The sequence below is a fragment of the Triturus cristatus genome, chromosome 8 (assembly GCF_964204655.1).
Source record: "Triturus cristatus chromosome 8, aTriCri1.1, whole genome shotgun sequence".
Classification (NCBI taxonomy): Eukaryota; Metazoa; Chordata; class Amphibia; order Caudata; family Salamandridae; genus Triturus; species Triturus cristatus.
The window spans coordinates 1680623810-1680767988 of NC_140591.1; the positions used below are offsets into that span (position 1 = coordinate 1680623810).

Sequence of the window (144179 nt, forward strand, 5' to 3'; positions counted from 1 at the left end):
CTACAACGTCTGATTTCTATATGTGGCTGGAACAATGTCAATTCATAACCCGTCAGTCTTGCTATAGTCAAGTGTTGTGTTTGGGTCCGGTTCAAGAGAACCTCTACTGCGTGTGGTACTTGTACTGTCAATTGATGTCCTAACACTATGGCATCACTTTGTCTGATTGCTAAAGCTGTTGCTGCGACTGATTTCAGGCACGCAGGAAGAGCCTGGGCTACGGGATCTAATGTACTGGAAAAGTAAGCACATGGCTTGTGTGATCCTGCTTGTTCCTGCGTGAGTACTGACAAAGCAGTACCTTCTCGTTCTGTAACAAAAAGTGTAAAACGTTTGCTGTAACATGGTGTTGCTAAAACAGGTGCTTGACATAAAGCTTTCTTTAAGCTTTCAAAAGCTTGTGTATGTTCCTGAGCCCAAGGGAGGACAGTCGATGTCGCTGCCTCCTGTGTTGTCAACTGAATGAGTGGTTTTGCTAGAAATGCATATTGAGGGATCCACTGCCTACAGTACGAAGTGAGGCCAATGAATGCCCGTACCTCCTTTTGTGTCTTGGGTGGCGGCATGTTAACAATTAACTGGATACGGTCGGGTGTAAGCTGTCTTCCCCCCTTGGACAGCAAGTGCCCAAGGTACACAACTTGCTGGACACAGAATTGCAGCTTTGAAGGGGACACTTTGTGCCCCTTGTCGGCTAAGAAATGTAAAACCGTCAGTGATGCTTTTTCACATTCAGGTTCGCTTCGGGCGGTGATCAGCAGATCATCGACGTATTGAAGCAGGGCAGTGTTAGCAGGCATATGGATACTGTCAAGTTCTCTTTTCAGTGCTTGGCTATAGATGCTGGGGCTTTCTGTGAATCCTTGAGGTGCGCGTGCGAATTTAAAACTTCGTCCATTTAAACTGAATCCGAACAAATATTGGCTTTCCGGATCGATTGGGACGCTAAAGAAAGCGTTCTTGAGATCAATTACAGTAAAGAACGTTGCTTCTGAATCTATGGCTGTTAGCAATGAAGAGATATCTGGGACCACGGGGTATTGTGGTACAATGCATTTATTTAATTCTCGTAGATCAATAACTAATCGATATACTGGTGGTGCTTTTGGATCAGTTCGTTTAAGAATCGGAATTATCGGGGAATTACATACATTAGAGTCCGTTTCTACAACCACTCCTTGTGCAATGAGCTCGTCAATGATTTGCAGTAAAGCCACTACAGCATCTGGGGGTAACTTGTATTGTCGTATTCGTGGCAATACCACTCCTGTTTTGAGTGTGACTCGATATGGTGTAATGTGCATACAACCTACATCAGTGGGGCCTTGCGCCCATAAATGTGTGGGTAAATTCTGTAACCGGTGATCCATGTCTCTGGACACATAGTGACCTTTGAAGTCACGCAAAAATAGCCGTACTCCTTCCGGAGAACAACATATTACAGCTCCTAGAGCCTTCAATGTTTTTATACCTAACAAGTTTTCTGGGCATGATTTTGTGAGCAATAGATCTGTAGTCCGTGTTAATGGACCGACTGTGAATGCAAGTGGCTGCGATACTTCGTTAATAGTGGGCTTTCCTGAAAAACCAAGGGAAATATTTTGTGAGCCTGAGAGGGGTGCCCCTGGGACTTCGCTGTGACTGATAGTGGTTCTGCTTGCCCCTGTATCGAGTAGAAACTTTCTGTCTTTCCCTAATACGTGACTCTGTACGTAAGGACCTTCTTGATCTACGGGAACCTCAATAAGGGGTAGGCCAACTTCCCTCTCTAGGCTATTTCATGTGTAGCGCTGATACTCTGGATAGTCATTTTGTGCATACTGGTACATCTGTTGTGTCGTGTTTTGTGTTGCAGCAACAGGCTGTGGCTGTTGTTGTGGTTGTGGTGCGGTCTGTTGTGGAACTGGCATAGGTTGCGCATGTTGAGGGACTTGTTGTTGGATCTGATCCTGTCTAGGCGGACGTGGTCTCTCTTTCGTTATACCCGTAGAGATATTATGTTTTAGAACTGCGCAATCGTGTATATAATGACCTGGCTGTTTACAATAGTTGCATGTCCCTCTAACAGGACCTACTGAATCATTGGACTGTGTCGTACCCTTTTTATGACCGTCAGCTGGAACTGACTGAGCAACAAGCATTTTCATTTTCGTGTCTTTCATACGTCTTTGTTCATGTTCTTGTTCTTCTCTAATTCTATTGTGATGATATTGTAACATTTGTAACATCTGTGACGGTGTGTTACCTTGCCAAGTGCTGTCGAATTTTAATACTCTACTCTTAACTTGGGGCAGGGAATTCTCAACTAATTTTGTCACAAACAGATGCGGATACGACTCACTACTTGCTTTTATGCCACTATTAATACCAAAACATTTTTCAAATTGGGAATAGAAATCACTAGTGTCTTCATCTTGTTTTTGTTTACAGGCTGAAATTGCACCCCAGTCTTCCTTTTTCGTAGTTAATAAACGTGGTAGTACCTGCACTAATAATCCTGGTAATGCTGTAGTCTTTTCCCCAAGCCCTGAACCTGCAGCTCGGGCTTTTTCTTCGGTTTCTAGTGCTGTCCAATCTATCTTTTGGTCTCCCACCTCCCATTCCTTTTCTTTGAGTTTCTCGTAAATACCGGCAGGCAATAAAACTTTCAATATTTTCATAATGTCAGGATAAGTATACTCTCCCATGAGTAACATGTCTTTTATCTCACGGTGGAAACCTGCTGGGTCTTTGTCATGGCTAGGTACTACTTTCTTCATTTCTAATAATTCAATTTTAGTTATGGGCGTGTACACAAACACGCGTTTAAATGTATTGTCTTCACCTCTGATTGGGTGTACTTCGCGTAAGGGATTCTGTCTGTCTATGTGATACGTTTTTCTTTCCAGCTTGGGGGGAACTGAAACATGTTCTGGGCATACGAAGACAATGTACTGGTGTCGATATTCTAGAATTTCTTTAATTAAATCAGTACCTGAACCTCTCCATTTATTCGTGAGTAATTCTATCAGTATATCAGGTAGGGGACCAGGGTCGGAGTGTTGGTTTCTATATAATATAAGGAGGTGTTGTATCATGTATATACCAGCTAAACGCTGTTCGTCTGGGGTAAGGTTCAAAAACGTGTGTGCTAGCGCATCATCACTGTATTTTTCAGAACTGTCAGCCCATTGTACTGCTGACCTGGCTAATTCTTGTTCATCCATAGAATCGAGCATGTGATACCCCCTTCGGTCTCGGAGTAATTTATCAGCAGCCTGGAACAAGTGTTCAGGGGACTTCGTATTTAGCATAGGAGCTTGAAAATGTCTGTTACATTCTGGACGTATCGGACGTATCGGATCATTAAAGTATCTGGTATTGTTACAAGGTCTTCCCCTACCTACATAAGCTATCGTTTCTAATTGTCCTGTGGGCATTTCTGATTCTTCCTCCTCCTCTCCCTCTGATTCAATTTTGTCTGCCTCCAATCTGGCTTTATGTATTCGTTCTACTTCCTTGTGGATCTTTCGGCACATAACTACTATACATGTCTGTTTATCATGTTTTCCCTCTGATATATTCTGACCCCATCTGGTAAGTACTTGCATTTCATCCTGGTCTACCTCGGACCTATCTCTGTCTCTGATCACGCAGTTTATGAAGAAACGTAACAGTAGTCTCTGTATATCCACTTTCTGGTATTCCATGGCTTCGTCAATACTTTCAGGGCCTTGCCCCGTTTGGACAAAGCGATATATATTGTCTAAATGTTGAATCATTCCTGGTAGTGTCGTTAAATACATTGAAGCTCGTCGTATACGTAGTGATGATAGCAGCATTCTGTCATTTTTACCGGGCACTGGATCATATCTACAATCTACAAGATGTTCCTTAAACATGTCGGACGTTGCTATTTGGGGTGTACGTTGGTTTGCTAAATCTCTAAGAGACGATTTACTTCGTAATGGTGGCGTGGCGAAAATTGCTGCCGCACCTCCTGTCGCACTTTCTGAGGTGCTAGGCATAAAAGGATTTGTGGGATGTAAGGTAGAAACTGTGGATGCAGGAAAAGTTGGATTGTGCGGAGGAGTTTGTGGTTGCGGAGTTGGGGGCGGATGATCTCGGGGTTGAGCACCATCGACAGGCGGCGTGTGTGGTGGAACATTAACATATTCGGGAGCTACGTCGTCTAAATAGGAGGAAAGGAAAATATCTTTTGCGGTCTTGGGATGTGCCTTAATCGGGAGTAACGGGGGTGGCAAATCTTTCGGTATTTCCGGGGTGGCCTTAGGTAAACCTTCGGCCAAAAGAGGATACATACCATTCATAAGAGTGTTTCGTTGTCTATCTACTTGTTCTGTTTTTACTCGGATACCTTCCTCAACTAATACGTTTTCTCGGGTTTTATTTGAGTTCTCCCTACTTTTCTCTTCCTGTCTGAGCGCTTTCTCTGTGCGCCTATGCGACTCTTTACGCCATAACTCAATGGCATCTTTCTGTGACTGTCTGGCTTTCTTTTTCCCTAATTCTTCTTCTACTCTCATGATGCAATCTGCATCCCATGTCCCAGCTACGGGCCACCTCTGACTTTCTGCTAGATCCTTGGTGTAGTCCACCCATAAGTCAAGATATAACACGGCATCTAGGCCATGCTTGTGGTACATAAAATACCCTGGAGTGTCCCTAGGTGGAATGGGAACAGCTTCTTCGAGTACTCCTTTTCTAGTTTTGATCTGTCTTAATTTTGAAAAGAACGGCATCTTTAAACCTTGCTACTTGATTCTTACTTGAACTGGGTTTGAACACAATTTAATATAATAAACACAATAATGAACACTCATTCATACCACAATTTTAACACTGTAAACATTTAACATTTAACATTTAACGAACAATGATAATTAGAAGAAAACTAGTTACTGACATAATACTAATACTAGATAATACTGAATTATATACATGAACATACTGGATATACTGCTAAACAGTACAGATACACTGCTAAAACAGTGCAGACCGGATCTGTGTACCCAAACCCGTCAGGACCGGCACAAACCAATGTGCACGTCTAAATGCCTCCCCAGCAATGGTACTCACCGGGTAGCACGGAACGGAAGGCCTCGGAACTGAACTGAACTGGACCGGACTGGACTCGACTGGACTCGGAACTTCGGAACCTGGTGGGCCTCTGTATACCTCGGATCTTGCTCTCTCAGCTAGGCTCTGGTCGGGATACTTCGCACTTCTCACCGCCTCGTCTGGGTGTTGATCGCAGCCTCAGTCACCCCCGCTTGGCCGGAGGGAGATACAGGAAATCCTGCGGGTACGCGTTTTTGTCCGTTCAGCTGTGGCAGGGGACCGGGCCTGCAACGCACCTCCGGCGCGTGAGATGAGAAAGTGTCCCTATTCGGGCGCCAATTTATGTGGTAAATATTTAAATTACCTGTACTATTTTTATGCGGAAAAGTCTAGTAAGAATAACTCAGTCAAAATAGGAGGCAGAATCCGTGGTATTAGAGGTTCTGAAAAGGGCTTTATTCCTTACAAAGGAATTATGGTTCGAACCAGGCAATCTTATTCCATCACCACGAAGGTTCAGGAAGGGATAGGCGATACATTATTGACAAGTAACAATATATATATAAAAAGCATTGCATTAAGACAGATGCAGGAGGCGTAACAGCTGATAATACAGATAAGAATACACATACGTAATGAAAATGGGCGTAATAACAGGCGTATACTAGAAACGTCATTTAAAATGATGTCACAAGTGGGTGGATCCATAAGAGAATCCTGCAGTGTCAGCAGAAATGTTTGGCAGAGATGCGCGCGCAGCCGCATGACGTGTGATTGACGTGCAACTAGAGGGTGAAGGGGAATTGACATTTAGCTCTACATGTGGAGACAGAAGTCTGGGGGTCAGGTCAACCTAATCCCAAATCGTATCTAATATCTTTGTTTAAGGAACTGTTTTATCCAAAAGGAAAAGTCTCTCGGACGGAATCTACTCTATACTGACTGTTAGTGCATGTACAAGCGTCTATGTGTCTACATGAGATGCGAGGGGGCAGGAATCTTCCATGGTAACAGGGGCTATGAATTACTTGCATAAAGACAGCGAGGCCGAGCTCTTTGCTCGGTAGCTGGAAGGATGTTTACCTAAACTACTAGACAGGAATGCATTGGATGAGGAGCGGAGCAGATAACTTGAAGGCTGAATACAGTTTTTGGCAGGCAACAGGCCGCGTCAGGCACCGTTAGCCGCGCAGGGAGTAGGACAAAGTTCAGGGATACGGATGCAGGTCCAGGCTGGAGCATTTCAGAGGTAGAAGCAGGAAAAGGCTTGATGGCAGAATTCAGGGCCTACTCGCCTGAACTGTAAAACTAGAAAAGTGAAAAATATAAAGTCGGTGGCCAATCATACTTAGGAATGGAATATTCGGCCCATTCATGGCGGATCTGAGAGAGGACATGTTGACGTTGGACGCACATGTATTTGCGTCTTCATAGCTGGAACTGGAGGGAACATACATGTACTTGTAGCATGTACATGGAGCCGTTGGGGTCTAAGATAGGGGACACAATTGACCATAAAAATTCATATTTCCTCACCTGTACCAGAAATATACAGTGTGGTCAGATTGATAACATGAGGAGAATATCAATATAGGACTGCTGGGCAGGGCAGTCAAAGTGACGTTCAATCGTTACCTCAATTTTAGAGTTGACTCAGCTCTCTCCTCTCCATAAACCAAGGGTGATCCATGTTCACTTATGCAGGCTTTAAGGGAGCAGGGGCAGAAAGGTCATCAGTAGATTCTTCTCAAATGCAGGAGACACCGTGTCCTGCTGCATCTTGTACAGCTGGTCTGTGGGCAAGAAGATCTGTTGCAGTACAAAACCAGGGGAAAGTGGAAAGTCAGAGGTTGCTGGTCCCCTGGGATGGCTGTAGGAGGAACAGGATCATCTGGAGAGTGACCATGATGATGGTGATTACAGGCTCTGTGATGGGGCCTACTCCTGGACCTGGAAGAAGACCTGAATCGCCTCTTAAGTATGGCATCTCTTGGATGCCACAACAGGTTTCTGCACCCTGTCACTATCTAACTATTCCTCTATAGTGCTGACTTGTAAGCCTAGACTAGCCGTCGATACACAAGTCCCATCAGTGGGTCCAGGGCAGATGTAACCCACCAGTCGTCTCCTAAAGACCTCTAGATACACACAGGCAATGCCCGTATCTACTTCTTACCGCCTAGGTGAGGTGCGTTGAACATGGAGCATCAACACTGCCTCTTTTGATCTGAACTCAAGATGGCGGTTGCATGTCTTCTGTCCGAAGGGTCCGCTAGAGCTTGGGACAAGTGGATGCACCAGAGTGCGTGGCCCAATACACTAATTTAATTTGCACGTCTGCACTGCACACCAAGTATGTCCTATGCATAGGAGAAGAAGGCAAGAGAAGGCAGCAGGGCGGCCTATGGGAAGAGGCGGCCTTCATGCATTATGGCTTCCGGTCAGCAGTGCATGAACGAACCACGTGAGGAAAGTGACTGCGCAACACTATTCCCACACCCGGGCAGGTCCGGACAATCCAGCAAAGGGTCCTCTAAGAAAAGGCAGAGATATAGACAAGCTAATCCTCACTATATGAAAAGAGGTCCATAGAGAGAAGCCCTGAAGGAGTCTCCCTCATCTGGGAGCCAAGAAGAGCCGGTCTTCCAGTGGGAGGCTGCTGCAGACTGTAGGGGGCAGAGGCTAAAAACATGCTAATTGCACCCAGATTCTTGGGCGGGCCGGCCTTGTGTGTTGGCTTTCTGTAGTTCCAATGTAAGAGTCCATTAATTATTCCCATTCTCTTCCCCTCCATAAACCCTCAACAAACTCTCCAAAATTAACTCAGAGTGGGTTTGCCACATCCCTCTCTGTCTCACTCCATCTCTTCTGCTCTTACACTCTCTCACAGGCCCACTCTTGTTCTTCCCTTCTCAAACACAGACATGGAGTCTGCAGTTTAATTTAGTTTCGCTGAAATATACGTCAGCAGAAGATACCACAAGTTCTCAAACATTTACAGACGATTGTAAACCATGTATTTTAGCTCCTTCCGTGTTCTTACAAAGTCAATAACATTTTACAATCAGTACAGTTATGTCTAGAAAAGCACATGAAGCCAGGCCCCGTTGACTCTGGCACGGCTGTGTGTTTATTTTAAGAAACTCAAAATACTTCAAACAGAAGCAGAATGTTGAGGGCGGGACCTCCAGGGCTCCGGGTGTGTGGTGAGATGTGTCTAGGAGTGAAGTGTCCCAGAGAAGAGGTGCTGAGGGGGAGTGAAGGTCCAATGGAAAGGGGGAGCTCTGGGGGAAGAGGCCAACTCTCTGAGGAGAAAGTAAAGGCATGAGCTGGGTCTGCAGCAAACACACAGCATAACTGGAGAGTAACGCCAGGAACCCTGGTGAGCAGTGAGAGTTCTTAAAGCTGGGACTAGGCCACGACCAGCTAGGGATCTTAAAATAGGCACTGATTTCTGAGCAGCCAGAGTTCTTAAACCTGGCACTGATTTCTGACAGCTAGAGTTCTTAAACCAGGCACTGATTTCTGAGCAGCTAGACTTCTTAAACCTGGCACTGATTTCTAAGCAGCCAGAATTCCTAAACCTGGCACTGATTTCTGAGCAGCTAGACTTCTTAAACCTGGCACTAATTTCTGAGCAGCCAGAGTTCTTAAGCCTGGAACTGATTTCTGAGCAGACAGAGTTCTTAAACCTGGCACTGATTTCTAATCAGCCAGAGTTCTTAAACCTGGCACAGATTTCTGAGCAGCTAGACTACTTAAACCTTGCACTGATTTCTGAGCAGCTAAAGTTCTTAAACCCGGCACTGATTTCTGAGCAGCTAGACTTCTTAAACCTGGCACTAATTTCTGAGCAGCCAAAGTTCTTAAACCTGGCACTGATTTCTGAGCAGCTAAACTTCTTAAACCTGGCACTCATTTCTGAGCAGCCAGAGTTCTTAAACCTGGCACTGATTTCTGTGCAGCTAGACTTCTTAAACCTGGCACTGATTTATGAGCAGCTAGAGTTCTTAAACCTGGCACCGATTTCTGAGCTGTTAGAGTTCTTAAACCTGGCACTGATTTCTAAGCAGCCAGAATTCTTAAACCTGGCACTGATTTCTGAGCAGCTATAGTTCTTAAACCTGGCATTGATTTTTTAAGCAGCTCCAGTTAATGACCCTGGCACTGATTTCTAAGCAGCCAGAGTTCTTAAACCTGACACTAATTTCTGAGCAGCTAAAGTTCTTAAACCCGGCACTGATTTCTGAGCAGCTAGACTTCTTAAACCTGGCACTAATTTCTGAGCAGCCAAAGTTCTTAAACCTGGCACTGATTTCTGAGCAGCTAAACTTCTTAAACCTGGCACTAATTTCTGAGCAGCCAGAGTTCTTAAACCTGGCACTGATTTCTGTGCAGCTAGACTTCTTAAACCTGGCACTGATTTCTGAGCAGCTAGAGTTCTTAAACCTGGCACCGATTTCTGAGCTGTTAGAGTTCTTAAACCTGGCACTGATTTCTAAGCAGCCAGAATTCTTAAACCTGGCACTGATTTCTGAGCAGCTATAGTTCTTAAACCTGGCATTGATTTTTTAAGCAGCTTCAGTTAATGACCCTGGCACTGATTTCTAAGCAGCCAGAGTTCTTAAACCTGACACTAATTTCTAAGCAGCCAGAGTTCTTAAACCTGGCATTGATTTCTGAGCAGCTAGACTTCTTAAACCTGGCACTGATTTCTGAGCAGCTAGACTTCCCAAACCTGGCACTGATTTCTGAGCAGCTACAGTTATTAAACCTGGCATTGATTTTTAAGCAGCTCCAGTTATTTGCCCTAGCACTGATTTCTAAGCAGCCAGAGTTCATAATCCTGGCACTGATTTCTGAACAGTTAGCTTCATTTTTTACCTGGCACTTGGGTCATGAGCAGCAAACGTTCCTAAACCTGCCACTAGGTCATGAGCAGCTACAACTCTTAAATCTGGTACTGGGCTGTGAGCTTCTAGATTTCTTAAACCTGGCTCTGGGTTGTGAGCTGCTAGAGCTCTTAAACCTGTCAGCCCTAATTCTTAAACAAGGTAGATTAGAGTTCTTAAACTGCAACTGGAGTTCCTAACCTGGCACCGAGTCATCAGCAGTGAGAGTTCTTAAACCTGCCACTGTGTCGTGAGGGTTCATGAGCAGCTAGATTTGCTAAATTGGTACTGGGTTGTGAGCTTCTAGCTGTCTTAAACCTGGCACTAGGTAATGAACTTCTAGAGTTCTTAAACCTAAAACTGTGTTTTGAGCAGCTAGAGTTCTCAAACCTGGATCGTGATTAGCGAGATTTCTGACACCTGCCGTAGGTTCCAAGACCTAGAGTTGTTAATCCTGGCATGGGTTCAAAGAGCTGCAGCAGCTAGACTTCTTCGATCCGGCACTGGGTCAAGAGCAGCAACATTTCTTACACGTGTCAGCCTGAGATCTTAAACCAGGCACTGAGAGGAGAGCAGATAGAGGGCCAGATGTTCAACCATTTGCTATTGCGACTCACAAATTGCAAAAAATTGCGAGTCGCAAAAGTAAATGTACAACAGTGTCAAAGACACTGATTGCGAATCACAATGGGGTCGCAAAATGCGAGACTCATGAATATTATTGAGCCACTCGCAATTTGTGAGCCAACTGGGAACGGCTGCCCCTGCCAGGGATGGTGGCCTGCTGGGCTCAGCGGACCTCCATGTCTGGGACTGTTTGTCAATAAAGCAGTGTAAAAAAGAAATGCAGCCCTTTTTCTTAAAGGAAAACGGGATGCATTTAAAAAAAAGAAAATGCAACGTTTACGTTTCATTTTTTAAGGGTCCGGTAGAGGTCCCTGGGACCACTGCCTGCCCTTAAAAAATATTTTAGAGCCAGTCACACAAGAGTGAAGGGGTCCCCTGGGGATCCCTTCCCATTTGCGACTCCATTACCACCCTCTTGAAGAGGGTGGTAAATTGCGAGTGTTTTGCGACTGCAATTGCAGTTGCAAAACATTCATACATGGCTAGAGAGTTGCTTTTAGGAAGAGAACACCCCTTCCTAATAGCAAGTCGCAAAACACTATTTTGCAAGTCGCAATTTTTTGCGACCCGCAAAATAGTGTTTGTACATGGCCATGTAGGTTTTTGCGTGCGCAAACTGTTTGCACACCCGTTTGCGCACGCAAAAACTGGTCGCACATCTGGCCCTAACTTTAATACCAATGTCCGCATCTGCAAAGGGTTGCTAAGAGCATAAAGGACAATGAGGAACCCTGGTTGCAATCCCTGAGTAGTGAAATGGTCATCAACAAGCCCTATCCTGTGACTCCATTTGTTTCAGTGAGAACATATGCAGTCTGGATCCAGGCTCTTCTGAAGGCACAAAATCATCACCCCTTTAACCAATCCCAGCAGAGGGAGGTGAGGGTGAAACGGAGGATCTTCCTTAATAATCACCACAGCCCTGATTCCTAACTTGGCGAAGCATCTATGGTGTGCTCCACTGCTTCTGCACGTTGTGTCAATAGATGGAAATCATCATTCCCTGGCCCAGATGTACCACATCTTCCTGCAGGTTGATAGCTGACACAACCCTACCTGTAGCCCCTCAGCTCCTCTTGACAGACTTAGTTTGGTAACCTGGTTGAGTCCCCGCCCTTAACTAGTTACCCATTCAAGGATCCAACCATGTTTTTCGAATATTTGGAGTCTTACCCTCCATGGGATTTGATATCAAAGATGCCTGTTCAGCTCCACGGGTGGGCAGAGTTGATGCTGCTCAGCATATATGCTGGACGACCATCTAGCATACCTTGTTCCGTCCTGCAACACAGCCTTCAGTTCAGTCGCATAGGTTGACTTTGGCCTTTACTCACCATTGCTTGTTTGTTGGAGCTATGCTTTGCCTGCATACAGACACAAGCTATTCACACCTATTGTGCTGATTACCCTAATTAGATTTTAATGAGCCCTGGCACTGCTGGATATATGTGCTTTACAAGCCAGGGAGGCCTTCAATCATGTTAATTTCATCTAAACAGCTGTTCTCATAAGCCGTTGTTAGTCATTTAAACCCTGAGCTTGGAAGACGGCCAGAGTCAAGATAGAATATCTTGTGTTGTGCAAGAGGGCGGGTCACCTCCGCCTCAGCAGCAAGCCTCTGTGGTGCATTTCCCACACTCTCTGGGAGAAGCTTGAAGATTCAGCAGCTCCCAAGCCTCTGCTGTGTGTTTTTCACAGTGCCTGTAGATCCCAGGATCCTGGGGTTCATTTCCCAGATATGAGAGAAAGTTGAAGCATTGGCAGCTTCCAGGTTTCTGTGTTGCACTTCTCATACTTCCTCAGAAGAGCTGCAATCTTGGGAGATCAAACAATCCTGGTATCATTTCTCAGACCTTGAGAGCAACTTGCAGTCTCAGAAGCTTCCAGGATCTTGTGGTGTACATTGATACCCTTGGGGAAGCTTGGAGTCCCAGCAGATCCCAGTCTCCTGTGGTGCACTTCTCACCCACCCGCAGTGGAGCTTGAAGTCTCATCAACTTCCAGGATACTGTGGTGCACTTCTCACACACTGTCAGAGGAGCTGGGAGCCTCAGCAGCTCCTGTGGTGCTCCTTCCTGTGGTGCACTTTTCATCCATCCACAGAGGAGCTTGGAATTTTAGGAAGCCATATAATCCTGTGGTGCAGTTCTAAAACTCTGAGAGGAGCTTGAAGTCTGCAGAGGTACAAGGCTCCTGTCTTCAGATCGGATCCTCTGACATCATGAAGTGGGTGACCCGCGCCTCATTCTTTCTCCTGATCCTCTTCTTCTGGAAAGAACACTGCTCGGCTGCTCCTGTTGAGGGTGAGTACAACGACAGAGTCATTGAATATGTAATATGGTTGAATTAATTGAAAGACATAATTTTATTGTATTTAGTGCCAAAATGTATAGTATTTATTTTTTGTGTTAAAATTTTTGTAATTGCACCTACCCGTACCATGTAATATTGTCTTGTGCTTTGATGGTTTTAAAATTTTAACTGAATAAAGCAAATTTTTGACTTGACTTGACTTGACTTGACATTGAAATGGAAAGGACAAAGACCCATCTTCCAAGCATTGGCCACTCCATTGCATCATAGCGATGCTTGGTACATGTGCTCCACGTAGGGGTTGCTTGTTACACACCCAGTAAATGGGAAGGTCTTTGACTCTAGGTTCTGGTATGGATTGCTCCATCAATGGGAACAGAATATTTGGTGTCAGAAGGCTTTCTTGCTGAAATGTTGCACACAATTAAGATTTGAGGCTAATGTGTGACATACCAAGTGACTGTATTTCCCTCTAAAGTGAGGTGAATAAAAAAGGGGGGGGGTACAAAAAACCCATTTTCAATTGGATGTCCCATTGGAAAATTTGGAACTGCTGAATGTAATTACATCAAACGTAGCAAAACCATTACTTAGACTGGATTATGTTTGAGGTGTTATGTAAATATTTGTGTTACAAAAATGTGTTGCGTAAACTTGATAAGAGTTAATCCTATGCATATCTTGACAGTTAAACAAGCATATTTTCTTTTGCTTATAATTAAAGCCCATTTGACGAATCTCTCACAAGGTGTTAGAACAAGACACCCTTTGTGTTTACAGAAGCAATGGGGCCTCTTCTCAACACAAGGAGGTTTGCCCTCTTCCACAGAACAGTTGGTTGCACCACTCTCTTGCCCAATGAATGTGATGGTTTGCTTGAGTTCTCACTTACTGACTTCACACCCAGAAGAGCCTGCAAGTGCATCTCTTGTTCTTAAGGTCAGTGCTCCTCCACAGTCACCAGTGATCATAGCTGGTGGTGGATCATGGTTAAAAGGAACCCCCTCATCCTCCTCTGATGTCTATGTCACATAATGCTCACACCATCAGGTGGCTCATCTAGTGTGCTATGGAAGTGGAGGTGACAGAGAAGCAAGGTTGTCCATGTCCCGATGAAGGTTTAAGTTTGAGGACGGATGAAGATAATCAATGAAGGCAGGTCTTACATGTGCATACCCCTCTATGTGAGAAGATCAAATCATCCAAGTTTAAATGTGTTTGTAGAAAAGGCAACTGAGAGAAGATGTTCTGGGAGCAGAAGGACGTGATGAGGTAAGCTGAGCTATGAGAGAGAACAGTTACCCATTCTAACACCACCTCCTCAAGCATATGTCAGATATACCAGGTCAATGCCACTAAAAGTACAATGAGTTAAACAACTGTCCTGAAATCCATGTAGTTTCTTATTGGCTGCCAAAGAAAACCAATTTGGTGGCCCTTGAGCCTGACAACAAGCAGGCAGTGTTTGAGTGAGATCAGTGTGTTAGGGTCCATATTCTAAGCAACACATGTCCATCTTCAGTCCAGGGGAGGTGAAAATACAGCGCTTATGAGTTCTAGAGCTATGAGAGTTAGCAGAAAAAGGGTATGCCCCCAAAACAGCATTTGTGGGTGACAGGCAGTGTAGTAGGGCTCTGGTGATGCTGGAAGAAGCAAGCCACAGTCAATCAAGCAATCAATCATTCGATTTGTAGAGCGCAGCTTGTCGCCCATGAGAGTTTCTGTGAGGGTATCCAACCACCACAGAGGCTTGTGAGGGTCATGGACAGGCTTGTGAAGTAGGCTGGCTCTTCTGACTGAACTTAATACATACAGTGTAGAAGTGATCGACCATGTCAACACAAATTGTGTGGTGAATGGCGTAGTGTTGAGTGTGCTGCACTTTCATCGGCACTTTAAGTGAGAGCCTGGCACATATTGCTTTACAGCATCCGAGCATTGACATATCACCCACTATGATCAGTGAAAGGCTTTTTGCTCTTTGCCGCTGCAGGGGGTCTCTCATGCTGAAATAAGCTTTCTTTGTGACTCCAAGTGGCCTGCAAAATGTAAATTGTTTCAGTAATGTTTACAAACTTAGCAAACTTCACAGTTCATGAAGAATCTGTTGTTTCATTAACTTGGCAAACCTTTCTTGCAGAGGGAGATTATAAAAAAGTAAAATCAGGATAGAATATATGCAACAATTCTTGGCAATGAAACAATTTGTTTGCCAGAAGCAGGGTTTTGCAAGTAATTTTCCTTGCAAAGCTTGTATTTCTGGATTTCTGCCAAGAGTCTTTTATAAAAAGCATCTGTGAGTTTGCAGATGAAGACCTTCACAACTTTACATACCTCTATGTATGGCACAAGATACACGTCACTTCAGGAAGACTGCTCCCTAATGGGAGCATTAGGTTTGGCAGTGAGCAGCACAACAGAGAGGTGAATGGTGGTTGGCCAAGTATTCTGCCTTCCTCATGTTTAAAAGACCCTGAAATATAACAACTCTTTTCTGGAAGATTATACCTCACACCTGTAAGAGTTCACCAGTTGTTACCGACCTGCAGCAATCAAGAATTACTGTCCAACACTCATTAAAATCCATTACATGTGTACTGGTTTCAAAACTATGTTGTGCTGCAATCTAACAATAGTGTTGACAGCAATGTAGGGGTGGGCAGAATTTGCGAAATTCACTTTCGCAAATTATCGCGAAAATGTTAAAAATCTCCGCAAACACGCGGAAATATCGTGAAGATGCAGAAGTTTTTTTCCCGCCCGTTCGCGGTATTTTCTGCGTGGTCGCAGCTCGTCAACTTACCCATGCGGTTGCTCACGGGCGCGGCCATCTTGTTTTCACTTGTCTCGCGGTGCATGATCGCGAGAAGAAAGACATGATCGCGCGACGAATGACGTTACTGCGGGCGCAAACTGTCACGAGACAGCGCAAATGGCTACCAACAATCCAACATCTCGTGGAGAACGCGACCGGATCGAGAAAACTTGTTGGCGAACGCGGGGATTCAGGTAAGGCGATCGTGCGCACGCGAGAATGTATTAATTTACAGTGCGAGCAAGCAAATAATTTCCGGTAAAATGCGGAAATTTTGACATTTTCGTGCCCTCCGCGGAACGCAAAAATGTCAAATTATCGCAATTTCCGCGAGCGGATAGGAATTTTAGCCCAGGCCTACAGCAATGACCGGTGCACTAGTGAAGATCTGTCTGTGCATCACCAGAGCTTGATGGAGACTTGAGTGGGTCGGAGGCAGAGCTAGAGGACCCATGGCAAAGGAGCAAGGCTTATCATACATCTCTCCCCTCTGAGGGTTCAAAGGACTATTCCAACTCCTCTGCTCCCCCTCCTCGGATATAAGATTGCTGATAACCCAGTAGCAGCCGCGGACAGTGCAGGTAAAAACAGTGGGGCCAGATGGGGGGGAGAGATCGCGACATGCAACCATGAGGGAAAATTAAATAAATAATTAACTTCCTTCGTGGTCGTATGTCGAAATCCTCCCCCCCACCGGGCCCTACCGCTCCACCGCTCTTACCTGAACGGACCGCGGCTGCCCCGTAGTCATATAATCCACAGAGTTACGTACTGTACGTATGTGTGTTTGTAGAACCCTGGAGGCAAACATGAATGTGCATGCAGAAAGTTTGGAGTGCAAGTATTACTCCCTGTTAAACAAGGTAAACAAGGTAAAGGCTGAGCGAACCTGATGTGGGTTGCAGAGGTACGTTTCAAAGTATGTTGAGACTTAGAGCCAAAGCTCACCCCAAAGCATCTGTAAGAAAACTCAAACCATCACAATTCACAATATATGAACTACAAGTGGATATCCGGGCACATGCCGATCTTAATAGTTCTAATTAATCCTGAGCGGGTAACTCCACTCTCCCAGTGGAGTTTTAAGAGTTTTGCATACTCCACACTCCATTGTGAATGCGGAGTTTAGGCAAAACTCTGACTCCATGGCGGAGCGGAGTTAGCCAGCCCCTCCACCCTCCCTATTTAACTATAATTAAAAAGGAACTTACTTTCTGTGGCTGCCTCCTCCTCGCCAAGGCCTCTCTCGTTCCACGTACTCGCCGTCCTGGTCTACTGGAAACCCCTACGTTGTACGTCTTGTGCGTGCGCATGTGCATGCGCAAGACGTACAACGTAGGGGTTTCAAATAGACCAGGACGGCAAGGACGAGGAACGAGGGCAGCCATGGTAAGGAGGAGGCAGCCACAGCAGGTAAGTGCCTTTTTTTTAAAACTCTAAATAATTAGGGAGGGGGGAGGGAGTGGAGCGGAGTTCAACAGAGTTTTTTTCCAACTCAGTGGAACTCTGGGTGGAGGCACTATGCCAGCTCCGCCCAGGCTTAGTTCTAATACTGTGCTATTGAGAAATTCTATGGAGCTAGGTCATTTATAACATGTGGGTGTCTCATTCCAGAATTTCCCGAAGATTATGAGATATTTGAAGTTGTGGAACAATGTAGAATGTAAGGGTGCCCCACTTAAAAGTGGTTTATATTTCACTGCGTCTAAGGCTGTATACCACTATTTCCATATCAGGAACGTGTGTAGAGTATTTTGCTAAAATAAGGAGTGTTATTTATTTATTTATTTATTTATTTAGGCGATTTATTGAGCGCACAACTACCCGGAGGTGTCTCGGCGCTATAGGACAGCTTAGAACAGGCAGTCGGGAGAGACGGAGAGTATTATTTGAATAACCATGTTTTTATATACTTCCGAAAAGATAAAAGAGTGGAGGCACTCTTAATATGTAGCGGAAGTTCATTCCAGAGTTTGGTTGTTGCCACGATAAATCTCTTATCGCCCCAAGTGGCTTTCTTGGTTCTAGGAACCCTTAGCAGCTGATTAGAGCTAGAGCGTAGATTCCTGCTAGGTCTGTACCGGCAAAAGCTTTTCTTGAGGAATTCAGGTCCTGAGCCATGGATTGATTTATAGGCTATACATAATGCCTTAAATTTAGACCTGCTTTTGATAGGTAGCCAATGAAGCTGTCGAATGACTCCTGAAATAGGTTTGAATTTAGGAGTGCCCGAGAGAATCCTAGCCGCGGCATTCTGTACCATTTGTAATTTTTTCAGGACTTTTTCTTGTGCATTTATAAATAGTCCATTGCAATAGTCTATTCTAGACATGACAAGGGTACTAATAAGAGTTTTTCCTGCGCTAGGAGGAAGATAGGGTAGAAGCTTCTTTATCATTCTGATGGTGTGAAATGAAGATGAGGTGATATAATTAGCGTGTGGCATGAATGATAATTTGTCATCAAATAAAACTCCAAGGTTTTTGACTCTAGTGACCGGAACCGGGGGGGAGCCTAGTTCCTCAGGCCACCAGGAGGTCGACCAGCTGGGGTGAGGCTTTCCAAAAATCATCACCTCCGTTTTGTCGGAGTTTAATTTCAGACAGTTTTTTGACATCCAGGTGCAGATGGTGGACATTCCTTTTTTAAAATTGTCTGCAATGAAGTTTCCATTTTCGTATATTTCAATGACAATCTGGGTGTCATCAGCATACGATGAAAGTCGCAGATCGTGCGATTTTATGATTCTAGCAAGGTCTGCAACATAAAGATTAAACAACGTGGGGCTTAATGAAGAGCCCTGCGGGACACCACATGGTTGGGAAAAGGGAGGAGAGAGAAAGCTTCCCAATTTTACTTGTTGTGAACGATTGGCTAGAAAGGATGCTAATAAGGCCTTGGCTCTGTCTTTAATCCCTATGGCTGATATACGGTTAATGAGGGTTGAGTGGTCCACCGTATCAAATGCTGCTGAAAGATCCAACAGCACCAGAATTGCAGCTCCACCCTTATCCATAGTTGTTCGTATTTCATCAGCTGTTTTAATAAGTGCTGTCTCTGTTCCATGCCCTTTCCTGAATCCGAATTGGGTTTCATCTAAACAGTTATTGTTTTCGATGTATTCGGCCAGCTGAGCGTTCATCACCTTTTCTATGATTTTTGCTGGAAGAGGGAGACCTGCTATGGGTCTGTAGTTACAACAGTCAGAGGGGTTGATGTTGGTTTTTTTTAAAAGAGGTCTGATTATTGTTTCTTTCCAGATGGAGGGGTATATTCCTGTTTCAAACATAGAGTTACAAATTTTCGTCAATTCTGGGGCTATGGTTTCTGCAATGGTTTTTATTATGTTGGGTGGGCAAGGGTCATTGGGAGATCCAGATTTGGATTTAAAAATAAGGTCAGTTATGTGTTCGTTTGTGATTTTTTTAAATTCTGAAAATGAGGGAGGGACGTCCTGATTACTGTTTTGAGATGTTGGACTATTGTATGAGGAAAGGTCAATATTAGGCATAGTGGTTTGTGCAGAGAAACTAGAGTAAATGTCCATTACTTTATTCTGAAAAAAACTGGCAAGATTATCACAGAGAATTTGGGTAGGTGCTACTGACGGGGGTGTGTCTAATCCTGATAATTTGGTAACAACTTTGTAAAGTTGTTTCGTGGAGTCTTGAGAGGATTCGATTTGATTAGTATAAAATTTGCTTTTCTCTGTTATTAATAATTTTTTGTAATTGGAAAGTGCTTCCTTGTACTGAGTTTTAGCTGTGCTGTCATAATTTCTGCGCCAATGGCGCTCCAGGTTTCGACATTTCTGTCTATCTAACCTTAATTTCTCTGAAAACCAGGGAGCGGAGGGAGTTTTCCTGTTTTTGGAGGTGTTTTTTGTAGGGACAAGTGTATCAACGGCTAAACGAAGCCATCGTGTGTAGAGCATGGCTGCGTGTTCTGGATTGTCTGGGAGGTCTTGATGTGTAGCTTTCAAATAAGTTTTGATAATATCTGAGGAAATGCTGTTCCACGCTTTAAAGTTAACCGGCGAGAAAGTGGAGGTCTGATTATGTGGTTTATGTACAGTGTTAATGTTAAAAAGAATTGCAGAGTGGTCAGTCCATGTTAAGGGAAGGATGTTTCCTAGTGAGATGTGTTGTCCATAGGGTCTGGAAGAAAGTGTCTTTACAGTGACAAATGCAAATCTGACAACCTCTTGACCTAAAATTGTAGGTCATGTGAAGTATTTAGGTGGGTAAGTCCATTAAGGTTAATAGAAAAATATCCACAACCGTACTGGTGACTTTTACTGTTTTTATGTTTTTGCCTCATTTTTGCCTAACTATAATGCTACTTTAACCTTTCTTTTTTCATTGAATTTCTGAGTTTTTTCTAACACAAACTAAGAACTTATAGCATACCTAACACTAATATCACGTTACATTTGCTTTTTGTCTCTGAATTTCTAGGGTTGTTTTAATGTAAAGTAGGATCTTATTACCATACCTAACTATAACATCACTTTAACCTTTAACCTTTGTTTTTGATAAGTGATGGTTGAGTTTTTTTTAATTATATTCACCCAACTCTCCCACTGAGCACATCTTTTTGATGTGTGTTGCTGGGGGTTAGACACAGAGCCTAACCTGTGGCGAGGCCCTGCACTCATTCTCCCATGGGCACCCAACAGCATGTGTACGTGAGAGTTTGTGTGAATTGTTTTGCTATCATTTTGAACTTTTTTAACTATGTTTTACTACTTCTTTTATTTTTTTTGCACAAGTCATTTAGTTCAGTTTGCAGATGATGTTTCCAAGGTCTTCTATGAAATATTTCTTTCACTTCACAACAGGCACCAATTTTATGGCAGCGTCTGCAGTACATACTAAAATGCTGAATGTTTTTCCTGCACTTCCTCTGGAGTAATTGGTTCTCTTTCTACCACTCGCTTCCTCTGCATGTCTGCAGACACTACATTGTTTGGATGTACAAACACCAGGTGCTTCCACATTCTAATTGTTTCCATTGAATACAGTCCACTCCTCCCTCTATGCAACACCTTCAGATACAAAGTGCATGTAACCATGTGTGCAACTGTTGTTTTGCCAGCATAAAGTCCGCACAGCTGCCACGCCAGTCAATCCTTCACTGGCCTTGCTTCTTGTGTTGCTGGAAAGGTGCTTGGAAAAGCACTGATGGCATCATCTTCAAATGGTGCACCTTGCATAGACCAGCTGGATGATGCACTTGGTGTTTTCTGGTCTCCAATTTTGTCTAAGGCCATGATGGCTTTGGATTGTATTTACTGCAAACTGTCTCTGTTGAACACCGATCCAGTCATAATGGTTAGCAAAATCATTTGATGTTGCTTCTAAAGGGTTTTGGCTTTCTTTAGAGTAGTGTCTCCTAAGTGGCCACACAACTGTCTACTTTCATTTTGTTTTGCCACCCATAAGGTAAAGCGGTACCCATAGAACTAATGAGACAGTCCTGTGGGTGAGCTGCATGGGTTTTACTTCCTGTTCCAGGTCTTGCTGTAGTAACATGGGATCTGGAAATTATTTAAAAAAAATTGTGGGTATACTATGAAAAGGTATTTGTTTTAGCTTTGACCCTAGAGGTTTCCTCACAGGCTCAAACTAGGAAGGTATCTTGAATGTGTTAATCAAGTGTATGTGTTTTAGGTGTACTGGGACCACAGCACCTGAAAATGGTGCTGCAGTACCTGGATTGGTTTTTATCACAGTCTTTATTCATTTAGAAGTCGTTCCTGCCTCATGACTCTCATTACAGATTTGAACTTGAGAGACTTCTTATCTTGTGCACTCTGGTCAGTTTGCGGGATTAACTTCACTGGTGATTAGTCATGTCCTCAGGAGACCCGAGGTGACCCTCAGGAGCCTCGGGAAGAGGAAGCAGAGGAGAAGACCAGTCCTCTGTCTAATGAAGACGGGATGTTGTCTCTGTCGCTGCACAAGAGACTGCAAGGACTTCATATGATACTTCTGGCTTGCTGAAACGCCTCCAAGCATGGCCTTCCTGCCAGTTGAATGAGGCTACAAGGAAGAGTGATGAAGCAGAGGGACCTTCTACATCAGCCGGAGCTCCTCAGAGTATCCAAGCTGGAGATACTTTGCCAGCTGAGTGTCTGAGTGAGCAACAGTGGGACATTCACCTCTCCTGTAGGAAGACTGGTCTCCCCTGCATGGACTGTGGATAACTCCTCCCTGTGGGTGAACAAAAGGCCACAGTTCATGACAAGCAAGCAGCTGCTCAAGGAACCATTGGGAACAAATATGTTTTTTTATTTTTCAAACATGTGATGATGCCCTGTTTCATGGTTATTTCTTTAGATAATCTCCACTAAAAAAGAAAATTACAGAAAAAATGCAAATATTTAAAAATCAACAATGGTTAAGAAATAGAACAACAGCTTATGCAGTTAGCAATGCTTGTCTATTATTATTAATACCTCCTTATAGACCTGAATAGCAGGTTACACTGGCCATTGCAGGCCTATCCACTGTCATGGATCCATGCTAAAACAAGAAAGAGCCTGCTGCAGCGACCAACTACATTGCCATATTCTACTCTATGGCCACAGAACTACCTTTTATACTCTTATATTCCGCTATAGCAGGCTATGCAACTTAAAGGCAAACACCAATAACAAGAGACTGGGTCCAGAATGATTAATGCTTTGCGTCAGGCTCGCAGTACTTTAGTAATGCAAACCTCACACAAAGTGTTAAGGTGGAATTTCCAATTGAACTCACCATATGATTTGTGTTGAATAGAATCCAAAAGTAACGCAAAATGGTGCAATGTGCGACCGTGCATTACTTTGGATCAAGAAGGCGTTCATAGGTGGTGCATAGGTTTTTTCATGCAACTACCCATGAATTTGACACAAATCCTATCTACAAAGAATCGTACGCAGGGATTTAAACCAAAATCCTATGCCTCGTCAGGCAGGCAGAACAAGGGCCTTTTACAGCCATTATAGGCCTTTGGCTGTACTCAGTGTGGGACTGGCCACAGGGACCTGGACTGCAATCAGGCCCTGTGTCCATCCCCCACAGGCAGCCAAACCCTCAACCCCCACTGGGGTCTGAATACTTTCCCAACTTGAACTCTGTGGTTTCAGATTTGTGTTTGAAAGCAGAGGCGAGCCTCTTCACTTGATAGATGCCAGTGCCTTCCACTACCTACATTTATCACCAAGCAAATCTTTCTCACTATTATATATAAATGATTTCAATTAAAATATTTCTATTGTAATTTTTTTATACCATTGTACTCTCATAGTTCGGGGCAAATAATCATTTCACCCTTTTTCATGTGTGGCTCCTTGCCTGTATCACAGAAGTACAAAACACCATTCTTAGACCAAAAAAGATGATTACCCGCACCATCTACTAGGACAGGGGAGAAAGGGTCAGTGCCCACAATATAGGGTCGTGAAACCACAGGGGCAATGACAACACAAAGTATTAGAGAAGGTGGGACAACAGCACACACGACAAGCTTTTGCAATGCAATAGGTCTCGCATTTGTGAGAGTTACAGCTATTGGCGTTGTAAATGATAATGATTTAACCTATGTGTTTTGTTTTGGTGTGTAGCGGATGTAAGTGGTGTGTAGTGGAATCATGTGAGTTGTATTGGAATTGTTAGTTCTGTAATTGTGTGTTGTGTACTGTATTTGTGTAGTGGAATTATGTGGCAAGTTGAATAGATAGTGGCGAGAGCTGCAGAGCACAGAAAGAAAGGAAGAATGAGAGGGATAGTTTATGGAGGAATTGGTAATTTCATTTGAGACAGAGGAGCAGAAATAGTGTGTGAGAAAGATAGAAAGAACTGGACAGCAGGCCAGAAATGCATAAAGAGGGAGGTTTTTTGTACACAGAAGACACCCTAAGAAGAGGAGTAGAGCGTGGATTTGAGGAACTGAAACTTTGAGAAGTTACTGGATAGAAACAGTGGTTGAAGACCTGAAGTTAACTACATGAGAGAGGTGGGACTAGTGCATGAGAGAGCGAGAGAGATGGGTGAGACACAGTATGAGAGACAGACCTAGAGGAAGAAGTGGAAGGGGCACCCAGGGGGGCAAGGAGAGAGGTGGGCTAGTGCACAACGTGAGGAGGTACAGGAAGGTAGCATGTGTGAGCTGGCAGTATAGAGAGGAGACAGGTGGTGAGGGAGGGATGAGAGAGGGCAGTGGTATTGGGAGCTGAGAGTGGGTCATGGGAGTGTGAGAGAGAGATGAGAGGGGAAGTGGGTGATGCAACAACCGCCCAGCCTGGGCTAAACTGTTCATGAGGTGTAGCTCACGTGGATTTGTGAAAACATTTAATTGACTTTAGAGTGCCAATTCCTGCAGCATGGTGTAAGTCAAAGAGAAGAGTGTGCTATAACTACGTTGTAGTCTAGTAATGGTTAATGTCTGTAGACAGCACTGGGAGATGCCACGCCTGTGCCCCTTCCACCTGCATGAACTGGGATCTCAGGCAGCTGCAATGCAATGCCAGAAGCGAGACAGCAGCAGAGACACGTGGAAGAGTGATACGATTCCCTTCCTGCCCCTCGCTTTTTAATCAAAATAAAGCAAAACAGACATACAGAGAGGGGCCTGCTGGAGTAGTGAGCTAATTAATTCAATTTGTCTTGTGGTAAATAATGGACGGAATTTTTTACACCAACCAAGGTAGCTGAGTGGAAATTGTAAGGGAGAAACACATTGTACATTCTGAAAACAGGGTAACAACAGATGCTTGTTTTCTTCTGAACCAAACTTGTAAAACACACCTCATCAGAACCTGGGTTAGTCCGTTCAAATAATGCATTCTCATCATTCAAACGAAAAAGCTGTAAGAAAAAGAAAAAAAGCTATATTTTGTGGCTGAACAGGTGTTAAAGGCCTGTAGGGAGACGCAATGTTTATTTGTCCCAGAGAGAGCCCGCTCTACACTTACACTGCCCTGACCGGCACTATGCGGTGCCAGTCTTCACTCATTCGCCTAAGCCTCGTGGGGCATCCTCAGCTAAGTACTGATTGTGGAGAACGGCGGGGTATGCTTGATCTGTCCTGCACTGTCAAAAACACATATTTGTAGCACGGTTCATATGTTCGGCTCCCTTTCCTTGTTTTGTTCAGTAGGGGTTGAGCCAGTTCATGGCGTTGGCATGAAGTAGATCGCCTGCTGTTTGCTCAGCATGTGGAGACAGCATGCAGTTCCCCAGGCTTCACAATCCACTGTCAGCATGACTTGTAAACACTCCACTTGTCTCCACTTACTGTGCACATAGAGCCTGTAATTATGGCGATGCAGAGGGAAAGCAGAAAGTGAAACATGGACTGGATCTACCGCACTGACTATTGTAACTCTTTTTCCTTGTTATTTGACAGAAAAAACGACTTTCAGAAAATGCTTATATACTATTATTACTTATGCGTTTTGGAACCCTGAAGAGAAATAACAAATTGACATGCCCAATTGGCATGGCTGGGAAGCAAGCACCAGCCACTGTCACATGGTCATATTGTTGAGTTTTGAATCCCGGATACTATTACCACCAATAGCAGACCATCCATTTCCCTACAGACAGACCCAGGGGGAAGCACCACGAAGCATATTTCCAAAGACGGAGGGATAATGTTAATGTGCGCTCTGTCTCTCCCAGCATTCCTGATTCCTCTTCGCCCTCACCTGCTGCAGGGTGAGGGCACAGGTGCTACCTGAAACAAGTCTGGTTTAACTGCATGCGCTGGGCGCCCTCGGGCAAATTTGAGGAGAAAAGAATCATTTTAAAAGCCTGTTTATCGAGAAAGGTCCTCCGTGTGAGAGTGTGGGCAGCCGTGTGAGGGATAGGTGAGCCGGGTAAGAAGGCACCGAAATAGAAAGTTGTGCTCACAGTGGTGTGAACTCAACACAGCTCCCCCTGCACCAGGGAGGGCCAAGTAACATGACAATTAAAGTAAAACCTGAAGCGTGGCGCTCGTGGAACGGGCACAGCGCTGTTAGTTAAAGTATGTTTACAATAATTAATGAGCAGGAAATAAAAGCAGTAGTCCTAAAAGGAACATATACACACCTACAGTATAAGGAAACTATAGTTGGCGGGTGCTCCCGAGCGAAAAACTGAAGTGTTGTATCGAGAGCAGAAACCAATGAGAAGCCAGCAAAGAAAAGCAATGCAGGAGTAAAACAATGGTAAGCAGTAGGCGGGATTACACTCCCTATAGTGATTACAGCAGGTCTTGCAGACAGCGGATGCGTGCTGCCTAGGCTCGACCTAAAAATGAGAGTGGAGGAAGGAGGGAGCAGGGGCAGCAACAAACAACAGTGTCAGAATAGTGTTACCCTGTTCCCAAGACCTGGGCTCAACCCCCCATGGATTGCCAACTGCACATAGCCCTCAACCTTGCATTGCAGGGGCTGGCCACATGGCCTGGCCTGCAGCTAGGCCCAGCACCCAACTGCGAACTGCAAATTGCCCTTGGCCTAAGGCCGGGTCCTGCATCTGACCATTCCCAGTCCTGTGTGCAGCCAACCCTCTGGTGCTTGTGGCTGAAGACCATGCACAGTATGGAGTTGGGCATAGGGTCTATTCTGCATACAGACCCAGGTGCCCAGCTTCCTTGGAAGGCCAACCTGCCACAGGTGGGCAACCCTCACTGGTGGCCTACCCCCTTTGGCTGTGTGCAGCGGAAAGATGAGTGTAGGACCTGCACCTAACAACCCCCTGCTGGCCACAGGCCCTGCTCCCAACTCCCAACAAGTGCTGCGGGCCATGTGCTGTGAGGGACTGGCAATAGTGCCTGGCCACCAAGCACCACCTTCATGGTACCATGGGACCATGCAAGCGTCACACAGTGAACTTTACATTGTACCACAGGAGTACCATGGTACCTTATGAGTGGCTGCGCAGGGCCCCACAGGAGTACCATGGTACCTTATGAGTGGCTGCGCAGGGCCCCACAGGAGTACCATGGTACCTTATGAGTGGCTGCGCAGGGCCCCACAGGAGTACCATGGTACCTTATGAGTGGCTGCGCAGGGCCTCACAGGAGTACCATGGTACCTTATGAGTGGCTGCGCAGGGCCTCACAGGAGTACCATGGTGCCTTATGAGTGGCCCCACAGAAGTACCATGGTGCCTTATGAGTGGCTGCGCAGGGCCCCACAGGAGTACCATGGTACCTTATGAATGGCTGCGCAGGACCCCACAGGAGTACCATGGCACCTTATGAGTGGCTGCGCAGGGCCCCACAGGAGTACCATGGTACCTTATGAGTGGCTGCGCAGGGCCCCACAGGAGTACCATGGTACCTTATGAGTGGCTGCGCAGGGCCTCACAGGAGTACCATGGTACCTTATGAGTGGCTGCGCAGGGCCTCACAGGAGTACCATGGTGCCTTATGAGTGGCTGCGCAGGGCCCCACAGAAGTACCATGGTGCCTTATGAGTGGCTGCGCAGGGCCCCACAGGAGTACCATGATACCTTATGAATGGCTGCGCAGGGCCTCACAGGAGTACCATGATACCTTATGAGTGGCTGCGCAGGGCCTCACAGGAGTACCATGGTACCTTATGAGTGGCTGCGCAGGGCCTCACAGGAGTACCATGGTACCTTATGAATGGCTGCGCAGGGCCCCACAGGAGTATAAATATAATGTAATTAAAACAAAAAAATATTAAGTAACGTGGGTGGTAAAACCTTGCAATGTAAGGTTACTAAAGAGGGCCTGAGTAGTAAAGGTGCTTTGTGGTTAAGGATGTGAGGTAAATGTTACATACCCTTCAAAAGCTGCTCTGCCCCTGCTGCCAGGCTGTGCTTCTAAAGTTGAGGAGGCGTCGAGGTGTCAGCCTGTCAGGTTGTGTTCCTAGAGCTCAAGGCTGCCCTGGAAGCTGTACAGGGATAATGGCATGACATTTTAAGGTACAGCATTAGGCTCACTTATACAGACAAACAGAAGGGCGTGGGCTGGAGCTGAACTCTCTTCCCATGTCTAGTCACATTCCTGGGTTCTTCCTCAGTGGTGATCGTTTTTAAAAGGAGGAAATATGAGTCAATTCTCAAATAAAATAATTTATGTTTTAATATAAAAGAAAAGAATCTCTAATTAGCTTTCTGCATTTTCTGGTTTGCTACAAGCAGCTATTGGAGAAGTGTTTCCAAATCTATAACACTTTCAAAAACAAGCATTTGCAATGCAATAGGTCTCGCATTAGGAAAGTTTGAACTATTGGTAAGTGCCAAATTTTGTATTTGTGTTTTGAAAATAGCTTTGTCATTTACAATTCCAGTAGTTTTAACTTTCGCACCAAATACATAGCACCGACCAACATTGCCCGAAAAAAATAAAAAAAAAAAAAAACTTAAAAATTCGTTTTGGAAACGTTTTATTCCTGTAACGTTTGTGACTTTTTAAAAAAAGTGAAAATGCACCTACTGGCATCGTACAAAATAGGGGGCAGTGTGTAAGAGGGCAGTGTGTGAGGGGGCATTGTATGAGGGCAAAGTGTGAGTGTAAGGGTGCGGGGTGTAAGGGTGCGGGGGGTGTAAGGGTGCGGGGCCTAAAGTAGTGCAAGTGGGTAATGTGAGGGTGCAGTGTATAGGGGCAGTGGGGCAGTGTGAGGGGGTGCAGAGTGTGAGGGGGGTATGTGTGGTCTGTGTGAGAGGGGCCAGTGTATGTGAGAGACCAGTTGCAGGCGACTTGCGAGGGCAGACCTCAAGACACAGCGAGGCACAACAGAATAAAAGTGCTGTCAGTGGAGAGAGTGATCTTTATCAGAATGTAAGCAGGAAAGCAAAGAATGAAAGTCATACAAAAGCATACGTGTTTGGGTGCGTTAAGTAAAATAATGAAACCCATTCAAAAATATATAAAAGATGAATGCAAAGCACAGAGGCAGGAGGTCAAGTAGTAAGTCGCACTGAGCCGAGATTCTGGAAAAGTTGCGAGAAAGAAGGCGGGTGGAACTACACGGAAGGGGAGAGACGCGTGGGCGGAGAGGAGCCTGTGAGAACACGCTGCGGAGATCAAAGAAAAGGTTGGCGACCATATGGAGAGTGAGGGGGGTGTACAGCCTGGTGAGCTGAAAGTGTGTGGCAACAGAGGGAGAGTGTGGTGCGTGCCACAACGTCCACGTGAACTTTTTTCATTTGTTAAAGTACAATAATTCTAATTTAAGCACAAAACACCTAGCACCAATAGACATTAACCGATGAAAAAAACAAAAATCTACTGATGCGTTTTTAGAAACACTTTGATCCTGTAACGTTTGTTTTTGTTAAAATTTAGAAAAGGCACCTACTGACATCGTACGAACTAGGGGGTAGTGTGTGAGGGGTAATTGTATGAGGGCACAGTGTGAATGTGTAAGGGTGTGGGCTGTGTAAGGGTGCAGTGTGTGACCTAAAGTACTGTGAGTGGGTAATGTGTGAGAGCAGTGTATGTGGGGGCAGTGTGTCATGGGGTCAGTGTGAGAGGGGGCAGTGTGTGTGGTCTGTGTGAGAGGGGGCAGTGTGTGTGGTCTGTGTGAGAGGGGGCAGTGTGTATGGTCAGTGACTTGTCAGTAAACTGTATTTCTATTTTCTTTAAAGGCTGTATTAGTATTGGAAAAAAATACACAATCTGACACTGGCTCACGTAAATGTCTTGGAAGTAAATTGTATTCTTATTTATTTGAGGGTGAGGGGGTGCAGAGGGTGAGGGGGCTAAAGTGTGTAGGGCAGTGTGTGAGTTGGCATTTTGTGGGGTAGTGTGTGAGGTGGCATTGTGTGGTCTGTGTGTAGGGCATTGTGTGAGGCAAAACAGAACAAAAGGATAAAAGTGCTGTTTGTAGAGAGTGGGATTTTTTGGTCTGTTTTGCACGAGAAAGTTAAGCAGGAAACTCAGACAAAAGCATACGTGTTTAGATGCATAAACCAGAAAACAGAGGCTGGAAACTATTGAAGACGAGGGCAGACAGCAAAACACAGAGAGGCGAGACAGGATAAATATGCTGTTTGTGGAGAGTGATTCCCCCCCCCCGCATAAGAATGTAAGAAGGAAAGGAAACAATGAATGTGTTTGGGTGCGTAAAGGTAAATAAAAAACCTCAAAGTAAATAAATATAATAGACGCATGCAAAACTCATAGGCACGAGGTCAAGCAGTCCGTCACACAAAGCACAAAAAAAATTGCGAGAAAGAAGGCGGGGCGGAACTACACGGAAGGGGAGAGACGCGTGGGCGGAGAGGAGCCTGTGAGAACGCGAGGCAGAGAGCAAAGAAAAGGCATGAGACCATATGGAGTGAGGGGGTGTGCAGCCTGGTGAGCTGAAGGAGTGTGGCAACAGAGGGACAGCGTGGCGCGCCCGAAGGGTCTGGTAGAAAATGGAAGCTATAAAGAATGCGCGTGGTTGTGTTCACATGAACTGTGCGCGATCCGCAGCTAGGTAGACTTTTCGGACTGCTTACTATAATCTCGCCTATCCATCCCTGCGGGATGGAATAGGCGAGACCTGAAAACGATGCTAAGAGGGAGGTGGGAACAAGCCACCACACAACTGTAGAGTACGTTTACGTATGTCTGCGCAAACATTTACAACTGGTGTAAAACTAAGAGCAGATTAAGAGGATTGGAAACAGCAAGCAACCAAATTGAAAAATTTATTTTACAAAATAAAGTGCATAACAAGTTTCCTAATGTCAACACATCAGATCACATTGTACGATGAAACAAAGTTTAGCACCACACCGACTCCAACATATGCACACCCTGCTCTGCAATTTCCATTCACCACCTCGCAGAATTTTTAAACCTGGGTGAATGGGTTTAAACTAACAATTACCATGGTAAAGACTGCCAGCAATGCACTCCTTAGGACCCAAGTGAAGTTCCAATCAGGGAAGGAGATGGGTAAGGAATCTAACATGAAACTTGTAAGGTGAACGCTCATAGTCTAAGGATTCAGCAGGTGCGAACCCCTCAAGCATCCAATTGGTGGGAGAGGACTTACCGGGTGCTTTTGGCTTCTTGGCAGTTGGCTTCTTGGCAGCTGCTCCTGCAGTTTTAGGTTTCCTGGCCACCACTTTCTTGGCTTTGGGCGCCTGTTCTCCATTTGGGTCACTGTTCTCAGATACCTTCTTCAGAGTTTTTGGTCTGGCAGGCGCCAGCTACAGGGTATAAAAAGCACACGGGTTACTTGTTGCACAGCAGGCCAGCACAAGTCCAAACCAGGTTATTGGAAGCCCAGGCTGGAGGAGCAACACAATTCTATCAGAAAAACCGACCAGGACTAGTTCAAAGTTACAAAGGTAATGCCCATGCATAAAGTAAAGGTAGGCAACTAGGTTAAGTCCAGAGTATGAGACTAGTGACTCTAGAAAGTCCCACTTCCTCACCTTGTTACAAGCCAAGAACTACTAACTGCAATGGTTGATCACTACAAGCTGGGCTTGCATCAGTTGTACTGCCCCCAAAACACGCTGAAAGAAGAACTCTATAACCTAGTTCAGCAAGATCATTTAACTGGCAAGGGGTCCCGTCATGAGCTCACCTTGAACCTTCCTGTGGCACCTTTCGCTGTTGAGTTGGTTGGCCTCATCAGAAGGCCCTGATCCATGCCCTTCCCCAGCGCTCGCCTCAGCAGTACCCGGAGCCGCACGGAGTCAACAGACGGGTAGGTGGTGAGGATGTAAGAACGGATGGAAGGCACCGTAGCACCTTTGCGATCTGTGTTCTTCCTCAGGGCTTCCAGTACCATGCTCAAGGTTGAAGGGTGAAGAGGGGCATCTGTTGCTTTCGGTATTTTGATGGCTTTAGCCTTCACCTCGCCAGCTGTTGATGCAAAATCCAATGTTACTCACATTGTAGGGTGACAAAGCTTCCCAAGGATGTGGTTAAGAGCAGCACGGTAGGTTTAAAAAAAAAAAAAAAAAAAAACTACATGTGAACAGGAGATCATACAATGGATTGCAGCAATTCTAAAAAATAAATAAAAAATAAAGCCACTTACAAATGTACATATTGGCTGAATTGTTTAGCTACTTAAAAAAGTGAACCACCTCTATCATAAGGCAATGGGAGACACGTGTAAAATGCTCAGGGGGGCCATTTCCAAAATGAGGGCTCCGACACCAGAGCCTGAAAATGGTTTCTCATATGGTAGGTACTCATGCTAGTTGAAGCCATGTATGTTTGTATACGAGGGGGCCGTGTCGGAGTATAAAAGGAGCCCTGTGCACCGAGGAACCAGGGGTGCAATGCTATAATATACAGGCCAGCACGGAGTAACATCTAAGAGGGAGGGTCAGAGAGTGTGAAGTCTCCATTCCCTTGGAGAGAAAAAGTATTAACAGAATAAAATGAAAAACAGCATATACGCTCAAGTACCCTCCCCCGTTGGCTTGAATGTAATTGGGGAGTGGGGGTTAATAGCCAGTTAAAGAGTCTACATAGTTGTGGGCAGGTTAAACAAGACAGTGAACTCTTACTCGCCCCGGGTACAGGCCCTCTTTTTTGGCACAATTGACGTCAGCAGCATTCGAGAACCCTGCATGCTCTATATCAAACCCGAGAGATTTGCACAACCTTGGGTTTTTAGTGTTGCCTCACATTCGGTCGTCTACACTAAAGTGTAGAGGAGATCTTCACGTGCCAGGAAGCCACCGGTCCGACAGCCGTAGCCTGCATGAGGCCGCCATTTTAAGGAGTCTTAGAAGACCAGTGTTCGAAGCCGACCATGAGTACTTCAAGGGAGGGAACAACCACATCTGAATTTGAAAATCTGGCGCACTTTATTAGCAGCAGAGAAGCCGAACTAAACAGTTTTGTTTGCTTTTAAGCTCCCACCCCGCCGTTTTGTTTCCTTGGACACACTTGACAAAAGCCATTATAAAATGTTCGTTATAATGTATTTTTTATGGGAAATATTTGGTGTCGAAATGAAGAATGCCTCTAGTCCAATTAAATTTAGAATATATATAAATAAATAAATCAAATAAAGGGGGCGCAATTTTGTAAAAACTCTAAAAACACGCGCTTCAAAAATACGACATGCAAACCAGATCACATTTATTTCCAGTTAATAAGCTTTACTTAGAGCATGCAGTTTGACAAGCACGTTTTAGAACATTATAACGAAGTACATTGAAGCCTCAACCCAACCAATAGATATTTGTATAAAATTAAATATTACAAGATGACAAAACCCACCTGCTTTAGTAGTCACTGCTTTCGAAGAGTCGGGCTTGGTGGCAGCGGCGGTGGTAGCAGCGGCAATCCTCTTAGAAGCCATTTTGCTGAGAAAAGACGGTAAAAACAAAACCCCACCGAAAAATAGAATAAAATAAAGTCTCTTATAGAACGACTAGTATAATTTACAACACAGAAAGGCTCTTGGTCACCGTGCACGGGCCTGTGGCTTATATACACTGAGTTTATACCCACCTCGACTGGGTAATTAACGCTACCGGGCAATGAAAGAAACAGGTGCGGCTCATAAGTAATTAGTACCTCTGGGCTATGTCGACGTCACACCTCCTGCGCGTGGTATGAGCGAAGGGCGTGGCCTCATGGGGCGTACTCGGGGATTTGAGGATATTTCTCAAAGTTACTTTACTTAAAAAACAAGCCCGGCAGAGCGTGGCGCGCGCGCGCTTGGGGGCGGGGGAGCGGACCCTTTGAAGTCCTCCCAAAAAGCGGATTGCATGGCGGCACGATGTGCGTGATTGTGCGCGTGCTAGCCATGCAATCCGCTTTTTGGGAGCACTTTTAAAAGCCCCTATAGTCTCGCTTCGCGATCGCTTACGAGATAGCAAGGCGAGACCTAATGAACTTGATCGTTTTCAGCCTTGAACAATTACCCATTTGCTGGACTATTGTTTGATGAAAGGCTTGGCTGGGTGTGGGGGGAGACTAGCAAAAGGCAGACAATAACAACACTCCACAGTCCCTTAACCTCATAGCAGATGTTCAACTGCTCACCTGGACACAAAGTGCCACTGCTAAGAGCAGTGGAGACAGGGCGTGCCTACAGCCCAGATGCAACCTCCTCAGAGAGGGAGGCGCTGTGAACACACAATGCAGCAATGTTTACTGAATAACAAAGTTTGCTTTTGAGATTACTCTCCATTTGTTCTCATATTGTTGCTATCTTTCTGCTCTAGACCCCTGCCCCACAGACTGTGATGCTGAGAAGGTTTGCCTGGGGACTCAGGAGTGTGTGAAGATGGACTGTGGAGGAAGCATGTGCCAGCCGAAGCGTGCCACAGGTAACATTGCAATTGTTTTTGTAAAAGTACTTATATAGCACTTCCTACCTCTGACGAGGCATTGAAGCGCTTTTTCGGCAGTAGCCCACTACTCTGGAACCCAAAAGGATTAATGGTGAATTATTATAGGAAATATGAGTTCATTTTAACGATAAAACTATGAGTCTGTTAGTTGGATTGAAGAGGATAATGGTGTGATAGAGGAGAGAAGGGTCTAGAAAGTGTTTATTGGGAGATCATAGTAGCAAGAAAAGGTGTGTAGTAAAGAAAAAAGAGATGGAGGAAGGCAGAGTCTCTAGAAATGGATTAGAGAGATCATAGTAGTAAAATGAGTTTTTGGATGACACTTAGGAGAGGGATACATGAGGGAAGAATTTGGAAAGGGTTGTTTGGGAGATCATAGTAGGAAAATGAGGTTTGGGGTGATCCAAGGAGGGCGAGAGGAGGGAAGAGTCTAGAAAGAGTTTATTGTAAGATTGCGAGATGACCAGAAGTGGTGGCCACACAGTGGCAGAGGCGTAGCTTGAGGCGGGGTGTTTTTGGTGTTACACCCCGTCAACAATGGTATTTTGTGATGAATAGTTTTGTACAGTTGCCTTTAGTCGGGTATGGTGAGGAGTCTGTCAGATTTCACCAGGATTGTTTACACACACACACAAAAATGCACATACACTCTTTCCCCCTCTCTCTGTTTGGAAAGGCTTCAAAATGTTTGTTATTTCAAAGAATATTGTGTCTTCTCTTACATAGTACCCCACCAACCCACATTCCTCTCCCTTTCCGCTGGCCCTTAAGCAGTGCGCCCTGCTTGTCGTATAATGTATTTTAACATTATGCACCAGCGTGATAGTTGGAAAATCTGAAGCTTATTCCCCCCAGTCTTACTGACCAAGCAACTCCCCTGCACCCCTGCCGTGTCGCTGCAATCGCGCTCTATGCGTCCCATCTCCCCCAGCCGCAAGGGTGGTACCCTACCCTGCCCGGGGGCTGGCTTGAAACATTCCTTCATTATCCCTCCAGGCGTGCTCAGCCAGAGGTGATCAGCTTTTCAAATTCAACAAAAACAGGGACTTGAAATATGACTACAATTTGATTATAACTTGGGCAGCCAACAGAAGCACTGCAGGAAGAGAACCCGACCACCTGGGCTCGAGACCGGCATCCTTCTGACCACCACACAGAAAATGAAATGCTTTTATGGTAATTCTTTGTATGGTTTCATATTCGGAATTCTTTCTAGAGTATTTTTCTTCATCATTAGGATATCAAATGCCACAAGCACACTTACAGCACTCGTCCATGCAGTATACACAACTATGCAATACACAACCTTCTAACAAGGAGTAACTAACCATTCTCTCCACTCTCTAAGCAAACCCCCAACACTAAAGTAGTCAACTATTCTCTTTACCAATCTACAAACTTCAGTTAAAAGTCTTGGCATACAGCTCATATATGCTCTCAATGCTTCCAAAAGCTTGCGTAGGCGTTACACTACAACACCAGGACTACTCTAGGTTCACCTTTTCTTCTCTCACCCATACCACTGCCTTTTTTCCATCCACTAGTTAACCGCATCTATTCCAGTCATTGCCACCACCAAAAACAATTCCCAAGAGGTTCTCCCACATAAAGCGTGCACTGCCTATCATGCCTACATTCAAGGTCTCCAAGTACAACCTGTTACCAGGTTAGGAAAGGTGAATTCATGGTATTGAAAGAGCACCAGACATTCAGACTCAAAGGTCATTGGGTCTAATACCCTCAGTTCCCTTTGGCTTGGAATAGCCCCACACCTCTCTCTACACTTCCTACCTTGCCCTGCTAATTAGTTCCAGCTTCTCAGCTCAACAAATTCTTCACTGGATGCCCCATAGTCTCATTGTTGACAACAAGTGTCCTAACTTGTCCTGTAGTTCCTTACCTACAGCCTCAGGGCCAACACAGCTGGGGAGAATTCCAAGATAGAGATACTGGGCCCGATTCACAAAGGTCAACTCAGACATTTGGTCTAAACTTAGAGCAAATGACGACCTTGGGAATTCACAAAGGGCATTTACGAGTACTATCGTTATGTCTGCACTTTGTGAATCTGTCCCAATGTGTAATTTCTCTTCCATATCACTTGCCCTTATCAATGACCCTTCCGGTGTGTAGTGTCATGTGAATTAGTAATGATGGAACCCCTGTGGTTCCTGATGGACTCCGTAGAACTGTGATGTGTTAGAGCGTAGTTAAGTGAATGCAGGTTTGGAATGTTGAGCTCACGGTTACACGCAGATGAATAAATACTTGTTAGATAAAGATCCTTGTGTGGCATAGTAATTGGCAAGTACCCAGCCTGGGGAGGATGATACACAGTGCACAGTCTCAGGGTTGTAGCTAACCCTGGGCGTAGGACTACGCTATTCTCGTGTAGTTTGCGAAAATATGCGCTAAAATATGCACGTAGCACAGTGCAAAAACGCATAGCGTAGCGGACATTTTTTGCTTGCTCTCGGTCCTCAACATCAAGCTGGCGACCGCGAGTGAGCAAAATAACATCCCGGCGAGACTTTTTCCTCGTTCGCGATCAGCAACATCAAGTTGCCGATCGCGAGCGTGGAAAATAAACCTCCTGGAGAGATTCTCAACTCGGGGTGGTCAGGTTTCTCATTGCGAGTGGTCGTGTATGCTCGCGACCATTCACGATGAGAAACTAGCAGTCCGCATTGAGAAAGCTGCCGCTCAAGTACAAATCTATTTGAGCAGCAGAAAACAACCGCTTGCACTGTGCAAGATGCGGTTCGCAATGATTGCACAGTGCGGACATGCATCCGGCACTGTGCAATCAGTGCGAACAGAATTTTGCACAGTGCACTACGCAGTTCATGTAGCTACACGTAGCTTGCGTAGTGCGAAGTGCACTTCGCGTAGCTACGCGTAGCGCTACTATGCAAACTACGCCCAGGGTTAGTCCTAGCACTTAACTCTATCCATATTACCATGTTGGCCTTTAGCCATAAAGTCACTCCCTTGTAATGGCCTAAAAATCATAGCCAGACCTGGATATCCTTCCTTGCTCTATTTGTAATCCTGATCTTGTGGTGAGACTTTCACATCCCCATCTTTATAAATGGAATCTGCCTATAAAAATACCATTTCTGGCACCATCAATTTGCATGCCAAATTCAGACGGCCCATGACCTGTTGCAAAAACTTTAATTCACCCTTTTCCTCACTCACCACCTCAAGCAGTAAAGCATCCGAAAGTGAAACCATTGCCATCAAATCTATCTTGATGTCTAGGAAAGGTAGGCGTCTATAGGGGCCCTCCATCGTTTTGGGCACCAGTGGCAGAGCAAAGACCCAGGCCTCTTTGTCAAACATCGCCATCTGTCATCTGCACTTCCCCTCACAGTTGTCTTACTGACTACTATCAAACTGATCAGGGAGTCCAACACCTGCTGAGACCTGAATTCCATCTTCATATCTTCATAAAGATTGAGCAAACCCGCGATGCGATGAAATAAACCGCGCTAACTGCGTTTAGCGCGGGGTTGTAACGCCTGGTTTGTAACTTACTTAGCCATACTTATTATGGCAGGTGGATTGTACGGCTGAGGCAACGGGGCATATCATCAAGGAAACGTGATAAATATCGCATTTCCCGCTTTGCGCGATTCTGTTTCACGCCGCTATCGCAGGATTGAATCACCGTGGAGATATGCGTTGATAATAACGTGATATCTCGGCGATTAAATCCTGCGATACGCGCCGTTAAACAGAATCGTGAAAAGCGGGAAATGCGATATTTATCGCGTTTCCTTGATAATATGCCCCTTACTTACCTGAAGTCAGAAATAAGGAATCCTGACAGCTTCTATGAAACCTCTCCTCAACACCACTGCTCTCCTGCTTGGGCATCTTGTCTACTTGTCCAGTCATATGTACAGCACTCTGATGCTCTTGTGTCATGTTTGCGCCATATAAAGCCCTTTAAACGAATACATAAATATATTTATGAGACATAGTATTAGTAAGAGTCCAGTATGGGTGGTGTGGAATAAAGATCTTCTTAATCATGGAACTGGTTTGTGGAGTGCCATGTAAAGGAAGATTTCCAACACACTGCTGCGGCTCAAAAAGGGACGCAACTGCGTCGCAAAAGTTTTGCAAGTGGCTTGTAAATAAGCCCACAGGATTTCAGCAGGGGAAGAATACCTCCCAAAATTCTGCAGCAGATTGTTTTTCACACCTCTTGAAGAAATATAGTGGTTGGAGACTGAATCAAAGGCTGTTCCAAGAATTGAACGGTTTCTGGGGACTATTCTCCATAGATCTATTTTCCTCCATACTGGAGGCAGAGAGAGGAGGTAACCATGATCTCTCTATGGAGTGCTCAACCATGGTATCCTCTTCTTCTAGAATTGGCCACAGATATTCTTATATTCGTTCCATCATTAGAAGATGAGTCACTTCATAAATATGGACACGATGCTCCAGCTGATATCCTGGAGTCTCGCGGCTTATGACCGCGTTTAAGTATCCTGGACTTCAGGAATGTCCATAGCTTAAAAGCCACCATGAAGACTTTGGTGTTTTTGGTGCTTGGGGAGCGCAATTATGTAAAATTACACCAACATTATGCAAAATTAAACATAATTTGGAGAAACGCATCTCACTCTCAAAATATTACCCGAACAGTCCATTCAGGTAAAAGCGGAACTCAAAAATGTAATTTCAAGTTGATTTCACGTTGCCCCAGTTCAGAACACTGCTGTTACCATTTGGAGTTGTTGTTTGTTGAGAAATTACCCGAACTGTCCGCTTGAGTAAAAAGTCTACCTGAAATGTTTGTTGACCGCCTTTATTAAAGGAACTGCTACTCGCTTTAACATCGTTGTTAAAGCCACCGTCCTGTTGCACCTGGACTACTCTAACTCTGTGTACTTGGGCATGCCACTCTGCCTACTCAAACGGTTGCAGATGGCCCAAAACCATGCAGCCAGATTGGTTTTTCGCCTTCCTAGATGGCAACCAGCAACCCCCTTGCTGAGGAAACTGCATTGGCTCTACATTCAAAATAACATCTCTCCAGCTATAATATCCTTGCTTTCAGAGGGAGATTATCTGATGACATTGCATGTACAGGATGTGTATTTTCACATCCCTAGTACACCAAGATAGCCTTAAATGTTTGTGTTTTGCAGTAGAAAGTAGATGCTTCCAATTCAACGCGTCACCTTTCAGTCTTACCTCTTCACTGAGAGTCTTTCCCAAGGTCCCAGGTTCAGGAGTGGCTCATTTACACATGCAGGGAACGTACATAGCCCTAAATCTAGACGAGATGTTAATTGCGTCTTCTTCTTTTTCAAAGGCAGAGGAATATCTTCAGGTGCTATGCAAGATCCTTTCATCCCTAAACAAAAAAGAGTCACAACTGATGCCTATTCATCAAAAGAGGTTTATCAGAGCACTTTTAGACTCGGAGAGAGCAAGAGTCTTCCTGCCACAGGATAGGGAGAACCATCTACAGTTACATCTTCATCAACGGTTTCAGAGGAGATCAGCTCCAGCTCATGATATGGCTGTGAGTCCAAGGTTTGAGGTCTTCGTACATGGTTACGCTTCCATCCCAAACCTCTAGTTCAATATGTTTATTTGCTCTGATCCCCAAAATACTCAGTTCACGAGGTGGTGATTCCAGCCTTTCCAGCATTATTTCAGCTCCTCCAAAGGTGGTTCTGTGCCCACAACCAAAAAAGGTACAGATGGTAAACATGCCCCACTCACTTTAATATATTTGAAAAGACACAAGGGTACCCAGAAGAGGTAATCAAGGACCTTGGGTAATTATGTTTTTAAACAAGAAACAGTGGTCCTTAGAAGGAGGGGAAGGTACAATTGGGATAAATATAGTCCAGAATCGAAACTATATAATGGGATGTCCAGCCGGACAAACCTATTTATTTCTACAATGTAATAATCACATATACAATATACGTACTATTGTGGGACACAGTCTTGTATCCTTTGGGGGAAAAAAACAGACAATACATGTAAAACAATTACATACAAGGGGGCATTTCAGGCAAGACGGAGAGAGCTTATATGCAAATCCAATGTTAGAAGCTTTTTTGTAACAGCACATGCACTTTTTTAACACAATGGCTTAATGTGCACGTTGTTAGCTTGGGTCGACGACGTTTCGATCCTTTCTAGGATCATCATCAGGACAAAATAAAATTGCTGGCCTGAGCATAAGAAATTGCCTGTGAAAGTAAAGGAAAGAGGGTTGATATAGAGAGAGGGGAGATTCGAAAATGATTTAATTAAGCATGCCGAACAGTAAGCATGCGACTGGTGATGAGAAGAGACACTGAGGAGAGTGCTATTGGAGAATTGCGACGAACCCGTGATACAAGTGAGTCGCGAGGAGGGAACTAACATGCAAGGGAGAAGGTGGTGGAATCGCGGGCGTGAATCACCGAGCAAGTGCCACGGGGCTCGAGGGACAAAATGTGACCGACCAATCGAAGGAAGTTGAGCTACTGACATGCTTAGAAATAGACAGACGGTTGCATATAAGCTCTCTCCGTCTTGCCTGAAATGCCCCCTTGTATGTAATTGTTTTACATGTATTGTCTGTTTTTTTCCCCCAAAGGATACAGGACTGTGTCCCACAATAGTATGTATATTGTATATGTGATTATTACATTGTAGAAATAAATAGGTTTGTCCGGCTGGACATCCCATAATATAGTTTCGATTCTGGACTATATTTATCCCAATTGTACCTTTCCTTCCTTCTAAGGACCACTGCCACTCACTTTAATGACACACGCCATTCAGTGGGGGTGATCCGGAAACTCAGTCCCTTTGGTCCCAGGAAGAAGACCTCAATATATCCAATTGAGGAAGTGGCTGCAATAGGAAAATCTCTGCAGAAATGTGCAACTTGTCTGTTCAGCAGACCAGCCCCAATTAGGATGAACAATTGAAGAATCATATAATAAGCAATCAGGGGGCAGGAAATCATGATCCTTGTCAATTCTGACTAGGGCAAAAACGAACATTTGACCTATTTGAGCAATTCACATCGAGGGGCAGTCAATCTCCTGGCAAGTTGTCTAAGTCATAATCTTCCCTCTTCTAAAGAGTTCCATTTCAGCCCTAAAGTGTTTCAGTTAGTGACAGAACTTCTCGGCCATCTGACTCTGGACTTGTTCGCATATCCGGCCAATTCCCTTTTATCCTCCTTTTGTGTGGGAAAGCTCTGTCGCTTCCATGGCCCCATTAGACACTGCATGCCTTTTCTCCATTTCACTTATCCAAGAGGTTCCGTTGTAGGGAAGCGATGATGGTGATTTCATTGCACCTTTCTGGCCAAGGAGACCTTGATTTCCTTTGCTAACTTAGGGAGCATTACAACCCCATCTTCTTCATCCTTTCAGTTCGAGCCCACTGCAATCTCCTATACTGTCATTCTGACAGATACGTTTAGTATTAGAACAGTGGTCCTTAAACGCAACAGTTGAGTAAATAGGATAATTATAGACTTGAATCAGTACTATAATGCGAGTGTCCAGCAGGACAATCAATTCAATAAATCAAAAATGTCAAAGAACAAAAATACAAATGTAGCAATAATGTGGGACACAATCCTGCATCCTACATGAACACATGACATATACATTTAGGACAAAAACATATCAGGCAAGACGGGTTAGCTTGTGGAATATTGAGCACAATTTCTAACAAGCTTAGAGAAACAGTAACTGCACTTTTTTTTATCATGTGGGATTAACGTGCAAACTGTTTAAAGTTGGTCGACGATGTTTCGATCCTTTAAAAACAAAAATAGGCTCATCATCAGGACAGTTAAGGTGCAAGCCTGAATCTATGAAAATAGCCTGGATAGTACTTGAGGGAAAAGGATGGTCATACGTGGACTCAGGAGGGGCTGGAGCAGCAGTAATGATAGTTCTGTGGATAAGGTGGTGAAGATATTCGGGCGTTTTTCAGCAATACATGATAGTATATTCAATAGATTAGCATGTGGCGATGCACAGAATGATTTGAGATCCGATGCTCAATAGCTGGGAACAGACAGATACATCAGATAAGAATGAAGACCAGGAGATTGAGGGGACTGGATTACAAGCTTTAGATTGTGTAGGTGAAGTATCCTGTGACATCCAGACAGTAAAGAAGATTTCCTACCTTTACGCATATGCGAAACATTGGAAAAACCTTTGATGCTCTTGCTGAGTTCTCAACCTGTGTTAATCAAGCCATTTAAAATGTGGGATTTTTTAAGGGATGAGTTTGCCAAGGGCCTAGTCTCTTCAACATTATCTTCTCAATGGGCCACCATTTATTCTTGTAAACAATCAAGGGGATCCTGTCACACATTTTTTGTTTGTTTATTAAACTCTTAAAAACTTAACATATAAGGAATCCTGTTGTTACGCTCCAATTTTCTATTGGAATTCTTTTACAGTTTTTGAATGTTTGCCCAAGGTTTCTGTAGTAATTAGTTAACCTACCATCCCATTCTATGTCAGTTCCATGGTTACAGAATGTTTCTGTTTGAATACCAGGGTCTGTTGATTCATTCCCTGGAAGCTGTGGAAAAGAAGGGTCAATAAACATAGTGCTCTTACACTCTCTTGCTTCTGTGTAATCACTACAAAGTTGGCGACAAGTTTGACCGTTCAACTTCGCCACCCACGTGTGCAATGTTAGAAAAACAATTTGATGTAGAAAGCAGTCTAGTTGTAGCTAGACAGGTTTTACAGTAGAGAGCAAGAAGCTAACGAAAGCACTGTGTCGCATGTGCCGGCCCTGAGTATTCTGGCATCAGAATAAAAGTTTGAGCACTTCACGTCTCAGCTGATCAGGGATCAGGTTGTAGTGCATTGCAGTGACAAAAAAGTTCAGGAAAACTTGTTAACTTTGAAAAATCCATCTTTGCAAGAAACCATTACCATTGGTAAAAGCATAGAGTTATCTCAGAAAGCTTCCAAAGAGTTGAAACCGGACAAAGCAGTTGTGGGGGCGGTAAAAGAACGCAGAGATCAGGGAGTATAACAACAGAGTGAGCAGAGTGGCTGTAAGTACACAGCTGCCAGACCTGAGAAAAAGATGGGTCAGCAAAGAAATCTGTGCACAAAATGTGGGTTCCCCTCTCATTACCCTAACACTCGATTCTGTTCAGCGAGGATTGCCTCCTTTTGAAAATGTGGCAAACAAGGGCATGTTGCCAAAGTGTGTGTTTCGAGGGGCAGTGTCAGTACTGTTTACACTGAAGATCATAAGGGTGACTTGTCGGGGGAGGTGGTGAGTTCCATGAGTGAATTGTAGTGGTGAAGATGAGTCCTATGATTGTGTGGATCCTGTAGTGGATTTGGTTGTTGATGGGAAGTCTATTCAACTGTTGGTGGATTCTGGTGCATGTATGATCATGATCACGGAGGAGTTGTTTGAGCATAATTGGGTAGACAAACATCTCGAAGCACCAGACAGAAATCCTGTATCCTATGAGGGTAGGAGGATTGAGTCAAAGGTTTTTTTGAAACCAGCTTAATTTTTAAGGACAGGTGCACTGGTGGAAGGTCTATGTGGCAAAGAAAGGACTCAACATCTTGGGGTGGTATCACCAGGGTCTTTTTGGCATGAACCTCAGACCTGGCACTAAGGAACAAGTGTCGGTGGTGGATGAGCATAGTCAAAGAGAAAGTCTGACTGTGTGGGCCAACAAATTCAGAAGTGTGTTTGATGACAAATTGGGATGCATCAAAGGGTTCAAACATCTTATCAGGGTGAAGGAACAGGCAGTTCGAGTCAAGCATAAACTGCACGATATGTCCTATAGTGTCAGGGATGATCTCTCTTATATGCTCAAGAGGATGTGTGAGGTTATGAAACCCTTTGATTCTTCCTTATGGTTGTCTTCGCTGGTCGTTGCCCGTAAGAAGAATGGGAGTCTCAGAGTGTGCATTGACTTGTTCAGTCTGAACAAGGTAATCTGGGTTGGCTCGCATCCTCTCACCTGCATTGATGACATTCTTTTTAAGTTTGTTGCTGCTAAGTATTTTTGCAAGATTGACCTATCCTGCGTCTACCATCAGACGGAATTGGATGCTGTTTGTAAGCATTTGGCTACTTTTGTGTCTCCGGTGGGGACCTTTCAATTTAAGAGGATGCAATTTGGGCTTGCCTCAGCAGCCTCTGTATTTCAGCATATCATGGAAAAAGTCTTGAAGGGGGATGAGGATATAGTGATCTTCCAAGATGACATTCTGGTTGCTGGGAAGTGCAAAGCACCATATGATAAGCACCTCATAGAAGTACTAAACAGACTGCAGGAGAGAGGCATTGTAGCTAACAAGCTTCAATATATGTTTGGGGTGGAATCGATTGAGTATTTTGGACATCGTATATCGGGTGAAGGGATTGCACCAAGAGAAGGTTTGATTGAGGCCATCGTGAATGTCCCATGCCCCAAGTCTAAAGATCATGTCTCTTCATTTTTGGGTGTGTGTCAATTTTACACTAAGTTTATTCCCAACTGTGCTGCTAAAACTGTCCATTTGAGAGAGTTACTTAAGAGGACGGTCACCTTTGTATGGGATCAGGTGTGCCACAATGAATTTGTTCGTATTAAGCAAGAACTTGGGTATTCTCACCTCTTGGGAGAAGCGAGTTTGGATGGTTTGTGTGTATGATCACCCAGGTCAAAAACAGGCAAGGAACCTAATGTTGGGTTTGTCTCTCTGGCATTACGACAGAGTGAGAAGAACTACTCTGTCATTGAAAGAGAGTTGCTGGCCTGCGGTTGAGCAGTTGAAAGGTTCAAGTGCTTTCTGTGGGGAAGAATTTCAAGTTGTTGAACAACCACAAGCCTCTCATTCCTATTATTAATGGCCATATTGTCAAGCAGCATACCCCAAGGATTGCGAGATTGAGTTCGAAGTTTTTGCAATACAGCTTTGAAGTGGCGAACATATTGGGTTGGAAAAACACGAGGGCAGACTTTCTCTTGAGATCACCATTACTTTTGGGAAGTGGGGAGTAGGTTGGAAGTGATGAAGAGTGTTTGATTGAAACTGTAGATGTCTGCAGTGTGGGTTTCTTTTCTGAACAGGAGTGGTTGGATGCCATGCAGTCTGATCCGGTTCCCAAAAAAGTTAAAGAACACATTGTTCAAGGTTGACCTAAAGAGAAGCATTGGGATGGAGACCTTCAACTTTTTGCCAGGATTGACGTTGAGCTCCCTTTGGAGGGTGGTGAGATGATCATGCGGGTGATAAATGTCTTCCCCCTGAATGTTTAAGGTCACACATCATTGATGCGGGCCATGAGAGGCATCTTGAGCAAATGAGTAACAAAAAGAGGATTCGTGGAGTCTATTGGTGGCCATCCACGGATCGCCAGGTAGATGATGCTGTCAAGGCTTGTTTGATTTGCAGTGCCAGTGACAAGGTCATCAAAACTGTAACCCCTCCCCCTGTTCAGGTGGTGGAACTCCACAGTGGTCCATTGATGAAATTGGGTGTTGATTTTGTGGGGCCTTTCAATGCTTTGCCCAATAAGTATCAGTTTGCTCTGGTCGTAGCCGACTACTACAGCAAGTGGTGGGATGTCCATTTCATGGTTGCTCCCAAAACCCAGGAGGTCATCAGATGATTCTTTCAAAGACTGATTACAAGGGAAGGGTTCCCTAAAGAAATAGTGTCTGACAATGGAGAGCAATTCACATCAAAGGAAATGCCTGACTTTCTTTCTCAGTCTTGGATTTTGCATCACCGTGTGGCTCTATATCACCGACAAGCCAATGGTTTCATTGAGCACATGAATCGCATTCTTGTTGAGTGTGTGCAGTGGGCTATTTCCAATAGGATGGAGGTCAAATAAGCAGTGCAGAGCATGTTGTGGGCCCATCGCACTACTCCCAGTCAAGCAGTGGGTAAAAGCCTGTTTGAGTTGTTATGTTGGAGAGTCGCTGCCTTTGACATGTGTCCAGCCTGGATGAGGAAATGGGGTTTGCGTTTGAAGGTTGGATCATTTGAGGATGTTGTGAATACATCACCCTATATCACTGATCAAGTGTATCGTAAATGCGCACAGGATGTTTCTGATCAGAACTTCAAGGTTCTAGTGGGTGCCTGGGTAAGATTTAAACTACCTCACAAGGTGGCCAAGGGTCAAAGTTCAGTCCCCCCTGTAAGGTGGATGCCACATCACACTTTGCTGTGAGAGTCAATGGGAGGAGCTGGTGGAATCTCTCCAGGAATTACAAAATTCCCAGACATATGGTTCTGCAAATGGGTCTCGAGAGCGGTGCGGATCTTCTGTGTCAGAACCCTTTCGGAGGGGACGTGTTGTTACAAAGGCTGTGGGCGATGGTGCTATAGATGTGCATTGGGGGTTTCCCCTACTTTCTAACACACGTAGGAGTGGTAGGAAAAGTGTTCCACCTAAACGTTTGGATTTGTAAAAAGTGTTCCATCTAAATGTTTGAATTTTAAAAATGTGCACATGCAATGTTTTTCTGCTGTTTTTCCTCTTTTCCTTTTCTTTTGTTTCTCTCGCTATATCTTGGGACATGAGGCATTTATGATGGCCTCAATCAAACATTCACTAGGTTCAATCCCCTCAACCGATATACAATGCCCTAAATACTCAATCGATTCTCTGAAGTACTTTTTTCCCCTTTTTTACACGCTCAGGGAAAGAAAGTAGATGTTCTAGTAATTAGTTAACCCACCATCTCCTTCTATGATGTCAGTTCCATGGTTACAGGATGTTACTATTTGAACACTAGGGTCTGTTGATTCTTTTCCTGGAAGCTGTGGAGAAGAACAGTCAATAAACATAGTACTCTTACACTCTCTTGCTTCTGTGTACTCACTACAGTTCCCTTTAAACCTCTACACCAAGATGGTTTTACCCAGGTTTCTGTGAAGGCAGCATTCCTCATTGCAGTAAACTTTGCAACATGTCTGGGGGAATTAACGTCTTTGCTGATCTCTTATTCATATTAACAATTCCTCTGGACAGAGTGGTAATCAGACCTTAACCCACGTTTAAGTCCAAAATGCAATCAACCTTTCATTCTACAGAAAAAAGCATTCTTCCTGTTTTCCAGGCATCTGATAACATGCCTTCAACACTGGGTGTTAGAAGCCCACTATTGATAAATTTGGAGAGAACAAGGGAATTTAAATCTTCTCAGTCTTTATTTGTGTCCTGAGATACTGCCTTGAAAGGGACAAAGGCTTCAACTTCCGCAGTTAGTAGGTGAGTTAGACCTGTAATTTCCCTTTCGTAAAAGTCACAGGAACTATACCTGCCTGGAAATGTGTTGGCAAGATTGACCAGGGCAGTAGCTGCATCGTGGGCAGAGGCAGGTGTGTGTTTTGCTCCAAGAAATATGTAGGGCAGCAACATGGACGAACACTGACACTTGTCTAGCTCATTATAAATTGGAGATGTTTCCCAAAGCCACAGACAAGTTTTGTTTGTCTGTTATAAATATGGCAGTTAAGTTATTTTTACAAATACATTTGATTTTCAGCAGCATATAAATGTGTCTGTTAAGTTTTTTGCTTTGATACATCCTCAATAAGTAAATACTGTAATAAGGAGGGCACATGTAGGGTTAATGAACCAAATTACTTACCAGAAATCTTAATTACCCTTAGGATAGGCTTCCTCGTTATATTAAGATCTCTCTCACCCTCCATTACTTCCTTTAACACAAATATACTGGTGGGAGGGATCTTTATACACCAGAGGGGATATTTAAGAAGGTTTCACGCAACACAATGCAGCAAGCCGCCTTTCTGCACTGAAAGGGACAGGGCATGAATTTTCTCGTTCTAACTGCCTAATGCCAAAGCAAGCACCTTGGCACCATGGTGCAAGGGTTCCTGCATTGTAGGGAGGTATTTTCCACTGTCTGTGTGTGCTGCAGAATGCAGCACATGTAGGAAGAGGAAAAAATAAGAAGAAATAAACATATTTCTCCTCATTACGCATCCCCTGGGGAGGCAAAGCATTTTGATGCATTCCCAGGTCTGCCACTAATGGTAAATTTGGGAACGCACCCTTGGGGCAGAGTAACCAAGGCAGCGACTTGCATTACTTCAGATTTATCAAGCCACACAGAGCCATGCCAGGTGAACTTGCGTGGCTTGATAAATCTCATTATAGGTTTTGTGATACCCTGCACCCCCTTGCATGGTGCAAGGGTGATGCAAAAACATTGGTAAATGTGCCCTGACAAGTTTGTATTTTAATTGAAATAGAGGAAAGCTTTGGTAGTGTCCTGTTGGAGGCAAGAGGGGCCTCACTAAGTGATAACTACAACAGAAGGGCTACCCTAAGGTTAATAAATATAACACGTAAGTAAATTGGCTCATTTGTGCTTGGGTTCTAGGTGCAGTTGCAATGGATTTCGAACACAGGATTCCTGCAGTTGCCAGGCCTCTGTTACAAAATGACATGCACAGAGCTGGTTGAGCAAGCCACACATGATCTCTCCTGCTGTGGCTCCTGAGTCAATGCTCATCCTGGTGACTTCCTGTTGTGCACTTTTGATATCAAGTGCCGCACAAAGTCAAGAGCTTGATGACTCTCGAGTCGTCACTCTTGACACCCTGCAGCCACTCTTCGTCTGTTTCTTGATAACTATTGGTGTTCAGTGCAGAACATTGATTTGTAGTTCATTCTGTGTTTTCTAATCTTCCTCAAGTGTTGCTTGTTCTCCATTGCAGACCCCTGCCCCAGACAATGTGATACCAACAGGTTTTGTCTTGGAACCCATGACTGTGTGTCGCTAGATTGTGGAGGCGCGTATTGTCGGCTAAAGCCAGTGACAGGTAATGTGTCAGCTTCTGACTTCTTTTTTCCACGCCAAGGTTGTTCTCTGTGATTGAGACAGCAGTGATGTGAGGTTGTGTTGGTGTTCAGTGACACCCTCCCACACACACACACATCTATCATGAGTGGCAAATCTGCTTCTAAAATTCAAATACATTTCAAGGGATAATATGAATGTAGAAAGATTGTCTTATCTTTACATTTCTTTTGAGGTTTTTAAGGAGGCAACCCTGTCCAATTAGGTGCCCAGATGGACAGCAGTCTGTGAGCTCACTGTAGGTACACAGGTTTTGGTGCACTTTTTCAACAAGACACAACGCTCATCTTGCCACATCTTACACCCAAATGTAGCCCCCTTCTCACCAGTTTCTAGTGCCCCCCTCATTCCACAGAGTGTGGGGTCTTACAGATTGCAAGAGCACGGACTGTTTTGGGTCTCAAGGTTCTTGAACATGAGTTTAGGATGGACCTTTCCTCTTTTGGCCGTCTCCTCCTTGACCTCATTGTCACAGCATCAATAAGCTTTCCTTTGTCTGATAGCTATACAGAGCACAGATTCTCCACCATTGGATGGCTTTACACATTCTCACACCCTTGAGTAGCTAACATATTCAAAATCCTGTAAATGTAACCTATACCCTGACTGGAGAACTGTATTTACAGGTAAGTAGTGTAAAGATGCATCTACAGAGCATGTCTTCAGTGACCTGTGCAGGTCTTTTAGTGACACTGGAAGCATAAGTCCAGCTCAGGGCAAAGGAGCCGTTCGCAGGAAGTCCCCATAAGCCGGTCTCGTCCATGTGCATAAAGCTGATCTTCTGCAGTCACCTAAGCAGTGTATTGGCTTTACAAACTTGGGCCAGATGCATAGCTTGGTGGATGGGTTACTCCATCACAAAACAGCATCACACCAGAGATCTCATACACCTTATTATACGGGGCATAGGATATAATGCATTTGTAATACGGCGGACGAAATACCCGCCAATTTGTGACAAAGTAATCTATCTGTCAAACTCCAAATCTGGCCTTCTGTCCCCATAGGGCGAGGGTAGTGGAAGCAGTCTACACATGAGGGATCACAATACATTCATTCATGCTCTTGGTCTGGTAGTTTGTGTTATTGTTTATCATTCTATATTTTTTTATGTGTTGCTGTTGTATTGGTGTACTGTGTTGTTGTGGTCTGTTTTCTAATATTGTGTTGCTGTATTGTTCTTCTTATGAGTTACTGTGTGTGGTGTTGGTGGTGTGTTGTGTAGTTTGTTATTGCTTCTTCTGTAGTGTTGTATTGTGGTAGCGTCCTATTTGACTGGGAAGAACTCACTTCATATGCCTTACTTTAAGTCTGTGCAATATAAACAAAAAAGACAAAGGTCTCTCCTTGTCGAAAGTTCCCAATGAATACTAATTCCCTCCGCATATATTGACACTTTATAGATTTGTACACACAGGCATCAGTGGAACACCAGTGGCATAACACCAATTGATGAGGAATGTGATGAGGGGCCTCTAAGTCCTCCGTACCTCAAAGATATTCATTGGTCTTGGGCTCAGTGAGGGCCTCTTAAAGATTTGTGAGCTCCACTTGCCACAGGCGCCACAGGGGCTGTAACTTCCCTATGGAACATATACAACAGAAACTGGTGAAATCAGCTCATTGCAGGAGTGCAGCTTTCTTTTGAGAGTGGCAGAGGAAAGCTTCCTAAATATAGAAGAAGTGTAAAACCTTCAGATGCTGAGCTGTCCACTAGTGAATCCTTGTTTATGGTCGTAAAGTATGAAGAAGAGGCCAAATACATCAGTGGCGGCGAGGCTTTCATGGCCAGCATTGGAAAACAAGGTGACGTCAGCCAGCCGCGTGATGCTAAGAGCAAATGCCTCAGCTTTCTTATATTCTATTAGACTTCCAGTGACAGAAAGAAATATACCCCATAAAAGATGTTAAAGTGCAGCATCTCAGGTCTACCTCATTATGTGATAACCATATATTTAGAGCACTTTCACTAATCATACCTTAAAACAGCTCTTCCAAGCTTGCTTAGCCATACGTCTCTTCTTCCTTAGATCATGAACAGCACTGTGATTGCTTATCTCATGTTGTTAACACTTCAAACTGGCCTAGAGGCAGACATACATAAACTGAGGTCTAGTCTTTATGTTATGTTGGATCAGTCTATTCTTATTGTGCTCATTCAGCTATTAGTATCCCCTTGAGGCGCTAAGATCGTTATCTGACCTGCTTCCAAATCCATGAATGCAAGGCATAGGCACAGAACCCTCACTTCATAATTATGTTCAAACTTCTATTGTAAAGAAAACATTGTGGTCTTCAGAGCACAAAACACAGATCCCTAAACAGTAGTGTTTCCTCCCTTAAGTTCCACCTTTACTGCTCATGGGTTCATTGCACCAAACATTGCAATCATCTGAGAGCCGAAGCATCTCCAACTTACCACCTCCGCCTTCACCCCTTATGCTCCCCTCCCCTGCTTCCGCACCCTTCATATACCTATGCTCTTGCTTTACAAGGGATGGTCATGTTCCCTAAACCAGCTACTTTATGATTTTCTATTTCGTGAAACCCCCTCAGGAACCCTCTTTAGCAGGTAATTATTGTGAGCTCTGAATCTTCATCCTCAATTGGCACTTCATGATCCCGCCTGCCTGTGACACTTGTTCAGTAAAGTGTTCCAAATGTTTAGAAACAAAAGGCTCAATCCAGTGAGCTCCCTTGAGATCAGCCTCTCGTCGCCAGGATATATTTAAGTGTATGATAGTGTTTAGAAGCCCTTGTGTATCTCCTCCCCTGCACTCTAACTCTGCTATAGCCTCAGCCTCAACAGGTGATTCAGCAGATTACCAGCTTTGGTTACTCACACACCATATACTCACCTGGGCCCATAAACCTTCATACAAATAAGCTAGTAGTACCGCAGGAGTCAATTTTGTTTACCTGCAAGATTTTGTGATCTTTACCCAAATCTTACAAATCCAATCTTCTTGACAATGAATTTCCTCTGGTCAATTAATCTAGTAGCTAGCAGTATAGGCGGAAATAACAGTAAAGGGTTTCTCCAATAATCACAGACTTAATGAGTTTTTAAAAAAGTTTTATCTAATCAATAATTTTGTGAGTCAAAAGTCAAATACATGTTAACATCGAGTTTCATTCAGGAAGAAATCAAGTTTATTTCAAATAATAAGTCTCAATACAATATTGTGATGACAGCACCTGTAAAGGGAGAAGAAGAGAGCAGGTACAAGGACAGATTTCACAGCATTATATTGACCTAAAATGAAAGATGAACCCAACTCCTTGAAGATGGCCAGATGGAGTCCACCGGGACAGGTGGAAGACAGAGGATCAGGACAGGTTCAGAACTGGGAAGGTGACCTCTTCGTAGTGCGACGCCAGCGTCGCACCCCTCTCTGGCACTACTCTCCTCGATCTTTCTTCCGCAATTCCCCTTCTAGATGATTGGATTATCGATCAGTATTTTGGTCTCTCGAGCAGGGTCTCTGGCATCTGCAAGATCTAAGACAACGTCTCGGACAGCGTCTGTGGCAGCATTCGTGTCGGGTCTGTGACGAGTCGGAATGACGGGTTTGACAGACGGGTCTCGGGCTCTGGTCTGACTGATCTCTAACTAACTTACCTCAATTATACTATTCTGTGTTCGTGTACCACCTCCAAATGTTTCAATATCGTGTTTTCCCCTACTTCTGATTGGACAGGGCAAGGAGGTGAGTTCATCACACCATAATAAATGTAATATTTTTTTTTAGGCTCTTTGTTCTATGTTTACGCCCCTTAATTTACTTTCCCAAAGCTTTATTCCCACCCGCATTTCATATTATGATCAATTTATACATTTTGTTATAATTGTTGCTCTTGTCCAGGTCAATGGGTTAAGTTCTCATGAGATTTTCCCCGGCTTGTCCTTGGCTGGGTTTCAACGGTGTCATTATGGTTCCGGGCAGGGTTTAGTGCACGTTCCTTGCTCATAAGTGTACGCCATAATATGAAACTTTTATGGACAGGATCATCCCCCACTCAGCCAAGACCCTGTACTTCCGCTTTAGAATTGCCCCACTTCCGCTTGACTCGCTGACTGCCCCATGGAAGGGGGTACCGGTGCATTGGGGGATTGCCCCTTCTGCCCGTCGGTCAGAGAAACAGAGGCCCATTTCCTATTCTTCTGCCCCATGTACTCGGCACCCCCAATGAGTGGATTATTTGGATCCGTCGCCCTTTGGGTGTCTCCCACTGTGCTTGGATCTGACACATACGAACCAGTCGTTTGGGGCTCTCAAGGTTTGTAACCTGGGCCTGGTGCATAAGGGTCAGAAGTGTGATGCAGGCTGTTGAAATCCCCCCGGGGGTGAGATGTTAATATGGTGATGCTTTAGACCTTTGTTAGATTGGTCTTCTAGTATTCAGATATTGTGGGCGGGTGATACCATTTTTATGATGATGTGTTAATTACATCGTTTTTTTTAGATGTGTTACGTGTTGGTTAGAGCACGTGCCACCTTACCATGAATGGCGTGCCCTTGCAAACCCTGCATTGTAATTGTTGGTCGAACTTCTAAAGGCCCATCATATCCAAGGGACTTCTGGTTTATTGTGGTGTTTCCCTGCCTCCTACTCTCCTGCTGGTGTTCATTTCGATGTCAGTGAGTTCCCTAGACATTTCTCACTGCAGGATAAAGTGCGAAACATTTCAACACGCACTGTTGATCAAGGACATTGTTAGATTCTTTCCACTTGTTATTTTTACTTTGATGTTGCACTCGAGTGAGTTCCTTCACACTTGTTATTGTTTGCCTATAGCAGGTGTCATTTTAGAACACCTTAGACTCATGTAACAATTGCAGAATTAATGTGATATTAAAACCCTAAACTCTTTTTTGGCCTGAGGAAATCTACAGAATTTTGCAACATAGTTATGTGGAGTCCACCCATCACTTATTGTAAGCTGTTGGGGCTAGTACATAATTATTATGGCAGCTGTGAGGTAACTGAAATTATTGAGACATTGTTTTATATGTGATTTTAAATGTACTTTTATGGTTATATTTATGTAACCACAATAAAGTTATTACTGCTACTACATGCAAACATATCTTCTCAGTCACCGCCGCATCCATTTACCATCATAGTGTGCACTCACAGTCTCCTGAGCTGCCTACCTCTTCTGCTGCTCTCCCATCTCAACGGTGACTGATTTCCCGTCCGCTGAAACATAAATCCCATTATGTCCCATTATTAAATTACCTCATCCAGCATGTTTGGGGCCAAGTCGCCAAAGGAAAGAGGGAGGTAGAGGAAAAATTAGAAACAGGAGGACCCGTCCTCCAAAAACAGATATTTAATAATCATCGAGTCCCTCTGTTATGCGATGGCTCTTCTCTCCTTCCACTAAGATGTTTTTGATGTTTTTCTAAGGGAAACACTGTGTTTTCCTTGAATAACTCTCACCCACCAGGGTTGCCCCTTGGTGGCATGAATCATCATCGGGTTCTTCCTGTCCTGCTGCGGAGTGGGGCGTGCTATGACCTACTGAGAATTGGGAGCATTTATAGGGGTATATTCACAAGGACTTATCTCTGATTTATTTCCACCTTAACGCATCAAAAGTGAAGATAGATTTAACACCCCATTCACAAGCTGGTGCAAACTGCAGACATCGCCAGTATTCCCGCGATAACTGCCCCAAAATTAATCTCCACGGTGGACACCACCAACTAACCCTAATGAGATGCAGAGTAGGCGTTCCCGTGCAAAAACACACGAAAAAACCACAACACCACTTTCGCAACGAACTGCCAGATCTGCGATGCAAACCAAAAACAGGCGATAAGCCGCGGTAGCACCAGGTAATTATCACCTGACTTTTGCTGATGTTAAGCAGGACGACCACCTGCAGCATAAAAGGGAGCCCAGCCAAGAGCCACACCGGAAGACCCACAGATGCCATGGAGACAATGATCATGCAACGCGGATACCCATGAGGGCCACAACACCCACCGCAACCACACCCAGACCCCCCCGCCCACTCCCCCCAGGACATACACATACCGTGCACATACCGTGTGCCGTAAACAGTCACACAGCACTGAAGTAACAACCAAAAATGTTATTGAAATACAACACAAAACATAAATGCGGATGGCTCCTGTTGGGTTCGTCAGGGACAACTCAACGTCACAGCCTGGAAAATAAAGCAGAAAATCAGGACGTGTATCAGCCGCACATCAAAGGAGCGAGACACAGAGAAACAGAGAAGGAAAGAAAGCCAGAGAGAGAAAGAGAGGGAAGGAAAGGAAGGGGGGAGAGAGAGAGAGAGAGAGAGAGAGAGAGAGAGAGAGAGAGAGAGAGAGAGAGAGAGAGAGAGAGAGGGAAGCGAGAGAGAGAGAGAGAGACACCGCCGCCCCAGCGCACCCAGGCCCCACTGCTCACCTGCTGCCACCGGTGTGTCCATCAGTGGGCACACCATGTGCCCGTGCAAGCTCCAGGTCCCGGTCCCGCCACCATGGTATGGTCCACATCTTGCGGACCCGCCCGCAGCCCAGCAGGTCCCACATATGACACTGAGTTCTTAGTCATCAATGGACGAGACCACATCAGTGGAGTGCACACATCATCATCACAGGCTGCACACCCATTCAGCTGTTTCGGTGCCACTAACGCTGTGCAACCCCAGTCTGCGTCACGTGGTGGTAGGCCTGTGACGGCCGCAAGGCTTCGGATGCCACTAACCCTGTGTAACCCCAGTCAGCGCCACGTGGTGGTAGGCCTTTGATGGCTGCAAGGCTTTGGGTGCCACTAACCCTGTGCAACCCCAGTCAGTGCCATGTGGTGGTAGGCCTGTGACAGCCGCAAGGCTTCGGGTGCCACTAACCCTGTGCACAACAACTCATGGGCCCATTATGATTGAGAACCATGGAGCATCCGTCATCCAGTCACCACCGGCAGAGGAGAATGTGACGTTGTCGGACTCTTATATTTGAGGGCTCACATGACCTGTGACGCCTGTGCCAGATGGGTGTGGTGTGTGTGGAAACCTGCCCTCCGGGAGTGGCCATGACATGCTGACAACTAGACCAGTGACCTGCACACCACCAGCGAGTACGCCTGCGACAGGTAGCTATGTGGGCCCCCCCCTCGAAGCGTAAGCGGAGTGGTCTGGCCTGGCGTACGCCGGACCAGCGCAGGGCTTGCAACAATGACTCGGGGGCTATGGGCGTGGTTCAGTCCATATCCTGACAAGGAAGTGACTAATGTGTGTGTCCCTGCTGTAGTGTCCACAGCACCCGAAACACAGTAGGCAATGTAGCACACTGTGACTGGCAGCCCACCAAATGAGCATCATTGACGTAAGGGGAATCTCTGTCCCTACATCCATCCACGCATTCATACATGAATGATGAAAGACATGACACAGCAGTACATTAGTAAATGTTTATTGCACATCCAGTGGAGTTTTGCAGCTGGAGCGGTACAGAGCCATGCCAAGCATACCACACAATATGAGCACGTGGAGGGCCAGGCAGAGTCCATCTGGGGATGACAAGTATTACGGAAGAGGAAGGGTACAGTCCGCACTCTGGTCGCCATGTCATTGGTCATCGAACAGGAAATGGCAGTCCATGTCGTGTTCCAAGGTGAGTGCAGCATAGTGTATCGGGGGTCAGTGGAAGCTCATGGGGCCATGTACGGCACCAAGCAGGAACAGGCCAGGTGGCGGAAATTAATGCTAGAGCCTCCTTCTGAACTCAAACCCATCCACGTCCTCGTCCTTGGATGTGTGCTCTGCCCCACCTGTGGGTGTTGCAGTACCGTCTGTGGCACTGTGTACAACTGACACATCAGGGGCCGGAGGAGGATTGCCGGCCGCACTGTGTGGCAGTGACACACTAGGGGGTGGAGATGTGGATGGTGTGGGGACAGCAGCATTCAATCAATCAATCAATCAATCAATCATGGAATTTATATCGCGCACTACTCACCTGGAGGGTCTCAAGGCGCCTGGGGGAGGGGGTCTGCTACTGCTCGAACAGCCAGGTCTTGAGCTGTTTCCTGAAGGCGAGGTGGTCCTGGGTCAGCCGCAGGTTGACGGGCAGGGAGTTCCATGTCTTAGCCGCCAGGTAGGAGAAGGATCTTCCTCCGGCGGTGGCTCTCTGGATGCGAGGGACGACGGCGAGGGCGAGGTTCGCGGATCGTAGCTGGCGGGTGGGCGTGTAGAAGGTCAGGCGGTCGTTGAGGTACCTTGGGCCCAGGTCGTGGAGGGATTTGTGTGCATGGGTGAGGAGTCTGAACGTGATCCTCTTGTTGACAGGGAGCCAGGGTAGGTCTCTCAGGTGGCTCGAGATGTGGCTGCGTCGGGGGACGTCCAGGATGAGTCGGGCGGAGGCGTTCTGGATGCGCTGAAGTCTTTTCTGAAGCTTGGCTGTTGTACCGGCGTAGAGCGTGTTTCCGTAGTCTAATCTGCTGGTGACGAGGGCCTGGGTGACCGTCTTCCTGGTCTCGGTCGGGATCCAACGGAAGATCTTGCGGAGCATGTGGAGGTTGTGGAAGCAAGATGAGGCGACGGCGTTGACTTGTCTGGTCATCGATAGGGAGGAGTCCAGGATGACGTCCAAGTTGCGTGCGTGGTCCGATGGCTTGTGTGCGGTGCCTAGGGCCGGGGACCACCAGGAGTCGTCCCATGCGGAGGGCGACGGTCCCAGGATGAGGACTTCTGTCTTGTCCGTGTTCAATTTCAGGCGGCTGGTGTTCATCCATTCGGCGACGTCTTTCATCCCTTCATCCCTGTGCAATGTCTTGTGGCAGCAATGCCATGATGAGGATCTGCAGAGCATGGTAGATCCCAGCTACATTTCGCTGATGTGCAGCAGTGGCTGCCAACCTTTCGGCCTCCATCTGCACCATATCCTCCATGAGCCTCTGCATGTGTGCAAGCTCACGACTGGCATCGCTGGGGCCACTCTCAGAGGACAGGTGTTCTGTTCTCCGCGTCAGGACTCTAGCGATGTCAGTCAGGGATCGTTGGAGACCATGGAGCGGGCCTATACACCCATGGATGGCGTCCAGTTTGTTAGCCATGATGCCAAACCTCACCGCACCTGCTCAGCTCTCCCTCTGGCCCGCCAGCTAATGGCATTGGAAGGCCATGTGTTTTTCCTGGGGGTCTTGGGAGACTGCTGGGGATGTGGGTGCCTCCTGCTGGGTGGTTTGGGGGGTCTCCACAATGCAGCTAGACTGCCCTGATCCTGGAGGTGAGTTGCGGATGATGTCAATGATGTCTTGGAGGGCTTGGGTGTCGATGCTGGGGGTGTCCTCCTCGTCATCAGTGAAGAGTTGGTGGGACTACTCTGTAGGAGGTGTTGATGGTGCCCCTGCAATGTGAAGGGGAGATGGTGTATTACGATGTGTCCACATGTATGTAGCTGCATGGTACATGTTGACTTTCAAACAGCATGAAATTGTACATTGTGACAGTCTGTGGATCAGGGCCATGACCCAGAGTCACTGTGGGTGTTCACTGTGCTCTGCTTGATTGTGCATGTGTGCTATTGTGGCCATCTCCACCCGTCCCCCCAGTACCTGGTGGTCACGCACCCTGTTGCGGTTGTGTTGTGTCCTGTCGAGCAGTGTCCAGTCCCCCGACTCCGGCCACAGTCTCCACACTGATGACTGTCGACACCAGCTCCTCCATGTCATCCAGCACGAGCTGTGGTGCTGGGCTCGCGCCTCCAGTCTGCATTGCTGCCTTCTGGTTGGCTGCGAGTTTCTCCTTGGTCTTCCTCTTGATGTCAATCCATCGCCTCGTGGCCTCGTCCATTGACCTCTTGTGCTCTCCGATGGCATTCACCTTGTCCACGATGTTGGAGGTGACGAACAGTTGTTGATGGTGTTCCATCACCTCTGTGACTAGGATCCTGTTTTCCTTCAGACTAAACATCGTCTTCCTCTTCTTCTTCTCCGTGCCCTTCCCTGTTCCCGAGGTCCCAGGCTGGTCGTCCGGTGTGCTTGTGGGGTTGCGCTCGTCCTCTGCGCATGCTCTGGCTGCCTCCATGGTGCTTGGCTGATGGTCAGTTTGTGTTTGAGTGGGTTTTTTTTGTGTCCTCATCTCACCAATAAGCTTCTGCAATTTCTCAAAGAGAAAAGCCAAACGTTTGAAACTGTGCGCCCAATGACTACTGCAATTGCTTAGGCCAAACCAAGCCGGCCTCCTTTGTTGAAAGCTTGGTGTAATCATAGTACCAAGTTGAAACAAAAAAGGGGGGGCTACATCAAATTCCGCTCCTTACCCCAGGAGACCATCGCAGACCAAATATTCATCCCATTCTCGATCTCGTCACCCTGGTCCAAACATGCCATGGCAAAAGCAGCTTTCAACCATTCCTCAATTATTGGGGGGCGAGGGTCCTTACATTTTAAACAGATTTCCCTTTGGGCTATTAAGACCAAGTATAGTAGTATACCTTTTTGATCTTGCTGAAGGTTCTTTCCAATGACACCATCGTCCCCAAATATTACCAGGAGCACATTTACCTTAATTCTGATCTTAAAAATACCACTTAAAACTTCCGCCACTCTCTTCCAAAAGACCTTAAGTTCTGGGCACTCATAAAAGTTGTGTATATCGTTGGCATTAGGAAGGTTACATCTAGGGCACTTGGGGAGGATAAAGGGGTGAATTTGACAATCTTTGCAGGTGTATAATAGAGCCTACTGATGACAAAGAAATGGTTCTTTTTGAGGCTAGCTGGTTTCACATGTTTGTAGAGAAGCTTCAATGAAGGTTCATATAGATCTTTACTTTCTGACTCGCATGGAGACAGATTCCACACTACATACTGAGGGAGTGTTTCCATATCTTCCACCTGCAGTCACTTTTTGTACCAGATGGAGACCTCCTTTCTTTTAGGACACACGTTTTGCAAAGTTCATTATGTCTCCCATTCTCTTCCTATGTCCTCCTTTTCTGCTGTAAACCAGGAAGCTAGTTGCAGGTATTTAAATTTTGAGAAGCAACTGCCAACCTTCGCTCTTAGAACCTCCCAGGGGAGCACACCATCAGTAGAGACAAGCTACGACCAAATGCTAATGCCTGCCCTTTTAATGGAAATCGCTAGGCTATCCTTCGAACAAACCGGGGTGCCCGGGGAGTCCCAGATCAGGGCATAGTCTGAATAGTACCCAATCCTCCATCTACATCGCACCTTGTACTATACACAAAGGGCGGCCCTCAGAACTTTCAAACTCACCCTTTTGAAGAACCTAGGTGCCCCAAATTTGTAAAGGAAACCTTCCACCGCACCACCACCCTCTGTCATCATCATTTCCCCAGTAACCTCCCCCATGATGTTTCTTCTGGTTTAACAAGTAGCATCCTTATGTCTTTAAATTGGAAAGCGACTGAATACCAGTTGATATCCGGGAGGGTCAGGCCGCCTTTAATGAGCCTACGTCTCAACTTTTTCCATGACAGTCTAGCACCTTTATTTTCCCAGATAAACTTCCGATATTACTTTGTATTCTAACAATGTCTTTACTTGGAATTCTAGAGGGATTGCGTTAAACAAATATGTCAATTTTGGCAAAATAACCATTTTCACCAAGTTGACCCGACCGTAAATAGTTATGGGGAGATTATTCCATCTAGCAAATAGCCTTTCAACCTCTTTAATAGTCCTGCTTAGATTAAGCTGGGAAATTTTGTCCAGATTATTAACAATGGTGATACCCAGGTATCTCAATTCACTACGCATGGTACCTGCCCAATTATCGATGTTCCAACACATCATCTCTGTTTTAGAGGTGTTTGCAAGATAGCCTGAAAGGGAAACACAATCTTCCAGCAAAGCTTCAACCCTGGGGATAACCGCCCCAGGATCGTTGGTATATAGCAGCAAATCATCAGCATAAGAGCCAGCTTGCTGCTATATTGCTGGGATTTAAAGGGAGAAATCTAGTGATCCAATCTTATTGCTTGTGCTAATGACTCAATATAGAGATCAAATAGCAATGGGGAAATGGGGCAACCCTGTCTTTTCCCTCTATGTATATTGAAACTTGAACTGAACATACCATTCAGCAGAATTTTCGCTGAGGCTCCCTAATAGCACTTCATCAGTGTCTGGACAAAGACAGGACGAAATCCCATCACCCTAAGTATCTCCCAGAGGTATACCCAGCAGACTCTGTCGAACGCCTTGGCCGCGTCTAAAGCCACTACGGCCAATTCCCAAATCGATGTTACCAATTAGCTGATGAGTCTGTTCCTGGATAAACCTTCCAGGAACAAAACCTTTTCGATCAGGGTAAATCAGTCCAGGGGCCAATTTGACCAATCTCCCTGCTAGAACACACATAAAGATCTTATCATCAGCATTCAGCAGGGAGATTTGTCTATATGAGTCTACCTTTCGGGGTTCTTCTCCAGGTTTTAAGATCAAAATAATGGTTGCTCCTTTCCATGAGCCCAGAACCTGTCCTTCAGACCTATAAACTGAATTGAACAAGATCCCCAATATAGGGACCAGTTCATCCAAACGGAACTGCATCAGTGCCGGCAGCCTTATTGTTTTTGCCCTTTCTTATTTGATCTCTTATTTCATTTTCCGTTATTGGAGCATCTAAACACGCACAACTCACCTTTATTAATGTCAGCAATGATTTATCTCTAAGCCAATATATTATTAGGTACCTTCCCTTCACTATGTAAATCAGAAAATAGAGAGAGAAGGCAAGCTTCTATGTCCTCCGGGTTACTTGACTTCTCCCCACTTTCATTTATTATCAATTTATTTATATTGTTCTTGGAGCGGTCTAATCTAGCTTTCTACGCCAGGAGGGCACCTGCCTTCTCTCCATATTCAAAATGTTGCATATTTTTTGTTCTCCATTGCGCCCTACATTTAAGATCCAGTCTCCCCCTATACTCCTGATGTGCTTGATCCAGATCTCTCTGAACTGGAAAGAGCCTTTGGATATTCCCATGGCAGATCTGGGACCTCTCCTCCTCCAGCAAACAGATTTTCCTCTCAAGGGACCGTAACTCCCTAGTCTCTTCCCTGTTTTTTGAACATATAAGACCATGCAGCAGGCCCCTTGTACTAGCCTTAAAGGCTTCCCAGACATAATACATGGAAGTCGAGCCCATATTTACTGCAAAGTAATCTACTGTAGCCACTTTAAGAGCCCTTACTATATCCTCGTCTAACAACATGGACCTTTTAAGGGTCCACCTGAGTAGTGGATTATACCTTTTTCCCACATACGAAACCACCACCAGAGCATGGTCAAATATGTGGCAAGGCAACACAGTTATGTGGCTCCTATTAACTAAGCTCGACCTATCCATTAAAACATAATCAATTCTTGAAGAATGCCTGCGTTTTTCGCTATGGAACCTAAATCCCTTTTTCTCACCCATTTTTGCCCTCCAGACAACTACAAGATCCAAATCATGTAACATGTTTTTCACTGCAGACCGTACTCGAGGAGCCCCCACATAACGGCTGAGATTGGATCTATCTTTTACGGGGTCAAGAAGAACGTTAAAATCACCTCCTATAATTATTGGCGAAATAATTTCAACAAGATTAGATTGTAATTTTATAATATACGTCGGGTCATGGGTATTGGGACAATAGAAGGAAGCACATGCTAACTCTAGTCTTCCGAAATCCAATATGGCCACTATCCACCTTCCTGATTCACCTGAATGAGTGGCTTTAATGGAGCAGCCTGCCCCCTGTTTAATCAAAATGGCAACACCCTTGCTATGTACTGTCTGCTCAGAGGAACAAAATACTTTTACCCAAGAGTATTTAGAAACAAGCATTTGCAATGCAATAGGTCTCGCATTTACACAAGTTTGAGCTGTTGGCATTGTAAATGACAATGCCTTTTATTTATATTTTGGATTTTAAAACATAAATAAAAGGCATTGTCATTTACAATGCCAATAGCTCAAACTCGAGTAAATGCGAGACCTATTGCATTGCAAATGCTTGTTCCGTTTGTGACATTGAGGTAGGGGCCGGGGGCAGGCGACGCAGTTTAAAGACCACCAGGATTGGCTTGACGGTTTGGATTGGAAATATTGTTTTAATATATCAAAAAGCCTTTTTGAAATTGAACTTGAAACAGTAAACCACTGCAAAATTATAGTCTGGCTGAGCAGACCATCCCGCCAACCAAAGAAGCATTTCTCACGGTGCCGAAGAAACCAGACCAGTAATTGGAGAGGGGAAACAGTAGTACTCCTCTGTGGATAAAAAGCTTACGGAAGTAGGTGCAATAAAGACCCGGTTCCAAGCATAGCCTACAAATACACTGGCACAAAGGGAGGTTCTTTCCCGCACGCTGAAAAGCTTAAAAACAGAAACTATCCGCAAAAGGGAAAGGACGCGCGTCGAATAAGTCAAACCACGAAACTCTCGGGTTTGTTAAAAAAGATTCTAACTTCTTTAATATTTCATCAAACAGTTGAACTAAGAAGCGCACCAACTTTCAATATTACTATTATATTAAAATAATGTTGTTTGTTTCGATGACATTGACTTGACTGTGACCTGAAGGTGTCAGTGTCTGACGCGTCATATACCAGGTTTAATATATGTGTGGCTGTTTATACCTATTAATATACTACCAGGTATCTCTCAGAAGCTGGCAGGAGAATACAGGCGCCATTTCAGCCCATCCTCCCGTCTCTTCCATAAGACAGGCCGCAGAACCGCGGTGTGACGAGCACACGCTGAGACAGCAGGGTGTGCTGTGCTCCTGTGAGATAAAAGAAATGAGCCTGCGTCCCCCAGAATAGAGCTCCTGAGAGGCAGGAAGGGCCAGAGAGAGAGGCAAGAGACAGATGAGAGACTTGGGGAGGGGAGGGGGGATGGTCTTTCCCATAAGACCCTTTCCCCTCTACTCGCGATGGTGCCCATTTCTGCCCTGAACACAGGCGGAAGAAATGAGAATCGTGACACAGAAACAAAATATCATGATAGTGAGGAGGAAACTCCAGTGTAGACTACTCAGAGCAAGTACACAGCACTCACGAACAACCAGAGTACAGCACTGTCAGATAATACAAGCACAGTGTGCTGACAGATGGTGAGGATTGTGTACACACGGTAACGGAGGCGTACTCATGAATACTGACAGTGCAGCGTCAGTGTACGTGAGGCATGTTCGTAGGTAATGAAAACGCACACAGTCACAGATGATTGCAACATTGTGTTCTCACACTTGCAGTCAGTGCTGTGTACTCACGCACAGACACTGCCAGTGCAGATGGAAGGTGAAACTTCAAGACAACAGGACGTATGTACCTACATTTGTTTATATGCACCGAGCACTTGTTTCACACATTGCACGGTTCACACTGATCGTTCTAATTAGATAGCATGGCTCTGTGAGATTATTTATCAGTGGAACAGGATTTGTAAGGCCCTTCGACTCAATTATTGATATACTTTCAGAAGGATGGGGAGAGGATGTGGCGTAACAGTCAGAGCTGCTGATTTTGGAACTAGAGAACCAGGTTCGAGTCTCCGCGTCGGCTCAATATCCTGCTTTAATCCTGGGCAAATCACTTAATCTAATGGGCACAGTTAGAGTGCTGTACTCACAGATAATGCTTGTGCAGTGTACTCACACACAATGGACGTGCAGTGCACTCACACAGAGTATTAATGCTTCTATGATAAACCCAGCCCAGTGAGCATACAGATAATGCTAGTGCAGTGTACTCACACACAATGGACGTGCAGTGCTCTCACAAAAATGACTAATGCAGTGCACTCATAAATAAAGCTAGTGCTGCATATTCACGGGTAATGCCTCTAGGATAAATCCAGTCTAGAGTGCTCACAGATAATGCTCTTGCTCTGTTTTTACACATGATGCTAGTGCTGTATGTTCACTATGTGTGCTGAAGGAGCCGCCTGCGGGTGATTCCTCAGGAGAATGTCTACTCAAACGACTGTGCGTTCCTTTAAAAGGGAATAATGGAAATATTAAACCTTTTAATGCCAAATAATGCAAAAAGTAACACTTGGCTTTAATAAAAGCATGCCACCGAGCCACACATTGTATCCTTAAATAGAGTTTATGTCGGATACGGCCACACACATGCAGCACTCGGAAGCTGCACAGAAGCTATGCGGATAGTGAGCAGCACAGCACCGCCACAGTGCACGGGGTTTACAAACAACCAGGATGAAGTACGCAGTATCCGAACCCAGAGCCCGTGCAAGAACAAAACTGCTGCTGACATTTATTCCTCGACGGGAGAGGGCACCGGACTGGAGGGATCTGCGAGGCACGTATCAGTAATGAACCGTGAGCTCTGAGCAGATCAGCAAGAAGCCTGCCCGCGGGATGCGGAAACGCAGACGTAACAAGACATCAACAGAGCGGATTTTCCTCTCTCATAAACACTGGGAAGGGTGAAACCATGGGTAGGCTTCCGGTTCGACGGAGATGTATAATTTCACTGTAGGCAATAATAATTCAAAGGCCTCGGGTCATAGGTGGGAGGAAAAGCACCGGTAAAGGCAACACAAAGTCAACCTTTTGCAAAAAGTGAAAGAAATCGCAAGGCTCTGAAAGCGACAATAGCCTCCCTGTCTCTGTCTCAGTCGCCTCCCTTGATGCATCTCTCTCTTTCTCTTCGGGGCTGCCTAGTCTGACAGATATAAATACAACTCTTTACACAGCACTCAAACACACAAGATTCAAAGGACGGTCCTTGCCGGGGCCCACCAGGCCGTGACGGAAATATGTATTGAGTCATTTTCAGCTAAGAGCGCACAGGAGCCAGGTCTCCTTCACATCGCTGGTGTCCCCTGCCTCTGGGACTGGGTATCCGCTCTCTTTGTCCAGCAAGCACCAGAAACAGCACTTGTACATTGCTGTGCTATTCTCACAATATTGGTACGTGTGTGAATGTGGTGTAAGTACGACATTTCACTTTCGGATTCATTCACACAAGGCACCTTGGGTAGAATGTGTCCTTAGAAAATCTTCACGGGGACAGTTACTTAAACAAGCAAACCCGGCAGCTTCATTCCAAAGACGAGTTGTTGTCTCCTGGGAGAGCAGTTTCATTTGACAATTTTCAGGCACATTAGTACAAGAGCAGCAATACAAAACAAGGAAGTAGTCCCTAAATGAAAAGATAAGAGCCCAGCAGCGGAACTAAACTGTAGTTAGTCGGTGCTGCTTCCTGCAAAACGGAAATGAGGTATCGGACCACCAGCCAATCAATGAGCGAGATGAGAAGAGCAATGCCAGATGTAACCAATGGCAAGCCACAAAACAAATAGAAACGCAATGGATGGAGTTTCACCACTAATACTGATTACTTGATGCCTCCGAGAGGCAGCGCATGCGCTTCCTGTGAGAGACCTAAAAATATAACACTCTGCATGGCTTAAATGCTTGTCCTGGATAAGACAAATTTGAGCAGGGGATAGTTCTAAGTACTTTAACACCAAGCGCTGTCTACGGGGGCACCTTAAACCATTAACATTCCACGAAATAATCTTAAGCTCACTACTCAAGAGGGGTATGTCTATCATCTAATGGAAAAACTCCAGCACGGCCAAACACTTATAAATGAGAGATTGAGGACTTCTTTTTTATTTTTTACCCACTGCTCTCCACCCAGTGCTACCCACCAACACGCCCTCCCCCCATCTGTGACCCTCTCCCCCTCAGGAAACCCTCCCTTCTATTAGGCAGAAGCCTATTCAGCCTCATTCCCTTGGTTCAAACAAAAATAGAAAAAATATTAATTACATCAATCACAGGTCACGATAGCAGTAACCCTACCTCACATCCACCTCTCTAACGTACACCCCACTTTTAATCTTTTCTATTAGCGCATCCACCTCCTCAACTGCGCGGTACGTATACATGTTGTTATTCCACATAATGCGGAGAGATGCAGGGAACTTCAATTGAGCCTTTTCCCCCAGTTTATTTAAAACCTCCATTCTTTTGCCCAACTCATACTGCCTTGTAGCAGTGATATGAGATACATCCGACCTGATGGAAAAAGAGAAAGGATTGGAAGAGAAATTAGAAGTTATACTTCCTTCCTTTAAAGCCGAGGTAAGAATAGCCTCTTTGACAGTATATGTCAAGAAATTCATTACAATTTTCCTCGGTTTTGGTTTTGCAGGGTTTCTTTTAAACGAGTCACAATGTACCCGTTGAATTTCCTTGGCCAGATCAAATTCAGGGGAATTTTTTAGCACTGTCTCTTTCAGCAAGGATATCACAAATCCCCTGATAACTGCACCCTCTAGTGCTTCAGGGACATTGATAAGTCTCAGGTTGTTCTTCCTTGTGTGATTTTCCAATCGCTCAAGATCTCCCTCCAATTCCTTATTTTGGGTTGCTAACTTAACCATTTCCGCCGTGGAGGTGTGGAGCGCCACTTTAATTTTCGGCATCTCCTGTTCCAATGCATCTGTTCTTAGGGAGACCTCTTCCAGCTTCTGCGCTAGCACCACACATGACGCCTGAATCGCTGCCTGGTTGGTTTCTGATACAATAAACATGTTCCTCATCTCATCTTTAAGAGAGAGTAAGATTTCTGCCAAAGAGCCTGTTGGCGTTGCAGATTCATCCTTCCCAGGAGGGTTTTGTTTTTCACCATCATATGTATCAGAGGCCTCTAACAAGGAGAACCTATTTGAAATAACCTCTGCGGGATGGATGACAGAGGGCTGGTTCCCTGAGAGAGTCTCTGAGCGCTTAAGGACCGCAACTCCATAACTCATAACACCAAGAGAATCGAGAGTACCTGGTGCCTGCATATCTCGCTGTAGAGGGACCAACAAACTGGGGAACTCATGCTGGTCAATGATATAGATTCAGGTGATATAGATGATATAGATAGTGTAGGTAGTGCAGGAGATACAACAGATTGTGATTGTGACTGTGCCTTGCATGGGACTTCCTTATCTTTCTTATCCAGACCCTGAGATGTAGCAGGGGATAAAGATGTAGATTAAACCTTATAAAAATCTTTCAAAGAGGGGGTTATTTTCACTTTTACAGTTGATTTTTTCTTACACCTGCCCTTCCGCATACCGTTGACTCTAGATTCAATGTTGGCGCCGTTGCTTGCAGCTCGCTTTGCCAGTCCAGGAACTCGCACATCAATTTCAGGGGGAGAGACTCAGGCCGACAGGCTTAGCTGTGCACTATCAATATTAACACAAGACTGTACTGCCCTGGTACGTAGCGTATATCTACAACCTCTGGGCGGGGACAAACCGGGCTGCTGTACTTTACTTATCTCCATACATTTGTAGAGGTCCTCTCCTTTTGTGGTTATCTGAGAGGTCTGGGTCCTGAATTTTAAATAGCCTTCCTGGAAGTCTCCCTGCTGGTATATGTGAGCCCCTTCAAATAAAGAGTCCCGCAATAGCATACACTTGTTCTTACCTTCTTTCAAGGAATAGGTAACCCTGATTTTACTGCCAGCCTTTGCCACAGACACTTGCTCCAGATGCCCTACCTGGATCGCCGAGTCTGCCCCACCGTCCTTCTTACCATGGCGTCTTGCTCCGATGCAAGCATAATCTCCAGTGCTGACTCTCCCACCTGTGGCACGAACCAGGAAACAGGCTACGCCGCTTTGCCTCCACTCACGAGCAGCACCCTCCCACAACGAAGCTCGGAGCACTGGCGAGCCTCCAGCACGCTCCAGCGCCATGCACCGCGCCCGGCAGGCAGAGTAGAGTAGAGCGACGATATGACGGAATGAAGAACACAGAACACAGCAGAAAACAGCAGGTATGCAGGATGTAGGCAAAGAAAATAATCCAAAACAGCGATACTGATTCCAGGGCTTCTTCTTGAGACCATATACGGACCCATGGGAACATCGGCCACAACCACTTAGCTCGCAGCTGCCATGTTTGCCCGCCTGTGTTTAAGTGTTTTTTTCTACTTTTATAGTGATTTTCCCCACCTGCCATGTGTGTATTGCAGGCCTGGCGCTGCTTATCGCTGATTTCCTCATCGCGCTTTGGCCCATCGCATGTTTTTTTGCGTTGGGGTTTGTGTTTTTATCTCTGACGAGGTGGTTGGTTGTATCGCGGACATTGGCCGCATTTTCGGAGGACTATCGCATGGTACCACCGTGTTGTGAATTCCACGTTGACACAGAGTTATTTTCCCGCGATAGGCTGCGATGTGTAAAGTTGCGTTAGCATTTTTCGATGATGTTTAGCACACGTTCTTGTGAATATACCCCATTGTTGTTACTATGTGTAGATGAAGTTTGGAGGTCTGAATGGGGGAAATAAAGGTTAAAAATACCTAGACAGTAGGAAAAATTCTTTATTATTACCCCTGTCCGGTACAGTTAAAATATGGGGAAATTAGGGAACTTAAAGCTAACAAGGAGCCTAGGTTCCACTGGTCGACATGTTTCTAGCCCTACTCTAAAGATATTCTTCAGGACCAAAGAGGAAAGAGTTCCCTGGTACCACTCTTGTTGTTAGTAACACATATGATAATGATGAATAATACATGAATACAGCACCCACTGGTGACAAAATCACCATAGATAGATTATAAATTAATGTTGCCTCCTAATTGCAACATGAGACCATACGGGGAAGGGGCACCTGTAGTCACACTTGCCTCGAGGCTACTCCCTCGCTTCAAGGTGAGTGCCTGCCTGTGTCTCCAACGAAGACCAAGTCACCCCTATCTGTCTTGCGCCTCCCTGAGCTCGGTCTAACACTGAGGTACTGGTCCTTCTGGATTGTCAGCACCTCTGTACTTACAAATGGGATCTACAACAAGGATGGACAGTGCCTCACCCCTGCTTGATGCATAACTGTGGTGGTCTCTTTGGGATACCCTACACACATTGGGGCATATTTATGATAAAGGGGTGCTGCACTGTGTCACCTAGAAAGGGTCGTAGTTAAGGCATACAGTGTCTTCCCGACTTTTCCCTCTGTGCTGGTGCACAATGGGCTGCCTCGTGACAACACCAGCACCCTTGCCCAACAGTGCAAGGGTGCTTGCATTGCAAGCAGGATTGTTTTTGTGCAGGAAGGGACACATTCCTACACAAAAACAATCCTGAGAGGCACCTTTCTCTATCTACATAGAAGGAGGAAGTAACGAGGTGAAATAAAGATCTTTCTCCTCGTTACACCTCTCCTGGGTAGGCATATCTTTTTGAAGCAATCTGAAGCTTACAAGTTCTTGTAAATCTGGTGTTGCGTCAAAATCCATGGGAGTTGCTTGGGAACACCCACACAATGCCCATGGAATGCCTCCCTGGGGCAGAGCAACTCGGCACAATGATTTATGCTGCGTTGTGTTACTCCAGATGTTTTAAGCCATGGAAAGTGGCTTTATGTGGCCTCAAAAAACTTGCATAGAGGCTTGCATCACACATGTACCACATTGCATAGTGAAACATGATGCGACCTTCTCATAAATATGCCCCTAAGTGTGGCCATGAGTTGTGGAGGAAGAGGAGAGAGAAGGGGTGACTAGAAATCTATCTGTATCAATGAAAGCCACATTTCTATCATCCATATTCTATTGTTCATTGTTGCTTTCTTGTGTCTCCTCCAGGTCCATTCCAGGCACCATGAGAAGTCTTCTCTTTTGGGTGTTTTCGGAGATCGTTCAGGTACAGTTCCTGCAGCAGCAGTAGATTGAATGCCAGTCACCACTGTAGATACTTTCCCCAGTCATTATCACTTTGTGTCCTCTAATACTACTTCTTGCTTTTTGTCCAAGACTTGTGCTCTAAAAAGACTTTATATTTCCTATGGATGATACTTCTCTTCGCAAGCTATAGCGTTGTCATTTCATGGTATTTGTATATCCAAAAAACAGGAGAGTCCAACTTTCTTTTGGACAGACTTATTTGAGGGCTACAGAAAGCTGCACAATTTTGTTTTGTTGACTTGGGTGTTTTGAAAAGCACCGGTTGTCATTCAGTGATAGCTTCAGAGCACTCTGTACAGATATCAAATTATGGAGAGCAATATACAGCCAGTCTTTTGAGGAAGAGGTGGAAACTGTCCATCTGCATTCTTCAGCAGCAATGCTCAGAAGGGCGGATTGAGACAAATTCACTTGAGTTCTTTTAATCTGACTGCAATCAGGGGAGGTTTTGGCTCATCTCTAATTTGGAGGCCCTCCCAGTGTTCTGACACTACAACACAGAGCTCAGGTGCGACCCTCCCAATGATCTGACACTACAACCCAGAGTTTGGGACCCGATCCGCCCAATGATCTGACACTACGGACCAGAGTTCGGGACCCGATCCTCCCAATGATCTGACACTACAATCCAGAGTTCGGGACTCAATCCTCCCAATGATCTGAAACTACAACTGAGAGTTCGGGACTCAATCCTCTCAATGATCTGACACTACAATCCAGAGCTCGGGACCCGACCCTCCTAGTTATCTGACACTACAATCCAGAGCTCGGGACCCCCCTCCCAGTGATCTGACACTATAATGCAGAGCTCGGGACCCGACCCTCCTAGTGATCTGACACTACAATCCAGAGCTAGGGACCCTTCCCTCCCAGTGATCTGACACTATAATGCAGAGCTCGGGACCCGACACTCATAGTGATCTGACACTACAATCCAGAGCTCGGGAGCCTTCCCTCTCAGTGATCCGACACTATAATCCAGAGCTCGGGACTCAACCCCCCTAGTGATCTGACACTACAATCCAGAGCTCGGGACTCAACCCTCCTAGTAATCTGACACTACAATCCAGAGCTCGGGACCCCCCCTCCCAGTGATCTGACACCATAATCCAGAACTCGGGACTCAACCCTCATAGTGATCTGACACTACAATCCAGAGCTCGGGAGCCTTCCCTCCCAGTGTTCTGACACTATAATGCAGAGCTCGGGACCCGACATTCCAAGTGATCTGACACTACAATCCAGAACTCAGGACCCGATCCTCCCGAGAATATGACACTAAAATCCAGACTCTGGGACCCGATCCTCCTGAGAATCTAATCTGACACTACAATCCCAAACTCGGGACCTGATCCTCTGAGCATCTGACACTACAATCCAGGTGTCCCTTCCTGCACAAAAGCATCCTGATTTCGGTGCAGGCACACTTGAGCCATGGAGCAAGGGTGCCTGCATTGGTGCATAGCAGCCATTTGTGCACCAACGCAGGAAAACAGTAAAGGAGTGCGCTGTATTTCATAGATACAGCACATTCCTGCCCTTTTCTTTTGACGTAGGGCAGCGCAGCAGGAGGTTTTACAGCGCTGCCCTACCCCACAATTAAGTAAACGTGGCCCTGTGAATCTCAGACATACCTGATTCCAGAAATCCTGAGTTATACTTCCAATCTAAGTAGCAGAATGATGTGTCACTATTGTTGTAAGCTGCTGTAAGGTGAAGTGCCATGGAAGAAAGGAGCCGTCCCTGTTCTAGAGTGATTTTTATGCTAAATATGTAATTTGGCTTGTTGAGTTGACTTCAGTTCAGTTCAAAGCAAACTTTATTTGGACTAGCTAGTCCTTAGATATTTAAAATCTCCATAAATACAACTTCTAAAATCACAGTTCTTGAATTATAATGATCATAAAATTCATATATTTAAAATCATTGATCCTTCCGTCAATCCATATGACGTTCTCCATGTCATATGGTAAAAACAAGCCTTTCAGTTCTATTTACATTTAAAGGGTTTCTTTACCTTTTTGAATGAACTTCCCCATAGCGCAAGCTATATCTAAATTACTCATTTCAGTTAAAAGATCCACTGCTTGTACCCTATTGTTAATACCACACTTTTTAAATATTGGACATAAAATCTCTTTCCGCATATCCAAAACCTTCTGACAATCCAATAATATATGTAAAATATCACACATTGTTCCCAAGGTACAGACACATTACCCCTTGCTATCAATCATTGCTCTTTTTACCATGTTGTTAGCATAGCAAGGGTTAACACCAATTCTTAACCTTAGTAATTCTCTTCTTAACCAACAGCAGGGTAATCTATCAATATAAGGGAAGTGTTAGTTTTGCCACTAGCCATAAAACGTACAGATTTTTTTCCCAAGAGATAATCTTGGTCCTGGGCTCGAGAAGGTTCTCTCCCCAGGGCCCTAAGTTCCCTCTTGTCAACCTCAATTTGTAAAGTCAGGGGGCACAGCTCGAGCCTCATAATTCTACAAGCTTTAATAATAGTTTCTCCTATTCCTTTTGCCCACGTTAGCTCACTCTTCAATATCTTGTTTCTACACCATTGCGAAATATTATGTTCTTCTCCCGTCCCCTGGCGCTGCCAGAATCTTAATAGCACCATTCAAGCCATTATACTCCATGAAGTGATTCCTGTTTCTAATCTCCCTGCCTGGACCATTGAGGACTTAGGCAATGAGAGTAATTTATTCAAGGTTTATCCCTCTTCGGCATCCCATCCGTTTTAACCACTCTGGTATAGCAGTTCGGCTCCGTATAGGAATTGTGGTGGGTACCATGGCTGTGTAAGCTTTTAAAACCGGTCTATCCGACTTTTCACCATAGACTCCATTGAATTGTTTTAGACCACCAACCGAAGCTGAAGTCCTCAGTTTTAGTGCATCAAGATGGGTATGCCAGTTCAGATTTTTCTCAAACCACATCCCCAGGTACCTATATTCGTCTACCTTTTCCAACTTTGTGGAGCCCAAAAAACAGTTAGACCTTATGTTTCTTCTTCCAAAGCTTAACATCTTTGTCTTATCCATATTAACTACAAGACCGCATTATTTGTTAAACCTATTCATCTTTCTTTGCAGACCAATCTCTGTTTGTTGTATTATTACAAGATCATCTGCATATCATAGACATGAAATATGTTTCCTGTTTAACTTTGGGCCGGCCCCCCTTTCAGTACCTAAAACTGAAGGTAAGTCTGCTATAAATAAGGACCCCTGTTTTAGTCCATTTCCAATTGGGATTTTCTGTGATAGGCTCCCCTCTATGTCCAAAATTATCTGCGCCCAATTATAATTGTGTAGTGCTTGTACTAGCCTTAGCAGATCCCTTGGGATGTTATATCCAATCAACGTCTCCCACAGCTTCTCACGGTCCACTCGGTAGAATGCTGCGCGGAAGTCCATGAAGCAGCAGAACATACTTCCTCTCTGCTTGATAGACTTCCACGCAATGTACCAGACGGTAAAACGGTGGTTGATCATAGAGTGCCCCTCCTTAAACCCCCCTGTTCCGGGGGCAGAACCTGATTTGCTTCTGCCCAGTCCTTGGGTCTTTCCAAGATTATTTTGGCAAATACTTTTTCTCCTATATCTAGTAGGTTAATTAATCTGTAGTTCTTCAGGGCTTTTGTGTCTCCTTTCTTGTGGATGGGTCTTATGATTGCTCCTCTCCAGTTTTCTGGTATAATGCCTACATTAAGTATCCCCAGGAACATTTTTGAAAAGAACTCTGCCCACCACTATGGCCTATTTTTTATAATCACTGCAGGAAGATTATCTGGGTCAGCGGCCCGAGGCAGGGTTAGGTTAGATATTATTTTTTTAATATTACTGGGGGTAAAGTGTTCCTTAATCTCTTCCCTCGCACCTGACCAATTTCCATAAATTTCCCCCAAGTACCTTACCCAATCCTCTTCTGGTACCAGGCAATTCAAGGACCCTAGTGTTTTGCCTGTGCTTTCTTGGACCGACTTCCAAAAGCCTTTCAAATCTTTAGATTCTATTGCAGCTAATCATTTTGCCCAGCAAATCTCTTTGTAGGTTCATTTTTTATTTCTTATAATCATTTCATATTTTATCCTTAATTTCTGGAGGTTGTGTAATTATTCTACATTATACTTTCCCCTAAGTCTTCTTTTCCTTTGTCTAAGACTTGCTTTTACTTTACGACATTCTTCATCAAACCAGGTCTTGTCTTTGCTTTGGGTTCTGTTTTTCCTACCATCCCCTAATTTACTAGATTACATTTTAACCCTTAGGCATTCTACCAGTTTTTTGATTATATTTTCATACCATCCATTATCCTTCATAATCAGGATATTTTCTAATGTTTGGGTCTGCTGTACAGCAGCTAGTTTTTTGATGTACTCCTCCGATATACGGGTTGTGAGATGCCTTGAGTAGTCAACATGGACCTGAAGAGCTATATCTCTTTGTTTTTTCCTTACTCCATATATTTCAGTCTTCAGGGGGTAATGGTCACTTCCCTCCACTCTTACCACCTTTCTTAATAATTCGAAATTCCAAGCATGTAGAAACACAGTCGATTGGACAGCGTTGCTGGCCTATCTTAAAAGTACGCTTTGCTGGTCGATCTGCCTCCATTCTGCCATTAACACAGACTAAAGCCTTTGAGCCCAAAATGTTCCCAAAAGCCATATATTGTGCTGACATATCCCCCCTCGGAAATATGGCATCCTTTATCTTATAGGAAATCAACAACTCCTTACACCATGGCTCAATCCAACAAGGATCTAATTTATGATTGAAGTCACCCAGCACAAAAAGTACATCTTTCTAGTAATTATCGATTAAAGTTAACACACCTTCTTTAAGTTTTTCGATTTCTGCCTTATATTCATTCTCTTCCCCATTCCGCATATATACATTTACAATGACTATACCTTCATATCGTGGGTCGGGGTTCAACAACAGCACTCCACATCCTATTGCCCATTTGCATTTTACTTCCAAAAGATCTACCTTCTTGGCAATTTTTGCAGAGATCAACATCATTTGCCCTCCTGAAGGTCTACCAAAATGTTTCTTTCTCGCTATTTTCGTCTGTTGAACAAACCATTCGCTTGCTAAGGGTTTGTTGCACAGCCAGGTCTCCTGCAAACACACAATCTCTTTGCTATCAATAGCATCATTAAAGCTTTTCCGATTCAATATTCTGTTATATCCATTTATGTTCCAGGATAATATGGCCAGGCTGTGCGACGACTCTAACTCCTCTATCGATCGAGATTTGACCCAGTTTGAGGGAGCTAGGGACATTTCCAGTAGCAAGGGAGGTGTTGTTGATTGTGGTCCAGGATGGGACAATGATGTGCTTTAGGTCTTGGACGAGGTTAGAAGGGAGGGGGTCGTTGGTATGGGAGGACGGTTTTAGTTTATCAATGATGCTGTGGACTTCATGCTCAGTCACAGGGAGGAAATTTTGCCAGGAGGCATTGTTTTTTGGTCGTGATTTTTGGTGCATGGGTACGAGAGGAGTAGTGGTGGATGGGTGTGAGGGGTGGTTTAGGGTGGTAATAGGAGAAGGAATGTGTGAGGATGGGTTACGGTAAAGTGAGGAAGCGGGAGAGTGAGAGAGGGATCAGGGGGTGTCAGGAGTGTGAAGTGTGAGTTAGAGGAGATGTCAGGAGTAAGTAGAGGGTTGGTTGGGATCAGCGTTGCACGGAAGGATTGATCTATTTTGGCGATTTTTTCAGAGAAGAAGAGGGCAATTTCTTCACATCTAGCGATAGAGGCCGTCGGGTGAGGCGGAGCTGAGGAGGTTTGGTGACGGATAATGTTGAACAGTTCTCTAGGTCTGTTTTTGGCCCGATTGAGTTGTGTACGGAAGAAGGATGCCTTTTCATTAAAAATGTGTTTTTTATATGAAGATCTAGCTGATCTGAGGAGTGTCAGGTTAGAGTGGGAGGGATGCTGTCTCTAAGTTCTTTCCATCAGTCTTAATGAGCGTCTTTCGTTGTTAAGTTCTAGGTTAAACCAGGATTTGGAAGGGATGTTTCTTAGGGTTTTAAGTCTAGGAGAGGCCAATTGGTCTAGGACATCCGTGACAGCTTTATTAAAGTGCTCAGTAAGCTCATTTGCATTTTGTGAGGGAGGAATGAGGTGCAGTTGAGCTTGGAGTTTGGACTCAAGCTCATCAGGAGGGATACATTTTAGAGTTCTGGTCCATTTCATGGTTTTAATTTGTTATGTGGGGAGGGGGCGTGATAGCAATGGTGAACAATATGAGGTTGTGGTCGGACCAGTCAATGGGGATGATGTTGGACAGGAATGCCAAGTCATTGTTGGTTATGATGGTGTCCAAGATGGCTCCTTTGGTGTGGGTTGGGGACTGACATATTTGTTTGAGGTTGTTGATCTCGAGAAGGTTGGTGAAGAGGCTGGTAGTGGGAACATTAGTGACAATCAAAAAGTGGAGGTTGAGGTCTCCAAGGAAGAGATACCTTGAGTTGGATATTGAGGCTTGTGTGGCCAAGTCAGAAAGTTCATCAATAAAGGGGTGAGGATCACCAGGAGGGTGATAGATAGTATGTAAATGAATAGGGTGGGTATCTTGAACTTTAAGTTCAGTTTCAAGGTATTCGAAGGTGGAGTGGCCAGAGTGGTTAACAAGGGAGATCTGAAGTTCACTTTTGAAGATTATGGCCAGGCCCCCCCTATTCTATCATGTCTGTCTTTTCTGAGGATAGAGTATCCGGGGGGAGAGTAGATCAAGCATGCTCGTTGAGTGGTCATTGAGCCAGTTTTCCGTGAGGAACGCAATGTCAATTGATTCGCTAAGGATAGATTCAGAGATTTCAGTGGCGTGTCGAACGGCAGATCGATAGTTAGCAAGCATGCAAGTGAGTGGTTTGGGGTTGTTTTGGGGGGGAGGGCAGGAGTGGATGGTGGTGAGTTGTGGAGGGGGTCTTGGGGAGGCGGGAGAGGAGGGAATTCCGTTAGTACCTAGAATGACAGGGATGTTGGAGTAGGGGGGAGGTGGGTTGTTGACTACGGGATTAGGGTGGTAAGAATTGCATAGGTCGGAGAGGTCTGATGGGGAGAGGTGGTTTGAGGTGCTGCGAGGTCTAGACATCCGGTTGTAGAGGGGGGGAAGTATTCCAATGATGACGATTGATGTTGGCGGGGTGGGGTGAGTTTGCACGTGTGAGTCGGGTTCCAGGGCTGAGGGATTTACCATCTTCTATAAGTTGATAGAGTTCATTTGTGAGTGAGGAGAGAGTGCATTCAATGTTGTGTAGGGTCAGGGTATAGGGGCGAGGGGGATCTTAGAAGGGGAGGATGAGGGTGGGAAGGAAGGGATATTGTTTGTTGCAGACAGGGGGCAATTGTGTTTGGGTGTGTGGGGTCGATGGAGGTGAAATGAGTAGAGATAGGGCTATTAGGCGTAGGTGATGGCATGATGGAGGACAAGAGATTAGAAAACTCAGGGGATGTGGGTAGTGATAATAAGAAGGCAAAAAGAGTTTGAAGTAGGACTGCATCGGGGATTAACGGTGGCAAGAAATTCAGTGGTAAAGATGGAGCATTAGGCGAGGGTGAGGGTAGGGCCAGAAATGGGACGGAGGGAGAGCCAGGGTGGAGGGGTAGGGATTCAGGTTGGGGGGTCAAGGAGGGAGGATAAGGGTTAGGTATTTTAGAAAGAGTTGAGGGGGACAGGTCATTGGAGGATGTGAGTGATTGGAGGCGGGGGTGTGCAGTGGGGATGTCAGGAAGAGGGCGGATCGATGGAGGGGGAGAATATAAGGGTGACTGTAATTGGGAGATGGTATTAGTTGTAGAGATGACAGGGAAGGGGGAGTGGGAAGTAGGTGTTTGGGCTGTGGTGTTGGTAGGAGAGAAGAGAGGGGCGGGGGAGAGTTGGATAGGGGGAAGGGGAGAGAGTGGGGGCGTGTTGATCGGTTGGGTATACGGAAGAATAGGGATAATTTTGTCTAGGTGGAGAGACAAGGTGCTGAAGTGGTGCTCAAAGATGGAGAGGTGTGATTCGGCGGCTTGTATGAGGATGTTAACCGTTTTGAAAATAGAGATGTCGATTTCACCAGGAAAAATTGGGGAGGGAGTAGTGGATAATTTAAATCCATAGGGAATTTTGATTGAGTGTGTGACTGGGAGCTGTCATAGGAAAGTGCTTTTCCATTTGGAGGGGCGTTTGGAATAAAAGATGTAGTTGGTTTTTATGGCATAAGTGAGGCTGAGGTAGTTATCAACGATAAGTGTTTCAGGGTTACGAATGAGTAGTTTATGTTTGAAGTTTTTCTTAGCATTTTTAGATGGATTGGGGGGGTACAGGGTGGTCCAGGAGTCAGGGACAAGTTTGGAGAGAGTATAGTCATGAGGGATGTGTGAGTGATTGAAGGGGGGCATGTTAGGTCGGGGCTGAGAAGTATAGAGTTAGAAGAAGGTCATGAGTGCAATTAGGGGTAAGGTAAAGGGGGATGTATCAGGATGTAGAAGGGCGTGAGGGCAATTAGGGGTACGGTAAAGGGGGATCTATCAAGGGGAGGAGAGTGGGAGGGACACTGAAAAACATTGATCCGCAGCCCGTGCGCTACTACCAAGTGTTCCTACTCAGCTGCAATTATAAGAGCCAAATAGATAATAAGAAGGTAAAAGTAGTAGAATAACCTCCACAGGAGTGCAAGATAAAGTAGTCTATACAGTCTGGGACAGAACAAAAGCATTTGCAGATCAGGAATGGAAAGAATAGTGCAAAGTTATTGCCATAAGTGCCTGGTAAGGGATAGAGCTTAGTGGGGGCTCAGTGGGCTAGAGAGTTCCACAACAAAGACTTCAATAGTGAAGGTAGGTTACTAAGTTGTCAGCAGGAGATGAATAACTGTAGAGAAAATATCAGCATGCTATTCTAGTATTTCTACAGACCAGCAGCTAAATGTTGATAGGCTATCATAAATGAAGACAAAAAAAGCATATAGGAAGATCCAGGCAGAGGGTTAAAGGAAATTAGTTACATAAGGAAAAACAAGCATTTGCAATGCAATAGGTCTCGCATTTGTTAAAGTTACAGCTGTTGGCATTGAAAATGACTATGCTTTTTACTTTTGCATTTTTATTTGCAACAATAAATAGACTTCTCGCACACAAAGGTACCCATTAATAATCGACCTATATGCAATAATATAGAGCAGGCTATCCGGGAATTAGAACAGCACTGGACTGTTGTTTGGCCGCACAGCTTACATTACTGCATGCTAACAAGGGACTATGTATTAGCTTGGGTTGCCGTTTGTGCTGTGGTGTAGAGGGTTAAATCCACTTCCACGATCCATTTCGCACCTGACATAAAATGTTTGCCTACTACTAGGCATAATTACAAGATATCTCTTATCTGGTCATGACACCCCTAAGTGCAGTGGTGTTGGTGAAATTGGGGGTGAGGGCTGCATTGAAACATTTGGGGTTCATCCCACTTTAGGCGCAGTGGGCCAGTGGTTGGCACTGACACCATACGAGGACAGGGCTGGTATGGAGAAAGACCTGAGGGTTGACATACAAAAAACACTTCAGAACTTTATTAAACAAATTGCACAGCCTGTAGGTTTAAGAGAAAGACAGGCAAGAGCGAAAAAATAGGGTTTGGGGATGAAAGTTCAAAAGTATATATATATAGCTGTTGGGATAAAGGCGGGCAGTAAATGCAACATGCCACAGATGAAGGTGATATGGCGTCTACTAATTAAGAACAAATGTACAGCCACAAAGAGAGAGGGTAGGGGAGGTTGCGCCTGAGCTCTTCCTGTGGGTGGGGTCAGGAAAGAGAGAGACGTGTGTTTTATTTCAGTACAAGGTAGAGAGAACGCAGCCTCTTGATACGAGTCCAGCTGAAAGCACACATTCGTTCTGAGGCATTAAGTGATGAAGCAGAGAAGGCGGGTGAGCGGGGGGGAACGGGAGGGGGGAGAGGGGAATGGAGGAGGAAAGAGAGATGGAGATAGAAAAAAGAAGAAGTGTGGGGGTGGGCTGGAGGCCGAAGGGAACATGTAAGAGTGGAGGGGGTGAGAGAGGGGTTAGAGGGACAGAGAGGGTAGAACGGCGGGAGGAGGGGGAAGGAGAAACTACAGAGGAGTGGGGAGATAAAGAACAGGTGGAGGGAGTTGGGGGCAACCACAGAGGGAGAAAAAGAGGAAGAGAGGAGATGTAGCAGTAACAGAGTTAAGGAGTACGTCCGTGCGTCAGTGCGGTGGGCACCTAAGTTAGTTAGGAGAAAGAGGGAGGCACCACAAGAGGCTAGAGTTGTGGAGAGTGAAGGCGAGAGTTAGATGGAAGTGTAAGACAGATCCACAAAGTGTGAGGGTACGAGTGAGCGCCTTGGCAGCAGCAGGGAGGGCGCAGCTCAGATGACCACAGCAGGGCAGCAGGTGGACAGCTATCTCCCCGCAGGTGCTGAATTATGGAGGTGCTGGGACACGTGAGCCTTTAATTAACATTATATTCACTTGCTGGAGTGACTGGAGCCTCCTGCGGGAGCAAGCTGTGGGGGCAGCACGCTCATATGCAGCAGGCAAGAAAGCCTTGGTTGGCACTGAGTGGAGTAGGAACAACGGAAACCTGGTGTTCTAGGGGCTTCTTTTCATCCAACCTTCCGTGGTGCCAACTGGACCAGGAGGCGAGGAAGAAACACAGCTTTTCCACCTAGGCTCTGCCCTTCTTGGCTGCAGCTTGCCCTGCGAGTAGGGGCAGTGAAATTTTGCGCCCAGCCTTCTTTTGTGTTGCAACTGCCCAAAACCCCTAAGATGGAGCAGGGGAGGGAGCGAGTTCTAACCTGTGCCTTCAATAAACTTCCAGGCTAACAGTCGCAGCGGCCGGACCCAGGGTTCTGATCATCCACAGCTTGAAGGCTCCGACCCGAACATCGCCCAACTGCGTGCAAAGGCGGATTTTGCGCAACTCGCATATTGTAAGGAGCTACAAATGCGCACCACCGCGGGATCGTTCTCGCTGGGCAGCTTACGGCCATCCAAAAGGACACAGAAGAGAAGCAACTGGGAGAGAAACACAGCGTTGGGTACCCGGCTTTTAAATACCAAAGAAACGGCGAAACACAAGATGCACTACAATCCGATTTTATCTAAAAAACTTTGAGTGGTGTTTTTTTGAGGCAGCCCATGGTGTTGCTTTCAGACTGTGTGCCAAGAGATGTTACAAGATAATCTCGGGATCGTTTTGGCACAGCAGCTCCTTGGGCTTTTCTGCGACGAGCAATAGCCGCTAATGTGATTCTGTGCACATGATGCTGGTGCAGTGAGGTTGTGTGAGGGCACACAGCTGCCCGTGTCGGGCAGGGCTTCCCCGGAGAGGGAGAGTAGACACAGCTGGGGGGTGTTGTCATCTCATTGCCCACAGCCCCTGCAGCTCTTCCGCGGACGGGAGTGCAGGATGCACCGTGAAGACTCTCCGACTAACAACCCCCATTAGGCTTTTATGAAGTGCACGCGTAGTTACACTCCAGTTTGGGACAGATACCGCATCTGAGAGCTGGGGAGGCGCTGCGATTTGCCCAGTATCACACAATCCTCTTGAATGTGGGCGACCAGGGGAACTCTGGTTTCAGGCTGGTGTCTGGTGACGGGAGTGCAGTGGCCACGCTGCGTTTCCAGACACATAGCTTCAACCATAATGGGAATGCAAATTAACAAAAGACGGCTGGTTCTTGTGTAAGCCTTCCTCTAGTAACAGGAAATGGCATGGCACGCAGTGGGCTGAGACAAAAAAAAACAAGCGCGCACTGAAGTTGACGAGGAGGGAGTGGGAGGGGGAGTGGGGGCGGGCAGTGGTGCGGGACTTCAAAGGGGCCGCGAAAGTGAAAGAAAATGAGTGCTTTTAGGCTGCCAAATGGTGCGCACGCCCGGGGCACATGCACTGTATTTGGAGGCCTGAAAGCACTCGTTTGCACTTCCAAACCTCGCTTACTATAAGTCTCGCCAGAGCAGCGCTAAAGTGCTGTCTCAGGCGAGACCTAATAATGTGTGGGACGATGTACATAATTAGGCCACAATTTGGAGCTCCAGGCTAAGGCAAGATAAGTGAGCTCTATGAGTTTGCCGTGAAAGACAGATCAATCTGGTGTAGATTGCTTCCTAAAAAATAGGGAATTGAAGAGAAAAACTGGAGAGATGCCAGCAATGGGAAGATAGTAATAGTATGTGCACAACTTGACATTCCCTCCTCCCCAAATTCCTTCACCTTACCACCCGCTACGCCCAAATAACTCTCAGAAACAGGGTCTGTTGTCCACGGCGTAGCCTTTTATTCACATTACTCTGGGCAATTTACCACAGACCATTACCAAAGAAAGTTACCCTTCTTGGATATATAAGAATTATTCACGGCATCTCACTTTAGCTGCATCACATGTCAACGGCAGCAAGGAAATTAGTTACAAGCTTACACTTTAACTTTAACTCGACCGTATACAACTTGGCAGTACATTTAAACGTTACACTTTTACTTTTAGACTCGGCCGTACACTAGAACTTGGCCGTACATTTGAACTTGGCCGTCTCGGCCACCAATGTCCGTCCCACTGTGCTGCTCACATTGTGCCGTCAGGCCCCAACGCGCTACCGGCAACAGTTACTTGACATCCAGGGCACCGCATACCACACCGGCCTACCGGGGTACCTGAACACAGACAGCCTCTCCAGATACTACTCAGTCCATACGTTGTGGGTTAGGGCAGTAGAGTCCAGGACCACCGTCAGCTCGGTCCCTCCTCCCCGCCGACCCACTACACACGTGGAATCTACCCCCTCCTGGGGTCCATGAAATGGCTGCACCTCCATTGTTGTGCATCCCTCTTTGTTGTTAACTGTCAGCACTCCGCCTCTGTGAAGCCACGCCAAGTTTTGTTTCCCATAGGTTTTGTTCGTCCATGCCTCACGTCATCACCACCAACCCCCTTCTTTTTGTCTTGGGGCCCGGAAGAGACTCAGCCCCGTGACGCAACTAAGGGTGCCCCTCCCCTAGGCGCGGGGGGAACCTGTTCAGGAGGTGAAACAAAACAAAGTGGGGGTGGGTGACCTAAAATTCAGTTGGGCTCCATTAAAATGTCCCCGAGGGAGCACGCAGAGGTTAGCAATGTGGAATAATCATCCTCGTCATTTGCATGCCATAATAAATTCCATCAACGGACCACGAGTCTGAAAAAATTGCAGAGGACCCGCTTTCCAAACAAGAGGTTAGAAAGGGCCAGGTGGACCCGGTATCAGCTCCCAAATAAAACAAATCAGGCCTTTGAGGAAACCAAAAGACTGATTACGGCTCAGTGTACAACATTTGAGCATCGATGGGCAGGGCCGGACTGGGAACCAAAACCGGCCCTGGCAAAGTGCTCGGCCAGCCCCCCGGGGCTTGGGGGTGCCGCCGAGCTCTTTGCCAGGGCTGGTTTTCGGTTGATTTTGTTACAGGGCCGATTTTGCAGCTATGCTGCAAAAACGGCCCTGTAACACAAACGGCCCCCAGGGGCACAAAACCGGCCCCCGCTCGTGCAGCGTACCAGGGGATTGCCCGGTGCCCGCTACGGCCAGTCCGGCCCTGTCGATGGGAGTTGATTGCATAAGTCACATCCCAGACGATGGAGTTCAGAAATAGTCCATTCAGGCAGCAGGGACAGCGCAAGATGGCAGGTTGGGGAGGTGAGCAAGTGATCGTAAGAGGAGATCCCAAGATGGCCACAGTGATGACCAGGGCGACGGGAGTCACCAATCAGCCCCAGATGAGCATTCTGGGTTTGTGGAGTCAAGGAGAGTGGGGACTGGAGGGAGCAGGAGAGCTTTAAGAAGATACTGGGAGATATACTACCAGACGGACATCACCGGTTCAGTGGCTTCACTGACGCTCCATCCAATCAGATGACAATACAGCACAACGGCAGCACAGAGCCCGGTGCCCCTAAGCCTATATGGGCTGCAGAGCACACCTGGAGCCGATCCGCAGTCCCTGCAGATCAGCCCAAGGAATTCTCAAAACAGAGAGCTCAGCAATCACCCACCATCCGCATCCGATAGTGTCACAAACTCACCGCAAGCCGTCAGAATTTACAATAGTTTGTCGGACATGCCGTACCCTTTACCAGCACAGCAGCACTCATGATCAGTGCCCAGATTCACCACGACAAAGCCTCCGTGGGCATGGAGCTCACGAGCAGGACTCCGTCTGACGAGCAGGACACTGTCCAACAACGATCGTCTCCTACACAGTAAACTACTATGTCCGGTTAGCAAACAGACCATCACAGGCGCCAGAGCACCGACACGGGATGAGTACTGGACTAGAGCCTCGAGTGAATCCATCCGAGTGGAGTCACCACAAGCGCCATTTTCCCCGGTGCTGGAACTGCAGACTCGGCAGACCCCAGAGCAGGGAGTGTGGGCCTCATCCAAGGGAGAGAGCATAGGGCAGTCCAGCGAGCGTGATGGCCTCAAGGATGTTGGGAACCATGGGCATCGAGGCAGAGATGGGTGAGCGCATCAAGTCCAGGACGTCTAGCCCTCCAGGCACAGGTAGGCGACTCCAAATCCGAGATTCAGGGTCCAGGAGACGTCTGTGCATAGGGCGGTCCTGTGAACGTGAGGGCCTGAAGGATTTTGGGTGCCGTGGGCGACAAGGCAGAGAGAGGTGAGCGCATCAGGTCCAGGACATCTAGCCCTCCAGGCACAGGTACGCGACTCCAAATCAGAGATTCAGGGTCCAGGAGAAGTCCGCAGCACAACACAATGTTGATGCGGGTGGATGGCTGGGTTAGCGAGGGATATCCACCGATAAGGTGATCCCAACCCGAGAGCTACAAGGCTGAGCTCCTACCAGGCGGCCATCTTGCCTCTGTGAGACAGGCCCACTAGAAGCATATACCCTGTACTCTGAGCCTTGTCATCTATGTCTGACTCTTCGTCCTCTCCATCTGTTGATTGTCCGAAGGGGGAAAGAGTCTGGGTGATGAGGACAGCCTTGGGTCCAGGAATAACTCAGAGATATTATCTGGGTTTGATTTGGAGAGTCTAACTCCAGGGATGCCAAATTGTCTGGTGTCAGCTGATTCTCGCCATCTCTCTGCTCTTTTTCTAGCAATTTCTTCCCTTTGAAATGTTTCTCCATAAAGTCTTTAATTGATTTTGTGACTGAGGATCCTCCTTTTGCCCCCCACCCCCCTAACTTGGTTTGCTGTGAGGTTGTATTCAAGGGTTGTTTATTCCTCTGTACAGTTTTTTAGCATCCGGCGGTCTCTCCTTGGGCGCCGTTTACTTTTCCTTTCTGGTTTGTGTCCATATCCTCTGCCCCTATTTCATTGTTGTCAGTTTTTCAAGGGTTTTTTGAGCCTTTCCGTGTTTTTACTTTCCCGAGTGCCATCACCTTTTGAGTTCTTTTTCTCTTTCCTTTATTACAGGTATCCACCCTGCTATTCGCTTATACTTTCCTTTTTGGCTTTCAAACAGAGCTCTTCTGGGGGCCGTTTTCTGGCCTGGGTTTCTTCTCCCAACCTGGGCTATTTTCCTTTTAGCTGTCTGGCCTGGGTTTCTTCCCCCAACCTGGGCTATTTTCCTTTTAGCTGTCAGTCCATCTGCCACTGTCCGTCTTCCCTGTACTTACCTCTGTTCCACGGCTTTACGCTATATGCTCGATGCTCTTCCAGGTCTCACCCTGAGAAGCTGATCCTGTGTCCGTGCTCATGCCTGTTTTTCACCCCCTCAGGGCCCAGGGAGTCCAGGCGTGGTCTCAGGGCACTCTGCTGAGGGCTGTCGGGGCTCCAGGGCCCCGGGCACATACTTAGGCTGTGGTCCGTTTATTGCAGGGGCTCTCCGATGTAGCAGTCCGGCGTGCAGCGTTTCAGCGTTCCTCGCACTTCCGTGTTCAGTCACGCAGCGTGGCGTAGCGTGATGATGCAGAGCGTAGCGTTGCCGGGAACAGAGCTTGTTGAGTTACTTTTGTAGCCTCAAAACCTTTTCTTGTTCGCATAATGGCCTTTTTACAACCTCTTTTTTTCCCTTATCTAGCAGAAGAGTAATTAAAATGTGGTTTACACCATAGAAAGTGAATGTTTTTAAAAGAAGCAAAACCGGGATTCTAGCAAAGGGAGATTCTCCATTTGAGTGGCCTTAGTCCCTGGTGCCTCTCTTCGAATCCCACAAAATGTATCAGATTGTAGGTTTTTTTTCACAGCAAAGTCTTTGTTCCTCAAGAAAGTCTGCCACTTGTCACATTGTTCAGGAAGTCAAGCTGACCAGAGGCCCCTCAGTTCTATAATATCATGTATTATATATGATGCAGCTTGGTAGTAGTGGTTTTCAAACGCACCGCAATGTGCATATGTATATGTGGGTACAGTATAATATAGAAAACATTTGAAATATTTTTAGTTGGTACTCTATTGGTATCAAAAACCCTACTGTTACGTTGGGCCCTAGGCCCTCATGCCAGGCATAAGGAGTGACGCAGACACATGGTTGGGGTAGTGGATTACTGGCCCAGGGCACGTGCGCCCGGCCTCTTTTATTGACAGGGTCACCTGACTGGTGACGCCTGTGGTGGGTGGGTGTACAGTGTCTTACATCAGCGGTGAAACACTGGAATGCATCTAGCTGGATGCAACATCCCTCCCACACTTTAATGAAAAACCAAACAAAAGTCCCACCTGTAATAAAACACAGAAGTAACACACAAACACCAAGTGAGTCTATACGGGCCGTCAGCCAGTCAGCGCTGGAGCCTCAGACCGCCCGGTCGGGATGCCTTCAGTCGCTTTGGTGGTGTTCTTTAGACCGGCCTGGTCTCGCGGTGTCGAAGTCTATATCTACAAGTTCAGTGTTGATGCATCTGGAGCTTTGGTGAGATCCACTTTGGTGTCAGAGACGATCTCTGTGGGTGAGGCCTTCCTGTGGGGATTACGTGCTCGGTGACCTCCTTACTCCTGACTGCTGATCGACGCTCGACTTGCCTCCCTCGCCTGGACTCCTCTGCCACTGGAGCCTCTTGGGTGGCTTTGCTCGCTGGCTGTCATGGGACCGTGTGGACCGTGCGTGGCTTCGTGGGAGCCGCGCGAAGGCGTCGCTGAGGAACTGCCAGCGGACTCACAGCCAAGTCGCTCATGTAGCCTCCGAGGGTGGTGTCATTGTCTGGGCATCCTCGCAGTCTGGACTAGGGTTCTGCACCTTCCTCTGGTGATCTTGCGGGTGACCAGTCTTCAGCCGTGACCTTCGTGTTTCCTTCACCTGACGTGGAGCTGCGACCAACACATCTCTCCTACTCTGACTCCCTTCGCACGGGAGCTCCGTTGAGGCCCTTGTCCCCTGGACTGCCACGTGACCGCGTGGGCTGTGCGGGCCGTTGCATAGGCCACACTTAGGGGTCGCTGCAGAACTCCCAACAGGGCCACGGCCAGGTCTTGTGTAGTCCACAAGGGCGGTTCTTCCAATGGCCGGGTGTGCTCGACTTCGGCAGGCTGTAGGTTGACTGGGGTGCACAGACTGGTCCTGGGTGATTCGCCTCGTTGCGCTCCGGGTGTTCGGGGCGTGTGTGGATTCACACGGGTGGTGCGATGCTCCTTGTTGATGATGCACCTGGGAGGTGGTAACAGGATGCTAGTTTTCTTCAGTGGGCAGACAGGCGGTGATTTTCCGTCGGGGTGACCTTAGGGAGTGAGAAGGACTTGATGGACTTCGTGGCACCTCTCCGTTGACTTCAGGCAGGTGCATTGCGAGGTGTGGTGCTATCGATACCAAGCAGTCGGTGACAGGTGAGAGGACGGTCGAACTGCGAAGCGTGGGGCCAGGACGCAGATTGCGCTTGCTAGCGGCTTACGGTAGGTCCTCCCGCGGAGCTGTCTCCAGTGACGTCTCTGCACCCCGGTGGCTGGCTTGTGTGGATGAACACCTTTCTGCGTGCTGATGCGAGTCCTTGGTCCTGTCGCTCTTCTCTGTTCCATCGTGCACCCCTGTGTTGGTCGTCTGCCCTGCGGCGTTATGCCACTGTTCTTTCCTCCTTTGCGGAATGGCATTGTGCCATGCTCTTCTCCTTCTTCTGACCAGGCTCTTCTTTGGATGTGGCGTCCTGCCACCTGTCACATGTTGCTCTACATGGACATTGCACCGGTCGCGTCTCTCTTGTGACGATCTTCCTTTTCTGTTGCGGCCTATTGCAGGCCTGTCCTGTTGGTAGGACTTGCGTGTACCTCTTGGGGACTTCCCATGGCACCAACCCCTCCTCAGGGATTTTGCAGGATCCCTCTTCTCTTCCCTCAAGAAGTTTCGTGCTTGAGCCGTCTCGGCGGCTGCTCCTTCTGGGTTTCCAGTGTGCTTGTCCGGACTGTTCACTCTGTGTGAAAGGCTCCTTGCTTGCTGTGCGCTGTGACGTCGGGTCACGTGTCGCTGTGCTGTAGGAGTGTCCGTTGCCGTGGCGGCCTGCCACGTGTGGTGTGCGACTCCTCTCTTGCTGTCTTGGGTCTCTGCCGACTCCGTCTTGATGCAGTGCGAGGGAGGACACTGTTTCCTTCGGCCCACTGCGGGGCTTCGCTGGGGCGGTGGAGATGTAGGGGATCTCCCTACAGCAGTGCTTCTTTCTTTTGACCGTCTGGCCGGTCGGCTTCACTTTTGGCGCGCATTCGACTGCGCTCTTCATGCGCTTCACCGGACGCGGCTTCAGGGGTGCGACCATGCGGCTGGTCGGCTTGACACCGTTCTTTCTCCCTCCTTGTTGCTGTGGGATGGTGCTGCATCCCTGTGGCACACTGTCTCTTCTTCCCTGCGCTTCTGTCGCGTTCCTGCGCCGCTGGCGCATTCCTGTGCGCCTCCGTCGCGTTCCCGTGGGCTCACCATTGCGCATCAGTCTGCCCTTGCGGTACATGCCTTGCTGCCTCTTCTCTAGCCTTTCCATTCTTTTCCTGCAGCTGGTGCAATGCTGCCCTCCGGCCACTAGATGGCAGTGCAGGGTGTTCTTTTCTTCCATTCACTCAGCAGCAACCTTCTCTGCTGCTAGACTGTCCTTCCGTGTCTTCTTGTTTTGTTTCTCCAGGGATCCCTCGTAGTAGGAGAGCTGGAGGCACAGCAGGAGCAGAACGCTGGGAGCAGGACCGGGGCCAGCCAGCAGGTAAGTCCTTTACATTTATTTGTTTGGAGGCAGGGGGCAACGGGCATTGCTAGTAAGCTCCACAGAGGACAAGGCATCACTCGCGTGTGCGCGAGTTGAGTGAGAGGTGCTCCTCCATCACGCTGGGTTTCCCTGCACAGTCGGGACTTCTGTGGGCGTGTTGGCAGTCAGTGCCAACTCGCGCCCAGTTTAGTTTATCTTCGGCGGCGCTGGCCGCTTATCATTATTCCTTGGTGCCGCCGGGGTCCTGTGAGGTGGGGGCACACTGCTATGGCCGGCGGCAGCCATTCCTTATCTTCGAATCGCTCTCCCTGCCCGCGGCAGCTTCCTGCAGTCCTCGCGCGGCACGGGGGGGGTGTGTCGGCATGCTTGTCCCTATGCGGGGTAGGCACCCGCTGGTTCCATTCGTCGTGCTGCTCCTTCGCGGGTGGGCCCCGCCTCCGGTGTTTACGCCGTAGCAGGACAGTGACAGTGTTCACGTCCCCTCGCCGGTGCTGGTAGGGGCGGGGACCTTCGCTTCTGGGCCGAGTTCAAATCTTCCTCGTGGGGAAGTGGACGGCCGCCACTCTCATCCTCCTCTCACGCTAGGCTCTCTTGTCGTGGCCCCCCGCCTTTTTGCATACAGGGCTCACCTTCTGCCCGGCTGGGCTTCTTCTAACGCGGGTGTTAGAAAGGATAGACGGACCGGGAGGGTCGGCCGGGGTCAGGAGGAGAGGTCTCCGGGGAGAGCCGTCTCCAGCGATCGTACAGACAAGTAACTTCCCCCCCCCACAGACAGATACCACACACGGATAAGGTTCAGTGTTCTTTATAAGCACTTCTTAAGGTACGGTTGAATGGTACAAGGAGGTCTGGACTCCGGGGTCCCCTCGATTCAAGTCTCTCAAAGCAGGGTAAGGGGTAGCGGGACAGTCTGTCTACCAGTCGGGTAGTTTGGCTGAGATGATGCGTAGCTCACAATCCTCGAGCTTAGGTGGTACGGGCCGCGGCAGCGCCAGCAGGTCCCGCAAAGATGGTCGATGTACGGTCCGCGGCAGCGCCAGCAGGTCCCGGTGAGGATGGTCGTTACAACGGGCCGCGGCAGCGCCAGCAGGTCCCGACGAGGATGGATGTTGTGGAAGGCCGCGGCAGCGCCAGCAGGCAGGACGATGGTTCACAAGAGCGGGCTACGGCAGCGCCAGTAGTCCGTCAAGGCTGAGTTCTCTCGGTGTCTCTCGACTCCAGGATACAACTGCCTTCCTGCTCCGGAGTTGCCCCAGTTATAGGGCAGGCGCCCTTTGATGTCCGGACCCTCGCACTTGGAGGTCGGAGGGCCCGGGATGAAGGTGTCCAGACCCCCAGCAGGGGGTGGAGCCAGCGCCTGGGGGAGCTGGAGGCGATCGGCACCTGGCGGGGGAAGAGCTTTTGACACTTCATCCTCCCATTGACCTGCCAAGTGGTCCGCTCACCTCCCGGGTGGATGGTGGTGCCGGGATGTCGGGGCCGGCCAGGCCCGGGGTTAGGGTCGGGGCGAGGCCACGCGGCCTCGTGGTGCAGGGCCCAAGATGGCGGCCGGTGTTTTTCGTGGATTATGCCTGGTGGGCCGGAGCTCGGGCCCCGTCGTGCGGGGAGGGAGTAAGCCCTTCGTGTGGCCTGTCCAACATGCGTCCCCCCCAGCTGAAGGCGGGGAGAGTCACCCATCTCCTTGGGGACTCTCTTCGTCGAGGCGGAAAAAGCGGGACAGGCCATCTGCGTTGGCGTGGTCTTGGCCTGGTCGGTGCTCCACAGTGAAGTCCATTCCCTGCAGGGAAATGGACCAGCGCAAGAGTTTCGGGTTCTCCCCCCGCATCTGCATCAGCCACTGCAGGGGTCGATGGTCGGTTTGTACCCGGAAGTGGGTACCGAAGAGATAGGGCCGGAGCTTTTTGAGGGCCCACACCACTGCGAAGGCCTCCCTCTCGACGGTGCTCCAGCGCTGTTCTCGGGCCAGGAGACGTCGACTGATGAAGGCCACCGGCTGGTCATGACCTTCGGGGTTTAACTGAGAAAGGACGGCTCCGATGCCGTGGTCGGAGGCGTCGGTCTGTACCACGAATTCCCGACCGTAATCGGGGGCCTGGAGCACAGGGGCGGTGCACAGGGCGGCCTTCAGCTTCTCGAAGGCCGCTTGACAATCGGGGGTCCAGTTAATCCGCTTCGGTTGGTTCTTGGACGTGAGACCCGTGAGGGGCCCCACGATGCTGCCGTAGTCCTTCACGAACCGCCGGTAGTAGCCGGTGAGCCCCAAGAAGGCTCGGACCTCGGTCTGGGTGACGGGGGGCTGCCAGGACTGGATGGCAGCAATCTTAAGTTGTAGCGGGGCCACCAGCCCGCTTCCCACTTGGTGCCCAAGGTAGGTCACAGACCCCTGGCCAATTTGGCACTTGCCGGCCTTAATTGTGAGGCCGGCCCGCTGGAGGGCCTGTAGGACCTCTTGGAGGTGACGGAGGTGGTCGGGCCAGTGGCGGCTGTAGACAGCGATATCGTCCAGGTAGGCAGCGCTGAACTCTTCGAGCCCCGCCAAGACCTGGTTCACGAGGCGTTGAAACGTGGCGGGGGCATTCTTCATGCCGAAGGGCATGACCTTGAATTGGTAGTGGCCATCGGGGGTAGAGAAGGCTGACCGTGCCTGAGCCCTGGGTGTGAGGCCGATCTGCCAGTAGCCCGCTGTTAGGTCGAAGACACTGAGGTAGCGGGCGGCCCCCAGCCGGTCGATCAGTTCGTCGGCTCGGGGGATCGGATGAGCGTCGGTCCGGGTGACAGCGTTCAAGCCCCGGTAGTCGACGCAGAATCTCAGTTCAGGTGCGGTGCCGGGGGCAGCGGCTTTGGGGACCAATACAACCGGACTGGCCCAGGGACTGTCCGAGGGCTCGATGACCCCGATTGTGAGCATCTTGGCCACCTCCTCCTGTATGCAGGCCCGTACCCGATCTGGTACGCGGTAGGCCCGGTGTCGGACAGGGGGACTGTCCCCGGTGTCCACGTCGTGCAAACACCAAGGGGTGACCCCGGGGGTGAGGGAGAACAGGGTAGCGAACTGCAGCAGGAGGTTCCGGCAGTCCTGGCGTTGCTCCGAAGTGAGGGCGTCAGAGAGCCGGACCCCGTCCACGGAGCCGTCATTCTCCTGAGTCTTCAGAAGATCCGGGAGGGGTTCGGAGTCTTCCTCTGCCCCACTGTCCGTAGCCATCAGGAGGCTGAGTTCTGAGCGCACAAAGTGTGGTTTGAGTCGGTTGGTGTGGAGGACCCGAAGGGGGTTCCGGGAGGTCCCCAGGTCGATGAGGTAAGTGACGGGGCTTTTGCGCTCGACCACTTTGAAGGGCCCCGTCCACTTATCTTGCAAGGCACATGGTTCGGTGGGGGACATCACCCATACTTGTTGTCCAGGCTCGAACTCAACGGAGGAGGCATTGTGATCATACCACTTCTTCATGTCCTCCTGGCTGGCCTCGAGGTTCGCCTTGGCCATCTCTCTGAAGCGCCGGGTCTGATTGCGTAGGGCCAGGAGGTATTTGAAGACGTCTGGAGGGGTCTTTAGGGGGGCCATCTCCCAACCTTCTTTTACTAGGCTGAGGGGCCCTCGCACAGGGTGCCCGTACAGGAGTTCGAAAGGGCTAAAACCGAGGGACTTCTGGGGAACTTCGCGGTAGGCGAAGAGGAGGCACGGGAGTAGTACATCCCACTGGCGACGGAGGGGCTCTTCCAATCCCCCAATCATCCCCTTGAGGGTGCGGTTAAAACGCTCCACTAGTCCGTTCCCTTGGGGGTGATAGGGGGTCGTGAATCTGTAGGTGACCCCGCATTGTTGCCAGAGGGACTTCATGTATTTGGATATAAAGTTCGTGCCTCGGTCGCTGACGACTTCTCGGGGGAAGCCTACCCGGGAGAAGATCCCCATTAGGGCCCGGCCAACCACCGGAACTGTCACGGTCCGTAGGGGCACCGCTTCGGGGTAGCGGGTGGCATGGTCCACCAGTACTAAGATAAACCTGTGTCCTTGTGCCGTGCGGGGGTCCAGAGGCCCCACGATGTCTATCCCCACCCTCTCGAACGGGGTGGTGACCACAGGGAAGGGTTGCAGAGGGGCTTTCAGCTTCCGACCACTCTTCCCGCTGGCTTGGCATGTGGGGCAAGATCGGCAGTGGTTCAGGACGTCGTTCCTCATTCTCGGCCAGAAAAAGTGGGTCACTAGGCGGCTGTACGTTTTATCTTGGCCCAGGTGTCCAGCCAGGGGGACATCGTGGGCCAGGTTGAGCAGAAAGTCTCTGAAGCGGAGAGGTACCACCAGTACTCGACCGGCCCCCAGCTCGGCGATTCTTTGCTCGCTGTATAGCAGGTCGTTATCCCAGTAGACCCAGTGAGTTCCGGTGGAGTCCCCTGCGTTCTGGGCGCTGGCTTGTTGGCGGAGTCCCTCGAGGGAGGGACAGGTCTTTTGTTCCTGGCGGAACTGTGCTTGGGTGGGCCCCCCCTCTTGACGCCACTGAGCCAGGTCAGGAAGGTCCTGGGGTTGCGCGTCCCCTTCGGCCGTCGGGTCTGGGAGGCTGGCCTCGTCGTTGTCTTCTACTGGGGCGACTGGGGGCGGAGGTGCTGGCCATTCTGGTTCTTCTGATCGAGGGACGGCACGGGCGGCCATGGACCGGGTGGTTATGCAGGCCCAGTCCGGGAGGCCCAGCATCCCCAGGTGCTCTCTTCTCTCAACGGTGGCCCACGGGGAACTCTCGAGGTCATTCCCCAGGAGGCAGTCCACGGGGGCATCGTCCCGGACCGTCACCTTCAACAGGCCGGAGACCCCTCCCCATTCGAATGGAACGCAGGCCATTTGACACATACTTTCAGAGTTGTCTGCCGAGCGGACGGGGCAGAGAATGTTCGGCAGGATCTGCTCGGGCTTCACCAGGTGACAGCGGACGGCCGTCACACTGGCGCCTGTGTCGCGCAAGGCCTCGGCTCGCTGTCCATTAATGGTCACCCACTGACCGTATTTCCTGGTGTTAGCGGGTAGGGGAGCCCGCGGGACCATGTCTCTTCCCCCTAAGCACGCCAGGACCATGGCGGCCGGTTCCCACTCTTGCTGGGCCGGCTCATACTCCTCTGGTTCCTCCAATGATCGCTCTTCCCCCAGGGCGGCGGCAGCTACCTGGCGGGGCTTGGGTGTTTGGTTCTGCGGGCAGCTCGGGTCATTGGCGTAGTGGCCGACTCGCTGGCATCGGTGGCACGTGACGTTGGCTCGGACCCCAGGACGCCACGGGGGGTTGCCCCGACCGGCCGGAGCCGGGGTGCTGGCCAGGGGTGTTGCGGGCAAGGCGTCTCTCCCTCGCCCCTGGCCCCCTCCTCCTCCCCGAGGACGGTGCTGGCCTTGGTTGTTTCTGTTCTGTTCGTGTGGCCCCCTCCGGCCCACTCGGGTGCTTTCCCATCGGTCAGCTTCGGCGGCGAGCTGCCGGGGGTCAGTCAGCTTACTGTCGAGGAGGTGCTGCCTGAGCTCGACGAAGCAGTTGTTTGACAGGTGCTCCCATACCATCAGGTTAAAGAGTTGTTCGTAGGTGGTGACCTGGCTCCCCTTTATCCAACCCTCGAAGGCACGGCTGAAATAGTTTACGTATTCTACCCAAGTTGTACCTGGGATCCGGGTGCAATCTCTGAACCTCTGGCGGTACATCTCGGGTGTGAGGCCGTAGCGGGTGAGGAGGGCAGCCTTCATGTGGTCGTAGGACGACATTTGGTGATCTGGGAGCTGCAGTAGGGCATCGCGCCCCTCGTTGATAAACCTCCCCCAGAGTCCGGCTCCCCAATCACTCCGGTCGATCCGGTGGGAGGTCATGGCGATCTCGTAGGCTTTAAACCACTGTTGTATGTCGTCTTCTCGGACATACTCGCGGACAACATCCTTGGGGATGTGGACTTTTTTCTCGATTGGCCCCGGGGTGTGTGGTCGCTCAGGCACCCCCAGTTCTTTATTCTGTTTCCGAAGTTCTATTTCCGCCAGTTTGCGCTCGTGCTCGAGCGTTATTTTTTTCTCCTCCAGCTCTCTCTGTCTCTGCTTCTCTTCTCGTTCATCTCGGAGCCGCATGTGCTCGAGGTTGAGTTTCTGTTCAGCTAACTTGAGTTCCCCATCCATCTTGAGTCGTGCCATTTCCAACTCGTGCAATCTGGTTCTTTCTCTTTCTCGGATCTCCTCCTGCGAGAGGCCCGTTCCCCGCTCCTCGGGAGCCGTGGCGTTCCCCTCTGGTGTGATGCTGCTTTGGTCGGAGGGTCCGGCGACCCCAGTTTCTGTCCACGACTCTAGGGCGTGCTTTAGGTCATCTTTGGTACTCAGGCCGGTGGTAGCAATGCCAAGTTCTATGCAGAATTGTCTCAGTTCGCGGTGGTTGTATTCTTCTAATTTATCCATTTGGAATTTCTCGGTGGAGTTGCTATCTTTGGCTGACATCGTGTTGTTGTCGTGGGGTGAGCTACTCTCTGTACGATTACGCGTTGATTCGGATCGCGCCGCTGGCCACCAATGTTAGAAAGGATAGACGGACCGGGAGGGTCGGCCGGGGTCAGGAGGAGAGGTCTCCGGGGAGAGCCGTCTCCAGCGATCGTACAGACAAGTAACTTCCCCCCCCCACAGACAGATACCACACACGGATAAGGTTCAGTGTTCTTTATAAGCACTTCTTAAGGTACGGTTGAATGGTACAAGGAGGTCTGGACTCCGGGGTCCCCTCGATTCAAGTCTCTCAAAGCAGGGTAAGGGGTAGCGGGACAGTCTGTCTACCAGTCGGGTAGTTTGGCTGAGATGATGCGTAGCTCACAATCCTCGAGCTTAGGTGGTACGGGCCGCGGCAGCGCCAGCAGGTCCCGCAAAGATGGTCGATGTACGGTCCGCGGCAGCGCCAGCAGGTCCCGGTGAGGATGGTCGTTACAACGGGCCGCGGCAGCGCCAGCAGGTCCCGACGAGGATGGATGTTGTGGAAGGCCGCGGCAGCGCCAGCAGGCAGGACGATGGTTCACAAGAGCGGGCTACGGCAGCGCCAGTAGTCCGTCAAGGCTGAGTTCTCTCGGTGTCTCTCGACTCCAGGATACAACTGCCTTCCTGCTCCGGAGTTGCCCCAGTTATAGGGCAGGCGCCCTTTGATGTCCGGACCCTCGCACTTGGAGGTCGGAGGGCCCGGGATGAAGGTGTCCAGACCCCCAGCAGGGGGTGGAGCCAGCGCCTGGGGGAGCTGGAGGCGATCGGCACCTGGCGGGGGAAGAGTTTTTGACACTTCGTCCTCCCATTGACCTGCCAAGTGGTCCGCTCACCTCCCGGGTGGATGGTGGTGCCGGGATGTCGGGGCCGGCCAGGCCCGGGGTTAGGGTCGGGGCGAGGCCACGCGGCCTCGTGGTGCAGGGCCCAAGATGGCGGCTTGAACCGGCCGGGGGAGCCGGTGGGGCTGGGCCCCGTGATGAGTAGAGGTCCGAGGGCAGAAGATCCGTCGGGAGACGGGGTACAGGTGTTTTTCGTGGATTATGCCTGGTGGGCCGGAGCTCGGGCCCCGTCGTGCGGGGAGGGAGTAAGCCCTTCGTGTGGCCTGTCCAACAGCGGGTAGGCTCTGCTTGACACAGGCTCTGTGAGGGAGTCGTGGCCGACGTGGGTGGGCTCCGCTCGGACCACTCTTCGAACCGGGCACAGCCGCAGGCTCGACGGGGTCGGGGTGGGCACCCGACTTCCTCCTGCTGAATCACGGCGTCGCGGCCGATGCGGGTGGGCTCCGCACGGCTCGCACTTCTCCTCCTTCACCGGGCAGGTCGCGGCCGATGCGGGTGGGCTCCGATCGGTTCGCTTGTCTTCGGGGCGCTTCCCACGCGGGGGTCACGGCGTCAGACTCGGGGTGGGCACCCGGCCGCCACCGGACATGCTGCGGGCTCCGCCCGCCCTGCAGGCTTCTCGGCGCGTCGCGCCTTCTCACGGAGGGGGTGGCCTCACTGGGGCCAGTCCTCTCTCCCTCCTTGTTTTTCTTTCGTCGGTGCGCAGATTGGGGCTGCACACGCGGGGTAGGGTACCCGCCTCGTCGCCATTGTTACGTTGGGCCCTAGGCCCTCATGCCAGGCATAAGGAGTGACGCAGACACATGGTTGGGGTAGTGGATTACTGGCCCAGGGCACGTGCGCCCGGCCTCTTTTATTGACAGGGTCACCTGACTGGTGACGCCTGTGGTGGGTGGGTGTACAGTGTCTTACATCAGCGGTGAAACACTAGAATGCATCTAGCTGGATGCAACACCTACTACAGAGGTGCCAATTCACAACGGACCACGAGCTCCTATGTGTATACAAAACATCAAAAGATACCGCAGCACTCAAATGGAAGTCCATACAAATTTAGAACGTCCATAGAATAAACACTAGCAGTAATACTTCAATTGAATATGTTTATTGAAGAAAGGGATGTTCTGTAATCTTCTGTACATTCAGCTTGAGAATAGACAATTTTCCGTATATGAAATTTCGGATAACAGCTGACACGTGTTTCGGCACAAAGTGACTTTTTCAAGGCTGTAAAATCATACATAAATACATAACAATCAGACATGTGAGGAAAACAGAGGCAAACTTTGAAAGTAGTTGTTCAACAAGATAGGAAGCTTGCTGTATTAGTGCTAAATGGGGCGGAATTCATGACATATTTTGATTTGTGAAACTAACCACAGAACACATGTAGTTGATGATGAGTAACGTTGATCCAATCCACCCTGGGAAGAAATCCAAAGTGCAAACCATCAAATAAGGGGGAAAAATAATAAAAGAATTCAGGTAGAATAGAGTGCAAGCCCCTTGAATTCTGTACTTTAATTTATTATGGTTTTCACTAGAGATACACTCCTAGGTTTCAGCGCCCAGCACTAGTATGTGCCTGAACCTTCACAAGCCAGTCCCCATTAAGATAGTCAATAAAGCATTCCATTGACTTAAAATAAATGCCAGTATTACATTTAAGGGCTTCTTCCCCATCCCTTGATCATAAAAAGTCATAGGCTCCGGATACCTGCAGAAACTGACGGTCCACTGAGTCCACACCATAGACCCATAGACCCCCGCATCTTCTTTGGTCATCTCGTTGAGGAACCATGAATCATCAAGAGCAAGAAACACAGTAGCAGATCATTGGGAGCACGAGGGCTGACCAAGCACCTACAAGCGGCTCAATAAACCTTTCAAACTGAACCAACCAGACTTGCCTTCAATCCAACTCTCCACAGAAAAAGGAATGTGAACAAAAAATATCAAATAAAATTACTTATCCTATGCGAGAGGCTGTAACCTTTTCTCCATCTGTTAATCTGTATTTGGCTTCCTGCTGTCAGTGCTCTAACCAAAAGAGACATACAGATCTTTACAATGCACAAGTCTGCATCAAAAAGACGCACGACGGCACAACCTCAACATCATCTCCTACACCGACGATACCCAGCTGATCCTATCCCTCACCAAAGACCCCCACACCGCCAAAACCAACCAACACGAAGGAATGAAGGCTGTCGCCCACTGGATGAGAAACAGCCGACTGAAGCTGAACTCGAACAAGACCCTGGTGAGGGTGAGGATGCCAACAAGGTACTTGATGCATACCTTTCTGTAATGAAAACTTTGGACAAAAGGTTCGGCCCAGGACAGAACACGTTTGGGCATGCCAATCATTTCTGCAGAGCTCACTCCTTCCTGGTGAACCTATTGATGAATCTGTCGCAGGTCCATGCCCATTTCAGCAGCTTGCAAATGCCATGAGTTTAAGGATAAGATAACCTGTGATCATCTGACAGAAAAAAATGGCATTAAAAAGATTCAGGAGAGGCTTTTATCAATGGAAGATCCAGACTTAGAGAAGGCACTTACCTGAGCCAGAAGCATAGATGTTTGCACGAGAATGAGCATGAGTGCTGGTGTGTGCAAAGTAACGCAGATTTCCAATCCGTCTTAGAAGCACAATGCCAAAGGAGACAGTGATGAGTGGCAATAGAGCGATAATAGTCCTGTGGTTCATCACAAACCCGTCTGGATGAAGAAAGATGCGTTTTGTACATTTAGCCAACAGCAAAAGCTGTCCCGATATTAATATACCTTATTTCAGGTGTCATAAGTAGGGGAATCATGCAGCATGTACAAAGCAAGTGTAGGTCAGAATGGGTTGTTGAACCGAACTGTAAATAAATTGGGTGATGACATATCTATTGTAGATGATAATATTGTGTTAAAATTATCTATATTGGAAGTTGATGTAGGGGAAATTGTGAAAATAGCATCTGTCAGTAGTAGAAGAAAGCAAAGACCATCCCATTGTGGGATATCAGCTTAAAAGTACAAGTGATGACAGATTCCGGTTCGCCTTCTGCATTGATGAGTTCGGATGAATTTAATAGATTTCTTGGTGTTCAACATAAGGAGTCCTGTATCAAAATGTTTCGCATATGGGGCAAAAGAGTAGAAGTTCTTAGAATGCTTGAGATATTATTAGAGCTTGATAATAGTGTCACTAATGACATGATTTATGTTGCCAAAAATGGGTCAAATTTGTTGAGATGGAAAAACCAAAACCACACTGATCAAGTTGTGTCAAGACAAAACTCCTCAGTGCCATTTGCAGGGATGTGTGTTGGTTAAATGACTGCACATGGGTCAGGCAGTATCCTGAAATGTTTACTGATTCTTAGAAAAATTAAAAGGATTTCAACATTGTATAGCCTTGAAAAAGAATGTCTCTCTGTTGTTCACAGAGTGCATATGGTACCTCTAGTGCTGATGAAAGAATTGAATTCTAAACTGGATAAGTTGTGTGCCCAGGGAGTAATTGAACCTATCGAAGGCTAAGAGTGGTTATTCTCTGTGGTTCTAGCATGAAAAACAGACTTATCATTGAGATTGTGTGTGGATTTGTGTGATAAAAATTCCAACAGCTGGATACACCACCACTCACTTCCCAACATAAATGAGATGTTAACCTCTATTAAAGGGGCAGTGGTTTTCATGTCTCCCAACATGTCTGCAAAAGGTAGATTTATGCAAGGAATCTAGATATCTGATGTGGTTTGTAACACCAGAGTGTGTATGCCATTATGCACGTATAGTATCTGGTCTGACATCTGCTTCTGCTGTATTTCAGCGATTCATGGGAAACACATTCAAGGGAATGACTGTTGTGGTGTACTTTCAGGATGACATCCTTATATATGGGTAGGGTCAGGACGAACATGATGTGAAAGTTAAAATTGTGTTTGATGTCATCAAAACATGTGGGTTGACACTCAGGAAAGTCAGATGGGTGTGGATTACTTGGGACATTATGTAACAAGCAAGGCAATTGAGCCCAAAGTTATAATGTAGGAAGCAATGGAAGAGTTTCTGCTCCTAAAGATAGAGACCATTTGAGATTGTTTTTGGGACTCATTGAATATCAGGCCAAGTATGGAGCAATTGTGCTGTGAAAACTGTCTGCTTACCGTGTTCACAGATGAATTTCATTATAAATATAATTTATCATGTTTTGCTGCATTGCGGCAGACATTTGCGCCCATGTCACCTTCTTTTTCCTTATTTGCCCAAGTATCTTCACTGCCTGCAGTCCATGGGTGTCCATCCTATGACCAGGGAGTCCGCAGCTATTCCACCTTCTCAGGATATTGCTGCAATATACACATGTGCGCATCGGGTCTGATTCAATTATAAATTTCCATGTGTAATATGAATTGAAATTTAGAGTGTGTGGAATTTGCTTAATTTACTTTTGAGTAATTACGTGATTTTTACTGCGATTACACACAATTTTAAGTCTGCGTTTGCAATGAACTTGAGCACAAGATGCATCCATATGTCCATATGTCCATATGCTAGAGGTCCAGGGGCAGATTTACAAGCCCCTTGTGACACTTTCACGCCACCGTTGCGTCACTTTTGTGACGCAGCAGCGGCGTAAACAATGCTCCACCATGCAACAGATTTACAACCTGATGCATCTAGTGAGATGTGTCACGCTGTAAAGCCCTGCGCTACATTATACCTACGTCAGGTATAATGTATGCAGGGTAGGCGTTCCGTTGCAAGGAAGCCCAGTAAAGGTGACGCAGTGAAATCTACAAGATTTCACTGAGTCACTTTTACGCCATGCTTCGTCAAAACCCTGCGCCTCTTGAAGCAGACAAAAGGAGTGATGCAGCATGTTAGGCATAGGGCATCCCTGAGCATTTCTGGAGTCGCGTCACGCTTGGGACACGACTCCAGCAATGCGCCGCCCTTACGGCAGGAGATGCGACACACATCTGGCTATCCATGCGCCACGGTGCATCACATTGTAAATGCGACGCATCCGTGGTGGTGCAAGGGTATTCCTGTGTGTCGCATCTTTACTGGCACATCTCTGCTGATATGCAGGGATGCGCCAATCCTTGTAAATCTGCCCCTAGTTTTTTGCATTGTTCACCATGCACTTTCTTTTGCCACAAAGGCATGTCATTATATAATTTATCATAATACCTCCATTTTCCATAACAATGCCACATTAGCACAATTCCACAAGATTATGCAAGGGTAATAGATTTTTTCCCGGGTCTAAATAAAACCCACACATGGGTTGACATAAGATATAAAAGTGCAATTTTACAAACTGAAAGACATTTTCAAATGTGCACATGTTCTTGCTGCACTATCATGCATGGAGAGCTAACTTTAGATATGATTGGGAGTTCACAAACATTACAGGAGGACTACCAGAAACCTTTCTGAATACAACTTTTTAATTTGCACCTATTAGAGGGAGGAAACCTATGGATCAGGTTTGCATCTTTTTCGTAAGGTTCAGGCTCAATAAACGCAGGTTAATCTCTTTCCGTATTCACGAGTTAGTCTAAAAACCTGGCCTGGCTCTGGTGCTCCTGGTCCTACGGTTGACACACCTCCTCCTGTCACTAATGCTTGTGTCACTGGTGTTCATTTGTTGATCTCTGCCCTGTAAGGTTCAGGCCTGTGAAATGGAGGTATCTGAAGAGGTGCTTCTCGCACTGAGCTCCTCCACTGTCCTAAGTATCATCTTCCATGGTCACAAGTGAACAATGTTGGGAGCATTAGTGGTTCACTGATTGTAGGGTCTCTAACACCTGTGAGTACAAATATTCACTCCCACTGGAGGCAGCAAGAGCGTGATGAGCAGACCTTCAGTGCTACAATCACCGCTACCAGGGGCATCCTCTGTCAACCAGCAGAGGGCCCTCTCCGAACTCTGTATTGTGTTGTATTTCATCAATCGATTCAATTGCACACTTAGGCCATCATTATTGGGATTTTGGCATAGGGCAGTGAAGCAAGACACTTTATTTCTGCAATACGGTGCACTCCTGTCCAGTCCCCCTGCGCTGGAGCCATTTTGGCAGTCAAGGTAGGCACCCTCACACCATGCTAAAAGGGTGCCACCACTGCATGCAGGATTGTTTTTGTGCAGGAAGGGAGACCTTCCTGCACAAAAACAATCCTAAGACACCCTTCCCTCTTTCTATATGTGCTGCAGAATGCAGCACACATACAAAGAGGAAAAACAAGGAGAAATATATTCAGGCATAAGGACTTGGTGCTTCCCCAGGTTTTCATGATTTTGTAAATCTGGGTGGTGTCAAAATGCATGGGTGCTGCATGGAAGAACCCACTGCAACACCCATGGAACACATCCTGGGCGCAGAGTAAGGCAACAGAGTGATTTACACTGGGTTTGCATTACTCCAAATTTATGAGGCCACTCAAAGCCACGCAGGGTGGCTAGCCGTGGCTTCATAACTCTGATTCAGAGCCCTGCGTCAAGCATTTACCACTTTATGCGGTGCAAATGTCTTGCAGGGCTCTCATAAATATTATTTTAATATTATTGTAAGATATCTGTGTACCAATTCCTGTAAATTCATTGTGGGCCCAATTCACAGAAGTAATCTGAGACAAAATCCTAACTTGACGATATTTGGTGTTCACAAAGGGCATTTAGGAGTAGTAAAGGTAGGATTCCTAACTCCTAAATGCCTTTTGTGAACACCAAAAGTCATAAAGTTAGGATTTTGTCTCAGTTTAGGAGTAGCAAAGTTAGGATTCCTAACTTTACTACTGATAAATGCCTTTTGTGAACACCAAAAGTCGTAAAGTTAGGATTTTGTCTCAGTTTAGAAGTAGTAAAGTTAGGATTCCTAACTCCTAAATGCCTTTTGTGAACACCAAAAGTCATAAAGTTAGGATTTTGTCTTAGTTTAGGAGTAGTAAAGTTAGGATTCCTGACTCCTAAATGCCTCTTGTGAACACCAAAAGTCGTAAAGTTAGGATTTTGTCTCAGTTTAGGAGTAGCAAAGTTTTGATTCCTAACTCCTAAATACCTTTTGTGAACACCAAAAGTCATAAAGTTAGGATTTTGTCTCAGTTTAGGAGTAGTAAAGTTAGGATTCCTAACTTTACTACTCCTAAATGCCTTTTGTGAACACCAAAATTCATAAAGTTAGGATTTATTCTCAGATTACTTCTGTGAATCGGGCCCGCCGTTCATATTTCTCTTATGTCATTTCTGCTGCTGAAGTAACTGTAAAAGTCAAGTGATGAAACTGTCTGCAATATCATAAGAGGGTTGACCGTGACAACACAGTGTTTCATTACAAGATGATATTGGAAAGAGGGTCATTGCTTGGAGTATTAATTACTTTTCCTTTTACGTTGCAGAGAAACAATCATTTCAGACTTTCCTGTCCATAATCTGCATCAAGCTGAACAAAAGCAAGAATTCCTTCCTCTGCACAGGCTCCTAGAGAGTGACAGATGAGTCCTATTGGCGGAAAGTCCAGAGACATTATTCAGGACAAGGGCTCATTGAAACTCGGCTTCTAGTAGATATTTAGAAAGCACTTCTATCAAATGAATGATAACCAGCACCAGACAAGTTCTGTTTAAATAAGTCAGACCTCTAAAGTAGAGTAAATTATGAGCTGATACATCACTTTAATTCATAATGTTACGTTAATCAATTTGATGTGATTTTGTTACTTACTGATAATTGACTTTTTTCTGGCCTGAATACTTTATGTACCCAAGGAGAACTCTTACACTGAGGGCCTCTCTTTGTACAGTGTGTGTGCACCCTTGTAGACCTCCCTGTGAGTGCTGCCTCTGTAACATGCCCTCTTACACTGAGGGCTGCTCTGTGAAATACTCTGGGTGCTCTGTGTGTGCACCCTTGTAGAACCTATTGTGAGTGTTGTGCACCCTCATCCTTTGCTGTTTTACTCTGTAACGTGCACTCATACATAGAGGGCCGCTCTATAAAATACTCCTAGTACTCTGAGTTTGCTCATGTGTTGAACCTACTGCGAGTGTGGTGCAACCTCATGTTGGGCAGCATTCCTCTGTTACATGTACTCAAACACTGAGGGCGGCTCTCGGGAATACTCTGGGTACTTGGTCTGTGCACCATTGTAGAATCCATGGCAAGTGTTGTGTACCCTCATTCTGTGCTGCGTTCTTCTGTAACATGTACTCATACACTGTGTGCCGCTCTGTAAAATACTCTGGGTACTCTGTGTGCACCCTTGTAGAACCTACTGTGAGTGCTGTGCACCCTCATTCTGTGTTGCGTTCCTCTATAACATGTAATCTTACACTAAGGGCCGCTCTATAAAATACTCTAGGTACTCTGTGTGGGCACATTTGTAGAACCTACTGTGAGTGGTGTGTACCCTCATTCTGTGCTGTGTTCCTCTGTAACGTGTACTCGCACACTGAGAGCGGCTCTGTAAAATACTCTGGGTGCTCTGTGTGCACCCTTGTCAAACCTACTGTGAGTGCTGTGCACCCTCATTCTGTGTTGCGTTCCTCTATAAGATGTACTCGTACACTGAGGGCCTCTCTGCAAAATACTCTGTGTACACTGTGAGCATCCTTGTAGAACCTACTGTGAGTGCAATGTACCCTCACTCAGTGCTGCGTTCCTCTGTAACATGTACTCATACATCGAGGGCCGCTCTGTAAAATACTCTGCGTGCACCCTTGTAGAACCTACTGTGAGTGCAGTGTACCCTCATTCTGTGCTGCGTTCCTCTTCACCATGTACTCGCACACTGAGGGCCGCTCTAGGCACTCTGTGTGTGCACCCTTGTAGAACCTACGGCGAGTGGTACGTGCCCTCCTTCTGTGCTACCTTTTTCTGTAAGGTATACTTTTACACTGAGGGCCGCTCTCTTGAATTCCCTGGATGCTCTCAAGTGTGGACCCTTTAGAGTCCACTGTGTGAGTGCTCTGTGGTCTCTCTCTGGGACATGTTTCCCTGTAAAGTAACCTTTGTACCTGAGGGCCGAAACTTCAGGACACTGGGCACACCCTTGCATAATCAGCTTTGAGGAGCTTGTATTGGTTTTAGGCCACTTGTGTGGCACTGCACAATTTGCCCCAGTAGACTTCTATGATGGTGATTAAATGGTTCAATGCTTTGCATCACTTTGAGGCACTCTGCAGCACTTTCTGACATGCACAAAACCTTGGTAAGCTCCCTGGTAGCTGCATGACTGCTGTGTGTGCTGCATGTCTCTATATAGTATAGTCATTCACTGAGGTCTGCTGCTGCCAGGAACCATTAGCAGACAAGCGACAGAATGAGGAGAGGGAGAGAATCGGAGGAGGATATACTGCTGGTGGGAGGGCAAGTTCTGGTAAATACATAACACAGCAGGCAGCATACCCCAAACCACCCCCGTAATGCAGGGTCTAGAGAGCCAATGAAGCCGCCTCTGCATTTTCAATGAAGCGCGCACTATGGAGGCAGAAGCAAGAAACTTGTAAGCCTTTTTCTTGTTTACCACTAAGATGATGCTGACCTCCGTATAAGTGCACATAGTCGGGTCATGTAGAAATGCAGTTTATTTTACATTTGGTTACTGCAGGTGTGCACATAAGTGCGGTTCTCCAGTGATCACCCGTACGGAAGCCTTCAGTGAGGTCATGTGGCTCCTGGTTGAAATCAGTCAATCTGCACCCACCACCTCTATGTATATGGGCTCGCCGACACACCTTGGGCCCTGGGTGCCTGCATCTGAAATGGTGGCATGGCCATTGCAATGTCTCCCTTGTCTAAAAAGCCTTCTTTTCACTGAATAACACCATGGATGGTTCATTAGATTTAGAAGGTGTCTCCTCTGGTAACCACCTTTGAGGTCTTCCTGAAGTTTCACTTCCTTCTTGGAGGACCAGTGATGGCCACTCTGTTCTTCCCCTGGGGCCCCCTGCAGCCCACTGTCTGTCTTTGAGGCCCTTCTCCACCCCCTACTCATCTTGTAACTTTGTTTCACATCGAATGCAGACTTCAAGTGAAGGGCTTTATTGCTGGAACAGAAACAACATTCTTTCCTGTCTTGTTACACTTGTTCTCCTGAGCTTCTATGTTTCTTTTGTAGTGTAAACAGGGGTTAAAAATTCTCCCAGTAGGTGTGTGAATAACTTAGAAAGACACCATTTAGGAAACAACCAAATGGAGGTGGTGGCTCACTCAATCCATTTGCAAATATTTGTAGCTGTCGGTTCCCTTCCTTAACAACTATGTCCTTGTGCAGCTGATAACACTGTTTGTGAGTAGAGTTCCTGTACTTGAAACATCTTCTGTTGTTTTTTTGCGTCTGCCTATAAGATTACACCCTTGAAAAATCCATTGTGAATGCTGTGCCCTCCTTCTACAAAGTATAGTCCTTCAACTAGGGCACCGTGTGAACCGTTGTGGAATCCATTTGGAGAGTTGTCTGACTACATCGTCTTCTGCATGTCTCTGCAGAGCATGTTCTTTCACCTAACACTGCTGAGATACAACTATGCATTGGGGAATAACTCATTACCTATAGAATCTTAGGGAAATGTACAGACTTCATTTTCTAAAAGGTTGCAAAGTTTACCCTCTCTGCCTGCAAGTTATAGTTCTTGAAAGTGAGATTTTGTGCAAAAAATACATTCAGCACAAAAGTCTTTTCATTCAGTCTTCTTTAGAAAAGTATAGTTCTGCTGATGGTCTTGTAATCTTCAATGGTTGCTAGACTGCCAACTTTCCTAAAGTGTGAAGAAAGTTCCGTAGGACCGCTCTCAGACCAATGCTCATTACTAAACCAAAGTAATTGTAAAGTCTTTAGAGTCTCCATTACTTGTCTCTTGAATCTTCTTAACCAGAATTTGAATTAATAGTGTAATGTAATTGTTTCTGTGAATCATTTGATACTCACTCCATTCAAGTCCTGGCATGCACTTTATCATATAATGAGAATTTGGACTCATTTAGATCTCGGCAGACGGGTTGCTTCATCACAATGGTGACAGATATCCCGTCCGCAGAAATATAAATCCCATTATATCCTATAGGATTTATATTTCAGTGAACGGGACATCCGTACTTGTTGTGACAGAGTAACCCATCCGCCGAGATCTAAATCAGGTCATCGGTCTCCTGCCAGAGGGGTCATGTGGTTCTCTGGGAACAGGGTCTCTTTTGAATCTCGTACTTACTCTCCACTCTGTGTCCAGTCACAAAAGAGACATAGCGTTGAGTACGGTGCACTGTTGAATGTCCACAGTTTTCATTAAATCTGATGTGAAGAAAACAAGGCCACCTGTGACAATGGGACAAGCGTGCCACATTATATCCCAATTGTCTATCCGCCAGTCAGTGCGTATCATTTTATATGCCATACTAGCCAAATTTAAGCTGACACATTGCACCCCTCACCACAATGTGTGACTGACTAAGTGATATTTACTAAGCCACGTACGGGACGATTTGTGAAGCCTTGGGTGACTTTGTAAAGATGTGTTATGTAATAAAGCAGTTGTGCTACGTTGCTTTACATTTCGTGATAGAAGACATTCCATGGTGGATCACGGGCATTTTCATGCATTGCCAGGGTTGTGATCCACCTGAGCGTGGCATACCGAGGAGAAATATTTTGACTTTTCCTCATTAGATTGTTCTTCTATTCGTGATGCATTCTGCCTCATACATAGAAAGAGGAAATTGCCTCTTAGAATTGTTTTTGTGCATGAAGGTATCCGTTGCACCACACACCAACGTGTAAGAGTGCCTGCATTGGCAGGAGGCAGCACACGGTACACCAGTGCATGGAGGGAGCAGAAGTGTGTGCTATCAGAGTAGATATGGTGCATTTCTGCTCTCTCTGTTTCACACAATGTAGTGCTGCAAGTTGCCTTGCTGCATCATGTTGCAGTAAACTTTAATACATGTGTCTCTTAGTGCACAGGTCCACACAGATGTAGTCAACCCAATGCACTTGCAACAAAGATTTGTTAAAATAAAAAAGACACCTCAATACCGTATGTACAAATAGTCTCAAAATTACTAAGTCAACTGCAAAATAGTGTAACAGTGCAAGCATCAGTGAAAGACTGAGACAGGATTAAAGAGAAGGAGAAACATTTGATAACAAACCGTAAAGCCCCTCGAGCACCCCACTAAAGAAATCTGTTTTAGGAGTCAGTCTAAGGGTCGCTAAGGGCAATGGTGTCTGTGGTCCAGACAGGATTCTGTGTGAGGGGTGCTTGCCACCGCCACTCCCACTCAAGAGTGCCTATAATGACAGAGAAACCAGCCTCATTGACAATCAGGAAACAATATTTACCAAATGCATCCCGACACATATGGAATAATGGGCAGAAGACAATCACATCCCTAAACCAATAGAAGGGGCTTCATGCAAGGCCTATCCACAATAGACCAGATCTTCATCTTTGCCCACATATTCTATATCCCACTTTGACGCCTTCTTAGCCTTTCAGCTGGTGGAAAGGGAGCTACTATGGTTCAGATTGAAAGTCTGTGGGTATATGTCTGGCCCTTCTGAGGATAGCAAACAGCCTCCACTCAGACTCAAATCCACAACTTAGAGTTGGCACCAACAGAGCAAGATGTGAGTTGTTTTCCACCAAGAGAGGCGTTAAGCAACGTTGGAGCTTGATATATCTGCAACTCGACCTCAAAAACTATCAGCTGATGATGCCATTTTCATGGGAACAACAGAAAACGCCGTAAAGCCGAACACAAAGCAAGCAAAAGGTACTGTGCTAAAGATCCGATCAAAATCCAGGCTTCAAAGTCCAAGGTTATGGTTCGGCGGCCATGATACAAAAGGGCGTGACATGCATCAATAACGCTGTGAAAGCAAGTCTCGGTACCAAAAGGCCTCAAGCATCTGGCAGTCACTGTGTCTAAGTCACCAGCCTGTAAGGAACATTTTGAAGTCAAACTAGAAAGGGCCGAGAATACACCAAAGGCTATTTCAAACTTTGAATATAAGTCATGACAACGCGCACCTACAAACAATTGAAGCAGTGGGGGAGAATAAAGCAGGAGGAATGATAGGCCACCGACTGAAGTTTGGATCACCGACATCAACCTGAGCAAAAGGTCAATTAGAGAGGCATCCGTGGAAGCAATGTCTCGGACTCATGAAACACCCAACTACTGCAGCACTGGAAGCAGATCTAGAGCATGCATCTCTTGAAAATAGAGCAGTAAAGGCCTTGCACTGCTCCATCGGAAGAAAATTCAGCCAGATCAGCCATCTCATCGACAGAGAATGGAAGGAGACGCTAAACTCTAAGCCCCCCTGATGTATCTAGGCAAAGAACTCACTCGCCAAAACATAGAAGACCCTACGAGTATTTCATACACTGCAACACCCAGCAAAACCAGTTTCAAATACCACTGACACAATGAGTACCAGAAAAGACCCAAAAATATATTCCACCATTCAAACAAGGAAGATAGTTTCCTGTCCACTTGTACTTATGTCAGGAATGAAACAAACTAAGTCAATTCTGATCACCCCCCTGGCTCAGGAAATTGAAGAAGGCATTGCATGAAGGAGCCTCTTCCTAGAGGAGGCCTGACAAAGACATGCCAACAAACTAAAGGGCAACAAACTGAAAGTTCCAGATTTACAAAACCCACAGACAGAAAAGAAAGAAAGCAAGGAGAGCAACCAAAAAGAAAAAAAGGCTTCTCTGGTATTTTCTGATAACCCTGCTTGTGGAACACTAACCATGCGTTTATCTTCCTCAATAGACCTCCTCACCCAGTTCTTTGTATCACGCCACCTTCTTCATTCCTCACACAGTGGGACAGTATATTTAATTATTTTAAACTTCAGTCATAAAAGGCCTAAAGCTGAAAGTGTAGATACAATCTGGTCTAAACTGGCGGGGATAAGGAAGCTGGAGGCCGCTCCTCTAAGGTCTGAATCACATGAGTGAGTGTCACCAGATTCATCAGTTTCCAAGACAGCAGGGTTGAATGCCAGTGGTGAGCTATGGATGTTTATGTTTTTATTCAAACCTCTAGTTACTCTTTCTGTTCAGTTCTTTTCCCTCACTGCTCCACATTTTTGTGGAGGAACAATCAATGCAGTCAACAAGCAGATGCTTTATTTGTTCCAGTAACATTTAACATAGAATGTCCAACGTATATATGTGAGTGCCCAACTGTGGGGCATTGTAGTTTGTGCACCACAGCAAAAGGAGATTCCATCCTAGATGATGCGATGAAACAGGAAGTCATGATACATGATTGGAAAATTGACTCCGGACGCGTGAAGGATTTAGTATCATCACTGGAAGATGTGGAAGAGCCTGACATGAAGGGGCAAATACAGAGCCCCAGACTAGGCTGGAAGCAGTGCTTTGAAAAGAGTCATGAAATCATGACTTTTTTAGAGATTTGTTTTGTGCAAGCTTATATTATTGATCTGTACTGTCTCACCATATAGGTGTTGGTGGTTTGTGGTTGCCAAAGACACGAGTAACCTTTATTCATTGCACGCATGATTATGTCGATTTATTCTGCTTACATTCACAGAGAAGGGAAACACAAATGTGTCACTCTTTGAGCCGTGGAAGCCTCTTTCTTCTCATGTCTTTCCTCCATATAAAGAATTTCATTTGTGCGACTCTCTGTGAGCTAAAGAAGTGGCATTGCCATCTCTCACTCAATCGGGTAAAGAGATATCTACCCTAGCTAATTTGGTGATTGAGACATGGTCTCAGATCATCTTCAAGAGATATGTATGGCATTATCATTTATTCCAGAATTAAGCGTGTTATAGAAAACTCAGCCCTAGGAGTTGAGAAGTTTCAAGCAATTACCCTCAAATTCAACTTGATGAGTGATCTTACTGAGGTGAAATCTAACATTGCCTTCAAGAATCAGAGCTTCCACCACAGAATCTCAATTGTCAACATTGTGCCTATGAGAGTCAGCCTGTGTCAGGCAAGCCCCTGATTACTTAGTACCTTGATTCAAGGATGGTGAAAGATTATTTTAGAAACATATCATCATAAAAATGAACTGCATTATATAAGATGTGGTTTTTGTCATGTGAAGTATTCAGGAACACAGATACCATATACTTTATTGATGGGTTGTGTGAATTGTCCTTTTAAAGCATTGATGATGGAAATTGTTCCTGATGTGCTCTTATAACACATATCATTCATCCGAGATATGTGAATCTGGTATAGAATTGAATTGTAAGTGTCTCATTTTGAAATGCTGGATTCTTAACTTCTTTCAACTATGGTTACTATTTTTCTGTTGAAAATACCAAATTCTCAACAATTATATTCAATACAAATATGCAGGCAAAATCTGAAATTGTAGTGGTATTTATAACATAAAATAAATCAAATTATGAATTTTCTCACTTTGCTGGAAACTGTATGTACATATGTCGAAATTAAACACATTTAAAAACAGGAGCTTCTTATTATTGTGCCTATGTTTTTTTAATTATAAACTAAATTCTAATTTTTTAAGATATTTTATATGCATGTCTTATTTTGCTTTTAATATTGACAATATATTTCTTTAATATTATTATTATTTTCCCCCTTTTTGCTTTTTAGTTTTTAGAAGAATGCAACATTTTTAACATTCTCAAAAAGGTGCAGTATTTGCAAGTCTGGCAATGTTTTTAAAAACCAAGGGCAAATGTATATTACTGAAATATGGTGCTCTTTCTGCAGTTAAGTTTGCAGGGATTAGTGTACAATAGATACTCAAGAACGTACAGGTTCCTTCCTTCCTTCCTTCCTTCCTTCCTTCCTTCCTTCCTTCCTTCCTTCCTTCCTTCCTTCCTTCCTCTCTCCCTCTCTGTCTCCTTCCTTCCTCCCTTCCTTCCTTCCTTCCTTCCTTCCTCCCTTCCTTCCTTCCTTCCTTCCTTCCTTCCTTCCTTCCTTCCTTCCTTCCTTCCTTCCTTCCTTCCTTCCTTCCTTCCTTCCTTCCTTCCTTCCTTCCTTCCTCCCTTCCTTCCTTCCTTCCTTCCTTCCTTCCTTCCTTCCTTCCTTCCTCCCTTCCTTCCTTCCTTCCTTCCTTCCTTCCTTCCTTCCTTCCTTCCTTCCTTCCTTCCTTCCTTCCGTCCTTCCTTCCTTCCTTCCTTCCTTCCTTCCTTCCTTCCTTCCTTCCTTCCTTCCTTCCTTCCTTCCTTCCTCTCTCCCTCTCTGTCTCCTTCCTTCCTTCCTTCCTTCCTTCCTTCCTTCCTTCCTTCCTTCCTTCCTTCCTTCCTTCCTTTCATTAAACATGCCTACAGTGTTTTGCCATAAATCATTTTTCAACAACAGCCTTTTTCAACACAGCATATTTAAGATACATTTAGGGACTGATTCACAAGTGCATTTATAAGTATGGAAAGTAATAATACAGCAGTACTCTTTTCAGTACTTTTACATGCCTTTGTGAATTGGACCAAAATGTCCAACTCCCTATTAGAGTTGTGAACTCATAAAATCAGACCACATTTTGGGTGCCCCACTCCAGCAACACAAGTAAACGTGTAAAGAGGGTGCAGTGTATGTGAATATCCCACGGACCTCTCCATTTTATTCATATTTTAGATGTTATGGTGTTAATTAGGAAAGGCATGTTACAGTACATGAAACAGTACCACAGGAGTACTCATTCTGCACTATGGGCCTCATTACGATGCGGTTCGGACTGCTGTGGACCGAGTGACGCACTACGATGCATGCGGTCAGAGGCAGCAGTCGGAAGGACTGACCGACTCAATCCGACAGGCTCATGGAGCCTGTCGGTCAATTGAAACTCCTCATAATCCAAAAGGATGGTGTTTCCGCCGTCAGGATTATGATGTTGGTTTCCGACAGCCTTTTATTGATGGCCTTTCCGACATAGAAAGGCTCTCAGAAAGTGACTTTAGGGGCACCTTGCAGGGTCCCCTTCCCCCACGCCTCTCTGCTGGCCTTGGGGGCACATGCCCTCTTTAACATCCCTGGACCGTGTTGCAGGCACCGTGAGGTGACTGCCATATTGTGCAGAGACATTTAAAAACTTGTTTTCAATGCGAGCTTGTGCTGTGGGCCGTTTCAATGTGCGGTCACATCCTAATTATGGGGTCGTAACTGCTGTCCTGAGCTCAGTCCGTTCCCAATCTGCAGCGATGTCGGTCGAAGGCAACTCCGACCGACATCATGATTAGGGCCTAACTGTGCAAGTACTCAGCACTGTGCATTTTAGGATATCATAGTAACTGACGCTGAAGTACTCACTCTTTACTAACTGTGTAAGTACTCAGCACTGTGTATTTAAGTTCATCATAGTAACTCACACTGAAAAATTTACTCTTTACCAACTGTACAAGCACTTAGCACTGTGCCTTTAAGTTCGTCATAGTAACTCACGCCGAAGTGCTCACTCTAAGCAAACTGTGCAAGTGCTCATCACTGTGCATTTAGTCACATCATAGTAATTCACACTGAAGTACTTACTCTGCACTAACTGTGCAGGTGTTGAGCACTGTGCATTTATTCTCATCGCAGGAACTCACACTGGAGTACTCACTCTACACTAACTGTGCACTGTGCATTTAGTCTCATCATAGTAAATCATTCTGAAGCTCTCACTCTACACTAACTGTGCAAGTGCTCATCACAGTGCATTTAAGTTTATCATAGTAAAACACACTGAATTACTCACTCTACACTAATTGTGAAGTACTCAGCACTGTGCATTTAGTCTCATCATAGTAACTCATTCTAAAGCACTAACTCTACACTAACTGTGCAAGTACTCAGCACTGTGCACTTAAGTTCATCATAGTAACTCATACTGAGGTACTTACTCTACACTAACTGTGCAAGAACTCAGCACTGTGCATTTAGTCTCATCATAGTAACTCATTCTGAGGCACTCACTCTATACTAACTGTGCAAGTACTCAGCACTGTGCATTTAGTCTCATCGTAGAAACTCATTCTGAAGCACTCACTCTACACTAACTGTGCAAGTACTCAGCACTGTGCATTTAGTCTCATCGTAGTAACTCATGCTGAAGCACTCACTCTACACTAACTGTGCAAGTACTCAGCACTGTGCATTTAGTCTCATCGTAGTAACTCATGCTGAGGCACTCATTCTACACTAACTGTGCAAGTACTCAGCACTGTGCATTTAGTCTCATCGTAGTAACTCATGCTGAGGCACTCATTCTACACTAACTGTGCAAGTACTCAGCACTGTGCATTTAGTCTCATCGTAGTAACTCATGCTGAGGCACTCATTCTACACTAACTGTGCAAGTACTCAGCACTGTGCATTTAGTCTCATCGTAGTAACTCATTCTGAAGTACTCACTCTACACTAACTGTGAAGTACTCAGCACTGTGCATTAAAGTTCATTATAATAATCCACACGGAAGTTATAGACCAGACAGAGCCTCATTAGCAGTGCCAAATTGTATGCATTGGCGGCACAGCGGCACAGTGTACATACCCGATAGCGCTGGGTACGGTATTTACCTGGAGCTGTGTTCCCTTCCTGTTCTGTGTCTCCTAATGGTGGATAATGAGGACATCCTGAATGTTTTCACCCCTTCTGAAGGCTCAAACTTGTAATGTTGCATTCTTCCTGGCACAATTTTCACAAAGTTATACCTGACAAAATGTGTTTGTGGCAACACGTCAGTATTTGGTAATTCACAACAATTTCATGGTAACTTTTTATGTGGTAGACTGAGTCAAGCAGGAGAGAGTCCTTCTGTTGCCAGCACACCCTCAGCTCTTGTGCCATGGATGCATTTCTGCAGCAGAGAGGGAGCTTGGGATGGGGTCTATTTTGGACCTACCCCAAATGTGGTTTAAATTGTGACACACGCCTCAATATTTCACAAAACAAATTTGGACTAGAAGTATTCATTAATTAAAACAATACTTTAGAATAGCTTAAAATCCCACCCGGCAGTTTAGAAGACACTGTGTCTTTTGGCTTAAAAATGCACAAGTGACAAAATCTCCCTAAGCTTCCTAGATAGGAGATATTTTTGAAAACCTACTGAAAAATGAGCCAAAATCAAATTCAGTTTCGGACAATCTTTCAGCCCCAGTTTTTCATTTATAAAACAATAAACACCTGAGTCCAAGGATCTCCTCAGATACCTGAGTCCAACGATCTCATGAGAAGCCTGAGTCCAAGGATCTCCTCAGAAACCTGAGTCCAAGGATCTCCTCAGATCCTGAGTCCAAGGATCCTCTCAGAGCCTGAGTCCAAGGATGCACTCAGAGCCTGAGTCCAAGGATCTCCTCAAAGACTGAGTCCAAGGATCTACTCAGATCCTGAGTCCAAGGATCTCCTCAGATCCTGAGTCCAAGGATCTCCTCAGAGCCTGAGTCCAAGGATCTCCTCAAAGACTGAGTCCAAGGATCTACTCAGATCCTGAGTCCAGGGATCTCCTCAGAGCCTGAGTCCAAGGATCTACTCAGATCCTGAGTCCAAGGATCTCCTCAGAGCCTGAGTCCAAGGATCTACTCAGATCCTGAGTCCAAGGATCCCCTCAGGACTTGAGTCCAAGGATCTCCTCAGAGCCTGAGTGCAAGGATTATCTCAGAGCCTGAGTCCAAGGATCTCCTCAGAAGCCTGAGTCCAAGTATCTCCTCAGAAGCCTGAGTCCAAGGATCTCCCCAGAAGCCTGAGTCCAAGGATCTCCTCAGAGCCTGAGTGCAAGGATTATCTCAGAGCCTGAGTCCAAGGATCTCCTCAGAAGCCTGAGTCCAAGTATCTCCTCAGAAGCCTGAGTCCAAGGATCTCCCCAGAAGCCTGAGTCCAAGGATCTCCTCAGATCCTGAGTCCAAGGATCTCCTCAAAGACTGAGTCCAAGGATCTACTCAGATCCTGAGTCCAAGGATCTCCTCAGAGCCTGAGTCCAAGGATCCCCTCAGAACCTGAGTCCAAGGATCTCCTCAGAGCCTGAGTCCAAGGATTATCTCAGAGCCTGAGTCCAAGGATCTCCTCAGAAGCCTGAGTCCGAGGATCTCCCCATAAGCCTGAGTCCAAGGATCTCCTCAGAGCCTGAGTCCAAGGATCCCCTCAGAACCTGAGTCCAAGGATCTCCTCAGAGCCTAAGTGCAAGGATTATCTCAGAGCCTGAGTCCAAGGATCTCCTCAGAAGCCTGAGTCCGAGGATCTCCCCAGAAGCCTGAGTCCAAGGATCTCCTCAGAGCCTGAGTCATGCGCTACCAAAGGGCACGTGCAGAACACCTTGGCAGCTCATCCCTGGTTCCACCTCACGCCTCATCACTCCACCAAGACACTTCCTGGCCCTTTATCCCGTTCTTGCATCTCCCTGCTTTCTCTCGCTGTCACAATAGCCCTGTCTTTCTCATTATCCTACTTTTTCCCTCTTGTTTTTTTCCTCTTTTGCTCTGGGTCTGTTGAAGGAATAACATGCTGGACGCAACAGTGCGGTGCCTGTGGGCCCCCCTGCAGCCATTGTCTCAAGTAAACGCTGTATTTTAAAAACAACCATGTGGCACAAACGCTCTTCAAATTCGACAGAGCTCAGGAAAAACAGAACCACCACCACTCGTCAAGACAAAAATCCACCAACTCTGGTGCGGTTGAGTGATTGTTGGCATCAACCAAGGGAGGTTTTTACTCCTTTTTTCATTTTTATAGGTTGCTATCACCCGCACGGGTATTTGGTGCTGAACAGGTGTGTGTGTGCATAGCCCTGTCTAGCCTTGGTTGGAAAATTGTAAAGCAGGTCTTCAGCTTCTTGCAGAATTCCAGAAGAGATGAGCAGGCTCTGATGTGGCTTGGGAGCCCCTTCCATGCTTGAGGAGCAATCTAAGAGAACACCCATCCTCTTCATCTGGTTCTGTACATGTGTGGAATGTGTGCAGACAGGAGTTCTGCACAGAGGTGTCTGGTTGGCTGGTTGGAGGAGGTGTGAATGTTCAGGTAGGTCCGGCCTATGTTGTGTGAGGAGTTTAAAAACAGGGCATTGTCTTTCGGGTGCCAGTAGAGCTCCCTGAGGTGTGGTATGTTGTAGTGTGATGGGAGTTCTGTGCAGGTTGAGGATGAGTTTGGCTTCTCACTTCTAGATGGAAATACAATTAAAAAAAATATCCTCCAATAACCGCTTTATTTTTGTTTGAAATGAATTACACTTTACTGAACATTTGGTGTTGAATTATTGAATTTTATTTTAGCGAAAGTTCAAAAGCTTAAATAAATGTTATTTTAATGTTGTTTTTCAGATCACTTTTATTATTAAACCTTTAAATAATGTAATAATTGTTTCATAATTATATTTTTTAACTGTAAAGTTTATATCGATAGATACATAGATAGATTACTTACTGGCGGTAGGTAGTTATATTTAGTACCATAGTTCCATAGGAAAAACACTTTTTGATTTGCCTACAACTTTGACCGGTCACTTATGTTGTGTATGGTAATGTTCGGGGTGATGCGTCAAGCTTGGGCTGATAAAAAGGGGAGCCCAAAAATGTGTGTTTCACATGTTAATTCACATAGTTTCTTTAGACATGCCATCAGCCCGAACTGTTGGGCATATTTACGTCAAATTCAACAGAAAACTAGCTTTTGGTCTGTAGATTATGCATTTTGGTGTAAATCTGTTCAGTAGTTTTTGAGATATTAAAACAAATTCCAATTAGTATACTTATGATTGTGAAGTCTTCGCGAAAAATGACGAGCTTGAGCAGAGATCCGCAGAGCTCTGATTGGCTGCCAACACTTCAACCAGGAAGAGCTGGCAGCCATCTTGGCACTCAGCTTCAGCTGAACTCCACAAACAACGTGAAAAAAAGAAAAAGGGGCAGGGTAGGAATACCTTGATCAACTACAGATTCCTTGCACTGTATGTCCTTATCTATTTCTTCGGGCACTACCTTTTTATTGCCATGTGCCTGCTTAATAAGCAGCCACACACATACGCTTTGGTTACTGAACTATTTCAGCTGTATACATTAGCAACACGTCCTTTTCTCGAGGCATTGGCGTTGCCCCCAAACGCACGCTACCCTGGTTGCCTTAAAAAGCGTCTTCCACAGCTGCTGCTTTTATTCCACTACGCAGGCAAATTACATTGCTACGCATCCATGTGGTGCCATTATTAATCCTCGTCTCCCGGGACCAGCAGAGGGATTTCCTCTCGGCAAGGCTGACTTCGCAGACAACACTGACCAGGTTCAAAGATTAATTAATGTGTTTCCCTTCATTCCATCGAGGGTAAGTCATGCACACAGCTTCACTAATCTGATGGTTCTTCCTTTAATTCTTTTAGTTACCGAACCATTCCAGTGGTATCGATTTATCAGCATGTCCTTTTTTCAAGGCCCCGACAGTGCCCCAAAACGCTCCCTACCCTGGACGCCTAACGACATGTTGCAATTCTGCCACAGCTGCTGCTTTCGCAACAATAATCCACTCACCACTGTTGACTCAGCAAAAAAGGTCACTTTATTAAGACAGGCAAAACAGTATTACTATATGTAAACAATAAACATTCTGTGTAATTTTCCCAAAAACCCCATTATGCATTATACTTGAGCCAAACCCAAAACACCTTATCATAATAACCCAAACAGTTCCAACAAACACCTGCATCAAGCCCCATGTAATGAAAACAATGCCATCATTTCCTTTCCCTTCCTTTGCTTCATGACCTTCCCCCCCCCAACCCAGAGGGATGGATAAGCCCGCTCGAGACTATCCAAACCTCCCAAAAAATGCCTAAAAAGAAAAATCTAACCAAGAAAAAACTGTTACCTGTCCTATCGTGACATAGAACACATTTTTAAAAAAATATATATACATATATATAGATATATATACATATACACACACATATACATACAGGGTGGGTCACAGAAAACGGAAACGCTACAAATCCCCTCACAGATGCCCTCCCGCCAAAAGTGCCCATATTTAAAACCTACCCCTAAGCCCCGCCCCCAAACCTACTGTACCCCAGGCGCCGAGTGGCGCATTATTCTTGAGCCAATCCCAAAACACCTTATCATAATAACCCAAACAGTTCCAACAAAAACCTGCATAAAACCCCATGTAATGAAAACAATGCCATCATTTCCTTTCCCTTCCTTTGCTTCATGACCTTCCCACCCCCACCCCAGAGGGATGGATAAGCCCGCTTGAGACTATCCAAACCCCCCAAAAACCGCCACCCAGGAAAACCAGAGAGTTTTCCTGCCCCCACCCAAAGCTGCTTGATGAGAAAGAAAATTATCCTCAGTTAGTGTGAGGATTTTTATCGCTGAGGAGATAAGCGTTGCTAATAGTACGTTATCTCAGCGATAAAAATCCACGTTACCCGGCGATAATTATCCTCACACTAAGAGCGCTGAGCGATAATTATCGCCGGGTGTTGCTGATATGCCCCCAAGTCACTGCCCTGAAATGTACCCACTCGAGGCTTCATTTACTGCCTTAGTAGCATCACCCGGCCTCATACAGAGCAAATAATGCCAGAAACATTCACAAAACTCGTAAAAATACACACACGTCTGCAAAAAGACAGACATCAAAATTCAAAAATCATCAAATTACAATCTAACATAATGTTTTCACATTTTAATACCAAAAAGCACCGATACTCCCTGTATTAATTGCTCACAAATTCACGTGATCGCACAGCTGCCTCTTCAAGTTAATACAATGTTTTCCTTTCTATTTGTTATGAACTTCTGTTTTTTTTTTTAATTATAGAGCATAATCCTTTCATTTAAATAGAGCGCTGACTCCATCCGCAGGTGCACATTGTCAGAACACAAACTTCCATAAAACGGGAGAGCAGAACACTGTAATAATATAGCAACGCTCAGCGGTGTCTCCTCACACACTTACACTCTCGCACATTCCCAGGGTCCTTGTACATTAACATAAAGGCCCCTTAGAGCAACGTTATCCTCAAAGCATCTGTACAGACGTGGCAAGGTGCTGTCTACAAACATGAGTGGATTCACTCATTGACTCAGAGCTAATCACTCATGAAACTGAAAGACCTTTTACAAAAACTGTACAACATTTGAGACAGCCGACTGTGATAAAAGGTGGTCTTCAAATCTCACTGAAAAGGAAAAATCTCCGGAGCAAACAATTTCTAAATCGAACAAATTTCGGGGCATATCAGCAACACAGCGCTCTTAGCGTGAGGATAATTATCGCCGGGTAACGTGGATTTTTATCGCTGAGATAGCGTGCTATTAGCAATGCTTATCTCCTCAGCGATAAAAATCCTCACGCTAACTGCCTAACGTGAGATTATCTCTGGAACCCCAGCGATAATCTCACGCAGTGTGGCGTTAGCTTCTTGATAGGGCCTCACAAACTTAGCCATGATATCCACCCTCCATAGGATGTCATGGCTAAGTCAGTCCTGAAGCAGACGCAAGGAAAGTAGCGATAACAGGGGTTATCGCTACTTTTCCTGCCGCTATGCTTCATAGCGTGGGGCTTGATGATAGGAGAAATGTCGCTTAGCGACATTTCTCCTGTCAAGTCAGGTCAGGAACGCCCACTTTGCATCTCATTAGAGATGCAAAACTGGGCGTTAGGAATCCCGACGCTAAAGCAAGCTTTCACGCGTTAGCGTTGCCTTGCTAATTAGGCAATAAAATTATTGCCGCTTTTCGGCCGAAAACAGCCGCAAAAGCGGCGATCATTTTTTATCGCCAGCTTGTAAATATGCCCCTTCGTTCCCTGCCTCTTTCTACTCACACTTTCAGACAGGCACAGGATGACCTAGTCTGAGGAAGGGGAGGGTCATAAGGGCAAAATAGCAAAAACTTCAGAAGCAATTCACATGCGCACACTCAGTAGAGCGGTTTAGAAGTATCTCTGCTTGTAGTAACAGTATTTAAACAGCAGATTCATTATGCCTTTAAAATGGAGGCCATCATAAAGACAGAAATGAAACCAGCAAAAACAGAAACACTCCTCCAGCCCAGAAGTATTCCCTACAGGGCTGAGCCCAATCCGGTTCCCTTGATGTATATCACCTATCTATTGCATAATTCTTTGTACTGCACCTTTACCATTATTTTGCCTTTCTTATGATGTTGGCCTGTTTTTAGGTTTCGCCTACACGGCGCTTCCGCTTCCGAAATCTCATGTAGTAAAAACAATTGTCTTAAAAACCTGCAAGCTGGGCATCAACACCCACTTTATACTTATAGTCCTTGCTTACGAGAAGCAAGCAGGGCAGTAAAATAGACCCAGTTGCTACCACACTTGCTTCTGGTAAGCAGTAACTAAAAGTACAAAGTGCGTGTTTACGCACCATTTGCAGGTTTTTAAAACACAAATAAAAGGCATTGGGCCCGATTCACAGAACTAACTTAAGACAAAATCCTAAACTTACTACCATTTTGGTATTCACAGAAGGCACTTACTCATTTTGGTATTCACAGAAGGCACTTACTCATTTCGGTATTCACAGAAGTTAGGAGTCCTAAGTTTAGGACTCCTAAATGCCTTCTGTGAATACCGAAAGTCTTAAAATTAGGATTTTTCTCAGTTTAGTAGTAGTATAGGTAGGACTCCTAACTTTAGGACTCCTAAATGCCTTCTGTGAATACCGAAAGTCTTAAAATTAGGATTTTTCTCAATTTAGTAGTCCTAAGTTTAGGACTCCTAACTTTAGGACTCCTAAATGCCTTCTGTGAATACCGAAAGTCTTAAAATTAGGATTTGTCTCAGTTTAGTAGTAGTATAGTTAGGACTCCTAACTTTAGGACTCCTAAATGCCTTCTGTGAATACCGAAAGTCTTAAAATTAGGATTTTTCTCAATTTAGTAGTCCTAAGTTTAGGACTCCTAACTTTAGGACTCCTAAATGCCTTCTGTGAATACCGAAAGCCTTAAAATTAGGATTTTTCTCAGTTTAGGAGTCCTAAGGTTAGGACTCCTAACTTTACAACTACTAAACTGATAAAAATCCTAATTTTAAGGCTTTCGGTATTCACAGAAGGCATTTAGGAGTCCTAAACTTAGGACTACTAAATTGAGAAAAATCCTAATTTTAAGACTTTCGGTATTCACAGAAGGCATTTAGGAGTCCTAAAGTTAGGAGTCCTACCTATACTACTACTAAACTGAGAAAAATCCTAATTTTAAGACTTTCGGTATTCACAGAAGGCATTTAGGAGTCCTAAAGTTAGAAGTCCTAACTTCTGTGAATACCGAAATGAGTAAGTGCCTTCTGTGAATACCAAAATGAGTAAGTGCCTTCTGTGAATACCAAAATGGTAGTAAGTTTAGGATTTTGTCTTAAGTTAGTTCTGTGAATCGGGCCCAGTGTCATTTACAATGCCAATAGCTCAAGCTCTTTTAAATGCGAGACCTATTGCATTGTAAATGCTTGTTTCTATTTAAGCCCCTGGGTAGGCCAGGTCCGGCAACATGCCTCTTTATTAGATTAAATAAGGGGCTTCTAATGGCCCCCCTCCATGGGCACTTTTATGCCCAGGGGACCACCACCTCGCCGGGGCTTATTTTATAGTAAAAATAGGTGGGCCACTTGGACTCTCTGGGCTCTGTGGACCACCACCTCCCCATGGCTTATGATATATGGAATGTGGGGTCTTCACGGACCCCCTGTCACCTTCACCTCCTCATGACCAAATACAAGAAAGGAGGGGGGCTGAATGTCCCCCTCGAGGAACCAATTATGGCCCTGATTTCTGCTACCCCCCAGGGCAAGCTCCTGCTATGTCTAAGGGTGCCCACCCCCGGGACATAGCTGTTTGCTTTTGCTCGGTGGGAGGTGACAGCTCCCACCAAGAAAAAGCAAACAGTCCTGTTCCAGTAAGCTGAAGATTTCAAAGTGTTCCTGCCCACTGGAGGCAGAAATTTCATCTCTTTCCCTGCCCGCAGATATTCGGGCAGGGAAAAAGATGAAACAATTGGTCTTGAACACAGGGAGCTGCATTTTCAACAGCTCCCTGTGTGCAATAGCAATGCCAGCTCCCGTAGGGGGCAGGGAGGTGGCTGAGACAGCAGGGGCCTTGAGGTTCCACTGCGGTCCTCATGGTGCACACTGAATGCCCAGGGCACCCAGGAGACATGGCCAGGGGGAGGGGAGCTTCACAACCCCCACCCTATTGTATTATGGCTGGGCCCCAGGGGATGGGGCTCAAGGAGCCGAAATTGGCCCATGGAGGTGGACCATGCAGCCCTCCTTCCCCATTAATTTGTGGCCTGGTCCTGGGGGAAGGGCTCCCCAGGGCCATCCTGGCCATGGTGCTCAATTCAAAGAAATTAATCCTCAACATCAAGTACTTGCAAATATAAGCATAGCAAGTGCCACCGTTGAAGCGCCACTTCTGGAAAGGAGAAATGATCCTCACTCCTGGGCTTGGCGAAGGCAAACCAAATATGGTTTCTCAGCAATTCCATATTGAAAAATAATCTGAAATCCGATGTGGAAGTGACTGCATTGTTGATCCATTGGAGTGCCATCTGTATGTGACAGTGACGATAGGGTTCTATGTTGTCCAGGCCTGGTGAAAGCAGAGTCAATGGGTCTCTCTTTAAATTGCTAGGAGTATGTAAATGTGGAAATCACCTGGATGCTTCCCTGTTTGGCCCCGCTCGCCTTAGTAGTATTCATTGGTCTACCTGCCTTTTGCCAGGATGATGGACAGCTTAACAAGCACCCTCCCTAGCGTGTTTCCCACCCATTTTGGTGAGTTCTTGATGCCAAGGAATATGAGTACTTCCCCACCTAACAAAGAAGCACTTACTTAACCCCTTCAGTGCCCATGACGAGCTGGACTCGTCATGGGCTGCGGTGGCGCTGTGCCCATGACGAGTCCAGCTCGTCATGAACTCCGCCCGCTAATGCAAGGCGTGGCACTGGGCGGGGAAAGGGGCGGGCATGCAAGGGGTTAATATACCCTTGTTTGGTGTAGATTTACATCTTTGTAGTCTTGTAGTCTTTTCTATACGAGTATTCATGTTATCACATATTTCTACATAAAGACGCTCCAGGAACAATCATTTTGCCAAAATACACACAAGATCACTGGTGACATTTCCATCTGCTCCATTATGCAGCTGTAATGTAGAATACGTACTGGACATTTATCCAAGTAGGCAGAATGAGCTCCAATTGGATAGATATTTTGTGCAAAACATAGGACTTTTGTTGGATAAAAGGATAGGTGGGGTTCCTTTGTTACCGAGTCACTCACACAGCTACTGACATACCCACACAGACACTCACACACCCACTCATAGACACCCTCAGACACTCATGCACCCACTCACAGACCTATACGGCCGCTCACACAGTCACTCACAGACCCATTCAGAGACTCATGTACCCACTACTCAGATACATACACCCACTAACAGACCCACTCAGACACTCCTGCACCCAATCACAGACCCATGCCGCCACTCACACAACCACTGATAGGCCCACTTAGAGACTAACACACACACTCAAAGACCCACTCAGAGACTTACACACCCACTCACAGATCCACTTAGAGACTCACACACCCACTCATAGATTCACTCAGAGACTCATGCACTCACTCATGGACTCACTCAGAATCTCATGCACTCACTCACAGACCTACTCAGAGACTCATGCATTCACTTACAAACCTACTCAGTGACTCATGCACCCACTCACAGACCTACTCAGAGACTCACACACCCGCTCACAGACCCAATCAGAGACTCACGCACTCACTCACAGATCCACTCACACCCACTCACAGACCTACTGAAACACTCATTCACACCCTCACTGTCAAAGGTTAGTGGTAACAGTTAGGAAAGATATATTTTTTTTAACTCACTCAAAAAAATTACAATTACAGGGACATTATAGTTAGGAAACAACATCACAAAAACCTTATAAATTCACTGAAAAAAACAAAGATTTCAGGGATGTTATAGTTAGGAAATAGAAGTAAAAACCTTAGAAATTCACTGAAAAAAATAGAGGTTACAGTGACATTATAGGTAGGCTCACATGTAACTCATACAAAGCAAGTGGAATTGAGCAGTTGTAGGCAGCTTAGCTAACTATAACTTACGCCCCTGCAATGCACTGCTTATGACTTCACATATTACATCACTCATTACATGGTCAGTGACATTAATGATGACATAATGGATGGATGGATGAATGAGCAGAGAGATGGAGAGTTAAAAGGTGAATGGATGGACGAGTGAACGGGTGAATGGGTGAATGAGTGCAAGGATGTATGTATGAGTGAAACAGTAAATGGATGGATGAGTGAAAAGATGGATGGCTGAGTGAAAGGGTAGATAATGGATTGGGTGAAAGGGAGGATGGATGATGGATGGATCAAAAGGGTAGATAGATCAATGGATGGTTGAGTGAAAGGATGGATGGATGAGCGAACGGATGGATGGATGAATAGATGGCTGGATAAATGGGTGCATTAACCTCTTCGGTGCCCGTGACGAGCTGGACTCGTCATGGGCCGCGGTGGCGCTGTGCCCATGACGAGTCCAGCTCGTCACAAACCCCGCCCGCTAATGTAACGGCCGGCACAGGGCGGGGAAAGGGGCGGGCACCGAAGGGGTTAAAGAGGAATGGGTGAGTGAGAGGATGGATGACTGAGTGAAGAGGTATCTGGATGAATGGATAGATGGGTGAATGGATGGATGGACAGATAGGGTTTAATGAATAGGTTTGAAGATAGATGCATAGATAGGTTTGGATAGGAATAGGTGGACAGAAAGACAGAATGGTGACAGACTGAATATGGGATGAAGATTGAATGAATGACAGAATTTAATCAGGAAATGGTGGATATCAATGGGTGGATGGAAGGATAAAAAGGTGAATGGATAGATGATTGGATGGATGAGAAAATCAAGCTGTTCTGGAGAGGGTCGCAATGGCTTGCTTCACCTGCTTGGGGCAATAAAAGCTGTGGTTCAAAGTGGGGTGTCTTTTCATTTTCTTTCTACTCCCTTGCTGCATACCTTGAAAAGCAATTGCCTTGGTCTTTGTCTCTTTTGTGGCTAAGATCACTGTATTGTTCTATTCGATCTTTCAATGAAACGCTCCTTGTATTGGGTTAAATGAATGCTGCTATCTTTGTGCATGTTCTATATATTGCACACCCCTATTACATACCTTGCAAATCCGCTCTTCTCTTTTTTCATTATGACATGTAACAGCTACAATCATTAAAGTGGGCAAATGTAATCTCATTTATAAATAATTCTTCATACCCCATGATCTAAGTTACAAGTAGAACTAATATCGAAAGATTTGTTTTTATTAATACAGAACTTTATACCTCTTTGCATACTAAGAGCTGGGCAACATTTCTTAGGAAATTGCTTGAATTCCACTTTCAATATCTTAAGAAACACCTACATCTCCATTTAAAAAAACACACAAACTGTAAGGCAAGTAATATACTTTTGCCAAGTGCCACCAAGGCATAAACAATGGGCAGCTCCCTTTCTAATCTAATTGTATAAATTGGTGCCAATGTACTTACAGAGAATAACTTTCTGAGTATACATCCTGGGCCCGATTCACAGAATTAACTTAAGCCAAAATCCTAAACTTACTACTTTTGGTATTCACAGAATGCACTTACTACTTTTGGTATTCACAGAATGCACTTACTACTTTTGCTATTCACAGAATGGATTTACGACTACTAACTTTACGTCCGCACTCGGGCTGGAAATTCCGGCCCAGAGGCGGAGCTTCCGGCCCGGAGGTGGGGCTTCCGGCCTGGAGGCGGGCTTCTGGCCCGGAGGCGGAGCTTCCGGCCCGGAGGTGGGGATTCCGGCCAGTGGTGGAGATTTAGCCATGGCCAAAATCTCCACCTCTGGGCCGGAAGCTCCGCCTCCGGGCCGGAATTTCCGGCCCGAGTGTAGACGTAAAGTTAGTAGTCATAAATCCATTCTGTGAATAGCAAAAGTAGTAAGTTTATTCTGTGAATCGGAAAAGTAGTAAGTTCATTCTGTGAATACTAGAAGTAGTAAGTGCATTCTGTGAATACCAAAATGGTACTAAGTTTAGGATTTTGTCTTAAGTTTGTTCTGTGAATCGGGCCCCCTTCCTCTAAATCCATAGAAACCTGGGAGCATATCAGCAAGCAAGCGTTAAAAAATTATCGCCGCTTTTGCGTCCATTTTTGGATGAAAAGCGGCGATAATTTTATCACCTTATCTACAAGGTCATGCTATTGCGTGAAACCTTGCCTTATCTCCATTTCCCTTAACGCCCATCTTTGCATCTCTAATGAGATGTAAAATGGGCGTTCCTCCCCAGGATAACGGGAGAAATGTCGCTAAGCGACATTTTTCCTATTATCAAGCCTCACGCAAAGCAGCATAGTGACAGCAAAAGTAGCGATAACCTCTGTTATCGCTACTTTCCTTACGCCTGCTTTGAAACTGACTTAGCCATGATATCCTATGGAAGGTGGATATCATGGCTAAGTATGTGAGGCCCTATCAGCAAGCTATCGCCAAACTTCGTGGGATTATCGCTGGGTTTCCAGCAATAATCACACGTTTGGCAGTCAGCGCTAGGATTTTTATCGCTTTTGAGATAAGCATTGCTAATAGCACGCTATCTCAGCAATAAAAATCCACGCTAGCCGGCGATAATTATCCTAGGGCTAAGTGCGCTTAGCAATAATTATCGCCGGTTGTTGCTGATATGCCCCTAGTTCTAAATATCAATTAATTCTGCTGTGTATAAAATGATTAGGGGTATTTGTACGATGATAAGAGATGATTTCAATGTTTTCACCCATGTGCATTATAAAAACTTTGAAGTGCGTTAGCATGATTCATTGCTCCCACCCCAACATTGGCCATATGTGCTCTAATGTCCAGGGAGGAGCTAAAAAGCGTCCCCAGATATGTATACACCTTTACTAGTTCCAGTGATTTTTTCCCTACTCACCACCTAAAATTTGGGACATTCCGTGTATGTCTATCCTTAAACAACAACATTTAACTTTCTGCAGTATTCATTTTCTGATAGTTACTATCCCACAAAGATTTCACATTATTCAAAGTTTTTTCTAAACCTATCAGTGTCAGGTCAAGTATTACCATAGCATCTGCAAGAAATAAGCATGATAATGAACCCCCCTCCCCACTTTTGGGGTGGGTCACCTAATGCACTGGACAAAAGAGTTGTTAAATCATAAATATAAAGTGAAAATTATAATGGAGACAATAGGCACCCCTGTTTTAGACCACTATATTTTGAGTAACTCCTTGAAACCCCCCAAATTACATGACACCAGGTGAGGAATATAAGGCAATTATCAATCAGGAGGCCACAGAACTCCCAGTTTACACGTTTCTTCCATAATGTGCTGTAGGAGGAAGGATCTCTATACTGCACTAACACGCAGCACACTGTGCAGAGAGTCCAGTGAGGCCCAGGTTGGTTACAGAGGCAAACGTAGATAATACTAACGCTCTCTTTGTGGTAGCGTGGGCGAGCAGTTAGGCTTATCAGAGGGTTGTGCTAAGCATTTGTTGTACACACAGTGGCAAGAAATGAGACACACACTCAATGAATGAATACAAGACCAATTTGCAAAAAGATCTCTTTTTTTATATATGTTTTTGGAACCGAAATCAGTACAATAAGGCGAGTTTCAAAAGAGACTGTTGTAAACAGTTGCAGAAGAAAATACTTTAAACATTGTCAAGTATTACCGTGATGGTTGAGGTAGAATACACGGCGGTAACCTGTTTCACCGCCAAACAGTTTTAATATTGCAGGCAGTAGGAGAGGGGCAGCACTGTCGAGCAAAGACACAGCAGTATCCTGCATCACTGACAACCAAGTTTAGTACTGCGGGCAAATGGGAGACGGGGGACGGGCGGGAACTTCTATTCAAGATTGTCAAGGTCATGGGTTAAAGCGCACAGGCTTCTGCCAACGGGCCTCTGGAGTTAGATTTGGTGTCTACTCTTCCACAACAAAGGTCTTTGTGTTCCAAAGACCTGAGTGGAACAGGCAGTTCTCTTTTACCTTGCCCAGGGATGCTGGAGGCAGGGCCATGTGGAAATGTCCATCACCGGGGGGGGGGGGATGCGCCAAAGATTCGCCTTGATCGTTCCCTCAGCGGAGGACGGCTGTGCCTAGATGGTTTCTGCCACTCAGTCGACACCACTAGCCAGGAAATGCACAAACACACGAGTGGTGCTGTTTCCTACATCGGTCAGAGGTGCTCTAAAGTGCCCTCTTGCTGGAGTGAAGACTGGAACGGTAGTTGGCTGGACTGGCTACTAACAAGCCTTGGATGCGGCAAAGCTTGAACAGAATGACCTCCCAAGCTGGAGGTTTTAGGGGCTCAAACCTTTGGTGAGAGCTGGCTACCACTTTTGGGTGGCTCTAGACACTTTGCTGGGGGAACACCACCTCGACGTTCCAGGAGGCGAGCACTTCGTGCGAAATTTTGGATGTCGGTATGACCTGCGGTGAGCTGGGGATTGGTTCCACCAATCCAAAGGAGTTACTGGTTCCTTGTCAAAGGCAGGTAGGCCTCCTGGGTTCTTGGAGTACAGCTGCACGATGAGATGACTTTGTTGCAGTAATCAGAGTCAGCAAGCAGGCTGGAAGGTTTGATGCCAGGCCAGTCCCATGTCCTCTTCTCCTTGCTCTTTGCGGCTCTTCAGTGTCCTTTGTCTTCTAGGTTGGCAGGATCTAAAGATCTGGGCTCAGAGGTGCCACTTAAATACTGAATTTAGAGCTGTTAAAGGGAGTGCTAGGTAGTAGCCAATGGGCTACCCACATTTAGGGTGACTACACCCTCATATGATCTCTTCTGTTGGGGAGTGGGCATAACCCTGACTCCGGTTGGCTTATTCTCTACACAACAAGATGGAGGAATTTGAAGAGAGGGGCTCCCATCACCTGCCCCACCCTAGGGATGGTGCTGGATGACTGTGGACACACCTCCTTATCTAACTAATTTCCCAGCCTGTCCTCCAAGCAAAGTGAAGCAGGAAAGGGGTGAGGGGTGGCATCCCCTACTAGTTGGAGACACCTGAGTTGAATTTCAAAGATGGCATCGCGTTTGAAACTTCCTGCCTTGGAATGCCATTCCAGCCTGGGGTGGAGGTGGGAAGCACCTCCACCCAGAGCAGGCATGGTTTTTGTCCTCTGAGAGCGAAGGTTCTCACCCCATGAGGCCAGAAACATGTCTGGTGGTGGCAGGCTGGCTAAGACTAGTCAGAGGTCACACCAGTGCTTGGTAGGTTTTCAGGTGACCTTTTAAGGTTTCCCCTGTGTGTATTTATTAATAAATCCTTCACTGGCATCAGTAAGGATTTATTAATATGAGATGTTTTGTACCAAACATCTTAGGGTAGAGAGAAGCCATCGTGGATCTAGGAAACTTATAATGCAGCCCATGCACTCTCTATGGCTTCCCTGTGCGCTCACAATATCCAAGATTGGACTGGATATTGTAGGGTAATATCTGCTCATGCAGATAAGTCCTCACATGGGCTATAGTGCTTCCCGCCTTAGGGCCATAAGGCCTGCAGTAGGGGTGACTTACCTATACCTTATTCAGTGTCTAGGGGCATGGCACACAGGGCTGGGTGCCATATCGACCCTTCAGTTTTCTCTGCAACGGCCTGCAATGGTCGTGTCATGGTCTTGGTGAGGGGTCCCTAGGGTGGCACAATGTGTGCTGCAGCTGTAGCGGCCCTCTTCAGTACCAAAGCCCCAGGTACCAGGGATACCTTTTACTGGGGAGTTATACGGGTGACTGAAGTTGTGCCAATTGTGGTACAGTTTTGGGGAGAGAACACTGGTTCTGGGAATCTGGTTAGCAGGGACCCAGTACACAACAGGGGGAGGGAGGGGGTGTAATGCAACATGAACCCAGTTTGTCAAATGGTCCAAATTATTATTCAAATCATTTATATTGATTAATGAGAGATTCATAACAGACTCTAAAATCCTATGATCTCTCAACTGGGTGCTCCGGCTCCCCATTTCAGACAATGGCCAAATATGTCATAGGAACAAATTATTAGACTCAAAATAGTTGCCCCGAGATCTCATCATAGGTATAATTGACGGGAATCTTTACCTAATCTTCCATGCACTATTATACAGGCTGGGCCTGATTCTTTTTAGGTATTCACAAAGGTAAAGTTAGAACAAAAGTATAACTTAGATCAAACGTCTTACTTTACTACTTTTCAATATTCACAAAGATAACGTTAGATCAAACGTCTAACTTTACTACTTTTCAATATTCACAAAGATAACGTTAGATCAAATGTCTAACTTCGACTAAAATTCAAACTCTCCTACTTTGCGGTATTCATAAGGGTAAAGTTAGACTAAAAGTTTAACTTTACTCGTAGTAACTTACCTTCGTGAATACCGAAGTTAGACTTTTGGTCGAAGTTAGACTTTTGGTCGAAGTTAGACTTTTGGTCGAAGTTAGACTTTAGGTTGAAGTTAGACTTTGGTTGAAGTTAGACTTTTGGTCGAAGTTAGACTTTTGGTCGAAGTTAGACTTTTGGTTGAAGTTAGACTTTGGTTGAAGTTAGACTTTTGGTCGAAGTTAGACTTTTGGTCGAAGTTAGACTTTTGATCGAAGTTAGACTTTTTGTTGAAGTTAGACTTTTGATCGAAGTTAGACTTTTGGTTGAAGTTAGACTTTTGATCGAAGTTAGACTTTTGGTTGAAGTTAGACTTTTGATCGAAGTTAGACTTTTGGTTGAAGTTAGACTTTTGGTCGAAGTTAGACTTTTGGTCGAAGTTAGACTTTTGGTTGAAGTTAGACTTTTGTTGAAGTTAGACTTTTGGTTGAAGTTAGACTTTGGTTGAAGTTAGACTTTTGGTTGAAGTTAGACTTTTGGTCGAAGTTAGACTTTTGGTCGAAGTTAGACTTTTGGTCGAAGTTAGACTTTTGGTCGAAGTTAGACTTTTGGTCGAAGTTAGACTTTTGGTTGAAGTTAGACTTTTGATCGAAGTTAGACTTTTGGTTGAAGTTAGACTTTTGATCGAAGTTAGACTTTTGGTTGAAGTTAGACTTTTGGTCGAAGTTAGACTTTTGGTCGAAGTTAGACTTTTGGTCGAAGTTAGACTTTTGGTTGAAGTTAGACTTTGGTTGAAGTTAGACTTTTGGTTGAAGTTAGACTTTGGTTGAAGTTAGACTTTTGGTTGAAGTTAGACTTTTGGTCGAAGTTAGACTTTTGGTCGAAGTTAGACTTTTGGTCGAAGTTAGAGTTTTGATCTAACGTTACCTCTGTGAACCAGGCCCAAAGACTCTCTCAGGACACAAGAGAGGAGAGTCCATTCTTGTGTCGCTTGGAAGTGTAGTTCCTGGGATATTGTAGGCCTGCTCATTACATGCTAGCTGTGTATTTGGAGATTTTTTAATTCAAGTCCCTACAATCAAAACTGCACAACCTCTTTCTGCCTCCCAGTTTCTGCTATAAAACTGAAAAGAGCTTTAGGTAGAGTGTTATTCTTATACAAGTTAAATATCAGCAAGGCTCCTCTGGCAGAATTGGGTGTTTCCTTCCATTTTACTTATATATATTGTGCTAAATTCAAAGGACATGAATTAGTTTGAAACGATACGTTATATTTCGTTTTAGCAGAAGAGCTGTACCGCCACTATTTGAAGGACTTACTGCACGTTAAAAACATGACAATTATCAAGAGTGTGAGCTTATAATCTCCAGGTTTCTTGGATGCAAATGATGTCTGCTCCCAAATCCTTAGGGAATAGTAACTCCCTGTGTTTCCTGCCATGTTCTAAACTTCCATTTTTTATGTGGTGCTAAAGATGGCAACGTCTTCTGGGGGCTGAAGAAGGAGTGGTATTTAGGGCACTTGCCAACCAGGACCATGTACTCCGCTCATCTTCCTGTCCTATCTGCTAAGACCCATCTTCCGGATCTATCACTGTCACCGACCTCCCATGCTGTCAAATCGTAACTTTAGTAGATTGGGCCTTTTGAATGAACCCATCTTGATTTTGATATATATCACGTCAACTTGGCACCTATACGCGACTGGGACTACTGTTTCCCCTAGGGGGTCCCTTTTCTTTATGGGATCTTTGTTTTTGTGGATAAAGATGGGCTCCATCGGTACCTCTCTGCGAGAAAGAATCACAATTCGCCAAAAACAAATTTGTCACCACAACAGAGTGAAAAGTTACTCAGGCTCTCCCATCCCGCCTTATTTGTAATTAAGACCGACTAAGGGGATTATTTACAATCCCTGTGCGCCGTCTGAACGCCACCTCTTTTGATGTTCCAGCCGTGCAGAATGCAGAGCAATATCCACAGGGCCTTGGATGCCACCCTGAATGGCTTTTCATGGCCTCGTAGATATGGTCTAAGGCTCACACTGCGGGCCTCATTTATAAACCCTGGGGCGCTTCTACAAGGAGCTAGAACAGCCAAGGCGTCATTTAGTTTTACTCAGCGGCGGCGCAGTCGAGTCTCTACATGTCTTCATATACAAAGTGACGCATTGGGCCCCATGCGTCAGTCTGGAGAGGCTGCGTCAGATCGTACCTGTGCCAGGTCTAATGTACGCAGGGTAGGCGTTCCCACTTTGAAAGCCACAAAGAACTGATGCTGTGAAATTTACACCTTTTCACGGCGTCGCTCTACGACTTGACCCCGTCAAAATCTATGCGCCTTCTCAAACCAGGCGGAAGGGTTGACGCCAAGATTTTAACATGGGCTTCACCTTTGTGTTCTGATGCATTGCTGGAGTTGTGTCAGTCTCATGCCAAACTCCAGCAATGCATCGCTTTAGCACCAACAGATCCTTGGGCCACGGAGCCCTGTATTATAAATACAGCTCATCCATGGTGTCGTTAGGGTGTTTGTGGTAGGTGCAATAAATCTGATGCACTGATGCGTCACTTCTTGTAATATAATCCCGTATGCAACACAGAACATCACTTTTTGTGACATTTCAGTGGTTCACAGGGCTTAGCTATATCTACAAGGTCATATAAAACAACCCTGGCCTTGTTGATATGGAGTGAGTCAAGTCAGCACAAGTCGCTCTCAAACTAAGATAGAGAGGCGTAACACCACCGGCATTTGACATATTCCCAGATTTACAACTAGCTGTAAACCTGAGAATGCATCAAAAGCCTACGCTTCCTTGGGAAGGCGTAGGGGAGCTGCTACGAGGAGAAATAGCATTATTTCTCCTTGTTTCTCCTCTTTCTAAGTGTGCTGCATTCAGCAGCACACCTAGAAAGTGGAATCCACCTCTATTGGTAGGAAGGTGTGCATTCCTGCGCAAAAACTATAATCCCTACAATGCGTACATCTGCATTGGTGCATGGCGGGAATCTGAGTGCTAACACCGTAACAGAGGTAAGGAATGCACTGTGTCTCAGGGTAGTGCAGCAAGAAGGCTTGCTGCGCTGCCGTACGCCAAATGTTTGTAAATGAGGCCCTGCCTCAGGGAGGCATGAAATGGGTGGTGTTGTTTCTGTGCAGGAAGGTGCCCCTTCTTGCACAAAAACAACTGGATTTCAATCGATGGGTGTCTGTGTGGTGCAAGGGTGTCTGCGTGGTGCATGGGTGTCTGCGTGGTGCATGGGTGTCTGCGTGGTGCAAGGGTGTCTGCGTGGTGCATGGGTGTCTGCGTGGTGCAAGGGTGTCTGCGTGGTGCAAGGCTGTCTGCGTGGTGCAAGGGGGTCTGCGTGTTGCATGGGTGTCTGCGTGGTGCAAGGGGGTCTGCGTGTTGCATGGGTGTCTGTGTGGTGCAAGGCTGTCTGCGTGGTGCATGGGTGTCTGCATGGTGCATGGGTGTCTGCGTGGTGCAAGGGTGTCTGCGTGGTGCATGGGTGTCTGCGTGGTGCATGGGTGTGTGCGTGGTGCATGGGTGTCTGCGTGGTGCAAGGGTGTCTGGGTGGTGCATGGGTGTCTGCGTGGTGCATGGGTGTCTGCGTGGTGCAAGGGTGTCTGCGTTGAGGCATGGAAGCCATTAGTGTGCCAGCGAAGTGGAAGAGGACAGGGATGTGCCTTATCTCATAGCTACGGTGCATTCCTGCCTCTTCCTTTTGACACAGCGCTGCTGAGAGCTCTCCTGCGTCAAAATCTAGTAAATGAGGCCTTCGTTGTCCTTACTTTTCATCAATTTAAGTCTTTATTCCAGCAAAACAATTCATGAAAAAGAAACAATTGATCAGGTTCTTGCTTGTCTTGAAAACTGATAATAAGGTCCAATATATGAGCATCTTTGTCGGTCCTTGGGATTTGTTTTTTCCTCCTTTTTAACAACATTTCCAATATCCTCCGGCTTCTTTAATACTTTGCTGCCCTCTCGTGTCCATAGCGGATACATTGTTGTTTTTCTCGTGTTAATTGGCAGCCCAAGCGCAGGGCGGCGTCTCTCAACTTCACATGTAAAGCCTGCCCAGAAACATGCCCACTGGTGGTCTCATCTTCTGAGTCCATGCAGGGGTCCCTGGATGCCCCACAAGAGAAGGCCTTTAAAATACGTGTTGATTATATATTTCCTGAATTTCCAATGAACAAGCCTCAACGCCTCCTAACTCGTAAATCCGTCCTGACTCCCCTGTGAACATGAGTAATGTGTAAAGTAACTCAGCGGTACTGTGTGCTCTGCAGCAGTGTACACATGAACTGGGACTTGGTGCTGTGTGCTGTGTAGCAGTGCCTTATGTACTCAGTGATTTGTGCTGGGTAGTAGTGTCCACCTGTGCTGCATACTGTGCATACTGTGTGCTCTGTAGCAGTATCCACATGTACTGTGTGTTGTGAAGCAGTGTACATGTGCTATGTGCTGTGTAGCAGTGTGCACATGTATGCATACTCTGTGCTATGTAGCAGCGCCCACATGAACTAAGTGGTTTGTGCTGTGTAGCCCCTTATCTTTACCCTATCAACATAAGGGGTTGTTTGGACTGATACAAGGTGCCCACTAGAACTAGTGGACAGCATATATCAGGCCACCTTCTCACATGCGGTGCTCCGTATGCAGCCTGCTGTGCTCTTTGTACAGACTGCAGTCTCCTACTGTGGACTGCAGTGGTCCGTGTGTGGCCTGCAGTGCTCCTTGTGTGGCCTGCGGTGCACCTCGGGCGGCCTGCGGTGTTCCTTGCACGGCCTGCAGTGCACCTTGGGCAGCCTGCGGTTCTCCTCGTGGGGCCTGCGGCTCACCTCGGGCAGATTAAGGTGCACCTCAGACAGCTTGCGGTGCTCCTTGGGTGGCCTGCGGTGCTCCGTGTGCAGCCTGCGGTGCTCCTTGTGCGGTTGTGGTGCTCCTCTTGTTGCCTGTGGTGCTCCTCGGGTGGCCTGCAGTGCTCCTCGTGCGGCCTACGGTGCTCCTTCTGCAGCCTGCTGTGCTCTTAGTGCAGCCTGCAGTGCTCCTACTGTGAACTGCAGTGCTCCTTGTGTGGCCTGCGGTGCACCTCAGGCGGAATGCGGTGCACTTTGAGCATCCTGAGGCTCTCCTCGTGTGGCCTGCGGTTCTTCTTGTGCATCCTGCGGTGCACCTCAGGTGGCCTGCGGTGCTCCTCGTGTCGCCTATTGTGCTCCTTGGGTGGCCTGCGGTGCTCCGCGTGCGGCCCGCAGTGCTCCGCGTGCAGCCTGCCGTGCTCCTTGTGCGGCTCTGGTGCTCCTCATGTGGCCTGTTGTGCTCCTTGTGCTGCCTGTGGCGCACCTCGGGTGGCCTGCAGTGTCTTAAGTGCATTATGAACCTCGCGGTTAAATGCTATCTTTGGTTTGGCTTTATCAAAACATGTCGAGTAAGGTGTCATACGAATTGGAATACTAACTCCTCGCCAATTCTGGCGACGGGGTTAGCATTCCACCCTTCTAGAGGGACACGACATGTACAGTACCTGAAACCCGGGTAAAATCAGACATAGCCTCAGCTCCACAAAATGGATGCTGCCACCACAGACACAAGTCTGCCCTCCTGCTGCTGGGAGTCCTTCCAGCTTGGGAGACGTGGACAAAGGGTTTCCTGCCAGGGGAGGTGCGTGCACCACCCCAGACAGGATTTTGTGTATTGGTCAGTTAGGGCTTGAATAGAATCAGACATGCCTGAGGCTCACAAGGAGCCTCGGTGCATATGCCAGTTCAAACCGGTCCTGGGGCACACCAGCCCCGGACCTGGGGCGAGCTGGACAAAGGATTGGGGGTGTAACCACCCCCCTTCCTGGTCCCACCCTTAGGGAGGGACCTAGCAGGTAGTCCGGCCCCTAGAATCCGCTTAAAGGTAGGAGCTGTGTCCTAAGACTTCAGACATCCTGGAATCAACTTACTACAAAGAAGAAGATGGGAACTTCGACGCTCTGCTGCACAGAGGACAGAAGGAAATCTCCCCTATGGTCAGGGAGTGACCATCTTGCTAACGCAAGCACCAACCAGCTACTCGACGTCTGCTTTGCCGCCGCCTCCTGCCGGAGCCCGAGCCCAGAGCCCGACAAGAACTGGACCTCCAGACCTCTCACCGCCCGATCCACAGTCCCTGCAAAGAAGGAACCCGTGGAGGCACCGAGACACGTGGAGCCGGCCATCTTGAAAGACCCACGACAAGCTGCAAGCGCAACAACAGAGGCTCCCTCCAAGTTGTGCTTTGGGTCCTGAGAAGCCCAACATCCGAGCAGCATCTGCACCAAAGGTGAGCCCTCCAGCATCTCCATGATTTGCGTGGGGCCCCTCTGCACTTTGCATCTCGACGCACCTGCCCGGTCCCTGGCCCGTTGGCTAGTGGCCATTTTGGCGACCTAGCTTGAAAACTACAATGCTGGTCTGGTTGCCTCAGACTGGCCCCTGCTGCTCTCCAAAGGAGCAGCCCCTCTGACCTTGCTGGTCAGAATCATCAGCTTTCTTCATTTTCCACAACTCCTGCCTTTGCCAAGGCTTGTTTGCTTCCTTTGAGTCGCCGACACCGCCGACAGCGAGAGCCTGCGTGGGACAGCTCATGAACCGACTCCTGGACGTCGTCGACCTTCAGGGACCAAGTGGCTGCAGAGACAAGCTACCCCTCCTCACCTGTTTGCACCCGACATCGCCTGGTACCTACCTGGTGCCACGCCGGTTACTGGCTGGTGACTGTGAACACTGTCCCCTCTGCTTTCAGGTCTTCTACAACTCTGATCCACTCTTGGATCCACCGCATCTCTTCTGGACCGGCCGCCTGCAGCATCTTTGTCGCCAGGCTCCATTGAACAGATAGACGAAACCCGACGCACTTCGAGACCTATGCACCCGCTTCCTGTGGGTGAGGTAAAGCTGGCACTCCGGTGCCCAAGTGTATAGAGACATCTCTAGTGTCTGTGTTTTAAGTCTTAAGTTCGTAGTCCATCCAGAAGACTCTTCTAGCAGTAACTTTTGAACTTTTACGCACCCATTGAAAATCTATGGGAGCCCGCGTGTAACTTTCCTCACTGCACACGCGACCCGTGGACCTCCTGGTCACTAACTGAAGTTAGCTCCTTGTAGGCCCAGCGATTCTAGAGGCCCTAGGCCTTTTCCCTTTCCTAGTCGTGGTACTTATACCACTATTTTAGTATATGGTTTGATCGGCCACCAGGGCCTATCCATATAAAGTGCAACTTCTGTATATTGTAATACTTTCTTGTTTAACGATTTGTGCTCCTGTGCTCATAAAGAGTCTAGGGGATACTTTGAGTAATAAATACATATATATTTTGAATATATATCTGTGTGGTGTCCTTTCATTGGTATAAAGGGGGGTTACATATGGTAAAACAGCTTGCTTAACACGCTTTAACGAGTTTAGCCTCAAAGACTGCTTAGCCTACGCTACCACTAGGGCAGCTAGTCCGAAAAGGTTGACTTACAACCACACCATAAGGGTTGCTTGGCATGGTACAAGGTGGTCACTTTAACTAGTGAACATCATATACCAGGCCAACTTCTCACACCAGGGCTCAAGAAAGTCATACCGGGTTAGACCAGTGTGAACATGTCTCTCCCTCTAGAAGGGTGGAATGCTACCCCCGCCGCCAGAACTGGCGGTAATCCAAAGCTTTTGACACCAAAAACGACATGTTTCCGTGCAGCCACCCCAAAGTTAGCATTTATCGCGAGGTTATAATGCACTTAAGAGTATATGGTCAGGCTGCACCACAAACAGCATCAGAGGAGATACTCCGAACGCTGCAGAGGGGCTCTGCTCATGCAGGGGCAACGTCTCACATACAAACCAAGCACTCTGCCCTCAGGATTGTTAAGGCCTGCCATAGGAGTGACTTATAGGTTTTATATGTGTGTGCAATGGTAGTGATATAGGTAGCCTATACCACAGTAAGAGGTGCAAGCACACCCTTACCCAGTTTGCAGTAGCAGACCTGTGGTACCATGTTGGAGTGCTTCCCAGTGGTGGCATAATACATGCTGCAGCCCCTGGTAGGCCTCTGAGGTACCTATGCCCTAGGTACATATTATACCATATACTAGGGGCTTATAAGGCACTCCAGAATCCAATTAGATATGTACCTAATGTACATGCAAACCATTTTTAGAGAGGAAGCAGCTAGGCTGGGGTCCTGATTAGCAGGGCCACAGCCAGGCCAAGGTCGAAAAACAGTGAAACACCAGCAAAAAGTGGGGGTACCCATGTGAAGCAGATCCTACTCTCCTACATCGCAGTCCACCAGAGGAGCACCGCAGGCTGCCCAAGGTGCACCGCAAGCCACTCGAGGTCAACCGCAGGCCACATGAGGAGCACCGCAGGCCGTCCAAGGTGCACCGCAGTTCATACAAGGAGCACCGCAGGCCGCACACGTTGCAGGGCAGGACACACACGTAGCAGGGCAGGCCGCACATGGAGCACCCCACACGGAGCACAGCAGGCCGCACAAGGATCACTGAAGGCCGCACCTACTCTTGTTAAAAACAACCATAGTTGTATAGCAACCTCTATGACACCTACTCTACTAAGAAAGGATCTCTGTTGTATGACAAGCACTACAACACCTACTCTACTAAGAAACACACTCGGTGGTATGACAACCCCTACGACACCTACTCTACTAAGAACGGACTTAGTGGTATGACAACCACTACACCACCCACGCTATTAAGAAAGCCTCAGTTGTTTGAGAACCCCTACACTGCCTACTCTACTAACAAGAGACCTCAGTGGTGTGAGAAACACTACACTGCCTACTCTACTAACAAGAGACCTCAGTGGTGTGAGAAACACTACACTGCCTACTCTACTAACAAGAGACCTCAGTGGTGTGAGAAACACTACACTGCCTACTCTACTAACAAGGGACCTCAGTGGTGTGAGAAACACTACACTGCCTACTCTACTAACAAGGGACCTCAGTGGTGTGAGAAACACTACACTGCCTACACTACTAACAAGGGACCTCAGTGGTGTGAGAAACACTACACTGCCTACTCTACTAACAAGGGACCTCAGTGGTATGACAACCACTATAACTCTTACACTGCTAAGAAAGGACGTCAGTGATATGACAGCAAGATCTCAGTGATCCTCTACTAAGAAAGGACCCAGGTAGAATGAGGAAAATGTAATTACCTACTCTACTAAGAAAGGAGCGTAGTTCTATGACAACCATGCCACCAACTCTACTAAGAAAGGACCTCAGTGTTATGAGAACAACTACACCACCCACTCTACTAAGAAAATATCTAGGTGGTATGATAAACACTATACCACCTACTCTACTAAGAGTGGAGCTAGGTAGTATGAGAAATATTTCACCACCTACTCTATTAAGAAAGGACCTAGTTAGTATGATAAACACTACACCACCTACTCTTCCACCGGCAAAGGGTGTTCAACACCATTATTCTAACTATGCACACAGCATGGATAGGATGACATGAAGCTATGAACCTATCCCAGAGCCCCCTCGCTGGAGTACATATCAGGCTTATTTTGGAACTCACAAGATCTTGCATATATCAGCTGCTTCTCTACCTGTCCTCTGCTTCCATCGAAGACCTACTTTGGCCTCCTGGTCTTGCTTCCGCGTACAATGGGTTCTCCAAGACATGGATGAAGTTTCCAGTTGGGGGCACCCCTAATTCTTCATGTCAGCCACCTGTCTCTGCCCTGCCCCTGCGTGTGCCTACTGTGCCCACCGTTCAGTGCCCTTGCACGACACCTGCTCAGCATGGTCAACTGCAGCATCTCCCCCCTCTGGGTGGCACTTGTCCTCAAAGTGCTGACAGGCCAGCTGGCTCTTTCCCTAACTGTGCCGGGTCTGACGGACTAAGGCGCCCATTGTAGGGGTCTGTGTTTGACCTCATTGTCACATGTTCAAATCCTAGCGGATCTGCTCAGCCTTTCATCCTCCTGAGGTCGATAAAATGAGTACCATTGAGTTTGGTAACAATAAACATCTGTTATTCAAAATGGACTAGGGTGAACGTGCTCTTTCCAAATACTCATGTTATGGGCATTCCTCTTTCTTCTTTGTCCTTTCATGAGATGAAGTGAACTGGGGACACTTTCTTCACCTGAAGAGAGGTTAGACTCCTGGGGAGGGTGAAGGTCACAGAGAAGAGACGGAGCGCCACGTCAGCACAGCCGGCACTGGCATGTAATGCCCTCAATCCTGTTTGGCCGTTTTCCCGAAGTCACTTTGCCAAACCTTCAGATGGGTATTGGGAAACCACCACATTTAAAGACTATGAGGCGGGGAAGGAATATCTGTGTTTATAATTTCTAAAACTTGTAAAGGTTTACAGTTAAAAGGTAAAAATATGTGGTAGCCAGTGAAACCTGATAATCTGGAAACAGTCTTGGCTTCACTGGATTTTAGTGTTTTAATAAAAGCCATTTTCTAATTACTTTTGTTGCTCGGATATGAATTTACCTTAAAAAAATTGAAAGACAAAAGGCATTTGGCAAAGGAGGAAGAAGTTTGTTTAATTAAAAGCAGTGAATCAGAGAGCATTGACCGAGCCGTGTCTGAAGACAGAGTCAATGTACAGAGGTTTGGCGTATAATATATATAGGGGCAGATTTATGTTGCACTTGCGCCACTTTTGCGCCGCCGTTGCGTCACTTTTGTGACGCAGCAGCGGCGCAAATCCTGCGCCATGGTGCGGGGTATTTACAACGTGACGCATCTGGGAGATGCGTCACGTTGTAAAGCCCTGCGCCACATGTAGGCGTTCCAGGGCAGGTGGGGGCGTTCCGGCGCAGGAACGGCTCCTAAAAGTGGCTGAGTGAAATCTACAAGATTTCACTCAGTCACTTTTAGGCCCATGCTGCGTCAAAACCCTGCGCCTGCTTGAAGCAGGCGTAAGGATTGACGCAGCATTGTACAGATCGGGCCCCCCAGAACATTGCTGGAGCTGCGTCGCGCTTGCGACGCAACTCCAGCAATGCGCCACGTTTTTGCCCCATGGTGCGCCGCATTATAAATGCGGCGCATCCATGGTGGCGCAGCTGTGGCGCACAATGACTGGCGCATCCCTGCTGATATGCAGGGATGCGCCAGTTATCATAAATCTGCCCCATAGTTCTTGAGGTACAATAAAAAGACTGCACATTTTTGTACAGCGTGTAGATCCGGGCCTAGTCATGGAAATACAAGCACCTGGCAAGGGGGACGCACTTAAGCGGACTTTGGAGATTGATTTATGCCTAGTCAGACGCGCAGTGGGCACGCCTAAGGAGCGCCAAAGGCGCACCAAAGGCAAGCCCGTCTGCGCCCGTCAGCGCCTGGACGTCTCCAGGAGCAGGAATCCCTGCCGGTTTCGCCCATTTTTAGTCCAAACAGCTGAAGGGATCTTTTACTTATACCAGTGGAGAGTTGGTTGCGATCAAGAACACCAACACTAACGTAGATATACCAACCTATGCTTGCCCCGCCCTTTCTGAAATCGAGGGTCCTTTTTCCTGTAATAATGGTAAATACCAAAGCGCTCCAGTTTACTCCAAGAGTGCTAATAGCAAGCCTAGGCAATTCATAGACGTTATCTCTCTTCGAACTGAGAGGAGATACTCTGCTAGAACAGATACCAGCAAAGGCTGGAACTGTTTTCTGGCTAATATACGGTCGTTGCCCAAACATGCTGCTAATATATGGGACCTGCTGTCCTCCAATAACCCCC

The 144179-nt window shown here is 46.6% G+C and overlaps 1 protein-coding gene across 1 annotated transcript; it reads left to right on the plus strand.

The window, feature by feature from the left end:
* Positions 1–12214: 12214 nt before the first annotated feature.
* LOC146808593 (uncharacterized) lies at positions 12215–107867 on the plus strand. Its single transcript, XM_085623616.1, has 5 exons — positions 12215–12883; positions 33858–33962; positions 48728–48832; positions 70477–70534; positions 104433–107867. The coding sequence occupies exons 1-4, from the start codon at positions 12802–12804 to the stop codon at positions 70494–70496; spliced, it is 312 nt and encodes a 103-aa protein (XP_085479742.1). The 5' UTR covers positions 12215–12801; the 3' UTR covers positions 70497–70534; positions 104433–107867.
* The last annotated feature ends 36312 nt before the right edge of the window (positions 107868–144179 follow it).

Coding starts and splice junctions, on each gene's coding strand:
- LOC146808593 (XM_085623616.1), top strand. CDS start 12,802: ATGAAGTGGGTGACCCGCGCCTCATTCTTTCTCCTGATCCTCTTCTTC. Junction 33,963..48,727: donor CCAGCCGAAGCGTGCCACAG/GTAACATTGCAA, acceptor TCTCCATTGCAG/ACCCCTGCCCCAGACAATGT. Junction 48,833..70,476: donor TCGGCTAAAGCCAGTGACAG/GTAATGTGTCAG, acceptor TGTCTCCTCCAG/GTCCATTCCAGGCACCATGA.